The 144,179-nt window shown below is 41.9% G+C and overlaps 5 protein-coding genes, 1 non-coding gene and 1 pseudogene across 10 annotated transcripts in view; 4 read left to right on the top strand and 3 right to left on the bottom strand.

Annotated features, from left to right (window-relative positions):
• The window catches only part of RPL39 (ribosomal protein L39), an 8,107-nt gene extending 3,047 nt beyond the window's left edge, over positions 1–5,060 (top strand). Inside the window, exons 2-3 of the mRNA XM_060756030.2 lie at positions 818–921; positions 4,851–5,060. Of these exons, the coding sequence (XP_060612013.1) occupies positions 818–921; positions 4,851–4,899 (153 nt within the window). The 3' untranslated portion in view covers positions 4,900–5,060. The remainder of the gene's footprint in view (positions 1–817; positions 922–4,850) is intronic.
• Positions 1,371–1,506, top strand: LOC132763240 (small nucleolar RNA SNORA69). The gene has a single exon (XR_009630240.2). It is a non-coding gene; the product is annotated as a small nucleolar RNA SNORA69 (small nucleolar RNA).
• A 4,257-nt stretch (positions 5,061–9,317) lies between the features above and the next one.
• SOWAHD (sosondowah ankyrin repeat domain family member D) lies at positions 9,318–15,349 on the bottom strand. Of its 2 annotated transcripts, XM_067471505.1 has the most exons (3): positions 15,163–15,349; positions 14,049–14,166; positions 9,318–12,307 (listed from the first exon to the last, which is right to left on the bottom strand). In XM_067471505.1, the coding sequence occupies exon 3, from the start codon at positions 12,116–12,118 to the stop codon at positions 11,123–11,125; it is 996 nt and encodes a 331-aa protein (XP_067327606.1). In that variant the 5' UTR covers positions 12,119–12,307; positions 14,049–14,166; positions 15,163–15,349; the 3' UTR covers positions 9,318–11,122. The 2 variants fall into 2 exon arrangements, with proteins under 2 accessions (XP_067327606.1, XP_060612011.2); XM_060756028.2 differs by lacking the exon at positions 14,049–14,166.
• A 12,311-nt stretch (positions 15,350–27,660) lies between these two features.
• On the top strand, positions 27,661–104,701 carry SEPTIN6 (septin 6). Of its 4 annotated transcripts, XM_060756027.2 has the most exons (11): positions 27,661–28,032; positions 44,592–44,706; positions 66,168–66,363; positions 69,934–70,120; positions 72,846–73,007; positions 81,244–81,340; positions 82,691–82,859; positions 84,004–84,136; positions 85,424–85,614; positions 87,769–87,808; positions 95,318–97,820. In XM_060756027.2, the coding sequence occupies exons 1-10, from the start codon at positions 28,003–28,005 to the stop codon at positions 87,770–87,772; spliced, it is 1,284 nt and encodes a 427-aa protein (XP_060612010.1). In that variant the 5' UTR covers positions 27,661–28,002; the 3' UTR covers positions 87,773–87,808; positions 95,318–97,820. The 4 variants fall into 4 exon arrangements, with proteins under 4 accessions (XP_060612010.1, XP_060612009.1, XP_060612007.1 ...); XM_060756026.2 differs by lacking the exons at positions 87,769–87,808; positions 95,318–97,820 and adding an exon at positions 101,478–104,701; XM_060756024.2 differs by lacking the exons at positions 87,769–87,808; positions 95,318–97,820 and adding an exon at positions 97,879–98,524.
• Positions 104,702–105,902: 1,201 nt separating this feature from the next.
• On the bottom strand, positions 105,903–106,045 carry LOC137097653 (U1 spliceosomal RNA; annotated as a pseudogene).
• A 7,857-nt stretch (positions 106,046–113,902) lies between these two features.
• Positions 113,903–122,437, top strand: NKRF (NFKB repressing factor). The gene is made up of 3 exons (XM_060756023.2): positions 113,903–114,188; positions 117,182–117,321; positions 120,072–122,437. The coding sequence occupies exons 1-3, from the start codon at positions 114,019–114,021 to the stop codon at positions 122,075–122,077; spliced, it is 2,316 nt and encodes a 771-aa protein (XP_060612006.2). The 5' UTR covers positions 113,903–114,018; the 3' UTR covers positions 122,078–122,437.
• Positions 122,438–125,560: 3,123 nt separating this feature from the next.
• UBE2A (ubiquitin conjugating enzyme E2 A) lies at positions 125,561–138,732 on the bottom strand. Its single transcript, XM_060756022.2, has 6 exons — positions 138,498–138,732; positions 134,622–134,702; positions 132,199–132,224; positions 130,804–130,893; positions 129,412–129,500; positions 125,561–126,944 (listed from the first exon to the last, which is right to left on the bottom strand). Exons 1-6 carry the CDS (start codon positions 138,539–138,541, stop codon positions 126,816–126,818), a joined length of 459 nt encoding a protein of 152 aa, XP_060612005.1. The 5' UTR covers positions 138,542–138,732; the 3' UTR covers positions 125,561–126,815.
• Between the last annotated feature and the right edge of the window lie 5,447 nt (positions 138,733–144,179).

The following is a 144,179-nucleotide window of genomic DNA, read 5'->3' as shown; positions in this document are numbered from 1 at the left end:
ATATATCCTACAACTTATGATATAGTACAACATATTATATAATACTACTAGTATAATATACTGGTAGTTATATATTATGGTATAATAATATAGTACAATATAATATATAATTGTATATTGTATATTACAGGTAATATTACTAATGATATAGCAGTATAGTTGTATAGTACAATATAGTAATGTATAATACTAATATTGTGCTATATATACACACACACATATACAATGTTAATAATATATTGTAAAATGATGTAATGTATATCCTACAACTTACGATATAGTACAACATATTATATAATACTACTAGTATAATATGCTGCTAGTTATTATATATTATGGTATAATAATATAGTACAATATAATATATCATAATATAATTGTATTTTGTATATTACATGTAATATTACTAATATGTAGCAGTATAGTTTTATAGTATAATATAGTAATGTATAATACTAATATTGTGCTATGCTAATAATACATATATATACACACATATACAATGTTAATAATAATATATTGTAATACAATAGAATTCTGCAAATAACACCGTATTATAATTATTATATTAAGAAAGACCTCCTTATTGTCATCTGTTACCCACTTTTCAAATAATAAGCACGGGAGGCCTTCTGTCGACAATAAAGCAAAATAATTCGCAATGGTTTTGGCTGTGTAACGTTTGAATTCTTGCTGCAATTCACCACAGGCTAATATGGCCATAGGCTTCCTAATGTACTTTTTAAAGGAGTTTCTCAATGTTAAAACAGGTTAATGGTAATGATGGCTTCCAAACACGTTCCTTTTCTCTCTCCAGTCGTCCCACAAGACGTTCAAGATCAAACGCTTCCTGGCTAAGAAGCAGAAGCAGAACCGGCCGATTCCCCAATGGATCCGGATGAAAACCGGCAATAAGATCAGGTGAAGACACTGTTTGCGTGGCAAAGGTTGTATATTATTGGCTTCAAGGAGGAATAAACGTCGGCATCCGGAGCCAGATAATGGGGATGCTATAATACAAGTTCCATGTTTTCTAAGTGCAGGAAATCAAGCCATGCCTTTTAGAAAGCGGTGTTGAATTTCATACCTTGGCAATTCTGTGTGGAGAGCCAGAATGATATTTCCCTAGATGTACTCCATCGTGACACTGTTTGCTGTCTGATCTGTCTGTAAACATCCTGAGTTTGAAGGCCTTTCCTTCAAAGTATTTCTTTCAAAGAGAAAATAATGCTTTCCCCAGATTGTTGATGCATCTCCTCATCTGCACCTGGTTATCTCCCTTTCTGAAAATGCTGTTAGTCTCCTTTGAGAAACCTTTCTTCCCCATATTTTTCCACTAGCAAAGCCTCGTAATTAAGTTCTCCATTCCCAAAGCAGGCTGCAATTGCAGTGCTTCCTTCCGTGGGAGCCCTGCCATGTCCCTGCTGAGAGTAAACAACGCTGTTCCCTGGGATTCGATCTCGCCTCTTTCCCGGCGAAACTCATCTCCTTTGAGCAGTGACAAGCTTTGTGGGAAACGCTGAGGGAATGTAAAGGCTGTGAAATGTCTTGTTTGGGTTTTTTCTTGGGGGGGGGGGGGGGAGCACATCTTTGATTCCCTTTCCACCCTGATGAAAGTGTATCCTTTCCATTTACATCCCTTTTATTATGGTGGAAAGATCATTGAAACTTCTTTGAGAGAGCAGATTATGAGATTGTGTCATAATTAAATAAAGTCTCAAACATTACAGTATTTAATGCATTGTTGAAGGCTTTCATGGCCAGAATTACTGGGTTGTTGTGAGTTTTCCAGGCTGTATGGCCATGTTCCTGAAGCATTCTTTCCTGACTTTTTGCCTGCATCTATGGCAGGTATCATCAGGCTACCAGTACTAAAACATTCTAAAATAATAACAGTAAATAAAGAACAATACTCAAACATGCGAATTCCAGACAAGAAGTAATCAGGGCCAGCTAATCATCTCCCAACAAAGCATTTCCCCAGGCAGTAAGAAGCCAGACCTTGAAACTGCTAGGCCATTAAATGCTAATTAAGGTGGCCAATTGAAACATTCACTCCTACCTCAAACAGACAAGAGTTCTTTCTCCCACCTGGACATTATTCCAAAGATATATAAACCCCATTTTCCTCGTTTCCAACTGATCTCACAACCTCTGAGGATGCCTGCCATAGATGCGGGTGAAACGTCAGGAGAGAATGCTTCTGGAACATGGATACACAGCCCAGAAATCACACCAATCCATTACAGTATTTGCGTAGCAGAGAATCTTATCACATACATCATATTTTAGTTTGCCGTCCATGAGTTTTCACCATCAGATAATACTTTCTAGAAGTGCCATTAAAACTTAATTAAGACCTCTGTTGATTAAATGTTAATCAGTGTGGTAATATTTAATTCATTGGGGCAGTTTTCTGGATCAGACTGATGAACCTCCGTTTGCAGAGGACATAAGGAATAAATAAATGAAATGTCTTGTTGAGTACAGGCCGTCCCTGAGTTACAAACATCCAAGTTTGTAGTTAAGTATGGGGCTAAAACAGAAAGAAGTGAGAGACGTCTACCTTTAGGTAAAACCCATTCCTAGGAGAGTCATTATCATGGAGATAAGGAGTCTGCATTGAAGCTTTATTCCCAATCCTTGTCTCCACAACTTTTCCAAAATCCAATGTACACAGGGACAGAAAGTGAGGGAAAATCTGAACAGGGGCACAGGTAGCAACACAACCACCACAGGAGTGTTCACCCTTCCCTGTGCTATCCAAAGCATGTGTGTGTATGTGCTGGAGTTTCACTTTAAATATGTCCCTGTCTCAATTTACAAACAAATTCAACTGAAGAGGAAAAATACAGAACCAGTCTTGTTTACAACTTGGGGACTGACTGTAATACCTTTTAGTTACTGGAAATCTTACAGCCCGCTCTGGTAACTCAATATCAAGGTTTGGAGATGCACTGAAGTGTTTGCAAGCAGACCTCTAAAAGTGGTAGTAACCACAGAAGACCTTAGTAACTCCTGTAGATTTTAATAACCAAAAATGTCCATAATCAATATTATAATGTAATGCAATATACTACTACTACTAATAATAATAATGATGTTTTTTTTTTTTTTTTGGTCGTGTCAGGAGCGACTTGCAAGTCGCTTCTGGTGTGAGAGAATTGGCCGTCTGCAAGGATGTTGCCCAGGGGATGCCTGGATGATTTGATTTTTTTTAATCATCCTTGTGGGAGGCTTCTCTCATGTCCCCGCATGAGGAGCTGGAGCTGATAGAGGGACCTCATCTGCCTCTCTCCGGATTTGTACCTGCGACCTGTCGGTCTTCAGTCCTGCCGGCACAAGGGTTTAATCCACTGCGCCACCGGGGATCCAATAATGATAATAATATATTATAATTATATATTTATATTGCCTGTAATATTCCTAATATTATTGCAATATACAATATAATAATAATTAATACTAATACTGCAATATATATCTTGTAAGCCACCCTGAGTCCCCTTTGGGGTGAAAAGGGTGGCATATAAATGTTATTATTATTATTATTATTAATCCCCCCCCCCCCCGGCCACCATCGCCCAGCAACGCATCAATAAAACAAGAAAGCAATAAACAAAACCATACAATGTGATACAAATAAATACAAATCACATATAACAATAACACACAAGGATTTAAAAACCTATGGCCATGAGATAAACATTAACATGAGATAAACTCCACCAGTGTTCACATTTGGGCATATTGTGTATTCGTGTACAGTAGGGGTCTTCAATCGTTAGTGGGGTTCAGAATGCTCTTTGTAGGTGAACTATAAATCCCAGCAACTACAACTCCCAAATGATAAAATCTATTTTTTGAGTGAAGGACATACATTGGGTTGTTAGGTGTCTTGTGTCCAAATTTGGTGTCAATTCGTCCAGTGGTTTTTGAGTTCTACTAATCCCACAAACAAACATTACACTTTTATTTATATAGATAGTATAGGTAAAGGTTTTCCCCTGACATTAAGTCCAGTCGTGCCCGACTGGGAGTTGGTGCTCATCTCCATTTCAAAGCCGAAGAGCCAAAGGTAATAGTTTAAAATTTAAAAAATAAATGCTGGGCATGAACAAGGTAAGATATATTTGGTAGATAAAAAAGTGAGGGGTGTAGTCCAACGCAGTAGTAAATAAATAAATAGAAAGAAAGGCTATGTTGTAATTTATTTAGGAATGTTTATGAGGTGAGAACTACTGACCAGTGTTGATCTTTCAATATCAGGGTGATAAGATCGCAATACTGTGCAGCTACACGCCATATTTTAACCAATTGAAACTTCAAGAAATAACTTGGAGAGTGCATTACAATAGAATAAACCTGATGCAGTCAAGGCACAGATAACTGCAATCATGTCAGAATGGAATCACTAGGTTCTTGTGGGTTTTTTCGGGCTATAGGGCCATGTTCTAGAGGCATTTCTCCTGACGTTTCGCCTGCATCTATGGCAGGCATCCACAGAGGTAGTCAGAATGACTCAGGAAAGGTTATCACTGCAACTGTAAAAGTCTGGAAGAGCTACTTTTGTGAAAATAGTATACCAAAGCTTCCTTGCATGCTGACGTTTCTCTTTCCAACCCAGCAGAAGAGCCATTCTTGGAAACATAAGATGCTTGGTAGAAATACGCTGGAGGGAGAGAGGGGGGAATGGTGTGGGAAAGCCACCCTTGCTCAGCTCGCAACCCTTTGTAAAGCATGGGTGCCGCGCATGAATTCCAAGCGGGGTTCCTCTTGGCTTGGTTGGGGCTGGTTTTCAGGTCTGCCGGGCCGTGCCTTGCGTACTAATGCCGCCCCTTTTGTTCCAGGTACAACTCCAAGCGGAGGCACTGGAGGAGGACCAAGCTGGGCCTGTGAGGAGTTCCCAAGCCCCAGAAATGGCCCCTTTCGACCAATCCGCCACAGCTCTTATTTGTCAGGGCTGAACGCCGTCAACATATTGTGCAGTTTTCCTTTCTTTCCTGAAACTTTTTGAGGTTTTTTTTTCCCTCCCAAGAATTAAAACCAAATAATGGGGACCTTTGTGTTTGGCGTTTTTTGTCCTTCGGTTCCCAAGCCTCCCATCCATACGCCCGTGAAGAAAGAGGCTCATTAATAAACATGAGATAAAGCGCACTCTCGCAAATGAGCGGCTTCTGCTTGGGTTTCCTGCCTATGCCGGCTCTACGCTGGAGAGTTGGCAGCCAGACAAAGGAAAGGCGAACGGTTGCAAATTCGACATAAATTCCCTCAAAGTTGAGTCTCCCAACTGTACTTTTGTGGGCAAATGGCTTGAAACGAGGCAAAAAATCACAGGTAGATAGGAAAGGTGAGCAGAAGTAAGGGCAAAGTAAGGGAGATGGGCTGTAGGCCTTAAAAAGCAAGAAATAAAGTAACACAATGGTGAGAAAGGGAGGTAGCTTTGCTGTGCACTGGGTATGCTCACATTGTGAAAGGAGGAAGTGTTGGTTTCGCTTCCCTTCCCTTCAAAAATGATGCAGAGTCAACACTATGCAACACAATTTTTGTTCCTGGATTCTAAATGTCATTTCCTAATTGGTTCTATCATAAAAACTTGGGGAAAGTTTATTAAACTGGAAACACTTTGTTTTTGTGGGAGGAACATGAGGAAGAACTTACTGACTGTGAGAGCCGTTCAGCAGTGGAACTCTCTGTCCCGGAGTGTGGTGGAGGCTCCTTCTTTGGAGGCTGTTAAACAGAGGCTGGCTGGCCATCTGTCAGGGGTGCTTTGAATGCAATATTCCTGCTTCTTGGCAGAATGGGGTTGGACTGGATTATTATTATTATTATTATTATTATTATTATTATTATTAACTTTATTTGTACCCCGCTAGCATCTCCCGAAGGACTCGATGCGGCTTACACAGGCCGAAGCCTCAAACACAATACAAAAAAAAACATATCACAGCAATAAACAAAGCAAATCAAAACAATTAAGCAAAATAAACAACAATGACATACATCAAGACACTATTAAAACTGGTTCGGCCGGCGCAATGGGGTACAGGGTTAAAAGTGCTGATATGGCAGGAGGAACGTAGGATTAAAGTGTGATGTGCAGCAACATTTGTTGTACTAAAGTGCTTCCAGGACTTGGGATGGGGATTCCTAGTTTGGGAAGGCACAACGGAACAGCCAAGTTTTTAAATTCCTTTTGAAAACGGCTAGAGTGGGGGCCTGTCTGAGATCTTTTGGGAGGGCGTTCCAAAGTCTGGGGGCCGCCACGGAAAAGGCCCTGTCACGCGTCCCCACCAAGCGCGCTTGCGACGTGGGTGGGATCACGAGCAGGGCCTCTCCGGATGACCGTAACGAGCGTGTGGGTTCGTAGATGGAGATGCGGTCACGCAGGTAGGGTGGTCCCAAACCGTTCAGGGCTTTATAGGTGAGCACCTGCACCTTGAATTGGGCCCGGAAGATGAATGGCAGCCAGTGGAGCTCCTTAAACAGAGGGGTAGACCTCTCTTGATAATGAGCTCCGGTTAGCATCCTGGCTGCTGCACGTTGGACCAATTGCAGTTTCCGGGCCGTCTTCAAGGGTAGCCCCACGTAGAGCGCATTGCAGTAATCCATTCTAGAGGTGACCAAGGCGTGGACCACCCCGGCCAGATCAGCCTTCACGAGGTATGGTCGCAGTTGGCGCACAAGTCTCAGTTTATGGCCCAGGAGGTCTCTTCCATGAATCTTTGATTCTATGAACATCATTTTACTATAGTTTTTCCATAAATATCTCAACCCATTGTGGCAGCCACAAAAACAAAGTTTCTGGACTGGAAACAACTAGTTCCAAAGTAAGGACTAATAATATAATATATTATATTGTATATACATATAATATTTATAATATTATAAAGTAATACAATATAATACTAGTAATAATAATACAATATTATATATTTACATTGTAATGTTACTAATAATATTACAATATAATGGTATAGTGCAATATAGTAATTATAATACTGATACTGTACTATGGTAATAATATAATATATTGTATGGAAATATATCTTGTAAGCCGCTCTGAGTCCCCTTCGGGGTGAGAAGGGCGGCATATAAATGTTGTAAATTAAATAAATAAATAAGGACTGCACAATTAAACAGGAAATAAACATTTTCAGGAGCAACATGTTTCAGTAGTGGAATCACTACATTGAAAAGGAAGCTGGGCATCTAAGAAAGTACGGCAAACTTCCCTTACAGTCCAGGTATAGCAGATATTGTAGTTTAGTGGGAAATATAAGGTATTGTAGTTTGGTGGGCAATGGCCCTCCAGGATCTCCGCAAAGCTTCTTTTCCTGGAAACCAATTAGTGGGACTTTTTAGCACGAGACAAAAGGGGATTCAGGTCCTTTATGTTCAAAACACAAGCTATCACTGAACTACAGTATTATTATTATTACATTTATTTACATGACACATTTTCTCTCGATAGAGACTTCAAGGTAAAGGTTTCCCCTTGACATTAGGTCTAGCCGTGTCCGACTGAGCAGTGGTGCTCATCTCCATTTCTAAGCTGAAGAGCCGGCGCTGTCCAGAGACACCTAGGTCATGTGGCCTGCATGGAGCACCATTCCTGCCGTAGCTGTACCTATTGAGCTCACATTTGTGTGTTTTGAAACTGCTAGGTTGGCATTAGGTGGGTCTAACAGCCGGAGCTCACCCTGCTGCCTGGATTCGAACTGCCAACCTTTTGGTCAGCAAGTTCAGCAAATCAGTCATTTAACCCTTTGTTCCATCAAGGGGCATTATACTATATAATACTAATATTGTGCTCTGCTAATATTGAGCACCCGGTGGCACAGTCAGTTAAACCACTGAGCTGCTCGGCTTGTTGAGGTTGGAGGTTCAAATCCGGGGAGTAGTGTGAGCTCCCACTGTTAGGTCCAGCGGGAAGGCAATAGCTTTCCATGCAGTCATGCCAGCCACATGACCTTGTAGGTGTCTGCGGACAATGCCGGCTTTGGCTTAGAAATGGAGATGAGCAGCAACCCACAGAGTCAAACACAACTGGACTTAATAGCAGGGAAAACTTTTACTTTTTAATAATATATATACATATATTGATATTAGGGATTTGTAGTTTGGTAAGGACAACAGGAGCTCACCCCGCTCCCCAGATTCAAACGTATTGTCGAAGGCTTTCATGGCCGGAATCACTGTGTTGTAGGTTTTTTTGAGCTATATGGCCATGTTCTAGAGGCATTCTCTCCTGACGTTCCGTCTGCATCTATAGCAAGCATCCTCAGAGGTAGTGAGGTCTGTTGGAAATAGGAAAAGGGGTTTATATATCTTTGGAATGACCAGGGTGGGACAAAGGACTCAACAGCACAACAACAGAGAGGAAACAAACAAGGACATCTAATCACCTCTCAACAAAAGATTGCTCCAGGCACTGTCAGGCCATTATATGCTAATCAAGGTGGTCAGTTGAACATTCCCACCTAGTTCCAGCAGACAAGAGTCCTTTGTCTCACCGTGGTCATTCCACAGATACATAAACCCTTTTGCCTAGTTCCAACAGACCTTACTACCTCTGAGGATGCTTGCCATAGATGCAGGCGAAACGTCAGGAGAGAATGCCTCTAGAACATGGCCATATAGCCAGGAAAAGCCTACAACAACTCAAACTGACAACCTTTTGGTCAGCAAGTCCAGCAGCTCAGCTGTTTAACCAGGGGCTCCTGATAGAGAATTCTGCAGAAGTTAATTGGTGGGACTTCTTTGAATCCTCCCTTCAATGTCTGTACAGAACGCAACATTCTGAAATCTAAATGATGACTCCTTGCAATTTTAGCAGGAGTCTACAGGAACGTTTTGACAGTATATCCTTACCAAGTTTGTAAAGAGTTGTTTGTCATGGACACAAGAAACAAGGCAAGAAAGTGTATTTACTTTTCGGCGCATTGGCTCCTCAATGTTTGCTTTGGTCTTTGGTGTGTATAGCTGTAATAACCTCCCTTCCCATTTCTACCTGAAAGGACTCTTGCCGGGCCTCTTTTGTGCTTCGGGCTTGGCACTCGATCCAAAAAGGAAAGGGCTGCCATTGGCTGAACCGGAGGGAGGAATTGCAACCAAGAGAGACGTATCTAGCAGTGTTATTAAGCTCGGTAAATAAGATTGTACTGTTGGAACTATGGAATGGTTCTCTGGTTTCTATGTAAGGTAACAATTGTGTATTTGCAATGTTAGAGGATTAACGAATGGAGGAACACATCCCATATTAAATGTTACAATACACTGGCTCTTGTTATGCTGGAGCTCTTCATTCCCCTCCAAAAACATCACCTCTGCAAATAAATCTGATGGGAATCATAGAGCAGACACACAGCTTTGCTTCTCCACCATCAAGGCTTTTGTTTTATTTGGAACTGCAAAGGTTCTTATGGCGTTGAGAAACTTTTTAAACAAGGAGTGCTGAAATCATTTCCTTTTTCATAGCCCAGAACAAGTCGTACTTCCCCAATTGCATCCGGGGGGAAAAAGAAAGAAGAGTGGGTTGCCTTATAATAAGAAATAAGTGCTTGATGCCACACAAGATTTGGTGACTATTTCAATGCCTATCCTGACAGTTCGTCAATCGACTTCAAGGCGGAATCCGCCTCTGCTTTGAATCACCATCCTACCACATTGAAGCATCCCTGAGAAGCACATCTTTCATTTTGAAATCTCACTACCAAACACACATTTTGATTTCCATGTGTTTGGTAGCACAGTAGAGTCTCACTTATCTGCCATAAACGGGCCGGCAGAACATCGGATAAATGAAAATGTTGGATAATATGGAGTGTCCTGTTAGCCATCTAAAAAGGTGCTAGACACCTAGAATACTAACACCATGGACTCAAAGAGTTAAGGCAAGGCAATGCTTCTCGGCTAGAGGGGCCCAGTGGGAAGTGCTGTCTTAATCTTCTCTCCTGTAAAGCTTAAGCTGGCCAAAAGCTTCTGTTGTCCTTTGGACTGTTGATATAATAATACTGCTAAATGCAGCAGCTAAGAAGGCCTGTTTTGGATTGCTTGGCCTGGGATTAACAGACAATGTCCCAAGCCATTGTTCTCAGTAACTCTGTGGCAGAAAAAAGGAGGGGTCCAGCAAAGGAGCTCTATACAAGAAATGGAATAGACCAACTAAGGATCGGCCTCTAGAGATTTTTATGCTCCAATTAAGATTAAGGTGTGGAAGGGGAGTGTGAAAATCACGGAGGGAAGGAGAGAGGATGCTTCCACTTCTGGTCCTGCCTCATTTCCCCTTTTCCTCCTCCTCCTTGTATTGCCTTTTTCACTTATTGGGAATGGAGAGAGAGTTGGGGAGCATTCCTTTAATTGAAGGGGAAATGCTGGAGGAAAACGGGGCATCGGATAAGACGGAAGGTTGGATAAGCAAGACTACTGTATGTTTTACTGCACACCATATTCGCCCAACTCCACAAAGCAAGACCGACGTCTGAACATTTTCAAGGATCAGAGAGAAGGGGTTTTAGTGATCCATATGGCATATTGATACTTAGGATTCATAGCCAAATAAGAACAAATGGCATTGAATAATCCCTTCTTTTTGCCATTTGTTCTTATTTGGCTATGTATAGGCCGTTTTTCCTGTTTGAGAGTAATGCACATGGATTGCAGAGTTTCCCCCCTTAGGGCAGAATTCCACACTTTTGCAGGACAGTACATAAACAATCCTACTTACACACTTCCGTGTAGGAAGCAAAGAGAGATGGAAGACTTGTTCCAGTTTGCAAACCTAGCCATGCCAACTCTCCTCCATGTTGTTTCCTTGGAAATGAAGGATCTGGCCAATGGAAGGTTTTTGGGAGCATTGTTTGGAGGTAATATTGATCCAGTTAAGCAACTTCAGAGTTTCCAATAGTAGTCGTACGACGGAGCAATGTTTGGAGGCAATATCAATCCTGTTAGGCAACTTCCGAGTTTCCAGTAGTAGCCATACAATGGAGCAATGTTTGGAGGCCATTTCAAGGTCCCATTAGGCAACTTCTAGTTTCCAACCCGCTTTCATCCCATCGTACGACGATGGATAGTGTTGGAATCTGCTCACAGGTAACACAGGTCACTGAGTTGATGTCTAAAGCTCCTGGAAAAATGCGACCGCTTGCTTGAACACGTTCCGGAAATAAGAGAGCCTGGGAGCCGCTCTCTGGCTTTGTGGTTCCTTGTTGCCCGCTTTCAATGCGTTCCCAAGGCCGCCTCGCCTCGACGGGACACAATTGTTGTTGTTGACGTTGCCTTTGGCTTCGGTAGCCAAGTCTTCCTCGCTGGCACCCAAGAGCTCCTTCAGCTCCCTGGGAGCATCAGCTCGGAGGCACTGCCAGGCCTTGCGCCCGTTGTGGTCCCGGAGACCCACGTCGGCCCCGAAGGCCCCTACCAACACCTTCATGACCATCTCGCGGCCCTGAAGTGCGGCCAAGTGCAGCGGAGTGAGCCTTCCGCTGGCCGTCAAGACGTTGACGTCGACCGGGCAATGGTTCCTCTCCGCGAAGGCCACCACCTGGATCAAGTCCTCATGCTGACCGTGTTTGGCCAGCCAATGCAGGACGGTGAAGCCCGTCACGAAGTCCTTCCTTATGAGCAAACTGGGGTCTTTCTCCAGCAAGTGGAGGGCGTTCTCGATGTCCCCGTGGGCCACCGTCACCATCCACTCATGCTCCAAGGGGTCCAGAGCCAAGGAGAGGTCCTCAGGGCCGAGTTCCTCCGCATCGACGTCACCACCGCTCTCATTTCGAGAAGCCGACAACCACGCAGGTTTGGCTTGGCTGCTCTGCAGAAGGATCTCCTTCAGCCCTTTCCTCCTGGTGCTGCCCCAACCCATTGAGAGCCTCGCTGTGTCCATCCCTGATGACATCCAGTGGCCGGAACGCCTGCTGGACCGGCCCAGACTCCGGTTGAAACTGGACGGCTGCCTGTGGCGGAGAGTCGGGGTCCCTCCTCGGATGCTAAGACTTGGAGACTGGCTTCCGACAGCCGGAGCCTTGAAGGCTTCCTCTTGGGCACGCGGTGCCATGTCCACGGAAATTTTCAGATGCTCCTCTTGCAAGGTGTCGTCTTTTGACTTCTCCGCCATGGTGCAGCGATGCTTCCAAGTCAATCATTTAAGGCCAGTTCTCTTCCACGCAAAGCCACGTTTCCGATGCTTCGTTGAGCAGGGAGCAGCAATGCTTCTAGGTCTTCCAACTTTCATCATTTAAGGCCGGTTCTTTTCTGCGCAGAGCCGCATTTCGGGTTCCCGCAAGGCTGGGCTTCCTGGTTCTGCCTGAAGTGAAAGAGGAACAAACACATATCACTTAGGTGGAAGAAAATAGCGATTGTGAAAGAGGCTTCGGGCAACGGCTGTCCTGCCCGAAAGAGGCACAAGACATTTGCACTTGGAAGGAATATAGGTTCTATTCCCCTCCTCCTCCCCACAAAGTTTGCAATATTCCCCTTCTAAAAACAATACATGTCATTCATTTCTGTCATACTTGTCTGTCTTCTTTCATTCTTTTTCCCAATTAGGTTAATAGCAGCTTTGCTCTTTATGGGCTGTGTATGATTCAGCTTACTGCTGAGGGAGGGGGAGATTTTGAGTTATTTCATGCGTATGTGGCCTTCCCAGCCATTTGTCCGAACCCGTTTTATAGCACAGAGACGGTTGGGTAAGTCTCCTGAGTTTCTCAGGAACTATTTTCCAAATGCCTTTAGTCCAGAGGCCTGCCATTTATTTGGTGGGCTCAAACTGCAGCCGGAAGGCAAGTGCTCTTGAGAAGAAGGGACAGAAAGGTACCAGATCCCTTCTGAATTTGCATGCTAAGCAGGGTCATACCTGGTCAGCACTTGGATGGGAGGCCAACAAGAAATACAGGCTTCTGCAAGCTATAGTTCAGAGGAATGAGCTTGAAAAATCACCTCTGACCATTCCTTGCTTTGAAAAACTATGAAATTGATGGTGTCACCATAAGTAGACAGTAGAAAATGGATTGTACAACTGCAACATAAAAGATTTGGACATTTCCCTCTCTCTATACACACACACACACACACACATATATATATATATATATATACATACACACACACACATACATACACATACATATACACATACATACACGCACGCGCACACATACTGACTGCAACATACAAGATTTGGATACTTTCCTATTTATGTGTGTGTGTGTATGTATATATATGTCTATACTTCTATACATACATACACACACACACACTGGTTGCAACATACAAGATTTGGATACTTTCCTCTGTGTGTGTGTGTATGTATGTATGTATATATGTCTATACATACTCATACATACACACTCACACACTGGTTGCAACATACAAGATTTGGATACTTTCCTCTGTGTGTGTGTGTATGTATGTATGTATATATGTCTATACATACTCATACATACACACTCACACACTGGTTGCAACATACAAGATTTGGATACTTTCCTATGTGTGTGTGTCTATACATACACACACAAACATACACACACATACACTGGTTGCAACATACAAGATTTGGATATTTTCCTATATTTGTGTGTGTATGTATACACACACACACATACATACCTACACAAACACATACATATACACACACACACACAAGCTTGTGTAGCTACAACATACAAGATTTGGGCATTTTCTATTATACAGAAACACACACACACATGCACACACACTCTCCCTACTATGTTTTCACAACTTAATGATAAGCCTGAAAGAAGAGACTTGGAGAAACTATTTTGTTCCTTTGTTCGAACGACCTCAACGAATTACGGTTGTTTTGTGCCTTTTGGAATTATGCTACTGCAGACTTTGCATTCTGGAAGGAATAGGTGCTTAGACTAACTAACTAACTAACTAACTAACTAATTGTTCTAAAGCTGACTTCAAGTATTAAATAGAGATTTCCTTCCGGAAATAACATCTCCAACTTGTTAAAAGCAGTGGCAATGAGATCCCGTTGCAAACATGCTCAATTTCCACTTGAAGGAGGAATGACTTACCCTTCTGGCTTAGTTTGCAAATGGCTTTTTCCCATCCAAATGTGGCTTCTTCCTTTGGTGAAAGTGCTGGGCTTTCATTTCCTGTTTCCTCGACTGAAATGATACGAGTGGAAAAACCCTTAAGAGGAAAAGACAGAAAGACTGCTTCAGGGTTTCCTAATGGCTAGCCCAGGCATGGGCAAACTTTGGCCCTCCTTCCAGGTGTTTTGGACTTCAACTCCCACAATTCCTGGCCTCGGGCCCTTTATTTTTCCCCCTCAGCTGCTTAAGCACCTGTTAAAAATGCACCTGTTCTGACTTACATACACATTCAACTTAAGAACAAACCTGCAGAACTTGGGGATGGCAATGTAGACGGAGCACCCAAGCTGATGATTAATTCATCTGTTCTGACTTACATACACATTCAACTTAAGAACAAACCTGCAGAACTTGGGGACGGCAATGTAGACAGAGCACCCAGGCTGATGAAAATTCACCTGTTCTGACTTACATACACATTCAACTTAAGAACAAACCTGCAGAACTTGGGGATGGCAATGTAGATGGAGCACCCAAGCTGATGAAAATGCACCTGTTCCGACTTACATACACATTCAACTAAAGAACAAACCTGCAGAACTTGGGGACAGCAATGTAGACGGAGCACCCAAACGCCCTTCCTGATGAAAATTCACCTGTTCTGACTTACATACACATTCAACTTAAGAACAAACCTGCAGAACTTGGGGACGGCAATGTAGACAGAGCACCCAAACGCCCTTCCTGATGAAAATGCACCTGTTCTGAGTTACATACACATTCAATGATGGCGCACCCAAACATCCTGGAGCACCCAAACGCCCTTCCTGATGCATATGTATCCTTCCAACGGCAAGGTCAAAGATTGCAGAGCATGAGGGGACTTTCTCAAGCCACAGCGCACCTCTTTAAATAGGCCGAAAGCGAAAGCGACGCATGAGAGAAGAGGCACGGTCATAGTTTCGGGTCACTTCAGTGCTCACGACACTCGAATGAATGGTTTCCCCTTTCTGCTTGGAGTCCTGCCTTCCTGCTCGACTTGTAAACACAGCCAAGCTTTCTGTATCCTTTGGGAAAGACAAGGACGTCTCACCTGTCTGGAAGCACCTGTCCGCTTGCTTGTCGTCTTGCTGTTCCGGCTGGCCGTTCCCCTTGTTGTGCCCGTCCCTTTGGGCTCCTCCTTCTCCTCCTTCCGTGCCTCTTTGCACAGTTTGCCTTTGTGCACAGTTTGCCATCGGGGAGTTTCGCAGCTTGGCACAAAAGCCGGCAGCAACGGCAACGTGACCTTTGCTCTCCCCGTTGCCTAGGCCCTTTTCGCATGCCAGAGATCTCCTTTCATCCACACTGCAGAATGCATGCGGTCTGGTTCCACTTTAATTGCCGCTGGTTGATGCCGTGGAAAGTTGGCAAAAAAAGGAGAATTGCAAAATTCCCAGGACTCTGTTGCACGGAGTGTCAAACCGCATTAAATGCAACATCGTAATGGTTGCAGCTATAACTGTCTATTTGCAAATCCAAAGAAGGCCCTTCTACCAAAGACAATCTTAGAATCTTAGAACTGGAAGAGACCTCATGGGCCATCCAGTCCAACCCCATTCTTCCAAGAAGCAGGAAAAATGCATTCAACAAGCTTAAAACAAGCTATAATAAAACCGCTGTTGAAAAAACCATCACTGGACCCCACTCAATTAGACAACTATCGGCCAGTTTCCAATCTCCCCTATTTGGGCAAAGTCCTGGAACGTGTGGTGGCAGCGCAACTCCAGGGATTTCTGGTAGACACTGATTATCTTGATCCGGCACAGTCTGGCTTTAGACCGGGACATGGAACGGAAACAGCCTTGGTCGCCTTGGTAGATGATCTGCGCAGGGAACTAGACAGGGGGAGTGTGTCCCTGTTAGTTCTGCTGGACCTCTCAGCGGCCTTCGATACCGTCGATCACGGTATCCTTCTGGGACGACTCATAGAAATGGGACTCGGGGGTACTGATTTGCAGTGGCTCCAGTCATTTCTTGAGGGAGGGTCCCAGAAGGTGTTACTGGGTGACACCTGTTCGGCTCCACAGCCATTGTCGTGTGGAGTCCCTCAGGGATCAATTCTGTCCCCAATGTTGTTTAACATCTACATGAAGCCGCTGGGGAAGATCATTCGGAGTTTTGGACTGAGATGTTATCTCTATGCAGATGATGTCCAAATCTGTCACTCCTTCCCACCTGTCACCAAGGAGGCTGTTCAGACCTTGAATCGGTGTCTAGCTGCTGTGTCGGACTGGATGAGAGCTAACAAATTGAAATTGAATCCAGACAAGACAGAGGTCCTCCTGGTCAGTCGCAAGGCCGAACAGGGTATAGGGTTACAGCCTGTACTGGACGGGGTTCCACTCCCCCTGAAGATGCAGGTTCGCAGCTTGGGAGTGATCCTGGACTCATCGCTGAGCCTGGAACCCCAGGTCTTAGCGGTGGCCGGAAGAGCTTTTGCACAATTAAAACATGTGCGCCAGCTGCGTCCGTACCTTGGGAAGTCTGATCTGGCCACAGTGGTCCACGCTCTTGTTACATCCTGAATAGACTACTGCAACGCGCTCTACGTGGGGTTGCCCTTGAAGACTGTTCGGAAACTTCAACTAGTCCAGCGAGCGGCAGCCAGATTGCTCGCTGGAGCGACATACAGGGAGCACACCACCCCCCTGCTGTGTCAGCTCCACTGGCTGCCGGTTCAATTCCGAGCACAATTCAAGGTGCTGGTTTTGACCTACAAAACCCTATACGGTTCCGGTCCAGCGTATCTGTCCGAATGTATCTCCCTCTACGTCCCACCCCGGAGTTTGAAATCATCTGGGGAGGCCCTGCTATCGACCCCACCACTGTCACAAGTGAGGCTGGTGGGGACGAGAAGCAGGGCTTCTCAGTGGTGGCCCCTCACCTGTGGAACTCACTCCCCAGGGAAATCAGGTCATCAACATCCCTCCTCTCCTTCAGGAGGAAAGTAAAGACATGGTTGTGGGACCAGGCCTTTGGGCAACCAGGCAATTAAATAAGACAATTAAATAAGACAATCAGATGTGCAAGATCAGCAGGATTGTCGAAGTGGAATCAAAAACAGATCTATGAGTTAGTGTACACTGATAGGGTAGGAGGAAGAATTAGGTTTGTATTGATTTTATTGATTTTATCGATTTTTTATTGTTTTTATTGGGATAATGGCTTGAATTGTGGTAATTATGAATTGTTGTACTCCTGTGATGATTGTTTTGTGTGGCAGGCATCTAAGTGTGCCTTTGCTGTTGTAAGCCGCCCTGGGTCCCCTACGGGGTGAGAAGGGCGGGGTATAAGAACCCCAAATAAATAAATAAATAAATAAAATTCAAAGCACCCCCAACAGATGGCTATCCAGCCTCTATAGTGTTTGTCAATACGCCACAATTGGAGAGAGTTATTGACAAGCTGGAAAGTGTCCAGAGGAGGGCGACTAAAATGATCAGGGGTTTGGAGGACAAGCCCTATGAGGAGCGGCTTAAGGAGCTGGGCATGTTTAGCCTAAAGAAGAGAAGGCTGAGAGGAGACATGATGAGAACCATGTATAAGTATGTGAGAGAAAGTTATAGGGAGATGGAAGGGAGTTTGTTTCCTGCTTCCCTGGAGACTAGGACACAATGGAACAATGGCTTCAAACTACAAGAGAGGAGATTCCATCTGAACATGAGGAAGAACTTCCTGACTGGGAGAGCCGTTCAGCAGTGGAACTCTCTGCCCCGGAGTGTGGTGGAGGCTCCTTCTTTGGAGGCTTTTAAAAAGAGACTGGATGGCCATCTGTCAGGGGTGCTTTGAATGGAATATTCCTGCTTCTTGGCAAGGGGTTAGACTGGATGGCCCACCAGGTCTCCTCCAACTCTAGGATTCTATGATTCTATGACATCCATACTGGTTTTCCAGGCGCATCGTCTTTGGTAGAAGGGCCTTCTTTGGATTTGCAAATAGACAGTCATAGCCACACTGGACATTCCACAGATATATAAACCCAACTTTCCAGTTTCCAACAACCTCTGAGGATGCTTGCCGCAGATGCAGGCGAAACGTCAGGAGAGAATGCTTCTAGAACATGGCCATACAACCCGAAAAACCTACAACAACCCACCCAGCCTCTGTTTAAAAGCCTCCAAAGAGGGGGCCTCCACCACACTTTGGAGCAGAGAGTTCCACTGCTGAACAGCTCTCACAGTCAGGAAGGTCTTCCTAATGTTCGGATGGAATCTCCTTTCTTGTAGTTTGAAATCATTCTTCCATTGCGTCCTAGTCTCTAGGGCAGCAGAAAACAACCTGTTCCCTCCTTTCCATGACTTCCTCTCACATATTTATACATGGCTATCATGTCTCCTCTCTTCTGCATGCTAAACATCCCCAGCTCTTTACGCCGCTCCTCATAGGACTTGTTCCCCAGACCTTTGATCATTTGAGTTGCCCTCCTCTGGACACATTCCAGCTTGTCAATATCTCTCTTTCATCCACGCTGCAGAACGAGTGTGGCTTCTTCAGGCTTAAATATGCCCAGATCTTTAAGCCATTCCTCATAGAGCTTGTTCCCCAGACTCTGGATCATTTGAGTCACCCTCTTTCTCTGGACACATTCCAGCTTGTCAATATCTCTCTTTCATTCACACTGCAGAATGAGTGGGGCTTCTTCAGGCTTATACATCCCTAGATCTTTAAGCCGCTCCTCATAGGGCTTGTTCCCCAGACTCTAGATCATTTGAGTCGCCCTCTTTCTCTGGACACATTCCATCTTGTCAATATCACTTTCATCCATGCTGCAGAATGAGTGCGGCTTCTTCAGGCTTAAACATGTCCAGCTCTTTAAGCCGCTCCTCATAGGGCTTGTTCCCCAGACCCTGGATCATTTGAGTCGCCCTCTTTCTCTGGACGCATTCCAGCTTGTCAGCAGTGGAACTCTCAGCCCCAGAGTGTAGTGGAGGCTCCTTCTTTGGAGGCTTTTAAACAGAGGCTGGATGGCCATCTGTCAGGGGTGATTTGAAAGCAGTATTCCTGCTTCTTGGCAGGATAGGGTTGGATTGGATGGCCAAGGAGGTCTCTTCCAACTCTTTGATTCTATGATTCTATGATTCTAATATCACTCTTTCATCCATGCTGCAGAATGAGTGCGGCTTCTTCAGGCTTAAACATCCCCAACTCTTTAAGCCGCTCCTCATAGGGCTTGTTCCCCAGACCTTTGATCATTTGAGTTGCCCTCTTTCTCTGGTCACTTTCCAGCTTGCCAATATCTCTCTTTCATCCATGCTGCAGAACGAGTGTGGCTTCTTCAGGCTTAAACATGCCCAGCTCTTTAAGCCGCTCCTCATAGGGTTTGTTCCCCAGACCCTGGATCATTTGAGTCATCCTTTTTCTCTGGACACTTTCCAGCTTGTCAATATCACTCTTTCATCCACGCTGCAGAATGAGTGCGGCTTCTTCAGGCTTAAACATCCCCAGCTCTTTAAGCTGCTCCTCATAGGGCTTGTTCCCCAGACCCTGGATCATTTGAGTCACCCTCTTTCTCTGGTCACATTTCAGCTTGTAATATCACTCTTACATCTACACTGCAGAACGAGTGTGGCTTCTTCAGGCTTAAACATGCCCAGCTCTTTAAGCCGCTCCTCACAGGGCTTATTCTCCAGACCCTGGATCATTTGACTCACCCTCTTTCTCTGGACACATTCCACCTTGTCAATATCACTCTTTCATCCACGCTGCAGAACGAGTGCGGCTTCTTCAGGCTTAAACATCCCCAGCTCTTTAAGCTGCTCCTCATAGGGCTTGTTCCCCAGACCCTGGATCATTTGAGTCACCCTCTTTCTCTGGACACATTCCAGCTTGTAATATCACTCTTACATCTACACTGCAGAACGAGTGTGGCTTCTTCAGGCTTAAACATGCCCAGCTCTTTAAGCCGCTCCTCATAGGGCTTGTTCCCCAGACCTTTGATCATTTCAGTCGCCCTCTTTCTCTAGACACATTCCAGCTTGTCAATATCACTCTTTCATCCACGCTGCAGAATGAGTGCGGCTTCTTCAGGCTTAAACATCCCCAGCTCTTTAAGCTGCTCCTCATAGGGCTTGTTCCCCAGACCCTGGATCATTTGAGTCACCCTCTTTCTCTGGTCACATTTCAGCTTGTAATATCACTCTTACATCTACACTGCAGAACGAGTGTGGCTTCTTCAGGCTTAAACATGCCCAGCTCTTTAAGCCGCTCCTCATAGGGCTTGTTCTCCAGACCCTGGATCATTTGAGTCACCCTCCTCTGGACACATTCCAGCTTGTCAATATCACTCTTTCATCCACACTGCAGAATGAGGGCATCTTCTTCAGGCTTAAGCATCCCCAGCTCTTTAAGCCACTCCTCATAGGGCTTGTTAGGAGTGGTGGGAGTTGCAGTCCAAAACACCTGGAGGGCCCAAGTTTGCCCACGCCTGCTCTATAGTGCTTGTCAATACATCATAAATATAGCAAAGGTGTTAGGAATGAATGGTGAAGCTTCCTTTTGGAAAAATTGCAAGATTCGTATCTATTAAATGGATGCAATAAGAGCCACCTACCTCGCAGGGTTGTTGTGAACATGCCCAAAAGCATGCACATGTCTGCATTATCATATATATCATGTATCCCTCATTGCTTCCCTATCCACAAAGGAGGGCTAATCCTGGTGACTTACCTTCAGGGGCCTTTGGGAGTGTTTTCCTGAGCCAAGTTGTCTTCCAGGACTATTTTATCCAACGGTTGCGCATTCGGATTCCGGTGCTGCTGTGGTCGGAGCGCATGGTTGCCTCGTCATGGGAAGGAGAAGCTATTTCCTCAGAAGAAGGAGAAAGAGTTAAACATTAACTGCACAAGGCCTGGTCTTTGCAAAAGAACCAAGAAGGAAGGACTTCAAAAGAGGAAAGAAAGGGAAAGAAAGAAAGAAAGAAAGAAAGAAAGAAAGAAAGTCATATAACCCAGAATATCAAGGCAGAAAATCCTGCAATATCTGCTTCCAACTAGGCAATCTGAGTCCACACTGACATATATTCCAGTTCAAAGCAAGGACGAAGGGAAGAAATAAAGAAGGAAGGAAGGAAGGAAGAAAAGAAGGAAGGAAGGAAGGAAGGAAGGGGGAAAGGGAGGGAAGAAGGGACAGAAAATGTGTGGAGGAAGGAAGGGAAGAAATAAGGAAGGGGGGGAGGGAGGAAGGGGGAAAAGGAGGAAAGAAGGGACAGATGAAGGAAGGAAGGAAAGAAGGATGGAAAAGGGAGAGAAAGAAGAAAGGAAGGGAGGAAATGAGAGGGGAGGAAGGGAGGGAGGAAGACAGGAAGTAGGAAGGAGAAAGGGAAGGGGAAGGAAGAAAAGAAAGAAGGGAGAAGGAAGGAAGGAAATAAATAAAGAAAGAAAGAAAGAAAGAAAGAAAGAAAGACAGGGGAAGGAAGGAAAAAAGGGAGGGAGAAAGGAAAATAAAAAGTGAGGGAGAAAAGAAAGAATGAAAGAAGGGAAAGAAGGAAGAAAAAAGAAGGAAGGGGAAGGAAAAAGAAGGGAGAAAGAAAGGAAGAAAAGGGAAAGGGGGGAGTGAAAAAAGAAGGAAAGGGAAGTAAAGAAGGGAGGGAGAAAGGGAAGGGAGGGAAGAAGGGAGAGATGAATGAAGGATGGAAAGAAGGATGGAAAAAGGAAAGAAGGAAGGAAGGAAAATAAAGGAGCGGGAAGCAAGGGAGGGAGGAAGACAGGAAGTAGGAAGGAGAAAGGGAGGGAGGAGAAGAAAGAAAAGAAAGAAGGAAGGGAGAAGGAAGGAAGGAAAGAAGAGGAAGGAAGGAAGTAAAAAAGGGAGAAAGGAGGGAGGATGAAAAAGAAAAAGTGAGGGAGGAAAGAAGGAGGGAAAGAAGGAAGGAAAAAGAAGGAAGAGGAAGGAAAAAGAAGGGAGAAAGAGAGGAAGAAAAGGAAAAAGGGGTGAAAGAAGGGAAGGAAGGAAGGGGAGGAAAAAAGAAGGAAAGTGAAGTAAAGAAAGAAGTGAGAAAGGGAGCAAGAAAGGAAGGAAGGAAAAAGAAAAGAAGGAAGGGAGAAGGAAGGAAGGAAGGAAGGAAGGAAAGAAGAGGAAAGAAAGAAAGAAAGAAAGAAAGAAAGAAAGAAAGGGAAGGAAGGAAGGAAAAAAGGGAGAAAGGGAGGGAGAGTGGAAAAGAAAAAGTGAGGGAGGAAAGAAGGAAGGAAAAAGAAGGAAGGGGTAGGAAAAAGGAGGGAGAAAGAGAGGAAGAAAAGGAGAAAGGGGGAGGAAAGAAGGAAAAGAAGGAAGGAAAGAAGGAATGGGGGAGGGGAAAAAGAAAGAAAGGGAAGTAAAGAAAGAAGGGAGAAAGGGACGGAGGAAGACAAAAGGAAAGAAAGGAGAAAGGAGAAAGGGAGGAAGGAAGGAAAGGAAAAAGTGAGAAAGGAAAGAAGGAAGGAAAGAAGTTGAAGGAAAGAAAGAGGGAGGGAGGGAGGGACGAAGGGAGAAAGGGAGGGAAAAGAGGAAAAAAGGAGAAGGAAGGAAGGAGTAATTGATACTGGGCCCCACCAACCAGCATAACTATTATGCTTGTTATTTGTGGAGGATGGGAATTGTAGTCCAACAGAATGGAAGAGCATCAGGCCATAGCTCAGCTTTCCTTAAATGGATGGAATAATGCATGAAAGCTTTCCAAGGCTGCATTGCCTTCTATTCCATCCCACTTTGAGGGATCTCCGCTAGAGGCAGCCTGCCATTAGTTTACGGCTAAAGGGTGGATTTCAATCATAGGATTATACACTACCAGCCACAATACTTAACCTTTGCACTGTCAGATATAGAGTGCAATATTAGAATTGCACAGAGTAGTCTAGTCCAGTTGTTTCGGAGCAACCAAGAGATCTGGGTAATAAATAAAATATATTAAAAATAATAAATTAATATATTATTACTAGTATTATTATGATGGAATTTTGCCTTCTGTGCAGAAACGCATATGGTCTAAAGAGTTGGTTATGATTATTTATGATTATTATTACTTTCTCTCTTTTAAATATACAAATGTATTTAAATAATAATAATAATGCCACTGTATTGTCGAAGGCTTTCATGGCTGGAATCACTAGGTTCTTGTGGGTTTTTTCGGGCTATAGAGCCATGTTCTAGAGGCATTCTCTTCTGACGTTTCGCCTGCGTCTATGGCAAGCATCCTCAGAGGTTGTGAGGTCTGTTGGAAGTAGGAAAAATGGATTTATATATCTGTGGAATGGCTGGGGTGGGGCAAGGAGCTCTTCCCTGCTACCGTATACCATGCAGCTGTGGACAAGTCTACATAGGGACCACCAAACGCAGCATTGCCCAGACACGCATCAAGGAACATGAAAGGCACTGCAGACTCCTTCAACCAGAGAAGTCAGCCATAGCAGAGCACCTGATGAACCAGCCTGGACACAGCATGTTATTTGAGAACACAGAAATGCTGGACCACACCAACAACCACCATGTCAGACTACACAGAGAAGCCATTGAAATCCACAAGAAGCAGGTGGACAATCTCAACAGAAAGGAAGAGACCATGAAAATGAACAAAATCTGGCTACCAGTATTAAAAAAACTCTAAAATTATAACAGCAAAACAACAGAGAGGAAAAAAACCAGGCACAGATTAACACCTCCCAGTAACAGATTTTCCCAGGCTCAGGCAGGCCTTCAAATGCTAATGAAGGTGATCAGCTAAACATTCACGCCTAACTGCAGCAGGGAAGAGCTCTTTGCCCCACCCCAGCCATTCCACAGATATATAAACCCATTTTTCCTACTTCCAACAGACCTCACAACCTCTGAGGATGCTTGCCATAGATGCAGGCAAAACGTCAGGAGAAATGCCTCTAGAACATGGCTCTATAGCCCGAAAAAACCCACAAGAACCTAATAATGCCACTTTCTCTCTCTTAAGTTTGCAAAGGGATGCTGGCACAAGTGGTCAGCATTGGAGCCACATGGCGTGCAGAGCCTCTGCGGTCCTGCCAACTTCTTACAAACTGCTATCATAAAGTGATACTTTGCAGAAGTTTTTCAACAGAGTTGGTACACATTGTACTTCTTGCACTTTCAGGGTCGCGTGGCTTTGTCGTTTCGCAGCCATTTTCTCTGGCTTATGCTTGCAAAGGCAGCCCTCCGCGAAAGCGCATGACCATAGCCTGTTATTGTTGTTGTTGTTGTTTTGTTCATTCGTTCAGTCGTCTCCGACTCTTCGTGACCTCATGGACCAGCCCACGCTAGAGCTCCCTGTCGGCCGTTACCACCCCCAGCTCCTTCAAGGATCTAGGGAAGTAATGCTACCCCTCTATTCTGTTTTGGTTAGACCACATCTGGAATACTGTGTCCAGTTCTGGGCACCACAATTCAAGAGAGATATTGACAAGCTGGAATGTGTCCAGAGGAGAGCGACTAAAATGATAAAAGGTCTGGAGAACAAGCCCTATGAGGAGCGGCTTAAGGAGCTGGGCATGTTTAGCCTGAAGAAGAGAAGGCTGAGAGGAGACATGATAGCCATGTATAAATATGTGAGAGGAAGCCACAGGGAGGAGGAGGGAGCAAGCTTGTTTTCTGCTGCCCTGGAGACTAGGACGCAAGGGAACAATGGCTTCAAACTACAAGAGAGGAGATTCCACCGGAACACGAGGAAGAACTTCCTGACTGTGAGAGCCGTTCAGCAGTGGAACTCTCTGCCCCGGAGTGTGGTGGAGGCTCCTTCTTTGGAGGCTTTTAAGCAGAGGCTGGATGGCCATCTGTCAGGGGTGATTTGAATGCAATATTCCTGCTTCTTGGCAGAATGGGGTTGGAATGGATGGCCCATGAGGTCCCTTCCAACTCTTTGATTCTATGATTCTATGATTCTAAGGTCAGTCCAGTCACTTCAAGGATGCCATCCATCCATCTTACCCTTGGTCGGCCCCTCTTCCTTTTGCCTTCCACTTTCCCCAGCATCATTCCCTTCTCCAGGCTTGGCTGTCTGCTCACGATGTGGCCAAAGGACTTCCACTTTGTCTCTCGTCTCCTTCCCTCCAATGAGCAGTCGGGCTTTCTTTCCTGAAGGATGGACTGGTTGGATCTTCTCGCAGTCCAAGGCACTCTCAGCACTTTCCTCCAACACCACAGTTCAAAAGCATCTCTCTTCCTTAGCTCAGCCTTCCCTAAGGTCCAGCTCCCACATCCGTAGGTGACTTACTACAGGGAAGACCATGGCTTTGACTAGGCAATGGATCTTGGTTGCCAGTCTGATGTCTCTACTCTTGACTATTTTATCGAGACTGGACATTGCTCTCCTCCCAAGAAGGAAGCGTCTTCTGATTTCCTGGCTACAGTCTGCATTTGCAGTCATCTTTGCACCTAGAAATACAAAGTCTGTCACGGCCTCCACGGTTTCTCCCTCTATTTTCCAGTTGTCAATCATTCCTCCAACACCACAGCTCAAAAGCATCGATCTTCCTTTGCTCAGCCTTCCCTCAGGTCCAGCTCTCACATCCGACCATAGCCTACGTTCCAGAAATCACATCCCTTTATCATATATGATTATTATTATCTTTATTTGTACCCCGCTAGCATCTCCTGAAGGACTTGGTGCGGCTTACACAGGCCAAGGCCTCAATAAAAACATAGCATAACAAAATACACAACTTAAAACAAATCAAAGCCATTAAAGCAATATCAAACAACAAAACAATAAAACAACACACCAAAACACAAGAAAACAGGGCCGGGCCAATGTAATGGGTACAGGATTAAAAGTGCTGATGTGACAGGTGGTATATTGGATTTTAGGGTAAGTGCAGTGTGCGGGCAATCTTAAACTCTACTAAAGTGCTTCTGGGACGTGTTACTGGAGTTTTCCTATTCTTGAAAGGCACATCAGAACAGCCAGGTCTTCAAGTTCTTCCTAAAGACTGCCAAGGTAGGGGCCTGTCTGATATCTTTAGTTCCAGAGTCGTGAGGCTACCACAGAAAAGGCCCTGTCTCGCATCCCCAGGGGCGGCTCATCCATTACGCAAAGTAAGCGGTCGCAGTACACTTTTTTTTGCCAGGGGCGCAGAGGCACCTCTGTAAATGCCCCTCGACCGCCACTTGAGGAGCGCCCCCTCGGCTCACAACAGCCCTAGCAGTCCGGGGGAAGCCTCAGCAACCTATTACACAAAGTAAGCATTTGCAGCATAGTCGATTGTGCTCAGGGGCACTCTTGAGGCGCTCTGGGGGAAAATAGACCTTGACATATGTGAGTTGTAGTTACTGGGATGTATAGTTCACCTACAATCAAAGAGCATTCTGAACTCCACCAGGTTCAAATCCGGGGAGAGCACAGATGAGCTCCCTCTATCAGCTCCAGCTCCTCGTGCGGGGACATGAGAGAAGCCTCCCACAAGGATGGTAAAAACATCAAAACATCCAGGCGTCCCCTGGACAACGTCCATGCAGACGGCCAATTCTCTCACAACAGAAGTGACTTGCAGTTACCCATGTCGCTCCTGACCCAACAAAAAAATATATATATCTGGGCCGAAAAGTATATATATTTTTAAGTGTAACTTCGTCCAAACATAATATAATATAATCCCATATATATATATATATATATATATATTCAAATGTAACTTCATCCAAATATTATATATGTGCGTGTGCGTGTGTGTGATTATATTATATTATGTTTGGATGAAGTTACACCTTAATAAATGTAACATCATCCAAATATATATATATATATATATATGGGATTATATTATGTTTGGATGAAGTTACAGCTATATATATATATATATTTATGGGGCCCAGATATATATATATATATATATATATATATATATATATATATATTCAAATGTTACTTCATCCAAATATTACACACACACACACACATATATGGGATTATATTATGTTTGGACAAAGTTACACTTATACACACACACACACAAACACACACACACATACATATACATACTTATGGGTCCCAAATATATATATATATATATATATATATATATTCAAATATATAATATATAATAAATATATAATAAATATAATGTAATGTTATATATATAATGGAATGGAATGTCATATATATATAATATACATATAATGGAATGGAATGTCATATGATATAATATATAATATAATATCATATAAAGTATAAATATAATGCAATGCACTGGAATGTAATATAATATGTAATATATAAAATAATGTCATTCAATGCACTCCAATGCAATATAATATATGCAATATATATTTCTACATATAATGCAGTGCAACAGAACCTATAATTCAATGCACTCCAATGCAATATAATATATGCAATATATATTTCTACATATAATGCAGTGCAACAGAACCTATAATTCAATGCACTCCAATGCAATATAATATATGCAATATATATTTCTACATATAATGCAATGCAATAGAAGCTAGCAGCATCTCTCTGGCTGCCTTCCTTTCTCTCTTTCTCTGCTGCCTTTGAAGCTTGGAGAGGGGAGGGAGCCTTGGAAGCGCCCGCCTTCGCAAAGGCAACGGGAGGAGCCCAGAGGAAGCGAGGGAGGGGAGGGGAGGGGCTGCTTCTCTCTCTCTCTCTCTTTCTTTCTCTCCTTCCCTCTTTCCCTGCCTTGTGTGCCGGGTCCCCTCCCTCCCTCCTTCCACGCCTGGTTTCCTCTCTCATTCTCTCTCTCTCTCTCTCTCTCTCTCTCTCTCAATTGGGTTCTCTGCAAGGCGCGCTCTCCTCTTTCTCCTCCTTCCTTCTCTCTCTCTCTTTTTCCTTCCTTCCTTCCTTCTTTCCCTCTTTCCCCCGTTGCCGCAGTGGCCCGGCCCTGCTTTCCTCGCCTCCGGAGCCTGGCTGGGCGAGGAGGAAGAGGAAGGAGGGGAAGAGGAAGAGGAAGGGGAGGAAGGGGCCATGGCGGCCACCGAGATCGCCCGGCAAGTGGTGAGTGCAAGGGGAAGGAAGGAGGGAAGGATGGGAAAGAGGGAAGGATGGATGCCCATTGTGTGCCCCCCACCCCACCCCGCTTGCCCGCCCCTCCAAAGGAAAGGATGCTGCTACTGCAGGAAGGGAGGAAAAGGAGGAGGAAGTCCCATTTGGGGGTTTGCAAAAGGATTGTGGGGAGGGATTGTGGAGAAGAAGGGCTTTGGGAAGGGATGGGCAAGGGAGGGAGGGAGGAGAGAAAGAAGGAGGAAGGGGAGAGAGGAAGGACAAGGAGAAGGGAAGGAAAAAAGAGGAGGAAGGAAGAGGAAAAAGAAAGGAAGAGGATAAAGGAAGACAAAAGGGAGGGAGGAAAGGTGGGAGGAAGAGGATAAGAGAAGGAAAAAAGGAGGGAGGGAGGCAGAAGAGGAGGAAGGAAGGAAGGAAGGAAGGAAGGAGAGAAACAAGAAGGAAGAGGAGAAAGGAAGAACAAGGAGAAAGGAAGGAAAAAAGAAGAAAGGAAGAGGAAATAGGAAGGAAAGAAGGGAGAGAGGGAGGAGAGAAAGAAAGAGGAAGGGAAGAAAAGAAGGGAGATAGGAAGGAAGGGAGGGAGGAGAGAAAGAAGGAGGGAGAAGGGAAGGGAAAAGAAGGAGGAAGGAAGAGGAAAAAGGAAGAAAAAAGGGAGGGAGGGAGGGAGGGAGGAAAGATGGGAGGAGGAGGATAAGAGAAGGAAGGAAAAGCGGAGGAAGGAAGGGGAGAAAGGAATTAAAAGGAGGGAGGGAGGAGGAAGAGATAGAAAGGAAGAAGAAAGGAAGGGATGAAGGAAGGATGTGAGAGAGAGAAAAGGAAGGGGGACAAAGAGGAAGGAAGGAAAAAAGGAGGGAGGGAGGCAGAAGAGGAGGAAGGAATGAAGGAAGGAGAGAAACAAGAAGGAAGAGGAGAAAGGAAGGAACAGGAAATAGGAAGGAAAGATGGGAGGAAGAGGAAAAGGGAGGGAGGGAGGAAGAGGGAAAAGGGAGGGAGGAAGGAAAGATGAGGGACAGAGGAGGGTGAAGATAGGAAGAAAAGCAGAGAGGGAGGAGGAAGGCATAGAAAGGAAGAAAAGAAGGAAGGGAGGAAGAGGAGAAATGAAGAAAGGAAGAAAAAAGGAGGAAGTGGAGGGAGGAATGAAGGAAGAGAAGAAAAAGAAGAGAGGAAGGAGATAAAAAGGAAGTAAGGAAGGGGAGGAAGGAAGGAAGAAAAGAAGGGAGAGAGGAAGCATGTGAGAAAAAAGAAGGGATGAAGAGGAAGGAAAGAATGAGAGAGGATGAAGGGAAGGAGGAAGCGGAGGAAGGAAGAAAAGGAGGGAGAGAGGAGTAATGGAAGGTGATAAAGAGGAAAGAAGGAAGGAAGGAGGAGGGGAGAAAGGAAGGAAGAATGGGAGAAAAAAGGAAGGAAGGAAGGAGAGAAAGAAGGAGGAATGTGAGGGAGGAAGGAGAGAAAGAAGGAGGAATGTGAGGAAGGAAGGAAGGAAGGAAAGAAAGAAATAAGGAGGAATGTGAGGAAGGAAGGAAGGAGAGAAAGAAGGAGGAATGTGAGGAAGGAAGGAAGGAAGGAATGAGAGAAAGAAGGAGGAATGTGAGGAAGGAAGAAAGGAGAGAAAGAAGGAGGAATGTGAGGAAGGAAGGAAGGAAGGAAGGAAGGAAGGAGAGAAAGAAGGAGGAATGTGAGGAAGGAAGGAAGGAAGGAAGAGAAAGAAGGAGGAAGGAAGGAAGGAGAGAAAGAAGGAGGAATGTGAGGAAGGAAGGAAGGAGAGAAAGAAGGAGGAATGTGAGGGAGGAAGGAGAGAAAGAAGGAGGAATGTGAGGAAGGAAGGAAGGAAAGAAAGAAATAAGGAGGAATGTGAGGAAGGAAGAAAGGAGAGAAAGAAGGAGGAATGTGAGGAAGGAAGGAAGGAGAGAAAGAAGGAGGAATGTGAGGAAGGAAGGAAGGAAGGAAGGAAGGAAGAGAAAGAAGGAGGAAGGAAGGAAGGAGAGAAAGAAGGAGGAATGTGAGGAAGGAAGGAAGGAGAGAAAGAAGGAGGAATGTGAGGGAAGAAGGAGAGAAAGAAGGAGGAATGTGAGGAAGGAAGGAAAGAAAGAAATAAGGAGGAATGTGAGGAAGGAAGGAAGGAGAGAAAGAAGGAGGAATGTGAGGAAGGAAGGAAGGAAGGAATGAGAGAAAGAAGGAGGAATGTGAGGAAGGAAGAAAGGAGAGAAAGAAGGAGGAATGTGAGGAAGGAAGGAAGGAGAGAAAGAAGGAGGAATGTGAGGAAGGAAGGAAGGAAGGAAGGAAGGAAGAAAAAGAAGGAGGAAGGAAGGAGAGAAAGAAGGAGGAATGTGAGGAAGGAAGGAAGGAGAGAAAGAAGGAGGAATGTGAGGAAGGAAGGAAGGAAGGAAGGAAGGAAGGAAGGAAGGAAGGAAGGAAGGAAGGGGTGCTTTTCAGGGGAGAGTCTTCCAAAGTCCAGGCCTGAGGTTGGAGGTGGGGCTTCTCACTGAAAACAAGGTTGATGAGGACAGCAAGCCCTCCATGGGTCCATCAAGCCACCAGGTGTCATATTGCAGACTGGGATGAACTGGGGCCAACCCAGAGGGTGAACTGGGGCCAACCAGGCCATGGCAAGCACCCCCTTGGTGTATTTGGGGCTCCATTGGTGTGGATTGAGGCCTGTTGTGTGCAAGGTGGTTGACCGCTCGTTTATTGGCATCTTCCTTTCAACGTAACCGTGGCACTTTCGGCACAACAATCGTGGATCAGTGCGCAGGGACTGTGCCCCCCCTCCCCATGAGCCCTATGAGGCCCATGCGCACCTGCGCTTTGTCAGGCATGGGTTTCCTGCTACGATGAGAGCAAGCGGCGCTCCGTACAGACAAGAGAAGGAGATTTCTCTTTGTGTTCCAAAGGACAGGCATTGGATACGATTGCAGGAACGCTGGGATCGGACATTAAAACGGGGCATGTGCAATGGAAAATAGGCAGGTCGTCCCCAAGTTACGAACATAATCATGTCCATGGATTGTATATAAGTTGGATTTGTATATAAGTTGGAACAGGGACATTTTGGAAGTGTGACTGTCTATCTATCTATCTATCTATCTATCTATCAGTACAGAAGAGTGCAAACTATTACAGGAGTTGTAGGATAGTAATTAGTACCTATTTGTCTGTGTGTCTTTCATTGGTGATAAGGTCAGGGGACTAATCAATAAACATCTATCTGTCTATCTATCTATTTTAGTAATCTCTCAATCAGCCCCATCTCTCATCTATCTATCTATCCCATCCCATCTCATCTCTCTACCAGCCTTATCTCACATCTATCTATCTATCTATCTATCGATCATCCATCCATCCATCCAATTCATCTCTCTACCAACCCTATCTCACATCTATCTATCTGTCTGTCTGTCTGTCTATCCATCCATCCATCCATCCATCCATCCATCCATCCATCCATCCATCCATCATATTCACCTCTCTACCAGCTCTATCTCACATCTATCTATCCACCCATCCATCATATTCATCTCTCTTTCAGCCCTATCTCACATCTATCTATCTATCTATCTATTTATCTATCTATCTATCTATCTATCTATCTATCTATCTATCTATCCCATCTCTCTACCAGTCCTATCTCACATCCATCCATCCATCCATCTATCATATTCACCTCTCTACCAGGCCTATCTCCTATCTATCTATCTATCTGTCTGTCTGTCTGTCTGTCTGTCTGTCTATCTATCATATTCATCTCTCTATCAGCCCTCTCATCTATATCTGTCCATCCATCCATCTATCATATCTATCTATCTATCTATCTATCTATCTATCTATCTATCTATCTATCTATCTTTTGCATTGCATAGGGGAAGGTTCACACCCCTGTGTTGTTTACTTTGCTTTTAGTACCCCTGTTCAGGAGATGTCCCTCACTTTCTGATGATTGAATTTTGCAAAATGTGGCTTATTGTGGAAACAAAGTCTGGGGATCAAGCTTCATTGGAGACCCCTTTTGCCCCAATAATCACCCTTCCAGGAATGGAAATCCCTTCTTAAAGGTGGATTCCTCTCACTTCCTATTGCCTCAATCCTGTCCTTAACTAGGAGTCATTTGCAAGTCAGATGTTTGTAACTCGATGACGGCCTACAGATGATGGAGATAGATGTGTGCATGCTTTCAAGTCACCTTATGACTGACAGCAACCCCATGGATTCCCTAGGATTTTTCTTAAGCTTGCCAATTCCTTAAAAGTTAAAAGGGATGGGTTGTTGTGGGTTTTTTTGGGCTATATGGCTATGGTCTAGAGGCATTTTCTCCTGACGTTTCGCCTGCATCTATGGCAAGCATCCTTAGGATGCTTGCCATAGATGCAGGCGAAACGTCAGGAGAAAATGCCTCTAGACCATGGCCATATAGCCCAAAAAAACCTACAACCACCCAGTGATTCCGGCCATGAAAGCCTTCGACAATACATTAAAAGGGATGCTATGGAATGGCAAGACCTGACCTTTGCATCCATGAGTATTTTGGGATAGACGGAGTCACAAAGGCTCAGGAAGAGGATCGATGTAATCTGACTTGATAGGACCAGCATCAAAGGTTGCATGTGAGCTGCTTGACCACACATTAACTGCATGGGATTGTTGGAGTTGTAGTTTCACAAGGCCTTTAGCCCCCTCCAACAAAGGGTGCTGTCAACAAACTACAATTCCCAGGATTCTATAGCATTGAGCCAGGTAGTGCCAAACTGCATTGATTCCACAGTGTAGAGCCACCCATAGAAACACGTTTTAATATGTATTTTTTTTATAGAACAACATTTTAATATAGATTTTTTTTTTTGCAATGTTTGCGTGTTTTCACTATGCTGTGACCTGCCTTGAGTCACAAGGAGAGGCTGGTAAGAAATAAAATTATGATCATTATTATATTTATTTATGCGCTGCTTTATCTCACCCGAAGGAGACTCAAAGTGGCTTGACATAAAAGCATCAGCAGACAATTAAAAAAAATTACCAATATACAAACTTTGAAACAGGATTCAATATAAACAAACAGTATTTTTAAAAATCACAATTAAAATCCATAAAAAACATATTCAAAGTATTATTATTAAAGCTCTAAAAGTATTGTTTGGAAGGGTGAGGCCTGGATTTCGCTCTGTTCTCAGCCATGAACGACCCTTATTAGCTTCCAGATAGTTTCCAAATCTTAAGTAATTACAACAGGATGTGTGTATGTGTGTGTACATACATAACATACATACATACATACACTAGCCATCCCCTGCCATGTGTTGCTGTGGCTCAGTCTGTGTATATGTGCTTTGTGTGTATATATTTATTTATTTTATTTATTTATTATTTAAACTTATATGCCGCCACTCCCCTGGGGCTCGGAGTGGCTTACAAGGATAGCTAAAATCTAACAAAGTTTAAGAGCAATTTAAAACAATTTAAAAACAACAGTATCAAACATTAAAAGCCTGTCGGAACAGGTATGTCTTCCATGCCCTGTGGAAAGCTGGTAAGTCCCGCAGGGCACGAACTTCAGGTGGCAGAGCATTCCAGAGAGATGGCGCCACTGCTGTGAAGGCTCTGCGTCTGGTTGCCATTAGACGCAGGGTCTTGACACTGGGGACTTCCAATAGGGTGCTTGCCATAGATGCTTGCCATAGATGCAGGTGAAACGTCAGGAGAGACTGCCTCTAGAACATGGCCATATAGCCCAAAAAAACCTACAACAGCCCAGTGATTCCAGCCATGAAAGCCTTCGACAATACTCTGTGCTTCATTCAGAAAAAAGCTGCACTCGCAGAGCTCATTCGGAGGAATGCTGCACTTGCCGAGCTCAGGCGGTGTTGTATTTCAGTGCCAGTGTTGACTTTTGTGGAGAGGTGGCTGCCAAGGGAGCGGAAATGCTCAACACCATTAAGCTGTATTTCTGGCATTGCAGAGGGATTGGCTGGTGAGTGCTGGAAGCACACTTTGGTTTTCTCTTTGGTTTTAGGCTTATGCAAGGGTATAAATAAAGATAATCATAATAAAGGGATAGAAATCTGACACGAGAAATGTCAATAAAGCCAGTTGCAAATATGCCAGGCTTCCTTGGATGCGTTTGTGTATGCCTTCAAGTTGTTCCTAAGGTTTTCTTAGGCAAGAGATACTCAGAGGTAGTACTCATTGAGGGTTTCCTATCCAAATATGAACCAAGACCAATTTGGCTTAGTTTCCAAAATCCAGTGAAACCCGTTGCCTTTAGATTCACAAGTCGCGGTCCTTGAGTAATGAAATTCGAAAGAGAAACAGCTGCATGGAATTGTTTTCCCCAAACTCCATCAGCTGAGGTATGAACAAAGGCAATGGCTCCATGACGCACTGGATAGATTATTAATGCAAGAGTCTTTGCTATTGTACTTTCTAAAGGGAGAGCTTCCAATTTGGGGAAAGGCGATGCATTGCTTTCTGTACATTGATGCTAAAGGAATTTGGAAGCAAAATTCCCACCAAAGATGTCAGGCAAGCTTTCCAGGGTTTGAAAAAAATCATATTAAAAAAGGATATAGGAAAAGCAAGATATTTTACCTCTGATGATGCTTCTGATGTCGGTTAAGGTGGACCAAAGGGATCCCAATGCACGACAATGTGCGTACTATAAACAAAGGGCCATAAAGGCAGGTAATAAAACCAGCAAATAGATTAAATTTGGTACTATTTATCTTTTATTGCCTTTTATTCCTAATGCGCATAGATTCAAGATATGCTTGGGATTCTTCCAGACCACCTTAACTGACAACCTCGGAGACAAAATGTAGGCCAGTGACTCTTAACATCCTCAATGTTCTTTTTCCTGTATGAGTTCTGTATCATGTTTGCCTGAAAAAGAAGCTAATGAGGGTTGGAAAGCTTGCATCACGTATTTTGTGCCTTTTTGTGTTGTTATTCTGTGCATTTCAAATACTATCAACAGCCATGAAATATTAGGGCAATATTGTGATTTTCAACTGTTTCCTCTGAAAGTAACATTTAGTTCCTTTCGAAATAAACAGTTGCACATCAAATATTTAATATAATAGTAGGACAAATTATTTGTAGCAATGACTTTCCAGAAAGGGAAGGAGAAAAAAAAGAGATTGCTGCAGGACCTTTAAGATTAACTGATGTTTATTTCAGCATGAGCTTTCGTGGCGATATAGACCCACTTCTCCGGATGCAACGCAGTGTGATATTCTAGGCACATTTATGCAGGATTTAATGGCATCAGGGTATCAATGTAGCATAGTTTTGGGATCCTTTTATATCCTGGATCCTCTTAAATCCTGCATAAATGTGCCTTGTAACCCGGGGCTTGATTATCACTCTGCACTGCATGCAAAGAAGTGGGTCTATATTGCCACGAAAGCCCATGCTGAAATAAACACCAGTTAATCTTAAAGGTCCGGCCACGATCCCTTTTTTCTTCTTGCTCTCCTGGAAAGTTACCGCTAAAAAGTAATTTGTCCTACTCTTATAGTAAATATTTCGACCTGCAACTGTTTATTTTGAAAGTAACATTTAGTTTCTTTTGAAATAAACAGTTGCACGTCAAATATTTACTATAATAGTAGGATGAATTACTTTGTAGCAATGACTTTCCAAAAAGGGAAGGAGAAAAAAAGAGATTGCTGCAGGATCTTTAAGATTAACTGGTGTTTATTTCAGCATGAGCTTTCGTGGCAATATAGACCCACTTCTCCGGATGCAACGCAGTGTGATATTCTAGGCACATTTATGCAGGATTTAATGGCATCAGGGTATCAATGTAGCATAGTTTTGGGATCCTTTTATATCCTGGATCCTCTTAAATCCTGCATAAATGTGCCTTGTAACCCGGGGCTTGATTATCACTCTGTACTGCATGCAAAGAAGTGGGTCTATATTGCCACGAAAGCCCACGCTGAAATAAACACCAGTTAATCTTAAAGGCCCGACAACGATCCCTTTTTTTCTTCTTGCACTCTTGGAAAGTTACCGCTAAAAAGTAATTTGTCCTACTCTTATAGTAAATATTTTGACCTGAAACTGTTTCCTCTGAAAGTAACATTTAGTTCCTTTCGAAATAAACAGTTGCATGTCAAATATTTACTATAATAGTAGGACGAATTACTTTATAGCAATGACTTTCCAAAAAAGGAAGGAGAAAAAAGAACATTGCTGCAGGACCTTTAAGATTAACTGGTGTTTATTTCAGCGTGAGCTTTCGTGGCGATATAGACCCACTTCTCCGGATGCAATGCAGTGTGATATTCTAGGCACATTTATGCAGGATTTAATAGTATCAGGGTATCAAAGTGGCGCAGTGGGTTAAACCCCTGTGCCGGCAGGACTGAGGACTGATGGGTTGCAGGTTCGAATTCGGGGAGAGGCGGATGAGCTCCCTCTATCAGCTCCAGCTCCTCATGCAGGGACATGAGAGAAGCCTCCCACAAGGATGATAAAAAAGCATCAAATCATCCGGGCATCCCCTGGGCAACGTCCTTGCAGACAGCCAATTCTCTTATACCAGAAGCGACTTGCAGTTTCTCAAGTCACTCCTGACACGATAAAAAAAATCAAAGTGGCACATTTTTGGGATCCTTTTATATCCTGGATCCTCTTAAATCCTGCATAAATGTGCCTTGTAACCCGGGGCTTGATTATCACTCTGCACTGCATGCAAAGAAGTGGGTCTATATTGCCACGAAAGCCCACGCTGAAATAAACACCAGTTAATCTTAAAGGTCCGGCAACAATCCCCTTTTTTCTTCTTGCATTCTTGGAAAGTTACCTCTAAAAAGTAATTTGTCCTACTCTTATAGTAAATATTTTGACCTGCAACTGTTTATTTTGGAAGTTACATTTAGTTAGGGTTGTTGTAGGTTTTTTCAGGCTATATGGCCATGTTGTAGAGGCATTCTCTCCTGACGTTTCACCTGCATCTATGGCAAGCATCCACAGAGGTAGTGAGGTCTGTTGGAACTAGGAAAATGGGTTTATATATCTGTGGATAGACCAGGGTGGGACAAAGGACTCTTGTCTGCTGGAGCTAGGTGTGAATGTTTCAACTAACCACCTTGATTAGCATCTAATGGCCTGAAATTGCCTGGAGCAATCTTTTGTTGAGTGGTGATTAGATGTCCTTGTTTGTTTCCTCTCTGCTGTTGTGCTGTTGAGTTCTTTGTCTCACCCTGGTCATTCCACAGATATATAAACCCATTTTCCTAGTTCCAACAGACCTCACTACCTCTGAGGATGCTTGCCATAGATGCAGGCGAAACGTCAGGAGAGAATGCCTCTAGACCATGGCCATATAGCCCAAAAAAACCTACAACAACCTAGGTGTGAATGTTTCAACTGACCACCTTGATTAGCATATAATGTCCTGATAGTGCCTGGAGCAATCTTTTGTTGAAAGGTGATTAGATGTCCTTGTTTGTTTCCTCTCTGTTGTTGTGCTGTTGAGTTCTTTGTCTCACCCTGGTCATTCCACAGATATATAAACCTATTTTCCTAGTTCCAACAGACCTCACTACCTCTGAGGATGCTTGCCATAGATGCAGGCGAAACGTCAGGAGAGAATGCCTCTAGACCATGGCCACATAGCCCAACAACACCTACAACAACCCAGTGATTCCAGCCATGAAAGCCTTCGACAATACGTTGTCGGTTTGAATCTGGGGAGTGGGGTGAGCTCCTGCTGTCCTTACCAAACTACACATCCCAGGCTCCTATAGTATTACTACATTCTAATATCAATATATGTATATATATTATTAAAAAGTAAAAGTTTTCCCTGATATTAAGTCCAGTTGTGTTCAACTCTGTGGGTTGCTGCTCATCTCCATTTCTAAGCCAAAGCCGGTTTTTTCGGGCTGTACGGCCATGTTCTAGAGGCATTCTCTCCTGACGTTTCGCCTGCATCTATGGCAAGCATCCTCGGAGGTAGTGAGGTCTGTTGGAACTAGGAAAATGGGTTTATATATCTGTGGAAAGACCAGGGTGGGACAAAGGACTCTTGTCTGCTGGAGCTAGGTGGAAATGTTTCAACTGACCACCTTGATTAGCATTTGATAGCCTGGCAGTGCCTGGAGCAATCTTTTGTTGAGGGGTGATTAGATGTCCCTGATTGTTTTCCCTCTGCTGTTTTGTTGTTTTGATTTTAGAGTTTTTTAATACTGGTAGCCAGAACATTTAGTTGATAGCCTTTCAGAATAAACAGTTGCAGGTCAAAATATTGTAACTCAATGTTACTTTCAGAAGAAACAGTTGCACATCAAGATAATGTAACCAGATAAAATAACTAGTAAACTAAACTAAAGGGAAAGGAAGGGACATCCATTCCTGGAGGAGTTATTATCATGGGGAGAAGGGGTCTCCAATGAAGCCCTATCCCCAATCCTTGTTTGCACATCAAGCCAAAGACAGGAAGTGAAGTGAAATCTTTTGAACAGGGACACAGACAGCAAAGGAAACATCACGGAGGTGTTCACCCTTCTCTATAGTACCCAAAGAATACATGCACGCATGCATATATATATTAAGGTAAAGGTTTTCTCTTGATATTAAGTCCAGTCGTGTCCGACTCTGGGACTCTGGTGCTCATCTCCGATGCTAAGCTGAAGAGCCGGCATTGTCCATAGACACCTCCAAGGTCATGTGGCCGGCATAACTGCACGGAGTGCCATTACCTTCCCGCTGGAGCAGTACCTTTTGATCTACTCACATTTGCATGTTTTCAAACTGCTAGGTTGGCAGAAGCTGGGGCTAACAATGGGAGCTCATCCTGCTCCCCAGAGTCGAACCTGTGACCTTTTGGTTAGCAAGTTCAGCAGCTCAGCGGTTTAACCCACTGTACCACTGTGTGTGTGTGCGTGCATATGTGTGTGTGTGTGTGTGCACGTATATGTTTATGCCCTTGAATAACATAGGAAATTGTTAACACTCCTGTGGAGTTTCCTCTGCTGTCTGTGCCCCTGTTTGGAAGATTTCCTGTCACTATCTGTTCCCGCAATAATTAAATTTTGCAAAATGTGGCTTGTTGTGCAAACAGGGACTGGGGATAAAGTTTAATTGGCAAACAATCAAGGGCCAGTGAACAACTCCCAACCAGAGGATGCCTCCAGGCAACAACAGGCTACCCCCTATGCAGATACCCTCACTGATTGCCTTTGCAGCTTTATGGCTACTGAAATGCCAATTCAAGCTTGCTAATTGCAACATTCACACTTGTTTCAACAGACAATGCCGTGAAGCTGCAAAGTCAATCAGTATCTGCATAGAGGTAGCCTGGCTGTTGTTGCCTGGAGCCACCCTCTGTGGAATAATGCCCAGGGTGGGAGGGAAAAAAAAACCTCGTCTGTTGAAACAATTGTGAATGTTGTTGCCTGGAGCCACCCTCTGTGGAATGCCAATTCAAGCTTGCTAATTGCAACATTCACACTTGTTTCAACAGACAAGGGGTTTTTTTCCCCTCCCACCCTGGGCATTATTCCACAGAGGGTGGCTCCAGGCAACAACAGCCAGGCTACCTCTATGCAGATACCCTCACTGATTGACTTTTCAGCTTCACGGCTACTCAATGCTATTCAAGCTTGCTAATTGCAGCATGCACACTTGCTTCAAACAGACAAGGTTTCCTTCTCCCACCTTGGGCATTATTCCCCAGGTATAATACACTGCAAATTCTTCATTGCCAACAGAATTTCTGCAGATGTCATCCATAGATGCAGGCAAAACATCAGGAGAGAATGCTGCTGGAACATGGCCACACATCATGGAAGATCCAAAACAACCCATGTTGTAATGCCTGTCTTCTGGGCTGGCTTCATGGAGGAACACGATGCGGGGATGGGGGAATATGGCCTTGTCATTCTCGGTGCCCGTTGCGAACGGCTTCAAAGCGAGTGAGCTCAGAGCTGTCAGAAAGTGTGAATCCAGATGGCGTGGATTGTTCTTGGACGCCAAAGGCAGGAGTTGTGGGAAAGGGATGATGCGGCCTGCGCTTCGCTGCTAGACGTGGGGAGATCACGTATCAAGGCATCGTGCTCCCAAAGGTATTTTTGACTTTCTCTGCAAACGCCGTGGGAAAAACAGAAAGCAATGCGAATCCATATGCCTTTCACAAGGTGCAACATAGAGTAAGGGAGTATTGCAAGTGCTGGAATCTTGGATTTTCCAATAGATTTAGATCCCCACTCAGTTTTGGAAACTCTTTGGTTGGCTTTGGGAAAGTCACACTCTCTCAGCCTCGGAACAAACCCTGCCGAGAAGGATAGTTTCACCATTAAGTTGTCGTGAGTCTGAAACGACTTGAAAACCCACAGCAATATATATATATATATATATATATATATATATATATATTTTCCAATATTATGCAAAGTCTTTCCCTTTTAGTACAAGGCAGGAAGTTCTGGTTGCAACTAAACCGAGTGTGCACCCAAGGAGTCCGTCTCGCAAGGGAAGCAAGGCTTTCCGACGTTCCCAATCCTTCTTTCCAAAGCTCTGCCCAACTTTGAACTCTTTGGAAAACATAGGAAGCTTTCAATTGCAGGAACAATACAAATGTGAATATTAGTTGCAAGCCAGCAATGCTCTGTTTAGCAAACTCACTTCTGGAAGCTTTTCCTTTGATCCTGGGGGGCTTTGAGATTGAGGGTGAGGCACCAGCCCTCTCATCCCTAAAACACACCCACTTACCAAGGAACAGGGCACTTGGCATCCTCTAGGACAGGCATGGGCAAACTTACTATCTATCTATCTATCTATCTATCTATCTATCTATCTATCATCTATTTAGCTATATTTCTTTCTATTTTTATCCCTATATTCGTATCTATCTATCAATCTACCTTTCTATTTATGTATCTTTGTATTTTTTCCCTATCTATCATCTATCTATCTATCTATCATCTATCTATCTATCTATCTATCTAGCTATGTTTCTATCTTTCTATTTTTATCTCCATATTCTTATCTATCTATCAATCAATCTAGCATTCTATTTATCTATCTTTGTATTTATTTTTCTTTCCTATCTATCTATCCATCTACCTAGCTACTTACCTACCTATCTTTTAATCTTATTTTTCTTTCTTATCTATCTTTCTACCTATATTTTCATCATGTCTTTCTGTCTATCGCTCTATAATTATCTCTGTCTATCTATCTATCTATCTATCTATCTATCTGTGTTTCTATTTTTATTTATGTCAATCTATCTATCTCCTTATCTATCTATTGATCAATCTATCTTTCTATTTATCCTACCTACCTACCTACATACCTATGTCGATCTATCTATCTGTCTATCTATCTATCATCTATCTAGCTATGTTTCTATCTTTCTATTTTTATCTCCACATTCTTATCTATCAATCAATCTAGCATTCTATTTATCTATCTTTGTATTTATTTTTCTTTCCTATCTATCTATCTATCTATCTATCTATCCATCCATCTACCTAGCTACTTACCTACCTATCTTTTAATCTATTTTTCTTTCTTATCTATCTTTCTACTTATATTTTCATCATGTCTTTCTGTCTATCTCTCTATAATTATCTCTGCCTACCATCTATCTATCTATCTATCTATCTATCTATCTATCTATCTTTCTATTTATCTATCTTTATATTTATTTTTCTTTCCTATCTATCTATCCATCTACCTATCTATCTTTTAATCTATTTTTCTTTCTTATCTATCTACCTATATTTCTATCATGTCTTTCTGTCCATCTCTCTATTATTATCTCTGTCGGTCTATCTATCATCTATCTATCTATCTATCTATCTATCTATCTATCTCCTTATCTATCTATTGATCAATCTATCTTTCTATTTATCTTACCTACCTAGCTAGGTCTTTCTCTCTCTCTATCTCTCTATCTTTCTATCTTTCTATTTTTATCCCTATCTTCTAATCTAACTATCAATCTACCTTTCTATTTATCTATCTTTGTATTTATTTTTCTTTCCTACCTACCTACCTACCTACCTACCTATCTTTTCATCTATTTTTTCTATCTGTCTGTATGCCTATCTATCTACCCATCTATCTATCTATCTATCTATCTATCTATCTACCTACCTACCTACCTACCTACCTACCTACCTACCTACCTACCTATCCATCCATCCATCCATCCATCTATCCATTTCTGGAAACTTTTGGTCCAAGGGCAAACCCTTGGTTGCTGCTCCTCCGGAGATCGAAAACCCAGCACGGCATTAACTTTCTCAGTGGGAACGTCTATAATTGGCCTCTCATAATTGGATGTATTTCCCAGCCAGTGTGGCTTGCCCTGCACCCCTTCGTCAGGAGCGGAAGCATGACGATTGCCATCCACTTCCGGTGCTCAGCATCTGTAATGTTTCCCCCTTCAGAGAGTTCATAGCAACACTTGGATATAGGAAGGGTTCCAGTGCAGGAGGGCTCATTCCCCTCCAATGTGCATTAAGAAAGGGCGCGTCTACACCGTGGAACTAAATCAGATTTTTGTATTGTATTTACCTTTATATTCTTCTCTCTCAATTGCATCAACTTCGGTTCATGTTTGTAAGAACCCAACATTGCAAAAGTTACGTTATTCTCTTCCATTCTTCGGTTGTTTATTTTATGTACGTCAGGCTGAAGTTTTGCAACTTGCAAGGCCTTGGAGAGCGAATGGGTTTCTTGGGTGTGTAAGGTTGCATTCCTCAACCACATCAGTTGCACCGCTATTTGGCACTGATAAAGAGACCAAACTTCTTGAAGGTGCTGCCGACAATAGAGAAGGAAATGGAGCAAACATAGCTTTGCAGACAAAGAGATGAAAACTAGCTTGGACTTCGTTCTTACAAAGTTGTTATTATTATTGTTGTTGTTGGGTTGTTGTAGGTTTCTTTGAGCTATATGGCCATGGTCTAGAGGCATTCTCTCCTGACGTTTCGCCTGCATCTATGGCAAGCATCCTCAGAGGTAGTGAGGTCCTCACTACCTCTGAGGATGCTTGCCATAGATGCAGGTGAAACGTCAGGAGAGAATGCCTCTAGACCATGGCCACATAGCCCGAAAAAACCTACAACAACCCAGTGATTCCAGCCATGAAAGCCTTCGACAATACATTGTTGTTGTTGTTGCATCAACTTTTGCTCAATAGAGACAAACGTATCAAAAATGAATACAAGTAATAGCAATATGGACAATTTAACTAAAGCTCTTCTTATTTGGTAACAATGTTTTAAAAGCGTCCTTTGAGCCATATAGGCACCAGGGTGCTGTGCAAACATATCTGCCATGTAAGAAAACACAATTAAAGCACTCTCGACAGATGGCCATCCAGCCTATGCTTATGCAACAGTGGAATTCTCTGCCTCCAAGTGTAGAGGAAGCTCCTCCTTTAGAGGCTTTGAAACAGAAGCTGAATGGCCATCCATTGGGAGGGATTTGATTGTGCTTTTCCTGCATGAAGGCAGAAGGGGGTTGGACTAGATGCATTTTGGGGATTCCTTCCAATCCTGTGATTCTGTGATATGGATTTTAAACAGAGGCTGCATTGCCATCTGTCGGGAGGGTTTTGTTTGTGCTTTTTATTCATGAAGGCAGAAGAGGATTGGACTAGAAGCCCTGGGGGGTCTCTTCCAATCCTATGATTCTGTGATATGGGTTTTAAACAGAGGTTGGATGGCCATCTGTTGGGAAGGTTTTGATTGTGCTTTTCCTGCATGAAAGCAGAAGAGAGTTGGACTAGATGCACTGTGGGGACCCCTTCCAATTCAGATTCTGTGATATTGATTTTAACCAGAAGTTGCGTGGCCATCTGTCGGGAGGGTTTTGTTTGTGTTTTTCCTGCATGAAGGCAGAAGGAGGTTGGACTAGATGGCCTTTGGGGGTCTCTTCCAATCCTATGGTTCTGTGATATGGATTTTAAACAGAGGCTGGATGGCCATCTGTCGGGAAGGTTTTGATTGTGCTTTTCCTGCATGAAAGCAGAAGAGGGTTGAACTAGATGCCCTTTGGGAGTCCATTCCAACTCAGTGATTCTATGATATGGATTTTAACAGAGGCTGCATGGATGAGACCCTCAAAGGGAATCTAGTCCAACCCCTTCCTGCCTTCATGCAGGAATAACCCAATCGAAACCCTCCCTACAGATGGCCATCCAGCCTCTGTTTAAAATCCATACCATAGCATTACTGATCTGGATAAGACTCCAAAGGGCATCAAGTCCAACCCCTTCCTGCCTTTATGCAGTAATAACATAATTAAAGCCCTCCCAACAGATGGCCATCTCCTTTGAAGTATCTTGGCTCTACCTACAGCCTTAGAAAACTGTTGTGTATTATTTAATGTGTTGGTTTGCAGTTTCCATCTGGAGGGATGGACTTAGAGGGAGATACCAAAAAGTCTGCGTCGTGGTTTTTCAGCCGCCACGAATGCATCCGTGGGCATGCTTCCTTTGCAAAAGGAGAGTTTTCCAGAGAGTGCCCAAAAATAGATTTTCTGTTTTGTTTATTTGGAGGGTAAATCTGAGCACGCCTTTATTTTTAAACCCTTTCCAGGGTGAAGGATGCCGCACCGTTCCTCTTTCTGGCCACGTCGGGTTCGACAGCTTGCCGGACCAGCTGGTGAACAAATCCGTTGGCCACGGCTTCTGCTTCAACATCCTGTGTGTGGGTGAGTCCCTCCGTGCCTTCCTTTCCTTTCCCTTTTTGGAAGAGAATGCTCCGCAACGCAAGGGAGCTCCCGGTACGCTTTGGCATCCAACGTTAAGTAAACAAGGCTCATAACAAAGTCAGCCTTTGAGTTGCCTGGAATACGGATTCCGTGTTGTTGCATCCAACGTTTTAGTAGATACATCACAGCCTGGGTTGTTGTGAGTTTTCCAAGCAGCCTAGCTATGTTCCAGCAGCATTCTCTCCTGAATTTTTGCCTGTATCTGTGGCTAATGGCAACTTCATAGGAACTGGTATGAGTCCAACAAATTGAGTGTACCGTATATACTCGAGTATAAGACGACCTGAATATAAGCCGAGGCACGTAAACGTATTGACTCGAGTATAAGCCGAGGGTGGGAAATGCATCCACTATGGGTCAATTTCAAAATAAAAATAGATACCAATAAAGTTACATTAATTGGGGCATCAATAGGCTAAATGTTTCTGAATATTTACATAAAACTGTAATTTAAGATAAGACTGTCCAACTCTTATTAAACCATTATTCTAACCTCCTTCTATGTAAATGTACTTATTATTGAAATAATAAAAATAATAGAGTAAAATAATGAAAATGCAATAAAAACAGTAATTATAGAGTAATAACAGGGTAAAATACTGTAAATGAAATAATAATAATAATAATAATAATAATAATAAGATTAAAATAATAAATGTAATAATAATAATAGGGTAAAATACTGTAAATATAATAATAATAATAATAATAATTAGATTAAAATAATAAATGTAATAATAATAATAGGGTAAAATACTGTAAATGTAATAATAATAATAATAATAATAAGATTAAAATAATAAATGTAATAATAATAATAGGGTAAAATACTGTAAATGTAATAATAATAATAATAATAATAATAATAAATAGATTAAAATAATAAATGTAGTAATAATAATAGGGTAAAATACTGTAAATGTAATAATAATAATAATAAGATTAAAATAATAAATGTAATAATAATAATAGGGTAAAATACTGTAAATGTAATAATAATAATAATAATAATAATAGACTAAAATAATAAATGTAGTAATCATAGGGTAAAATACTGTAAATGTAATAATAATAATAGTAATTAGATTAAAATAATAAATGTAGTAATCATAGGGTAAAATACTGTAAATGTAATAATAATAATAGTAATTAGATTAAAATAATAAATGTAGTAATAATAGGGTAAAATACTGTAAATGTAATAATAATAATAATAATAGACTAAAATAATAAATGTAGTAATAATAGGGTAAAATACTGTAAATGTAATAATAATAATAATAATAATAGATTAAAATAATAAATGTAGTAATAACAGGGTAAAATACTGTAAATGTAATAATAATAATAATAGATTAAAATAATAAATGTAGTAATAACAGGGTAAAATACTGTAAATGTAATAATAATAATAATAATAATATACTAAAATAATAAATGTAGTAATAATAGGGTAAAATACTGTAAATGTAATAATAATAATAATAATAATAATAATAATAGATTAAAATAATAAATGTAGTAATCATAGGGTAAAATACTGTAAATGTAATAATAATAATAATAAATATATTAAAATTATAAATGTAGTAATAATAACAGGGTAAAATACTGTAAATGTAATAATAATAATAATAATAAATAGATTAAAATAATAAATGTAATAATAATAGTAGGGTAAAATACTTTAAATGTAATAATAATAATAATAATAAATAGATTAAAATAATAAATGTAATAATAATAATAGGGTAAAATACTGTAAATGTAATAATAATAAATAGATTAAAATAATAAATGTAATAATAATAACAGGGTAAAATACTGCAAAAGGAATAATAATAGAGCAAAATAATGTCAATATAATAATAATAGAGTAAAATAATACATGTAATAAAATAATACTAATAACAGAGTAAAAGAATAAATAACCTTGACTCGAGTATAAGCCGAGGGGAGCTTTTTCAGCCTAAAAAAGGGGCTGAAAACTCGGCTTATAATTGAGTAAACACAGTATATAACCCAGTGGAAAAATGTCCAGGGTGGGAGAAGGATCCCTTGTCTGCATGTTGCAATTTAGCAAGCTTGTTTAGCATTGAGTAGCCATGAAGTTTGCAAAGTCAATCAGTGAGGGTATCAGTTGGGTGAGTGGGCTTATTACCAAAAGACCCTCCTCATAGCACAGTAACTTATCAACAGCAGCATAACCCAACACCAGTCGCACAAAGGGATTGAACACAAACACACAGACCAAGGTTATCTCTTCCATTGGAGGATTTTCTGTAAAGCCAAATAATATGGTTGCACTAGCCATGAAGTTTGCAAAGTCAATCAGTGAGGGTATCTGTTGGGTGAGTGGGATTATTACCAAAAGACCCTCCTCATAGCACAGTAACTTATCAACAGCAGTGTGACCCAACACCAGTCGCACAAAGTGATAGAAAGAACACAAACACAGAGACCAAGGTTATCTCTTCCATTGGAGGCTTTTCTGTAAAGCCAAATAATATAGTTGCACTAGCCATGAAGTTTGCAAAGTCAATCAGTGAGGGTATCTGTTGGGTGAGTGGGATTATTACCAAAAGACCCTCCTCATAGCACAGTAACTTATCAACAGCAGTGTGACCCAACACCAGTCGCGCAAAGTGATAGAAAGAACACAAACACACAGACCAAGGTTATCTCTTCCATTGGAGGCCTTTCTGTAAAGCCAAATAATATGGTTGCACTCTTTGCAAGAACAAGGTTTCCATAACACAAATTAAGTTCAACCTTCACATTGGAGCTTCACATACAAAGCCTACCTCACACTCAGGCCCACTAACCACCTCCTCTCCCCTGAGGAGTGGACCCAAGAGCACCTAACCCATTAGCATTATGGAAAAATAATCCAAAACGAAGTCTATCCTGGCTCGGTCAACACCCAGGAAAAAAGGACCATAGTGGATGCTGCTGATTCTGAACAGCCATCAACAAGTTGGCTACAGAATCAAAATGCAAATAAACAATCACAGAAGTGGCAGAAATAGACAATGCCAGAAAACCACATTATTATTATTATTATTATTATTATTATTATTATTATTATTATTATTATTTTAGCCGTCCCCTGCCGCATGTTGCTGTGGCCCACATGAGGGTTCTGTGTGGGAGGTTTGGCCCAATTCTATCAGTTCAGAATGCTCTGTGATTGTAGGTGAACTATAAATCCCAGCAACTACAACTCCCAAATGTCAAGATTCTATTTTCCCCAAACTCTACCAGTGTTCACATTTGGGCATATTGAGTATTCGTGCCAAGTTTGGTCCAGATCCATCATTGTTTGAGTCCTCAGTGATCTCTGGATGTAGGTGAACTACAACTCCAAAACCAAAGGACACTGCCCACCAAACCCTTCCAGTATTTTCAGTTGGTCATGGCAGAACTGTGTGCCAAGTTTGGTTCCATTCCATCAATGGTGGGGTTCAGAATGCTCTTTGATTTTAAGTGAACTATGAATCCCAGCAACTACAACTCCCAATTGACACAATCAAATTATTTTTGAGTGAAAGACATACATTGGATTGTTAGGCATCTTGTGTCCAAATTTGGTGTCAATTCGTCCAGTGGTTTTTGAGTTCTGTTAATCCCACAAACGAACATTACATTTTTATTTATATAGATTTATTTATATCTTGCTTTTTCCCTCCCCAAGGTAGCTATGTTTCTATTATTAGTATTAGAATGCATTATTATTATTATTATTATTATTAGTAGTAGTAGTAGTAGTAGTAGTATTTTACTGACACAAAAGCACAATATGTCACAGCAAACGAGATCTCTATTATTATTGTTATACTAACCGTCTCCTGCCACGTGTTGCTGTGGCCCACATGAGGGTTCTGGGTGGAAGGTTTGGCCCAATTCTTTCGTTGATGGGGTTCAGAATTGTGAAGAAGACCGTTTTAATGCCACCGAATGCCACCAATTTGTGAAGGAGCGTGGTTAAGGCTTACTGCCACCTAATGTGTGAGGAAAGCTGGGCAACGATCAATATCGGCTTAGGAGCTATTTTATAAAGGGACTATTAATTACAGAAGGCTTTATTCATTTGATAGCGTAGCGCCCACTGTCCCTGGCTTGACCTTACTTCTTATGCAGGCTGTTTGCCTTGAGAGAAACTGTATCAGGCAAGGCTTGAGGAAAACAGTAACAAGTTTATTTTAAACAGGAGTATAACATGTTTAACTGTTTCTTCATAAGAGGCACAAATCTTGACTGGTTACATTAGTAAGGTTTCATGAGTAATCTCAGGCACAGACTTCAAGAGGTTTCTATAAGCAGATGTAACTCTTCTGGACAACTGTCCTAATAAAACAAATAAGCTAAAAGGTTTATTAACAGAATTGGCTCCCAGCCAAACCTTGATTCTTAACACAGAATCAATAACCCCCTGTAGTTTTATCACTACCGGGTCCTTTTCTGTAACCCCATTGGTCACCAATTAATTCCCTGAATCTCCACCCAGAGACTCAGTCTTCCCAGTAGCTCACCGGCTTACTGACTGACTTTCAAAACAGCTGCTCCGTGAAGAGGCAGTTGGCTCCGCCCCTGTTGCTATGGCAACCCAGCTAATGCCAAGCCACCATCTCCAACAAAATATATTCCTTCATACTTACCATCCATAAACTACTGTTTAAATTACACATAAACACCTACAATGCTCTGTGATTGTAGGTGAACTACAAATCCCAGCAACTACAACTCCCAAATGTCAAGATTCTATTTTCCCCAAACTCCACCAGTGTTCACATTTGGGCATATTGAGTATTCGTGTAGAGTTTGGTCCAGATCCATCATTGTTTGAGTCCACAGTGATCTCTGGATGTAGGTGAACTACAACTCCAAAACCAAAGGACACTGCCCACCAAACCCTTCCAGTATTTTCTGTTGGTCATGGCAGAACTGTGTGCCAAGTTTGGTTCCATTCCATCAATGGTGGGGTTCAGAATGCTCTTTGATTTTAAGTGAACTATAAATCCCAGCAACTACAGCTCCCAATTGACAAAATCAAATTATTTTTGAGTGAAAAACATACATTGGATTGTTAGGCATCTTGTGTCCAAATTTGGTGTCAATTCCCCCAGTGGTTTTTGAGTTATGTTAATCCCACAGATGAACATTACGTTTTTATTTATTTTTTATATCTTGCTTTTTTCCTCCACAAGGTAGCTATATATCTATTATTAGTATTAGAATGCATTATTATTATTATTATTATTAGTAGTAGTAGTAGTAGTAGTAGAATTTTGCTGACGCAAAAGCACAGTATGTCACAGCAAACGAGATCTCTGTGCTGGATTTTGTATCACAAAATCACAAGTCGAACACTTCCCAAGCGTCTAGGACTGTGTGGTGTATTTTCGAATGATGCGCGCAGATCCAAGTCGTGTGGCCTTTTGCACTTGACAGATCGTGGTTTTGTCGATGTTTATTGTTTCCAAATGCCGGCTGAGATCTTTTGGCACGGCACCCAGTGCGCCCATCACCACTGGGACCACCTGGACTGGTTGATGCCATCAGAGCCTTTGCTGTTCGATTTTGAGGTCTTGATAGCGGCTGAGTTTTTCCTGTTGTTTTTCCTCAATGCGACTCTCACCTGGAATGGCGACATCAATAATCCAGACTTTTTTCTTTTCCACAATTGTGAAGTCTGGTGCATTGTGTTCCAAAACTTTGTCAGTCTGGATTCAAAAGTCCCACAGTATTTTTGCATGTTCATTTTCCATGACCTTTGCAAGCTTATGATCTCACCAATTATTTACTGCTGGCGGGTGGTACTTGTGACATAAGTTCCAGTGAATCATTTGGGTCACAGAGTTGTGCCTCTGTTTGTAGTCCCTCTGTGCAATTTTCTTGCAACAGCTGAGGAGATGGTCCATGGATTATTATTATTTATTTATTTATACTTTGCTTTTTCCCTCCACAAGGTAGCTATGTATCTATTATTAGTATTAGAATACATTATTATTATTATTATTATTATTATTATTTGATATACGAGGGTTGAATGAAAAGTAATGCCTTCCCCTCCGTAACTCCTCAACAGATGGCAATACTGGTATGCAGCAGGTACTAGCTTGTTCAGTAGACTCTCCTCTACAGTTCCATTTTGGCAGGAAGCCTTAGCATTGAATGGTTGTGTTGTTAAAGTGCAAAGTATGGAACCCTGTGCAGATAGTCGGTCAATGTGACCAGAGGTGGCCCTAGGTAATTTTCAATGGTAAGCAAACAGTATTTTTCCGGCCATGAAAGCCTTAAACAAAAACAGTATTTTGTCCTGTCCCGTCCCGTCCCCCCCCCCCCCCCCCCGCCCCAAACCAATCACTGATATATATTTTCTGTTCGTCGTGGGAGTTCTGTGTGCGATATTTGGTTCAATTCCATTGTTGGTGGAGTTCAGAATGCTCTTTGATTGTAGGTGAACTATACACCCCAGTAACTACAACTCGCATATGTCAAGGTCTATTTTCCCCCAAGAGCGCCTCAAGAGCGCCCCTGGGCAAAATCAACTATACAGCATACTCATACCAGGCATGGGCAAACTTGGGCCCTCCAGGTGTTTTGGACTCCAACTCCCACAATTCCTAACAGCCTATTGGCTGTTAAGAATTGTGGGAGTTGAAGTCCAAAACACCTGGAGGGCCCAAGTTTGCCCGGGCCTGATATATACACTTTGATGTACCTTCCACTCAATCCTTTGCTCTCAAAAAGAATTGGAGCATTTCTGGGAGCTAGAAGGTTGACATGTCTTGCCGACGACTACCTTGGAGCCGCTCAATGTAGGTTGCTGGGACAAGGGAATATTAATCGGGAGTGGCAGATGATGCGCTGGGGGGAAGGCTGTGGTTTCGGAAGAGAATAATGCGTAGGAATGCCTTGTCTAGGTTGCAATCCCTTCCCTTCTCTCTCTCTGATGTTGAGGTGTGTGTTGAAAGCATTGCCTTATTGGAAGGTTGTTTACAAAGAGTCTATGGCAGTGGTTCTCAGCCTTCCTAATGCCGCGACCCCTTAATGCAGTCCCTCATGTTGTGGTGACCCCCAAACATAACATTATTTTCATTGCTACTTCCTATCTGTAATTTTGCCACTGTTATGAATCATAATGTAAATATCCGATATGCAGGATGTATTTTCATTCACTGGACCAAATTTGGCACAAATACCCAATATGCCCAAATTTGGATACTAGTGGGGTTGGGGGAGGGACTGCTTTTATCATTTGAGAGTTGTACTTGCTGGGATTTATAGTTCACCTACAGTCAAAGAGCATTCTGATCTCCACCAATGATGGAACTGAACCAATCTTGGCACACAGGACTCCCATGACCAACATAAAACACTAGCAGGGTTTGGTGGACATGGATCTTGAGTTTGGGAGTTGTAGATTACCTACATCTGTAGACGCAAACAATGATGGATCAGGACCAAATTTGGCACAAATACTCAGTATGCCCAAGTGTGAACACTAGTGGAGTTTGAGGGAAATAGACCTTGGCATTTGGGAGTTGTAGTTGCTGGGATTTATAGTTCACCTACAATCAAAGAGCATTCCTAACCCCACCAACAATAGAATTAGACCTAACTTTCCACATGTAACCCAAATGACAAAGAGAAAATACTGTGTTTTCTGATGGGCTTTGGCGACCCCTCAGACACCCTATTGCGACCCCCCCCAGGGATCCCGACCCCCAGGTTGAGAAACACTGGTCTATGGGGATATTATTGGGGAAACTGCAGAAAATTTGGTTTGGAGACAGCAAGCGCCGCTGAGCAACCACCATGTGCTTTTCTGTGGTTCGGAAGGTGTGCTTCTTAATGCAGACGCAGGAAGGAGCCCGTTTCCGGAGACAGGAAGTTGCACAGAAGACTGTGCCTTGGCCTCAACCCATGCTTTGGGCGTCAGTTTAGAAAGCCCCACCGTTTCATTAATTCCCGTTGGGTTTTGCTCTTGCAGGGAATGCTCAGAGGTGCTTTTGCCAGGCTTCCATTGGTGGTCCGTCTCCCCATAATGGGCTTCAAGGCCCGACTCTGGCATGCTTGGTGATGGACTTGCAAATGAAATGCTACAGATTTGCATTGGGCACATCCAAAGTCTCAGTTTAGTTCATCTCCGCCTTGAGTTGCCGATAGGTTGAGAAAGGCAGTATACAAGTATAGTAAATAAATAGTAAATTAATCTCCAGTTTTGCAACCTGAACCATAATTTCACCATCTATTTGGGATCTTCATTAGGGTTAAGGCAGCAAGCCTTGCCAATCGATGCTTAGTGCCATCTAGATCAGTTCTTTGTGTGTATTTTAGAGAAATACGTATTTATAAGTGTATGTGTGGTTTGCTGTGAGTTTTCCAGGTTGTCTGGCCATGTTTCAGCAGCATTCTCTCCTGATGTTTCACCTGCATCTGTGGCTAAAGGCATCCTCAGAGGTTCTGTTGGCAATGCAACAAATGGAGTGTGTATATACCTCTGGGTTAATGTCCAGAGTTGGAGAAAGAGCCCTTGTCTGTTGAAGCAAGTGTGAATGTTGCAATACACAAGCTTGATTAACTCTGAAGCCAACAAAGGCTGGGCGACCTCTATGCAGATACCCTCACTGATTGACTTTTGCAAACTTCATGGCTACTCAATGCTGTTCAAGCTTGCTGGTTGCAACATTCACACTTGGTTTACACAGACAAGGATTCTTTCTCCCACCCTGGACATCATTCCACAGGAATATATACATTCCACTTGCTACCTCTATGCAGATACCCTCACTGATTGACTTTTGCAAACTTCATGTCTACTCGATGCTGCTCAAGCTTGCTGATTGCAACATTCACACTTGGTTTACACAGACAAGGGTTCTTTCTCCACCCTGGATGTTCTACAGGTGTATATACTCCACTTGTTTTACTACCATCAGATCCTCTGAAGATGCCATTAGCCACAGATGCAGGTGAAACGTCAGGAGAGAATGCTGCTGGAACATGGCCAGACAGCCCGGAAAACTCTCAGCAACTCAGTGATCCCGGCCATGAAAGCCTTCAACAACACAATGATTGTGTGCTTTTGCTATCTTGTAACTCGCCTTGATCCATAAGGAGAGGTGGGAAAGAAATAATAATAATAATTATTATTATTATTATTATTAGTCCTGGCTCGGGTTTTAACTATATTGTGATCCGCCTCAAGTCATGAGGAGAGGCAGATAAGAAACAATTATTATTATTATTATTATTATTATTATTATTATTATTATTTCTGGCTCAGTTTTTAACTATCTTGTAACCCACCTCAAGTCACGAGGAGAGGCAGATAAGAAATAAAATAATAATAATAATAATAATAATTATTATTATTATTATTATTATTATTATTCCTGGCTCAGTTTTTAACTATCTTGTAATCTGCTTCAAGTCACGAGGAGAGGCAGATAAGAAATAAAATTATTATTATTATTATTATTATTATTATTATTATTCCTGGCTCAGGTTTTAACTATCTTGTAACCGGGTTGTTGTAGGTTTTCTCGGGCTATATGTCCATGGTCTAGAGGCATTATCTCCTGACGTTTCGCCTGCATCTATGGCAAGCATCTTCACCTCACTACCTCTGAGGATGCTTGCCATAGATGCAGGCGAAACGTCAGGAGAGAATGCCTCTAGACCATGGATATATAGCCCGAAAAAACCTCCAACAACCCAGTGATTCCGGCCATGAAAGCCTTTGACAATATCTTGTAACCTGCTTCAAGTCACGAGGAGAGACAGATAAGAAGAAGGAGAAGAAGAAAAAGAAGAGGAGGAAGAGAAAGAAGAAGTAAAGAAGAGGAAGAAAAAAGGAGAAGGAAAAGGAGAAAAAGAAGAGAAGAAGGGGAAGAAAAGAGAAGGAGGTGGAGAAGAAGATGGGGAACTGATGAGGAAAAAGAGAAAGATAAGGAGAAGAAATAGAAGGAGAAGAAAATGAAGGAGGAAAGGAAGGAGGAGGAGGAAAAGAGGAGGAGGAAAAGGAAGGAGGAGGAGAAGCAAAGAAGACGAAGAAAAAGTGAGAAGGAAAAGAAGAAGGAGAAAAAGGAAAAGGAGAAGAAGGAGAAGGAGAAGAAGAAAAAGAGGAGGAGGAGGAGAAAAAAGGAGAAGGAAAAGAAAGTAGGAGGAGAAGTAAAGAAGAGGAAGAAAAAGGGAGAAGGAAAAGAAGGAGAAGAAAAAAAGAAGGAGAAGAAAAAGAGGAGGAGGAGGAGAAAAGGGGAAGAGAAAGGAGAAGAAAGACAGGCAAACCTTGTTTTCACTACTTTATTGTATATAATGGGACTTTTTCTGCTCAGAGGATGGAAACTCTCAGAATCTCCTTACCAGTATGTTCAGGTTTCCACAGTTTGCATATGTATATAATAACTAGTGGGCGATGCTTGCAGGCTATGCGCTGAAAAGGCCAAAACTGCAAAATACCTGAGCTTGCTATTAAACGCACTCCCTTCACATTAAAGCGCTGAGACGTACAGTTTCCCCCCTTGAATGCACGGCTAATGCGATCAAGCGAAGGCCTTTGAGGAGGGTGGCAGGTCCCCTCCTTGGCATCCCAATGGAGAAGGAAGCTCCCCTGGATGGAAGCCCCGAGGGCCATCGCCACAGCCAACCAGGCTGGGTTTCCCGGGATTCAGCCTCACTTGTCAACTCTCTTCTACACTGGCTTTCTTTCTAAATACACTGAACTGAGCAGACAGCACAATGGAAATACTGAGTAGAAGGGTGATATCAGTCTGAAAGATTCATTGCACTAGAACACAGATAGTCATGGGCCAGGGACGACAACAACAACAACAATTATAATTTATTTCTTAATCCTCCTCTCCTTGTGGCTCAAGGCTGTTTATAAGATAGTTTTTGGGGGTTTTTTTGTCGTGTCAGGAGCGACCTGAGAAACTGCAAGTCGCTCCTGTTGTGAGAGAATTGGCCGTCTGCAAGGACGTTGCCCAGGGGACGCCCGGATGATTTGATGTTTTATCATCCTTGTGGGAGGCTTCCCTCATGTCCCCGCTTGAGGAGCTGGAGCTGATAGAGGGAGCTCATCCGCCTCTCCCCGGATTCGAACCTGTGACCTGTCGGTCTTCAGTCCTGCCGGCACAGCGCTTTAAACCACTGCGCCACCACTAGTTAAAACAAGAGTCAATAATAATCTATTATTATTATTATTATTATTATTATTATTATTATTTCTTATCTTCCTCTCCTCGTGACTTGAAGCAGGTTATAAGATAGTTAAAACCTGAGCCAGGAATAATAATAATAATAATAATAATAATAATAATAATAATAATAATTTTATTTATCCCTCTTCTTCTTCTTTGTCTTCCTTTATCTTTTCTTCTTATTTTTCCTCCTCCTCCTCCTCCTTGTTTTCTTTTTTTTCTTCTTCCTCTCCTCCTCCTTTTTCTTCTCCCTTTTTTCTTCTCCTTTTTCGTTCTCCTTTTTCTTTTTCTTCCTCTTCTTCTTTTCCTTCTCCTTTATCTTTTTCTTCTCCTTCTAATTCTTCTCCTTTTTCTTTTCTTTTTCTTCTCCTTCTTGTTATTTTCTTCCTCTTTCTTTTTATCTCTTCTCCCTTTTCTTCTCCTTCTTCTTCTTGGGATATTTTCAAGCTGTGGGTGTCTGAATCCTTGGATACAGAATCCACAACAAAGAGGGCCAACTATATCTTGGCTTTCCTGATCCTGCCTTTTTTCCTGTCAATCTTTCTACCTAATGGCTTCCCTCCCTGACAAGCATGACCTCAGTTATGGAAGTGTTCGGTTACCCAAATCGGCTGCACTCGGATGCTGTTCTCCATAGCAAAGCATCTCCAAGGTTTGGATGCCTTTTGCAAACTCATGGCAGCTCAGTCGGAGGCGCAGGAAGCCCTTCCCTTGTTCCGACCCTTTCAGAAAACAGCAAAAGGGCGTCCGGCAAGGACTTCCTAATTTTGGCAAAGTGTGAGAGATGGCCGGCTTTCAAAAAGCGTTGACCTCTCCTCAGGAAGCCCCGCCTGGGCAGGAAGCCAGGATCTGGCCTGAAAGATCCAGTTCCAGGAAACTCTCAGAGAAGGGAATGCAACGAACCCGTGCACTTCCCTCCCAGACGACTGATGTGCTTTGCGCCTCCTCAACCTTCTGGGTTCCCTTCCAGGAAATCCGCAACTCATTAAATAGCTGTTAATGCATCTTGGCAATCAGTCGCGTTGAGCCGTCACTCCAGAGATCTTGATTAGAGTTTGCCATCCAAGAGCTTGTGGATATCGGATCGCAAAGATGGCATATATATATATATATATATATATATATATATATACACACACACACACACACACACACACACACATACATATATATATACACACACATACACACACACATACATATATATATACACACACACACATACACACACACATACATATATATACACACACACACACACACATACATATATATACACACACACATACACACACACATACATATATATATATACACACACACACACACATACATATATATACACACACATACATATATATACACACATACACACACACACACACTTGGCATACAGAACTCCATGACAAATAAAACATACTGGAGGTCTTTGGAGGGATTTATAGGAGTTGTAGTTCACCTACATCCAGAGCGCACTATGAACCCAAACAATGATGGATCTGGACCAAACTTGGCATGCATACCCGATACTCCCAAATTTGAGTACTGGTATGTTTTGAGAGGAATTGGCCTGGACATTTTGGAGTTGTAGATACTGGGATGTATAGTTCACCTGCAATCAATGAGCGCTCTGAACTCCACCAAAGATGGAATTGGACTAAATTTGGCACACAGAGCCCCCATGGCCTGCAAAATATATTGGAGGTCTTTGGGGAAAATTTACTGTGATTTGGGGGAGTTGTAGTTTACCTACATCGAGAGAGCACTGTGAACATAAACAATGATGGATCTGGACCAAACTTGGCATGCATACCTGATACGCCCACTTTGGAATACTGGTGGGTTTTGAGGGCAATTGACCTGGACGTTTTGGAGTTGTAGGTACTGGGATGTATAGTTCACCTGCAATCAATGAGCACTCTGAACTCCACCAAAGATGGAATTGGACTAAGTTTGGCACACAGAGTCCTCATGGCCTGCAAAATATATTGGAGGTCTTTGGGGAAAATTTACTGTGATTTGGGGGAGTTGTAGTTTACCTACATCGAGAGAGCACTGTGAACACAAACAATGATGGATCTGGACCATACCTGATACGCCCACTTTGGAATACTGGTGGGTTTTGAGGACAATTGGCCTGGACATTTTGGAGTTGTAGGTACTGAGATGTATAGTTCACCTGCAATCAATGAGCGCTCTGAATGCCAGCAAAGATGGAATTGGACTAAATTTGGCACACAGAGCCTGCATGACCAGCAAAAAATACTGGTCTTTGGGGAAATTCTTTGATTTGGGGGAGTTGTAGTTCACCTACATCCAGAGAGCACAGTGATCCGAAACACTGATGGATCTGGACCAAATTTGGCACACATACCTGATATGCCAAAATTTGATTACTGGAGAGGTTTGGGGAGGACAGGGACTGAGCTTCCTTTCTGGGAGTTGTAGTTCACCCACAGCCAGAGAAACAATAACCTCCAGTAATAATGGACCTGGACCAAACTTGACACACAGAACGCCTATGACTAACTCAACCTACAAGTGGGTTTTGAGGGGGCTGATTCACCATGCTGGGAGTTGTAGTTCACCCTGCAGCCACAGAGCACACTGAACCCCACCGAGGATGCATCTAGAGCAAACTTGCCCAACACAACAAACTTTAAGTACTGATGGAGTTTGCTCGCATTATTAACCTGGCATGATGGGAGTTGTAGTTCACCCACAACCTTATTGACTTTTTCAAATAACACAAGCTAGTATAGAAATAAAGAATAATGGAGAGCCGTATTTCCAGTTTTGCTGCCTTTGAAGGTGAACATTGGTTCAAGCCGTAAGGTTCAAGTTCATCGCCCGCTCACATGGCTGGGAAAGAGGTTTAGACGTCTGCATGGGGATGAGCTTAGAATAGAAGCCACTCATTATAGCTGCCTTATACCTCCAGTGTCATAGTCACTGGAGAGCATGAGCAAGGGTGCGTCTACACTGCAGAATTAATGCAGCTTCGCACCACTTTTTGCTGCCATGGCTCGATGCAATGGAATCCTGAGATGTGTATTTTGGCGAGGCACCAATCCTCTAAAGCAGTGTTTCTCAACCTGGGGGTCAGGACCCATGGGGGGAGTCGCATGGGGGTGTTAGAGGGGTCGCCAAAGACCATCAGAAAATCTGTTGGTCATGGGGGTTCTGTGTGGGAAGTTTGACCCAATTATATCGTTGTTGAGGTTCAGAATTCTCTTTGATTGTAGGTGAACTATAAATCCCAGGAACTACAACTCCCAAATGTCAAGGTCTGTTTTCCCCAAACTCCATCAGTGTTCACATTTGGGCATAGTGAGTATTCATGCCAAGTTTGGTCCAGATCCATCATTGTTTAGTGCTCTCTGGATGTAGGTGAACTACAACTCCAAAACCTAAGGTCAATGCCCACCAAACTCTTCCAGTATTTTCTGTTGGTCATGGGTGTTTTGTGTGTCAATTTTGGTTCAATTCCATTATTGCTGGAGTTCAGAATGCTCTTTGATTGTAGGTCAGTTATAAATCCCAGCAACCACAACTCCCATATGTCAAGGTCTGTTCTCCCCAAACTCTACCAGTGTTCACATTTGGGCATATTGAGTATTCATGCCAAGTTTGGTCCAGATCCATCATTGTTTGAGTCCAGATCCATCATTGTTTGAGTCCAGATTCATCATTGTTTGAGTCCAAATACATCATTGTTTGAGTCCACAGTGCTCTCTGGATGTAGGTGAACTATAACTCCAAAACTCAAGGTCAATGCCCACGAAACCCTTCCAGTGTTTTCTGTTGGTGAGGGGAGTTCTGTGTGGCAAGTTTGGTTTAATTCAATTGTTGGTGATGTCCAAGGGGTTCTTTGATTGTAGGTGAACTATACATCCCAGCAACTACAACTCCCAAATGTCAAGGTCTGTTTTTCCCCAAACTCCACCAGTGTTCCCATTTGGACATATTGAGTATTCGTGCCAAGTTTGGTCCAGAGCCATCATTGTTTGAGTCCACAGTGCTCTCTGGATGGAGGTGAACTACAACTCCTTCCTATAGGCCGTTCCTGAGTTTACTTCTTTGCTGGTGGAGTTCAGAATGCTCTTTGATTGTAGGTGAACTATAAATCCCAGCAACTAGAACTCCCAAATGTCAAGGTCTGTTTTCCCCAAACTCCACCAGTGTTCCCATTTGGACATATTGAGTATTCGTGCCAAGTTTGGTCCAGAGCCATCATTGTTTGAGTCCACAGTGCTCTCTGGATGGAGGTGAACTACAACTCCTTCCTATAGGCCGTTCCTGAGTTTACTTCTTTGCTGGTGGAGTTCAGAATGCTCTTTGATTGTAGGTGAACTATAAATCCCAGCAACTAGAACTCCCAAATGTCAAGGTCTGTTTTCCCCAAACTCCACCAGTGTTCCCATTTGGACATATTGAGTATTCGTGCCAAGTTTGGTCCAGAGCCATCATTGTTTGAGTCCACAGTGCTCTCTGGATGGAGGTGAACTACAACTCCTTCCTATAGGCCGTTCCTGAGTTTACTTCTTTGCTGGTGGAGTTCAGAATGCTCTTTGATTGTAGGTGAACTATAAATCCCAGCAACTAGAACTCCCAAATGTCAAGGTCTGTTTTCCCCAAACTCCACCAGTGTTCCCATTTGGACATATTGAGTATTCGTGCCAAGTTTGGTCCAGAGCCATCATTGTTTGAGTCCACAGTGCTCTCTGGATGGAGGTGAACTACAACTCCTTCCTATAGGCTGTTCCTGAGTTTACTTCTTTGCTGGAAGGGACGGATTGTTCTGATCCGATTTTCTTTCTTTGCGTGCATCGTTCCCTCCTGTTCTGACAGCCAAAAGTGTGGTGACAGTGCTTCGTTTGGGTCCCCGTTGTGTGCCAAAGCATTTGATCCAGGAGATGCCCTGCAGAGGCGCCTTCTGTGCCGCCGGCGTTGTGTTTTGCTTTCTCCCGCGTGAGCTTTGATGCGCAGCATGGCAGCCTGTTTTGAGCCCCTTGATCTTCTCCCCTTTGGCCCCCATGTCTCTTCTTCCAGCCTCTCCTTATGGCATTGCAGTCTCTGACCCTGGCAGCAAATCGCCCTCTTCTCTGGCATCCGTGCACACGGTGCGCATGCCTCTCGACCTTTGGTAATCCACTTGGGATGCAGCAATGTTTGGCAACGCTTTGCCCGGAGCACCAAGGGATTATCAGAAATGGGATTATTCTTTTCTCATGGTGTAGATACACTGCGATCGGTCTGGAATCCCCTAAGAGAATAGTCACGACCTTACTAAAAGGGGCACTTTTGCTGTTGCTGAATGTACCAGGGTGGAATGAAAAGTAATGCCTCCACCTTCGTTACTTGGGTTTGGATGGGAATATTTGAATAAATCGAACGCTGAAATAATCCTTAGAATGTGCTCTTTAACTACCACTATTCACTGCTTGAGCAGCGATGGCACAATCGTCAGCATAGACGAGGGTTGAATGAAAAGTAATGCCTCCACATTTGTTACTTGGGTTTAGATGGGAAGGCTGTTAGGAATTGTGGGAGTTGAAGTCCAAAACACCTGGAGGGCCCAAGTTTGCCCATGCCTGGTATGAGGGTTGAATGAAAAGCCTCCACCTTCTTAACTCCTCAACAGATGGCAGTATTGGTATGTGACAGGTACTGGCTTGTTCAGTAGAATCATAGAATCCTAGAGTTGGGAGAGACCTCTGGGCCATCCAGTCCAACCCCATTCTGCCAAGAAGCAGGAATATTGCATTCAAATCACCGCCTCCACCACACTCCGGGGCAGAGAGTTCCACTGCTGAACGGCTCTCACAGTCAGGAAGTTCTTCCTCATGTTCAGATGGAATCTCTTCTCTTGTAGTTTGAAGCCCTTGTTCCATTGCGTCCTAGTCTCCAGGGAAGCAGCAAGGAAGCTCGCTCCCTCCTCCCTAGGTCTTCCTCTCACATGTTTATACATGGCTCTCATATCCTCTCTCAGCCTTCTCTTCTTCAGGCTAAACATGCCCAGCTCCTTAAGCCGCTCCTCATAGACCCTTGATCATTTGAGTCGCCCTCCTCTGGACACATTCCAGCTTGTCAATATCTCTCTTGAATTGTGGTGCCCAGAATTGGACACAATATTCCAGGTGTGGTCTAACCAAAGCAGAATAGAGGGGTAGCATGAATTCCCTAGATCTAGACGCTATTCTCCTATTGATGCAGGCCAAAATCCCATTGGCTTTTTTTGCCGCCACATCACATTCCTGGCTCATGTTTAACTTGTTGTCCACGAGGACTCCAAGATCTTTTCACACGTACTGCTCTCGAGCCAGGCATCCCCCATTCTGTATCTTTGCATTTTGTTTTTCCTGCCAAAGTGGAGTATCTTGCATTTGTCACTGTTGAACTTCAACTGTAGACTCTTCTCTACAGTTCCATTTTGGCAGGAACCCTAAGCATTGAACATTACTTGGGTTTGGATGGGAATCTTTTAATAAATCAAACACAGAAATAATCCTTAGAATGTGCTCTTTAACTCCCACTATTCACCTATCAACATAATCACCAGACAATGGGATACATTTCTGCCAATGATGAACAAGATTTCTGAAGCCGTCACAGAAGAAGTCGACACTCTGTTTCCACAACCAGCGTCTCACAATTCTCTCAGTGTACCCATCATGCACAGATTTTCCAATAGCCAAACAAAACAATAACGTGATCCACACGTTCTTGTAAAATGCCAGTTATGCTTGAAATTTCTCTCTGAGTGATACGACGATCGTCCTGAATGAATCTGTCAATCAATCTGTGAAACTCGGTGGTTGCTGTCACAGGACGTCCAACTCTTTGTTTGTCATACAAGTCAAATGTTCCCACCTCAACATCTTTAAACTTACTCGCCCAATGACACACAGTATGCACATCAACACTATCATCATAAACAGCTTGCATTCTCTGAATAATCTCCTTTGGGGTGACACCTTCTGCAGCCAAGAATTCAATGCCTGCACATTGCTTAAGTCGCATTGACCGACCATCTGTCCAGGATTCCATACTTCGCACTTTAACAACACAACCGTTCAATGCTAAGGCTTCCCGCTAAATGGAACTGTAGAGGAGTGTCTACTGAACAAGCCAGTACCTGCCGCAGACCAGTACTGCCATCTGTTGAGGAGTTACGAAGGTGGAGGCATTACTTTTCACTTCGCACTTTAACAACACAACCATTCAATACTAAGGCTTCCCACCAAAATGGAACTGTAGAAGAGAGTCTACTGAACAAGCCAGTACCTGCTGCAGACCAGTACTGCCAACCCTCCTCTATTTATGTTTGTACCTTCCTAAGTCTTCAGAAATTCATTGTGAGTGTTTGAGCATTTGTGAGACGATCTATAGTCCAGATCAAGAGTTTTTAAACAGGACTATTCTTGGAACTATAAATCCCAGAATCCCCCACTTTCAAACTGAATCAGAGCTATGGAGAGATTTGCAAATCATTGGCTACAACTCCCATATTTTCAACTGTCTGATTCTGACTCCTTCATAAATGGCAAATGTATATTAATTAAGAAATGACGTTTATAACCCAGGAACAAAGATAGTGTTACATAGTCTTGTGAGCAGCGTGAGCTCCTGCTGCCAGCTCCAGCTTCTGTCAACCTAGTAGTTCGAAAACATGCAAAAGTGAGTATATATACATACAAACCCTCAGTGGTGCAGTGGGTTAAACTGCTGAGCTGCCGAACTTGCTAACTGAAATGTCGCAGGTTCGAATCTGGGGAGCAGGGTGAGCTCCCGCTGTTAGCTCCAGCTTCTGCCAACCTAGCAGTTTGAAAACATGCAAATGTGAGTAGATCAGTCAGTACCACTCGGGTGGGAAGGTAACGGCACTCCATGCAGTCATGCTGGCCACATGACCTTGGAGGTGTCCCAGAGTTGGACACAACTGGATTTAATGTCAGGGGAAAACTTTTACCTTTGCCTATAAATATAATATAATAACGACATAAATAACATCATATTTAATGTATTATTGTTGTACTAGTGAGGTTATGATCATAACAATAATAATGTATAGATATAATAATAATATAAATAATATTTAATATTATTGTAATATTGAGGTTATTATTTGTGTTACATAGTGTTGTTATTGATAATAATGTTACATGGTGTAATCAGGCTGCTTGGAGTGATGGCACGTAAAATGTATTTAGATTCAAATTTCTGAATAAATCCCGACATTGCGCTTACGTTCCTCCAAAAGTACATGCGCAACAAATACGTCGTCTTGCAAGGAGATCGCAGAGATGAATATTTTTGCAGAACATGCAAATAATTCCCTTCTAGGAGAAAAAAGAACAATTTCTCCCATAGCTTTGTTCCATTTGGTGCTTCGAGTAACTAAAGTGATCCCTCTCCCTAGGAAATGTTGCTTGGATTTGGATATGTGTGTGTGTGTGTGTGTTTGCGCATGGACACCAATGGGAAGGCTTTGCAATGGCCGCCTTCCCCCATCCCTGGAGGGCAACTAACTGCCTTTGTGATCTGTGATGCAGGAAATGTGTGTCAGTGCTTTAATGTGCTCCGAAAGACACATCCGCTTGCGCTGAGCTGATGCTGCTTCGCTGGGTTGGAGCCTCTGGCTTTGCAAGCGCATCAGTTGCATGGCTTGCGCAAGTGATGCTCGAAAACCTCTCTTGTGTCCAAATTTACTGTTCCTAAGCTGCTGGGTGTGGAAGTGGCGATATAGAAATGTGCATATCTTTATTAGTGTGCATCTGAATCAGATCTTCTAGATATCCAGCTGATCCAGAACCTGGAACCCACTTTTATGAGCCATCTGTATCTTTGTATTAATAATCTAGATCTAGAACCTGGAACCCACTTTCATGAGCCATCCATCCTTCTATTAATAATACTATAATATCATTATATTATATTAATACTGTTATTACTACAATATTATTATTAATTATAGTGTGCATCTGAATCAGATTTTCTAGATATCCAGCTGATCTAGAACCTGGAACCCACTTTCACGAGCCATCTGTATCCTTGTATTAATAATACTGTTATAATATTATATTATATTAACACCATAATATTATTACTATAATAATATGATTATAGTGTGCATCAGAAACAGATTTTCTAGATGTCCAGCTGATCAAGAACCTGGAACCCACTTTCACGAGCCATCTATATCCTTGTATTAATGATACTATAATATTATTATATTATATCAATACTATAATATTATTACTATAATAATATTATTAATTATAGTGTGCATCTGAATCAGATTTTCTAGATATCCAGCTGATCTAGAACCTGGAACCCACTTTCATGAGCCATCTTTTTCCTTGTATTAATAATACTATAATTATATTATATTATATTAATACTACAATATTTTTTCTACAATAACCTTGTTAGTTATAATGTGCATCTGAATCAGATTTCTATATATCCAGATGATCTAGAACCTAGAACCCACTTTCATGAGCTATCTGTATCCTTGTATTAATAATACTATATAGTAATATAATATTATCATATTAATACTATAATATTATTACTATAATAACATTATTAATTATAATGTGCATCTGAATCAGATTTTCTATATATCCAGCTGATGTAGAACCTAGAACCCACTTTCATGAGCCATCTGTATCCTAGAATCTGGAACCCACTTTCACGAGCCATCTGTATCCTTGTATTAACAATACTATAATATTATTTTATTAATACTATAATATTATTACTATAATGCAATTATTAATAAATGTTATTATAATACTATAATAATAATAATAATAATAATAATACCACTCATGAAACCAATAAAAAGCATTACAACACCATTGAAAATTTACAAATATGAAAACAATATTGAATATCATTGGTATTTTAAAAAAGTATATTGTTAGCATAAAATACATTGCACTTAACGTAACAAAAAGTAAATAACAATGTCCTCCTGCTGTTCTTAACTATTAGGTTTTCACTTCATGAACTTATTTGCAGAAGATCGGATATATTTGGTGCCCAAAATTGTTTTGAATTACTACTTTCTTTAACGCCAGCCATTCAGGCCAATGGACAGGAGCGATGGGAGTGACAGTATAAGAAATCCAGAGGACGTTTTGTCTAATACGTTGTGTGTTTCCTTCTTTCTCTTCCTTGCAAAAGGGGAAACCGGGCTCGGGAAGTCAACGTTGATGGACACGCTTTTCAACACCAAATTCGAGGGCGAGCCGGCGTCCCACGCTCAGCCGGGCGTCCAGCTGAAGTCCAGCACTTACGACCTCCACGAAAGCAACGTCCACCTGAAACTGACCATCGTGAGCACCATGGGCTTCGGGGACCAGATCAACAAGGAGGACAGGTAAGCGGCGATTTCGGTCTCCTTGATCATAACAATACATTGAAGTAGATGGAAAATGCTGCCTTTCTAGGAAGGCAAACTACTGCTCCAATGAGGTCAACTCCAGAATAATAATGATTAGGCATGTGTAAATCATAGTCAGAGAATCCTAGAGTTGGGAGAGACCTCATGGGCCACCCAGTCCAACCCCATTCTGCCAAGAAACAGGAATATTGCATTCAAATCACCCCTGAGAGATGGCCATCCAGCCTCTGTTTCAAAGCTTCCAAAGAAGGAGCCTCCACCACACTCCGGGGCAGAGAGTTCCACTGCTGAACGGCTCTCACAGTCAGGAAGTTCTTCCTCATGTTCAGGTGGAATCTCCTTTCCTGAAGTTCTTGGCTCTATCTTTAGTGAGGCAGATCATGCATAGCGTGGGAAGATCTTGGGTTGTCCTCCTAGTTCATAGAGGGAAGAGCTGTGCTGGTGTGTTTTTAGACTGCGCTGTACTCCTTGAGGCAGCCTGTGGATGGAAGATTGTATCCTGTTACTGATTACACCGATGCTCAGTTGAGAACCTCATCACCTTCTACATGGGATGACACAGAAGGGTGCACCGCCTGGTTTGCTTCCAGCCATAAAATGTCTTATGCCGTTCTTGCTGGACCGCAGTCGTTTTGCTCATAGGAAGAGACACCTCACGCTCTCCAGAAATGGAAATATTGGCTCTTTCGATGGTTTTGGTCGACAGCTGTTGTTAATGAGATGCAAATATGGAAATATTGCATGTTATTTGCATCTAAGGGAAATGCAGGCTGTCCCCAAGTTATGAACAAGATTGGTTCTGTAGGTTTGTTCTTAAGTTGAATGTGTTTGTAAGTCGAAACAGGGACATTTTAAGAATCCAACTCCACATACACACACAGACATGTATGTGTGTTTGTGTGTAGATATAGATATTAGGCCTGGGTAACAACGGAAAAATTTGTTTCTAAAATCAATTCGTTTTTTGGGTTTTTTTGCATTTCGATATTTAAAAGAATTCCGAAATTTTCCTTAAAAAAATTTCGATATTTACGAAATTTCATAAATGGTAAAAAAAAAATTACAAAACAATAACGAAACAATAACGAATCGATTCGTTAATGGCGGCCGCGATCGCGCAATACGCTAAAAAAACTTCTGAAGCTTCCCTCTCCCTCTGTTGTTGACTGTTGGTGTGATATTATAATTTTTTTTCACTAATTAAACAAAAAACAACTATAAAACTTGCCCCAGACATGCGGAAATAATAACAAAACGACCTCAAACCAATAACAAAACGAATACATAACGAAATACGAAGCATTTACGAAACGAATTGAAAAATTCGTTTCGTTTTTAAGTTGCTCCAGAATGGTTCGTTATCGCTTCGTTAACAAAAAAAATAACGAATTTTTAGCGAATTACGAATTAACGAAACAAAACCGCCCAGCCCTAATAGATATGTAATGTTCATTTGTGGGCTTAACATAACTCAAAAACCACTGGACAAATTGACACCAAATTTGGACACAATACACGTATCAGGCCAACAAGTGACCATCGCTCATAAAAACACTGAAAATCATAGCGGAAGATGTCAGGATTATTGAGTTATGCATGTGTGTTTTTCAACGTGTTTCTATGTAATTCAAGATGGATTAAGATGTATTTCAAGATGGATTCTATTCTGCTCAATTGTGTATTAGAAATACTGTGAGAGGCAGTGAAAATGTAACTTTGACAGAAATGAGATAACGTGTTCTCTGGCTGGGAAGAAGAGGGAGGATCTGGTCTCAGCCAGAAGTCAGATAAGCAGATGTTCAGAGACTGTTGTTTTGTGCCTAGTAGTTCCTGTCTGTTGCTTGCTGTGAATAGACGTGTGTAGATGTACTTAGTAAACTTAGTTTTCTGTTGTAACTAAAAGCTTGCAGAGTCCTGATTTTTGAAAACAGTGTCTGCTGATCTAGCAATCCTTCTGCTGGCAAAGCTTCAATACTCTGACAGAAGGGACTTAAAAAGCCATTAAAAAAAAACCATTGCAACACATGCGCAAAACCACATACACACACAAACACAAAAACATATACACAGACTGGGCCATGACAATGAGTGTCAGGGGATGGCTAGGAGATATATATATGTGATGTGGCGGCAAAAAAAGCCAATGGGATTTTGGCCTGCATCAATAGGAGCATAGTGTCTAGATCTAAGGAAGTAATGCTACTCCTCTATTCTGCTTTGGTTAGACCACTTTACCTGGAATATTGTGTCCAATTCTGGGCACCACAATTCAAGAGAGATATTGACAAGCTGGAATGTGTCCAGAGGAGGGCGACTCAAATGATCAAGGGTCTGGAGAACAAGCCCTATGAGGAGCGGCTTAAGGAGCTGGGCATGTTTAGCCTGAAGAAGAGAAGGCTGAGAGGAGGCATGATGAGGGCCGTGTATAAATATGTGAGAGGAAGCCACAGGGAGGAGGGAGCAAGCTTGTTTTCTGCTTCCTTGGAGACTAGGACGCAGAACAATGGCTTCAAACTACAAGAGAGGAGATTCCTTCTGAACATGAGGAAGAACTTCCTGACTGTGAGAGCTGTTCAGCAGTGGAACTCTCTGCCCCGGAGTGTGGTGGAGGCTCCTTCTTTGGAAGCTTTTAAGCAGAGGCTGGATGGCCATTTGTCAGGAGTGATTTCAATGCAATATTCCTGCTTCTTGGCAGAATGGGGTTGGACTGGATGGCCCATGAGGTCTCTTCCAACTCTTTGATTCTGTCAAGAAGGAGGAAAATTGCATTCAGAGCACCCCCATCCAGCCTCTGTTTCAAAACCTCCAAAGATGGAGCTTCCACCACACTTCGGGGCAGAGAGAGAGTTCCACTGCTGAACAGCTCTCAGAGTCAGGAAGTTCTTCCTCAGAGGCTGGATGGCCATCTGTCAAGGGTGATTTAAATGCAATATTCCTGCTTCTTGGCAGAATGGGGTTGGACTGGATGGCCCATGAGGTCTCTTCCAACTCTATGATTCTATTATATATATATATATATATATATATATATATATATATATATGGTAAAGAGAAAGTCCAGTTGTGTCTGACTCTGGGACTCTGGTGCTCATCTCTGTTTCTAAGCCAAAGAGTTGGCGTTATCCGTAGACACCTCCAAGGTCATGAGGCCGACATGGCTGCATGGAGCATCCTTATCTTTCCACTGGAGCAGTACCTAATGATCTATTCACATTTCCATGCTTTTGAAGCACTAAGTTGGCAGAAGCTGGGGCTAACAGCGGGAGCTCATCCCGCTCCCCGGATTTGAACCTGCGACCTTTTGGTTAGCAAATTCAACAGCTCAGAGATTTAACCGCTTTGAGTTCCCCCAGAGGCGAGAAAGATGGTATATAAATTCTGTAAATAATAATAATAACCCACTGCACCACTGGGGTGTGTGTGCACGCGTATATATGTGTGTATTTGAATTAGCTTGACATAAAAGCATTAGTGTGCAATTGAAAACATCCCAATATGATCCAAGTGTGTTGTGACACTCCACTCACCCCTCTGCTTTCTCTGCAGCTACAAGCCCATCGTGGAGTTCATTGACGCCCAGTTCGAGTCCTACTTGCAGGAGGAGCTGAAGATCAAGCGGGTCTTGCATAACTACCACGACTCCCGGATCCACGCCTGCCTGTACTTCATCGCCCCCACGGGCCACTCTCTGAAATCCCTGGATTTGGTCACCATGAAGAAGCTTGACAGCAAGGTAGGAGTTGGTGCGATCCTCCTGCGAGGAAGTGTTGCTTGGTTACTATTCTTGGTTCTCGCCACTCGCTTGTGCGAAGAAGACGGCGTGTTCTCCGCCTGCTCTCGCCTGCTGTGTGATGTCTTTATCCTGGGATGTGACGGAAGAAGACGTGCTTTGCAAGAAAAAGGTTCTGGGTTCAAGTCTTTGGTGTTTTTGGGAAATGGCATTCATAACCTTTTGGAAAAACACCTTTTGGAGATCATAAATATTTAGAAAAGCATGACCTTTCTGAGAAGAGCCCAAAACCCTTTAGAGTACAATCTTCCTTTGTGGTAAACAACCAGATATAATTATGCAAGGCAATAGTTTCGGTTGTTAGACTGAATAACCTGTTATCTCTGATCTGTCAGAAAAACAGAGACTTTCTCAGTGCATAAAACAGCATAGCTTTAGGAGTGTTTTCCAGTGCCCATCCACACACACACACACACACACACCCATACAAGAACTTGTTTTGTGTCATGTATTCAAGAGACAAAAATGAAGTATACTTTGATGGAAATAACGTATTTGGTTTACTCATAACCTTTTGGAAAAACACCTTATGGAGATCATAAATATTTAGAAAAACATGACCTTTCAGAGAAGAGCCCAAAACCCTTTAGAGTACAATCTTCTCTTGTCTTCTCTTTACCACCAGATGTAATTATGCAAGGCAGTGGTTTCGGTTGTTAGACTGAATAACCTGTTATTTCTGATCTCTTAGGGAAACAGAGATTTTGCCAGTGCATAAAAACAGCAGAGCTTTAGAAGTGTTTTCCAGTGCCCAGTATGCATGTGTGTGTGTGTGTGTGTGTACACACACATGCACACACACACTCCCATAAAGCAAGTTGTTTTGTGCTTTGCACTCAAGAGACAAAAATGAAGTAGACCTTGATGGAAATAACATATTTGGTTTACTCACAGCCTTCGGGTATTCAGCATATGCTTTTCAGTCCAGTTTCAGGTATGTTTGAGATAATTCTCTGTGCCATACAGCCAGAACATGTCTTCCAGCAAAACAGCAAGCATGTGTATGATCTGAGGTCCCAAGTAGTCTGTCTGAAGTCATGCTATAGTGAAGATGTGGTCTGAGAGTCTAATGGAGTCTCTTAACAGCCCATAGTCTAATAGAGACTCTTCTCTAAAGCATTCTGTTTCTACATAACTTCTAAAATGGAGTCTGAGATCTGAATAGTCCCAGATCTGGTCACATGATAACACAGGGCATCTTTCTTATCACCAACAGTCCAAAGTCTAAAGCATCTCTCTGGTCTGAGGGTCTAATGGAGTCTCTTAACAGCCCACAGTCGAATAGAGTCTCTTCTCTAAAGCATTCTGTTTCTACATAACTTCTAAAATGGAGTCTGAGATCTGAATAGTCCCAGATCTGGTCACATGATAACACAAGGTATCTTTCTTATCACCAACAGTCCAAAGTCTAAAGCATCTCTCTGGTCTGAGGGTCTAATTGAGTCTCTTAACAGCCCACAGCTTAATAGAGACTCTTCTGTAAAGCATTCTGTTTCTACATAATTTCTAAATGGAGTCTGAGATCTGAATAGTCCCAGCTCTGGTCACATGATAACACAAGGTATCTTTCTTACAACCAACAGTCCAAAGTCTAAAGCATCTCTCTGGTCTGAGAATCTAATGGAGTCTCTTAACAGCCCACAGTCGAATAGAGTCTCTTCTCTAAAGCATACTGTTTCTACATAACTTCTAAAATGGAGTCTGAGATCTGCATAGTCCCAGATCTGGTCACATGATAACACAAGGTATCTTTCTTATCACCAACAGTCCAAAGTCTAAAGCATCTCTCTGGTCTGAGGGTCTAATGGAGTCTCTTAACAGCCCACAGTCGAATACAGTCTCTTCTCTAAAGCATTCTGTTTCTACATAACTTCTAAAATGGAGTCTGAGATCTGAATAGTCCCAGATCTGGTCACATGATAACACAAGGTATCTTTCTTATCACCAACAGTCCAAAGTCTAAAGCATCTCTCTGGTCTGAGGGTCTAATGGAGTCTCTTAACAGCCCACAGCTTAATAGAGACTCTTCTGTAAAGCATTCTGTTTCTACATAATTTCTAAATGGAGTCTGAGATCTGAATAGTCCCAGATCTGGTCACATGGTCTGCAGCCCCTCCCACAACCTCAGGAAAACATAGAGTTAAGGAAAAGTTGCATATCAATACTCACATCTATATAAATTAAAAAGTAATGTTTGTTTGTGGGACTAACATAACTCAAAAACCACTGGACAAATGGACACCAAATTTGGACGCAATACACCTATCAGGCCAACAAGTGACCATCACTGATAAAAAACCCTGGAAAACACAGCAGAAGAGACTTAAGAAAGCCAAAAAACAAAAATTACATTACAACACATCTGCAAAACCACACACACACATATATGCAAATACACATATACACAAATACACACACACACAAAATGCATATGCATAGACTGGGCCACAGCAATGCATGGCAGGGGATGGCTAGTATACAATATAGTAAGCAATCTGAACCATATCCATAGCAAATAACTAGTACGGGAGGGTTGTAGAAGGTTGCTATTTCCAACACTGAAGGAGTTCACCTTGAAGTAAACATTGTGACTCAGCTAGTTTCATGAAACCAGTTCCACTGAGCATCCCACTCTTCTCTCTCGTGCCGTTTCTTGGTTTTCCTGCAGGTAAATATCATCCCCATCATTGCCAAATCGGACGCCATTTCTAAGAGCGAACTCACGAAATTCAAAATCAAGATCACAAGCGAGCTGGTCAGCAACGGAGTCCAGATCTACCAGTTCCCGACAGACGACGAGTCCGTGGCGGAAATAAACGGAACGATGAACGTAAGTCCCAAACGAATGGCTGCTCTGCTTGATTCTGAATCCGTTGCTTCCCGTCTCTTTCATTTGCAAATGGGAATAACGACATTAGCCTGTCTTTGTTGCAAAGATTATTGTGATAATGGCACAGATGATGATGCACTTGGAGCATTCAAGAACCACAATGTCCAATATCATTATTTTTAAACATGGAAGGGAGATATATTTTAATAAAGATACTCCACTTTGGCAGGAAAAACGAAATGCAAAGATACAGAATGGGGGACAATGCCTGGCTCGAGAGCAGTACGTGTGAAAAAGATCTTGGAGTCCTCGTGGTCAACAAGTTAAACATGAGCCAACAATGTGATGTGGCGGCAAAAAAAGCCAATGGGATTTTGGCCTGCATCAAGAGGAGCCTAGTGTCTAGATCGAGGGAAGTCATGCTCCCCATGCTCTATTCCGCTTTGGTTAGACCACACCTGGAATATTGTGTCCAATTCTGGGCAGCACAATTCAAGAGAGAGATTGACCAGCTGGAATGTGTCCAGAGGAGGGCGACTAAAATGATCAAGGGTCTGGAGAACAAGCCCTATGAGGAGCGGCTTAAGGAGCTGGGCATGTTTAGCCTGAGGAAGAGAAGGATGAGAGGAGATTTGATAGCCATGTATAAATATGTGAGAGGAAGCCACAGGGAGGAGGAGGGAGCAAGCTTGTTCTCTGCTTCCTTGGAGACTAGGACGCAATGGAACAATGGTTTCAAACTACAAGAGAGGAGATTCCATCTGAACATGAGGAAGAACTTCCTGACTGTGAGAGCCGTTCAGCAGTAGAACTCTCTGCCCCGGAGTGTGGTGGAGGCTCCTTCTTTGGAAGCTTTTAAGCAGAGGCTGGATGGCCATCTGTCAGGGGTGCTTTGAATGCAATATTCCTGCTTCTTGGCAGAATGGGGTTGGACTGGATGATGGCCCAGGAGGTCTCTTCCAACTCTAGGATTGCCTTTGGTTCATCCAAAAATAATGCCAGTTGATTGGCTCCCCTGTTAAAAGCCTCTCCTCTCCTAAGGAAAACAAAGGTGATCTACGAGGGAGCTCATTGTTTACTTCCTTATTTACAAATAGTCCAGCGCGCGGCAGCCATGTTGTTAACAGGAGCAGGACGCAGGGAGCATACAACGCCCTTGTTGTCCCAGCTCCACTGGCTGCCGATTTGCTACCGGGCCCAATTTAAGGTGCTGGTGTTATCCTACAAAGCCCTAAACGGTTCCGGCCCAAAATACCTTGCAGACCGCATCTCGGCCTACGAGCCCACGAGGACCTTGAGATCATCTGGGGAGGCCCTTCTCTCGGTCCCGCCTGCCTCACAGGCACGCCTGGCGGGGACGAGAGAGCGGGCCTTCTCGGTGGTGGCCCCCCGGCTGTGGAACTCCCTCCCTGCTGAAGTTAGACAGGCGCCCTCCCTCATGGCCTTTCGTAAGGGCCTGAAAACATGGCTTTTCGAGATGGCCTTCAATTGAGTCTTATGCTATTGGAAATGATGACCGGAATGGACTACGACTATGAGATTGATTATGACCCCGTGATAAGACGAAGCGGATTTTTAGTATAAGTAGAATGTTGTTGTGCTGTCTTGACCTACTGTAAATTGTCTTTTCTATGTTTTTGTACACCGCCACGAATCGCCCTAGGGCTGAGAGCGGCGGTTAATAAGTGCAAGTAATAAATAAATAATAATAAATAAGTGTTTAGATCTGTAACTACAATCAAACGTGCCCTGCTGTTTGCAAACTGAGACAAAATCAGTTTGTACAGCAGCATCCAAAGATTTCGGTTTCTCATCATCATGTTCCTGCATCTACACAGCCACATAATCCAATTTTCTGAATCCAGATTATTTGCTTTGAATTGGATTATTTGTCAATGTAGATTTATATAAGACACTACATTGTATGGAAGTGTAGATCCAGCCTCAGTCTCAAAGGATTCCCTGATAGTGTTGCTGAAGGCTTTCATAGCTGGAATCATTGGGTTGCTGTGAGTTTTTAGGGCTATAGGGCTATGTTCCAGCAGCATTCTCTCCTGAAGTTTCACCCACATCTATGGCAGGCATCCTCAAATGTTGTGAGGTCTGTTTGAAAATAGGTATGCTCAGTGGAAATACTGGGTTGCTGTGAGCTTTTTGGGCGGTATGGCTATGTTCCTGCAGCATTCTCTCCTGACGTTTCACCCACATCTATGGCAGGCATCCTCAAATGTTGTGAGGTCTGTTTGAAAATAGGTATGCTCAGTGGAAATACTGGGTTGCTGTGAGCTTTTTGGGCGGTATGGCTATGTTCCTGCAGCATTCTCTCCTGACGTTTCACCCACATCTATGGCAGGCATCCTCAAATGTTGTGAGGTCTGTTTGAAAATAGGTATGCTCAGTGGAAATACTGGGTTACTGTGAGCTTTTTGGGCAGTATGGCTATGTTCCTGCAGCATTCTCTCCTGACGTTTCACCCACATCTATGGCAGGCACCCTCAAATGTTGTGAGGTCTGTTTGAAAATAGGTATCCTCAGTGGAAATACTGGGTTGCTGTGAGCTTTTTGGGCTATATTGCTATGTTCCCGCAGCATTCTCTCCTGACGTTTCACCCACATCTATGGCAGGCACCCTCAAATGTTGTGAGGCCTGTTGGAAACTAGGCATGCTCAGTGGAAATTCTGGGTTGCTGTGAATTTTTAAGGCTATAGGGCTATGTTCCAGCAGCATTCTCTCCTGACGTTTCACCCACATCTATGGCAGGCATCCTCAAATGTTATGAGGTCTGCTGGAAACTAGGCATGCTCAGTGGAAATACTGGGTAGCTGTGAGTTTTTAGGGCTATATTGCTATGTTCCCGCAGCATTCTCTCCTGACGTTTCACCCACATCTATGGCAGGCATCCTCCAATGTTGTGAGGTCTGCTGGAAACTGGGCATGCTCAGTGGAAATTCTGGGTTGCTGTGAATTTTTAAGGCTATAGGGCTATGTTCCAGCAGCATTCTCTCCTGACGTTTCACCCACATCTATGGCAGGCATCCTCCAATGTTGTGAGGTCTGCTGGAAACTGGGCATGCTCAGTGGAAATTCTGGGTTGCTGTGAATTTTTAAGGCTATAGGGCTATGTTCCAGCAGCATTCTCTCCTGACGTTTCACCCACATCTATGGCAGGCATCCTCCAATGTTGTGAGGTCTGCTGGAAACTGGGCATGCTCAGTGGAAATTCTGGGTTGCTGTGAATTTTTAAGGCTATAGGGCTATGTTCCAGCAGCATTCTCTCCTGACGTTTCACCCACACCTATGGCAGGCATCCTCCAATGTTGTGAGGTCTGCTGGAAACTGGGCATGCTCAGTGGAAATTCTGGGTTGCTGTGAATTTTTAAGGCTATAGGGCTATGTTCCAGCAGCATTCTCTCCTGACGTTTCACCCACATCTATGGCAGGCATCCTCAAATGTTGGGAGGTCTGTTGGAAACTGGGCATGCTCAGTAGAAATACTGGGCTGCTGTGAGTTTTTAGGGCTATGTTCCGGCAGCATTCTCTCCTGACATTTCACCCACATCTATGGCAGGCATCCTCCAATGTTGTGAGGTCTGCTGGAAACTGGGCATGCTCAGTGGAAATACTGGGTTGCTGTGAATTTTTAAGGCTATATGGCTATGTTCCAGCAGCATTCTCTCCTGACGTTTCACCCACATCTATGGCAGGCCTCCTCCAATGTTGTGAGGTCTGCTGGGAACTGGGCATGCTCAGTGGAAATACTGGGTTGCTGTGAATTTTTAAGGCTATATGGCTATGTTCCAGCAGCATTCTCTCCTGACGTTTCACCCACATCTATGGCAGGCCTCCTCCAATGTTGTGAGGTCTGCTGGGAACTGGGCATGCTCAATGGAAATACTGGGTTGCTGTGAGTTTTTAGGGCTATAGGGCTATGTTCCAGCAGCATTCTCTCCTGATGTTTCGACTGCTTCTGTGACTAATAATGGCATCTTCAGAAATTTCGTACCAGCCGGAAAACACATTTATTTGGAGGCCGATTTATATCCCCACAAATATTTTTATTGCTATCTCATCCAGAGTTTTATCATTAGGCCATGCATTTGGCCTGCCCACTGTGTTTGATTTTCCATTATGTTCTTTTGCACTGTTTATTTTACTTGAATGGCTTATTTATTTTATTGTGATGTTACTTTTGGTTGTTGTTTATATTTTATTTTGCTGTAATGTATCGCTGGGCTTGGCTTCATGTAAACCGCCCCGAGTGATCTATTGTTTCATCTGCTTCCTTGCAGAGATTATTATTATTATTATTATTATTATTATTATATGCATAACAAGAAATAGGGTCTCTGCGCCATAAAATAGGGGGAAGTAGGGACCTACTCAATAATGGCAATTGCTTTAGCCTTGCGATTGGCAATTGCTCCTTCCGTTATAAACCTTTCAACCGAGTAAGCCATTTCTGGAGTGATTATGCAGCTCCGGTGCATTGATTTCCTCTCTTTCGTTGCTCTCACCCACTGAGATTTTGGGGAGAGGAAGTGGGAGGATTCCTTCTCTTGGCTTGCTTTTTTCCTTCTAATTGCAAAGAGGAGGCTGGATCCTCCCCAAAGTACACAGACCTCCCCCTTTACTTTATAAATTGCCTCTGAAAAGGGGAACAGAAAGAGGGAATTGCAAAGTGCCTGCACAATGTGGCAGAGAAAGGATTGAATTACAGCCGTGGTGTGTACCTGCAATATTATTATTCTGGTTATGAGAATTCCTGGGGAAAGTCTGCAGACAAGCACTCCTTCCAGGCTACACACTCTCCCATCAAGGCTACTCTTTTCCATCTGCCCTTGAGATATATATATATATAGAGAGAGAGAGAGGGAGAGAGAGAAAGAGAGAGAGAGAGAGAGAGATGTTTTCTGGCAGCCATCCTTTGCTTTCTTTTCTAGAGGTAGCAAGAGATAGATAGATAGGTAGACAGACAGACAGACAGACAGACAGACAGACAGGAGATAGGCTGGTAGAGAGATGACATAGATAGATAGATAGATAGATAGATAGATAGATAGATAGATAGATAGATGGTAGATAGAGAGATGATGATAGAGAGAGAGAGAGAGATGTGAGATAGGGCTGATAGAGAGATGAATATGATGGATGGATGGATAGGTAGGTAGGTAGGTAGGTAGATAGATAGATAGATAGATAGATAGATAGATAGAGAAATGGGAGATCGGGCTGGTAGAGAGATGAATATGATGGATGGATGGATGGATGGATGGGAGATAGGGCTGGTAGAGAAATGAATATGATTGATGGATAGATAGACAGACAGATAAATAAATAGACAGATGGGAGATAGGGCTAGTAGAGAGATGAATACGATGGATGGATGGATGGATGGATGGATGGATGGATGGATGGATAGATAGATAGATAGATAGATAGATAGATAGATAGGAGATAGGGCTGGTAGAGAGATGACATAGATAGATAAGGAGATAGATAGATAGACATGAATATAAATAGAAACACAGATAGATAGATAGATAGATAGATAGATAGATAGATAGATATATAGATGTGAGATAGGGCTGGTAGAGAGATGTATAAGATGGATGGATGGATGGATGGATGGATGGACAGACAGACAGACGAGAAATAGGGCTGGTAGAGAGATGACATAGATAGATAGATAGATAGATAGATAGATAGATAGATAGATAGATAATTTAATTATTTACATTATTTATATCCCACCCATATCAGCCCGAAGGCGATAGATTAATATGATGGATGGATGGATAGATGAGAGAAAGGGCTTATAGAGATGAATATGAAAGACAGACAGACAGATAGTGTGTGTGTGTGTGTGTGTGTGTCTGTGTGTGTGTGGAACATAAGTGCAAAAGCTGTTGCCTGTTATCCAATAGGTATCTTGCATTTTCCTAATGGAAAAGAGGCACCTTGCCAACGAAGACTGGCTCTACATTGCCTTATAATCCAATTTCTGGGTCCAGATTATCTGCTTTGAACTGAGTCAGTGTCTACACTGCCATAAAATCTAATTCAAAGCAGATAATCTGGATCCAGAAACTGGATTATATGGCAGTATAGATGGTTTGATTTTAAAAATCACTTTAAATGAATGGACCCGAGGCATTTAAAAATACAACTCCATCTGTGTTGAAATAAATCTTTGCTCCGGCAAGCCCTTCTTGGTGAAACTGCGCTGATGCGCATATAGCAGAAACACCCCAGGTTTTGCTGTTATTTCTGTTCATTTCTCCATGCCAAGTTCGACGTCACAACTCCCTGAATAAGAGCAGCAATATGTTATTTTCACCTTTGCAACACGATGCTTGCCGATGACACTATGTGCATCATTTGGAAAAAAATATATTGGATTTGCAATTAACTCCACTGGCTGCCGATTTGCTACCGGGCTCAATTCAAAGTGCTGGCATTGGCCTTTAAAGCCCTAAACGGTTCTGGCCCAACTTATCTATCCGAACGTATCTCAGCCTATCAGCCCACCAGGACCCTAAGATCTTCTGGAGAGTCCCTGCTCTCTATCCCGCCGGCTTCACAAGTGCGGCTGGTGGGAACGAGAGACAGGGCCTTTTCTGTGGTGGCCCCTCGGCTTTGGAACACCCTCCCCATAGAGGTACGATCAGCCCCTTCGCTGATGGTGTTTCGGAAAAGATTGAAGACATGGATGTTTAATCAAGCATTCGGTTAATCCGTTGCAACGAATGTTGATGACTTAAGGATGGGTAATCATGGACGACGAATTTTGGATTGCGATTTCAGTTACGAGATGCATGGGATTGTTATTGGTGGCCCAATAACTTGTATTGTATATGTGTTTTATGCTTTTAATTGAATATTGTTTTTAACTGTTGTAAACCGCAATGAGTTGCCGATTTAGGCTGAGATATTAGCGGTATACAAGCGCATTAATAATAATAATAATAATAATAATAATAATAACTAAAGCAGTGTTTCTCAACCTTTCTAATGCCATGACCCCTGAATACAATTCCTCATGTTGTGTTGACCCCCAACCATAACATTATTTTCGTTGCTCCTTCACCACTGTAATTTTGCGCCTGTTACGAATCACAGTGGAAATATCTGATATGCAGAATGTGTTTTACTTCACTGGACCAAATTGGGCACAAATACCTAATATATCCAATTTTGAATGCTGGTGGAGTTGGGGGAGATTGATTTTGTCATTTGGGAGTTGTAGTTGCTGGGATTTATAGTTCATCTACAATCAAAGAACATTCTGAACTCCACCAAACTTGGCACACAGAGCTCCCATGACCAACAGAAAACACTGGAAGGGTTTGGTGGGCATTGACCTTGAGTTTTGGAGTTGTAGTTCACCTCCATCCAGAGAGCACCATGGACTCAAACAATGATAGATCTGGACCAAACTTGGCATGAATACCTCTGAGGATGCTTGCCACAGATGCAGGCGAAACGTCAGGAGAGAATGCCTCTAGAGCATGGCCATATAGTCTGAAAAAACCTACAACAATCCAGTGATTCTGGCCATGAAAGCCTTCAACACAAATACTCAATATGCCCAAATGTGAACACTGGTGGGGTTTGGGGAGAATAGACCTTGACATTTGGGAGTTGCTGGGACTTATAGTTCACCTGCAATCAAAGAGCATTCGGACCCCACCGAGGATATAATTGGGCCAAACTTCCCATATAGAACCCCCATGACCAACAGAAAATACTGGAAGGGTTTGGTGGTCATTGACCTTAGGTTTTGGAGTTGTGGTTCACCTGTATCCAGAGACCACTATGGACTCAAACAATGATGGATCTGGACCAAACTTTGCATGAATACTTAATATGCCCAAATGTGAACACTGGTGGAGTTTGGGAAAAATAGACCTTGACATTTAGAAGTTGTAGTTGCTGGGGTTTATAGTTCACCTACAATCAAAGAGCATTCTGAACTTCACCAGTGATGGAATTGGGCCAAAGTTCCCATACAGAGAACCACATGACCAATATAAAATAGTGTTTCCTGATGGTCTTTGGCGACCCCTCTGACACCCCATTGCGACCCCTCCCCCAGGGTCCCGACCTCCAGGTTGAGAAACTCTGAAGTGAAGGATCACAAAACGGAAGGGACATCCATCTACACCTATTGCGGAATCTGAGAAAATGTTACTTCTGTTGTAATGGCTCATTTTTCCCCCTCTGGCTTTGTCCCAGGCCCATTTACCTTTTGCTGTGATTGGGAGTACAGAGGAAATTAAGATCGGAAACAAAATGATGAAGGCACGCCAATATCCCTGGGGGATTGTGCAAGGTAAGCAGCAAGCATGGGACGGAGCACATACTGCATTCACTCAAATCTAATGCTCACCTTTTGAGGCTAAGTGGCTTTGCCAAAATTGGGAGTGTGCATGACATTTGCATCATACGGTCATCTCCTTCAGAAGAACTCTATTTTAGAAATCCAAACAAAACCCCTTGATTTTTGCTATTTAATATAAGGAACACCATTGCACTATGCATTGTATAGAATGGGACTTGAGCATCCATGGAATTTAGTATCCACAGAGGGTCTTGGAGCCAAATCCCAGCGGATCCCAAGGTCCAACGGTTCAAAACTCGTTTCGGATGTAGGGTTCGCTGGTGGTTTGATTCTAAAGTCAATTCCGATTTTCACAGAAAAAATGTTCGAAACTTTTCGAAACTTCCGAGACTTCTGAATCTTTTCGTTAATGGTTTGAAAGTGTTATTTCCTGTTTCATTGGGTGGTCTTTACTTTGAAAATAGTTCTTTTTCTTCAGAAGCAAGGAAAAGCAAGTGGAGGAAATTCCTTCCTTCTCTGGTTTGAAACTGGCTTCTCTGGCTTTAAAACTGTCTTCTCTGGCTTGAGCCGAGGCCAGGGACCAGAAGGGGAGGAAAGCAAGTGGAGGAAATTCCTTCCTTCTCTGGTTTGAAACGGGCTTCTCTGGCTTTAAAACTGGCTTCTCTGGCTTGATCCGAGGCCAGGAAATTCCTTCCTACTCTGGTTTAAAACTGGCCTCTCTGGCTTTAAAACTAGCTTCTTTGGCTTGAGCCAAGGCCAGGAAATTCCTTCCTTCTCTGGCTTTAAAACTGGCTTTTCTGGCTTGAGCCGAGACCAGGAAATTCCTTCCTTCTCTGGTTTAAAACTGACTTCTCTGGCTTCAAATATGGCTTCTCTGGCTTGAGCCGAGGCCAGGAAATTCCTTCCTTCTCTGGTTTCAAGCTGGCTTCTCTGGCTTTAACACTGGCTTCTCTGGCTTGAGCCGAGGCCAGGGACCAGAAGCGGGGGGAAAGCAAGTGGAGGAAATTCCTTCCTTCTCTGGTTTGAAACTGGCTTCTTTGGCTTGAACCAAGGGCAGGGACCAGAAGTGGGGAAAAGTTAAATAATTTCCAACTCATTTCATGAGTCGTAACAAAAATGGCGGAAAAAGCTTTGGAAGGGGATTTCCGGTTTCCTTAAAAACTTGGAAACCGCTTCAAAAAGGTAAATTTTCTGACTTTATTCTGAATTATGAAGATTCTGACGGTACCTAACTATGACTAGTATTTATGCATTATGCTAAAAGCATCTTCTGACACAAAAGGACACTGGGCACACTCTTCAGTTTACCTGATTCTCTTGCATGACATTTCCTCCTTGCAGTGGAAAACGAAGCGCACTGTGACTTTGTGAAGCTCAGAGAGATGTTGATCCGCGTCAACATGGAGGACCTTCGCGAACAGACGCACACGCGCCATTACGAGTTGTACCGGCGGTGCAAACTGGAGGAGATGGGATTCAAGGACACCGACCCGGACAGCAAGCCATTCAGGTACTGCCCGTTGCAAGCAGATGCCAGAAAGAGCCTGCAAAGGCACTCTTATCTGCTTTGGAAAGCAATAAGCAAATGGCATCACCATTTCGCTAAATGCCCATGAAGTGTGTGTTCAATGTAATTCACTACATTTTGGACAGATATCTAGTGAAAGATTTCTAAAAAAAACTGGCACATTGCATGTTTACTTCTAATATCTAAACTTGTAATTTCTGGACTTTGGTGAAGTATATGGAAACATATAGCAAATGGAAACATATAGCGTATATTTTAATTAACATATGGAAACATACTCTACACTTTGGTGAAATATATGGAAACATATAGCATATACTTAAATAAACATATGGATAAACATAGACTATATATTGTCGAAGGCTTTCATGGCTGGAATCACTAGGTTCTTGTGGGTTTTTTCGGGCTATAGGGCCATGTTCTAGAGGCATTTCTCCTCCTTCTAGAGGAGAAATGCCTCTAGAACATGGCCCTATAGCCCGAAAAAACCCACAAGAACATAGACTGTATACTTCAATGAACATATGGAAACATGCCATTAATAAACAAATGGAAACATATAGCGTATCTTTTAATTAACATATGGAAACATATACTCTACACTTTGGTGAAATATATGGAAACATATATGGAAATATATGGAAACATATGGAAACATATAGCATATACTTAAATAAAAATATGGATAAACATAGACTATATATTGTCGAAGGCTTTCGTGGCTGGAATCACTAGGTTCTTGTGGGTTTTTTCGGGCTATAGGGCCATAATTAACATATGGAAACATTGACTCTACACTTTGGTGAAATATATGGAAACATATAGCAGTGTACTTTAATAAACATAAGGAAACTTAGACCATATACTTCAATAAACATATGGTAAGAAACCATTAATAAACAAATGGAAACATGTAGCTTATACTTTAATTAACATATGAAAACATATTCTATTCACTTTGGTAAAGTATATGGAAACATATAGCATATGGTTAAATAAACTTATGGAAACATATGCTATATGCTATAGAACTTTGACTACAATACATATCAATAGTATACCTGCCGCGCTAACTGTTTTGCTGTTTTGTTGCCTTTATCCCGATGCAATCCCTTCGTCACGTTAGTTTACAAGAAACCTACGAGGCCAAAAGGAACGAATTCCTGGGAGAACTCCAGAAAAAGGAAGAGGAGATGCGGCAAATGTTCGTCCAGAGAGTCAAGGAGAAGGAAGGAGAGCTGAAAGAAGCCGAGAAAGAGGTGAAGCAGGGATGGCTGGGCTTGCAGCAGTGGGCTGACACGTTAAGCATTCACAGATATAGCTCTGTTGGGTTATTCTCAGCATTAAAAAGGTATTAAAGAATCATAGAGTTGGAAGAGAACATTCTGCCAAGAAGGAGGAAAATTGCATTCAAAGCACCCCCATCCGGCCTCTGTTTCAAAGCCTCCAAAGAAGGAGCTTCCACCACACTTTGGGGCAGACAGAGAGTTCCACTGCTGAACAGCTCTCAGAGTCAGGAAGTTCTTCCTCATAAACAGAGGCTGGATGGCCATCTGTCAGGGGTGATTTGAATGCAATATTCCTGCTTCTTGGCAGGGGGTTGGACTGGATGGCCCATGAGGTATCTTCCAACTCTTTGATTCTATGATTCTATCATTCTATGTTCAGATGGAATCTCCTTTCTTGTAGTTTGAAGCCATTGCTCTGTTGGGTCCTAGTCTCCAGGGAAGCAGAAAACAAGCTTGTTCCCTTCTCCCTATGACTTCCCCTCACATATTTATTCATAGCTATCATGTTTCCTCTCAGCCTTCTCTTCTTCAGGCTAAACCTGCCCAGCTCTTTAAGCCGCTCCTCATAGGGCTTGTTCTCCAGACCCTTCATCATTTTAGTCGCCCTCCTCTGGACACTTTCCAGCTTCTCAATATCTCCCATCCAGAATTGGACACAATATTCCAGGTGTGGTCTGACCAAGGCAGAATAGAGCATGGGGAGCATGACTTCCCTGGATCTAGACATGATACTCCTCTTGATGCAGGCCAAAATCCCATTGGCTTTTGTGAAATGGTTGGCTCATGTTTAGCTTGTTGTCCACAAGGACTCCAAGATCTTTTTCACATGCAATGGTGAAGTTACGTAGTTGAGTGTCATAAAGACAGGTAGGCATTCCAAGGGATTGCTGTTGTCCTTTCTGGGGAGATACAGTGCTTTCGTCTAAATTTTAATAATTCTCCAAAATCAGTAGATGTATGAATCTTGCTGAAACTTATGGGGATTGATGCCCTTGTTATCTTGTGCGTTGTGTATAAAATCCAAGGAGATTGCCCTTATAGTTTTTTTTAAATGTTTATAAAAAAAACTTTGAAAATTCCTCAAAACTTCGTGGACAAGTGAAACGTTTTGAAATTTGGTGGGCTAGTGGTGTAATCCTTGGCTATCCTTCACACGATAGGGTGGCCCATAAAGCTTATGGAGCCCGCCAACCCTTTCCTGGAGAACCCCGTAGATGACGCATTAAGCACTTCCTGCCTTTTGTTCCTGTTTTGCAGTTGCATGAGAAGTTTGACAAGCTGAAGAAGCTTCACCAGGACGAAAAGAAGAAACTGGAGGACAAGAAGAAATCCCTGGACGACGAGGTCAACGCCTTCAAGCAGAGGAAGACGGCCGCCGAATTGCTCCAGTCTCAGGCTCAACAGGCGGGAGGCTCGCAAACCCTGAAGAGGGAGAAGGAGAGGAAAAAGTAAGTTGGCTTTCTCGCAGGGAGTTCCCTCCTACTCTTATTATTATTATTATTATTATTATTATTATTCCCTTCTGGATGCAAAAGCAGAGCTGGTCAAGCCCTTTCAAGCCCTCCGTTGTGGCTTTGGAACGGTTGAGCAAGAGATGGTTGTGTTCCACCTTCAAAGACGGCACCAGATTTGCAAGCTTGGTTCCTCTCCGCTTCTCTCTAGCATCCTTAGATGGGATGTTTGGGGGAAGTTGGACTCAAATCCTTGTCTCAGGAAGGCTCTGTTTCTGAGGCTCCTTCTACACTGCCATATAATCCAGATTATCAAAGCAGATAATCCACATTATCTACTTTGAACTGGATTATATAAGTCTGCATGGTTATATAATCCAGTTCAAAGTAGTAGTAGTAGTAGTAATTTTTTATTGATTAGCCCTTAGGCCAGTGGTTCTCAACCTTCCTAATGCCACGACCCCTTAATACACTTCCTCATGTTATGGTGACCCCCCAACCATAACATTAGTTTCGTTGCTACTTCATAACTGTCATTTTGCTGATGTTATGAAAAGTAAATATCTGATATGCAGGATGTATTTTCATTCACTGGACCAAATTTGGCACAAATACCCAATATACCCAAATTTGAATACTGGTGGGATTGGGGGGAGGGCATTGATTTTGGTGGGTATTGACCTTGAGTTTTGGAGTTGTAGTTCACCTACATCCAGAGAGCACTGTAGACTCAAACAATGCTGGATCTGGACCAAACTTGGCACGAATACTCAATATGCCCAAATGTGAACACTGATGGAGTTTGGGGAAAATAGACCTTGGCATTTGGGAGTTGTAGTTGCTGGGATTTATAGTTCACCTACAATGAAAGAGCATTCTGAATCCTACCAATGATTGAATTGGGCCAGACTTCCCACACTGAACCTCCATGACTAACAGAAAATACTGTGTTTTCTGATGGTCTTTGGCGACCCCTCTGACACCCCCTCGCGACCCCTCCAGGGGTCCCGACCCCCAGGTTGAGAAACACTGCCTTAGGCCATATCACAATAAGAAACAGAACAACAAGCAGCCAGTTCAAAGTGGATAATCCAGATTTTATATGGCAGTGTAGAAGGGGCCTGAGTTGGACTAAATGGTCCTTGTGGTCTCTTCCAATCCGATGATTACTGTATTGACTCGAGTCTAATGCTCAACCAAATCTAATGCACAACACGGTTTCCAAAACCCTGAAACCAAACCAAGTATTTGCTGCAGAATATAGTAGTCGTCATCATCATCATCATCATCTTTAATTTTAACCCACCCTCTCTTCCCGGAGAGGTTTGGGGTGCAATCTGTGCTGCAGAATGAATCCACATTAACTCAATGCTATGGAGTCACAGTTTGGGATCGTGGTGGCTGCAAAGGATGCTAGGACCTCACCAAACTACAAATCCCAGGATGGCATAGCATTAAGTCAATGAAGTTCAAACTACAAGAGAGGAGATTCCATCTGAACATGAGGAAGAACTTCCTGACTGTGAGAGCCGTTCAGCAGTGGAACTCTCTGCCCCGGAGTGTGGTGGAGGCTCCTTCTTTGGAAGCTGTTAAACAGTGGCTGGATGGCCATCTGTCAGGAGTGCTTTGAATGCAATATTCCTGCTTCTTGGCAGAATGGGGTTGGACTGGATGGCCAAATGAGGTCTCTTCCAACTCTTTGATTCTATGATTCTAAGATGAGGTCCCTCAAGGAGGAGCTCCTGAAACAGCTTCCCTTTTTGGCTTTGGCTCAGCATTACGATGACTGTATGATGCAGATCTAATGCACAGCCTCATTTTGGAGAGGTCATTTTCGTCCAATAAAGGTGAGCGTTAGATTCGAGTAAATACAGTATGTGATAATAGAGCCTAGTCCTGAGCTAAAATGTGCCACGTGGTCAAAAGTGCACAATGGCTCTTGTCTCTGTGGTCACAATGGCCACATCTTTAGCCCTTCATAGGAATGAAGAGACAGAAAATCCCAATGTCAACACAGCACTGGGCCTTTAGGATTGATAATCCAGGGTCTGAATTACACTATGTCGCACAATATTTGCTCCTTAGGTGATAAATGTCATTTCCTAATCATCTTCATTCTGCTTAGTTTGCATTTGTGTGCTGTTTTCACAGTTAAAGCCCTGCTGTTTGCTGCATGGTGCATGGTGCGCTGGTAAGCTCCGACTAAACCAAATAGCCATTGCAGTGGGATTAATGGGACTATATTCTCCATTTGGAATCGGACCTCTTGTTGATCCAAATTCAGCGCTTGGGTTCATGGAAGTTCCCCAACTTCACCCCTCTTTTGGGAACATATTCATCGCAAAGTCAGTCAAGTGCAGGAGGGGAAGCGTTTCGATCGGCATTGCTTTGGGTACATCTGCACTTTAGAACTGATGCAGTTCGATACCGCTTTAAGTTGCCATTTCTTAATGTCCTTAGCTTTCTCTACCAAAGTGAGCTGGTGCCTCACCAAACTATGAATCTAAGGATTTCATAGCAGTTAAGGTGGAATAAAACTGCATTACAAAGCAATACAAAATAGGCAAATATTGAAACAGGATGAAACATCGTTACTATTGAAAAACAATTGAGTGAAATCCATAAAAACATTTTTTAAAAGCCATTCTGCTTCAGAGTTGCCTTGGCATTCGTGATTTCCCCATTGTTTGGAAACTCTTCCCTTTCAGACTACAATTCCCAGCATTCCCAGCCAACTTGGCCCAAACCCAAAGCTTTGCCTTTCCCGTTTTCACATCTGGGGACTCTTCTAGGTGAAGTGCAAATTTGCAAAAGGCAGACAAAATCGAGCCGGAGAGGGACGAGAGTTGGGAAAAGTAGAGCAATGGTTTTGTAAAGGCTTTCATGGCTGGAAGCACTGGGTTGCTGTGAGTTTTCCGGGCTGTCTGGCCATCCTCCAGTAGCATTTCATCCTGATGTTTTGCCTGCATCTGTGGCGAATGTTGTTATAATTTTATGTGACTTGTTTTATACTTTTGTACTGTTTTTATCTGTTGTATATTATATGTGCACCCTGGAGTGCCTTGTGAACTGCCCCAAGTCCCTTCAGGGAGATGGTGGCAGGATATTAAAAAAAAATTATTATTATTATTATTATTACTATTATTATTATTGGCATCTTCATCTTATTGGAGACCCGGGTGGCACAGTGGGTTAAATCGCTGAGCTGCTGAGCTTGTTGACCGATAGGTCGCAGGTTCAAATCCAGGGAGTGGCGTGAGCTTCTGCTGTTAGCCCCAGCTATATATATTTTTCACTTGCTTCACTGCCAACAGAACCTCTGATGATGCCATTAGAATCACAGAATCATAGAATCAAAGAGTTGGAAGAGACCTTGTGGGCCATCCAGTCCAACCCCATTCTGCCAAGAAGCAGGAATATTGCATTCAAATCACCCCTGACAGATGGCCATCCAGCCTCTGTTTAAAAGCTTCCAAAGAAGGAGCCTCCACCACACTCCGGGGCAGAGAGTTCCACTGCTGAACGGCTCTCACATAGAATCCTAGAGTTGGAAGAGACGTCGTGGGCCATCCAGTCCAACCCCATTCTGCCAAGAAGCAGGAATATTGCATTCAAATCACCCCTGACAGATGGCCATCCAGCCTCTGTTTCAAAGCTTCCAAAGAAAGAGCCTCCACCACACTCCGGGGCAGAGAGTTGCACTGCTGAACGGCTCTCACAGTCAGGAAGTTCTTCCTCATGTTCTTTAGTTTGAAGCCATTCTTCCATTGCGCCCTAGTCTCCAGGGAAGCAGAAAACAAGCTTGCTCCCTCCTCCTCCTCCCTGTGGCTTCCTCTCACATATTTATACCTGGCTATCATATCTCCTTTCAGCCTTCTCTTCTTCAGGCTAAACATGAGCAGCTCCGTAAGCCGCTCCTCATAGAGCTTGTTCTCCAGACCCTTGATCATTTTAGTTGCCCTCCTCTGGACACTTTCCAGCTTGTCAATGTCTCTCTTGAATTGTGGTGCCCAGAATTGTACACAATATTCCAGGTGTAGTCTGACCAAAGCGGAATAGAGCATGGGGAGCATGACCTCCCTAGATCTAGACACTAGGCTCCTCTTGATGCAGGCCAGAATCCCATTGGCTTTTTTTGCCACCACATCACATTGTTGGCTCATGTTTAACTTGTTGTCCACGAGGACTCCCAAGATCTTTTTCACACGTACTGCTTTAGCCACAGATGCAGCAGAAATGTCAGGAGAGAATGCTACTGGAACAAGACCATATAGCCTGGAAAACTCACAACAACTCAAAGTAATGGGTGTCCCGTCCCCCTCAAATAAAATGTGGTGGAAAATGGGCTCAAACAATTGTAGGTCTGGAACAAACATTATGTGAGCCTGGGATGGCACTTGGCAGGCAGCCATGTGCGACCCGCCGGCGCTCCTTTGTTGCTCTTCCTAAGACAACTTGCAAACATGGCCTTTCTGAATGGGACGCCTGTCCTTGCCTTGGCCAAGCCTCCTGAACAAACAACTCGTTCAGCGATTCATAAACAGTCCCCGCATTGAGTTGGTCTACTTTGGCCAGGGCACCAACAATACGAATGGAGTGAGCAACCCTACTGCAATCTGCTTGGGGGGGGGGGGGGGGGGAATGGAAAGGCTGTATTTCACCCCATCGTGTTTTCAAGCATGTTTTGATCAAATTAATTGCCAAGTTAACATTTGTTTCTTCCTTTCTCTAAACCAGACCCAGGGGTGGGCAACAGAAGATCCTCAACTAGAATATTTTGGGTGCCATGCCATACTTTCCTTACCCATTTCACAACATGATGTAAATATTAGGGCTGGGCGGTTTGGTTTCGTTAATTCGTAATTCGTTAAAAATTCGTTATTTTTTATAACAAAGCGATAACGAACCATTCTGGAGCAGCTTAAAAACGAAACGAATTTTTAAATTCGTTCCGTAAATGCTTCGGATTTGTTATGTATTCGTTTCGTTATCGGTTTGAGGTCGTTTCGTTATTATTTCCGCATGTCTGGGGCAAGTTTTAGAGTTGTTTTTTTGTTTAATTAGTGAAAAAAAATTATAAATATCACACCAACAGTCAACAACAGAGGGAGAGGGGAGCTTCAGAAGTTCCCCCTGTCCCATTTGGAGGTTTTTTTAGCGTATTGCGCAATTGCGTCCGCCATTAACGAATCAATTCGTTATTGTTTCGTATTTGTTTCTTTAATGTTTCGTAATTTTTTTAACATTTACGAAATTTCGTAAATATCGAACTTTTTAAAAGAAAAATTTCGGAATTCTTTTAAATATCGAAATGCAAAAACCTCCAAAAAACGAATCAATTTTAGAAACAAATTTTTCCGTTGTTACCCAGGCCTAGTAAATATTTGTAAATGTGTATTATTGACCCAGAAGGCAAATATAGAACAGTATGTAACACTATGATTTTTGTCCCTGGGTTATAAATATAATTTCCTAATTGGTTCTGTGATAAAAGCATGGGAAAATGTATTGTCGAAGGCTTTCATGGCCGGAATCACTGGGTTGTTGTAGGTTTTTTCGGGCTATATGGCCATGGTCTAGAGCAGCGTTTCTCAACCTTTTCTGCTTCTACATATTTGAGCATGGATCACATGCTGTCCCTCAATCCAGAGCAAGTTGGTGTGTCTTAGGAACTCATCAGATGGGCTGAAACTGGTAGCATATACCGGCTCCTCTCAATTCACCCCATGGAGCCCACTGAGGGGGTCGCGAAGGGGGTGTCAGAGGGGTCCCCAAAGACCATCAGGAAACACAGTATTTTCTGTTGGTCATGGGGGTTCTGTGTGGGAAGTTTGGCCCAATTCTATCCTTGGTGAAGTTCAGAATGCTCTTTGATTATAAGTGAACTATAAATCCCAGCAACTACAACTCCCAAATGTCAAGGTCTATTTTCCTCAAACTCCACCAGTGTTCACATTTGGGCATATTGAGTATTCATGCCCAGTTAGGTCCAGATCCATAATTGTTTGAGTCCACAGTGCTCTCGGGATGTAGGTGAACTACAACTCCAAAACTCAAGGTCAATGCCCACCAAAACACTTTCCGTATTTTTTCTTGGTCATGGGGGTTCCGTGTGGGAAATTTGGGCCAATTCTATCGTTGCTGAAGTTCAGAATGCTCTTTGATTGCAGGTTAACTACAAATCCCAGCAACTACAACACCCAAATGACAAAATCAATCTCCTCCAACCCCACCAGTATTCAAATTTGGGCGTATGGGGAATTCGTGCCAAATTTGGTCCAGTGAATAAAAATACATACTGCATACCAGATATTTATATTACAATTACAGTCATGAAGTAGCAACAAAAATAATTTTAAGGTTAGGGGTCACCACAACATGAGGAACTGTATTAAGGGGTCACGGCATTAGGATGGTTGAGAAACACTGGTCTAGAGGCATCTAATCACCTCTCAACAAAAGTTTGATCCAGGCACTGTCAGGCCATTATATGCTAATTATGGTGGTCAGTTGATACATTCACACCTAGCTACAGCAGACAAGAGTTCTTTGCCCCACCCTGGTTATTCCACAGATATATAAACCCACTTTCCTAGTTTCAATAGACCTCACTACCTCTGAGGATGCTTGCCATAGATGCAGGTGAAACGTCAGGAGAGAATGCCTCTAGACCATGGCCATATAGTCCAAAAAAAACCTACAACAACCCAGCATGGGAAAAGTTTATCAAATTGCCAGAACTTTGTTTTGGAGGGACATCCTGCTATAGCACATTTTGCGATAGTTTTTCAATCAATATCTCAACCAATTCAATATAGTTTGTGGCACGAAAATGAAGTTTCCAAAGTGGAACAATTACTTTCAAAGTAAGGGATGCACAATTTAACAGGAAGTAATATTTTCAAAACAGGAACAGTAATAATAATAATAATAATAATAATAATAATAATAGTAGTAGTAGTAGTAGTAGTAGTAGTAGTATGGATTGTTGATGTTGCAATCCCAGGTGACAGCAGGATTGAAGAGAAACAACTGGAAAAGCTGTCACGATATGAGGATTTAAAGATCGAACTGCAAAGACTCTGGCACAAGCCAGTAAAGGTGGTCTCAGTGGTGATCGACACACTGGGTGCAGTGCCTCAAGACCTTGGCCTGCACTTAAAAACAATCAGCACTGACAAAATTACGACCTGCCAGTTGCAAAAGGCCACCTTACTGGGATCTGCACGCATTATTTGCCAATACATCACACAGTCCTAGAAACTTGGGAAGTGTCCGATGTGTGATCCAATGCAACAGCCAGCAGAGTGTCTGCTGTGGATTCACCTTGTTGTGTTTCTAATAATAATAATAATAATACACTTTATTTATATTCAGTTCTATCTCCCCAAGGGGACTCAGAGCGGATTACAACATACACAGATAGGCAAACATTCAATGCCTTTTAATACAGTGGAAGTTCAAATACACAGGACAAAGGTAAAGGCTTCCTCTTCCACTTCCGGCTTCAACTCTGGCCATGGGGAGGAGCTCTTGTTTCATTTCCCAACCGAGGAGCCTGTTGCCCATAGACACCTCCTGGTTGCGTTGTCAGCATGGCTGCATGGGCACCTTTATTACCTGCCCGCCAGAGCGGTACCTATTGATCTACTCACATTTGCATGTTTTCGAACTGCTAGGTTGGCAAGAGCTAGGGCTAACAGCGGGAGCTCACCCTAACCTGTGGCTTCGAACTGCCAACCTTTAGGTCAGCAGATTCAACAGTTCAATGGTTTAACCCAGTCAACCCTCCAGCTGTTTTGGCCTTTAAGTCCCAGAATTCCTGAACATTGAACAAGCTGGCTAGGACTTCTGGGAGTTGGAGTCCCAAACAGTTGGAGGGTTGCAGTTTGGGGATGCCTGGTTTAACCTGTAGTGCCACCACAGCCGCATGAAAAACAGAAACATTTCCAAGTTTTGTTACATAGTGTAATGGGTTCAACATTTTTATTGTTTTTCTGTAAACATTTAAAAAGTATTCCTATCCATTTCAGAAGGACTTCCCTTATTATTATTATTATTATTATTATTATTATTATTACTACTACTACTATTATTATTATGTTTATACTTCACTTTCTCTCTTCGTGCTCACAACTAAAAGGATTTCAATAATAATAATAATAATAATAATAATAATAATAATAATTTGTTTATTTATCGTGTCAGGAGCAAACCAAACAGTTGTATTGCATTTTTAACAAACAAACAAAACACATAATAATAATAATAATAATAATAATAACAATAATAACAATAATAACAATAATAACAATAATAACAATAATCTTTATTTATACCTCGCCACCATCTCTCGGGGCGGCTTACACGAGGCCAAGCCCGGTTATACATTACAACAAAATAAATACAGAACAGCAAAAATAACATCACAATAAAATAAACAGAACATAAGAATAAAGTAAAAAAGTGCAAAATACAACACAGTGGGCAGGCCAAATGTATGACATAAAATGATAAAACTCTGGATGAGATAGCAATGGAAAGGGTATATTTTTTGGAAAAGGGATATACAACTTGAAATATAAAAATATTTGGTTAATAATAATAATAATAATAATTTATTTATACCCCTCCACCATCTCCCCAAGGGGACTCGGGGCAGCTTACATGAGGCCAAGCCCAACGTATAGTATATATAACATGATATTTATTTATTTATTTATTTATTTATTTGCAGCTTTCATATTCCACCCTTCTTCTCACCCCGCAGGGGACTCAGGGTGGATTACAGTGTACACATATATGGCAAACATTCAATGCCAATTTTGACATACAAAACATAGACAGACATAGACAGAGGCTATTTAACTTTTTCTGGCCGCCAGGGGAGCTGTCGCTTTCATCGTCCATCTGCGATGCTGATGAAGCACTTCCGCATTCCCCGCATGCTTTCCCGCTGGAATGCTTTGCTGGAGTCTTCTTTATGGCCTCATAAATTAGTTAATTTAGCCTCCCCACACTTTAAGGTGATACCTAATTTTCCTACTTGACAGATGCAACTGTCTTTCGGGTTGCAAAGGTCAACAGCAGGCTACACAATTGGTTGGAAATCCACTCCAACCCGGGCTGGCTTCGAACTCATGATCTTTTGGTCAGAGTGATCTTAATGCAGCTGACACTCAGCCAGCTGCGCCACAATCCCGATAAACTATTATTGATTTACTTATTGTTTACTGTATTTCTATTCCGCCTTTCTCACTTCAAAGAGGACTCAGGGCAGATCACAGAACACATGTACGGCAAACATTCAATGCCATTATACACTGACAGGACACACAACAGTACATAAATAGAGGTATATAGGCTTTTCCCATCTCCGGTGTCTTGGAGGTTGTGCTCAATTCCAGCCACGGGGTGGGGTGAGGTGGGGGTTGCTGTCGCTCCATCCTCCTTGCCAAAGAGTCCTCCTTTTTGATCGAATCACTGGCATTTTCCTGGTATTTCCTTATGAACTGTCAACCTTTTGATTGGCAAGATGTATTGCAGCTGGTGGTTAACCTGCTGTGCCAAAGCCCGGCCCAGTCTGCCATGTGGATAGGAGGAAACCATGTTGCCCACCCCTGCCAGAAGCACGTATCTCTCTTATTAACTTGCTCTTAAGCTAGAGAAACATTAATCCCTTTTTGTTTTTCGTTTTCAGTTCAGGTTTCCTGTAGATCCCATCCTTTTGCTCCAGAACCGACCATCCCACCTTTTGCGTTCAGCCCATTCTCCATCCCAGCATCCGTTTGTCCATCTCTCCTCCTCCTCCTTCTTCTCCTTCTTCCCCAACGTCCTTCCCTCGCTCTGTTTTCCTTTCTTGAGACTGTGTTACTTGAATATCCTTAATGAAGGACTCGGCAGCCATTCCTTCGGAGCGGACGAGAGATGTCCTTTGGCTGAGCTTGCGGGGACCGATATATTTGCATATATTTGCATCTCATTAACGTATCCGGATAGAGAATGCATGAAAAGCAGCATGCTTGCTAACTGGCTGCGTCACCGCATCTACGCCCTGTTGCAAGGTCTATCACAAAGGCCAAAATGCTGTTTGCAAGGAATCTTCTTTTGACATTTCCTTTCCAACAAGCTTTATAAGGAGTCATTCTCATGCAACCATGCCCTGCCCAGGAATTGTATTTTTATTTTTCTGCTATATATTAAACTGGTGTAATACTTCCTGGATACTTTCTAACTGGGAATAGAAGGGAAGATACAGTGTTTGCAAAAGCTGTGACAGTTGCAGTCCCTACCGTCCTGGGAATGTTTACAAAGGCAAATCCCATTGAGTTCAGTAGGATTCGGGGTTTGCCTCCAATTGCAGGCCTGGACCTACTTGGGACCTTCAGGTGTTTTGGATTTGAGCTCCCACAGCTCCTTCTGTACATAGATGACATGCTTATAGCAGAAGTATGGGCCAAGTTGGGCCCTCCAGGTGCTTTGGACTCCAATTCCCATCATTCCTAACAGCCTGAGGTCCTTTCCTTTTGTATTTCCTTCCTTCTCTCTTTCCTCCTTCCCTCTTTCTCTCTTTCTCCCTCTCTCCATTCCCTTCCACCCTTTCGTCCTTCCTTCCTTCTCCTTCTTTCTCCTTCCTTCCTTCCTTCCCTCCCTCCCTCTCTCCTTCCTTCTTTCCTCCTTCCTTCCTTCTCTCTTTCCTCCCTCCCTCTTTCTCTCTTTCTCCCTCTCTCCATTCCCTTACACCCTTTCATCCTTCCTTCCCTCTCCTTCTTTCTCCTTCCTTCCTTCCTTCCTTCCTTCCTTCCTTCCTTCCTTCCTTCCATCCTTCCCTCCTTCCTTCCTTCCTTCTTTCCTCCTTCCTTCTCTCTTTCCTCCCTCCCTCTTTCTCTCTTTCTCCCTCTCTCCATTCCCTTCCACCCTTTCGTCCTTCCTTCCCTTTCCTTCTTTCCCCTTCCTTCCTTCCTTCCTTCCTTCCTTCCCTCCTTCCTTCTTTCCTCCTTCCTTCTCTCTTTCCTCCCTCCCTCTTTCTCTCTTTCTCCCTCTCTCCATTCCCTTCCACCCTTTCGTCCTTCCTTCCCTCTCCTTCTTTCTTCTTCCTTCCTTCCTTCCTTCCTTCCTTCCCTCCCTCCTTCCTTCTTCCCTCCTTCCTTCCTTCTCTCTTTCCTCCCTCCCTCTTTCTCTCTTTCTCCCTCTCTCCATTCCCTTCCACCCTTTCGTCCTTCCTTCCTTCCTTCCTTCCTTCCTTCCTTCCCTCCCTCCCTCCTTCCTTCTTCCCTCCTTCCTTCCTTTTCTCTTTCCTCCCTCCCTCTTTCTCTCTTTCTCCCTCTCTCCATTCCCTTCCACCCTTTTGTCCTTCCTTCCCTCTCCTTCTTTCTCCTTCCTTCCTTCCTTCCTTCCTTCCTTCCCTCCCTCCCTCCCTCCCTCCCTCCCTCCATCCTTCCTTCTTTCCTTCCTTCTCTCTTTCCTCCCTCCCTCTTTTTCTCTTTCTCCCTTTCCTTCCACCCTTTCGTCCTTCCTTCCATCCCTCTTTCCTCCCTCCTTCCCTCTCCTTCTTTTTCCTTCCTTCCTTCCTTCCCTCTTTCCTCCCTCCCTTAAGCAGCTGAAGGGCAAAAGGAAGGTGCCTGAGGCTGTTAGGCACGATGGGAGTTGAAGTCCAAAGCATCTGGAGGGCCCAACTTGGCCCAGGCCTGATCTAGATTATTATATTGCAGTGTGGAAGGAGCCAAAGAGGTGCAACACCTTGGAGTCATTCTCATGCAACCATGCTTAGGAATTGTATTATTATTATTATTTTGCTATATATTAAACTGGTGTAATACTTCCTGGATACTTTCTAACTGAGAATAGAAGGGAAGATACAGTGTTTGCAAAAGCTGTGACAGTTGCAGTCCCTACCGTCCTGGGAATGTTTACAAAGGCAAATCCCATTGAGTTCAGTAGGATTTGGGGTTTGCCTCGAATTGCAGGTGCGGAGTGGGTGCAGTTGTCCCAATATTAGTGCAATAACTATATTGGTGCAACTGCAATAACTTAGCCTACTTCTGGGTCAATCCGAGCGTGGGAAGCTTCCTTTCCTTGTTCTTAAAGGTCCCCCCTTGAATTATCTTACCACGAATAGCTCTGTGTTGTTGTGTCGTCTATATATTTTTGATGGGAAACCCTTTTTTAAACATTAAATAAACGTATTTCCGACAATAATTCCAGTTAATGCTTTGTTTCTGTTTTGTTTTCCTTCCTTTTGCCCTGTCTTTCCTTTTGCAGCAACCCATGGCTGTGCACTGACTAAATTGGACCTTCCCTTGTCTTAACAGGCTTTTTCCACCAATAAGATAATCTAGAGTCATGTGTTACAATGACTGTTGTTTATATATACATATATATGTAAAAGAAATGGTTGTATAGTGGTGCCTATGTGCTTGTATGCCATGTAAAAAGAACAGTATGGACGCTAGGATGTTGTGCTAAGACAAATGGGTTGCTCGCCTGCAAAACAAACTGTCCTTTTTGGAGCGGAGAGATAAAGTGCCGCAGTTGTTTGCTTTTGGAAAGGTGCTTTTTGGGGAAATTTGGAAAATAATCCCAATTCCAGGTTCATCCAAAGGTGAAGGAGATTAAAACACAGCACAGGAAGGGATTAATTCCAACTGAAAGCCCCCAAATAAGTTACGATGCTTCTAATTGGTCATCGGTCCAAAGACCAGTTATGGGCAAACCCAGGACGGGGTCTGGATGCAGTCCCTTGGGCCCTTTTCTCAGGCCCTTCTCTCTCTCACCATCTTATCCTTCCTTCTCTCTTTCCTTCTTCCTTCCCTCCTTCTTTCTCCTTTCAGCCTTCCTTCCCTTCCACCCTTTCGTCCTTCCTTCCATCCCTCTTTCCTCCCTCCTTCCCTCTCTCCTTTCTCCTCCTTCCTGTCTTCCTTCCCTCCTTCCCTCCCTCTCTCCATTCCCTACCACCCTTTCATCCTTCCTTCCTTCTCTCCTTTCTTCCTCCTTCCCTCCTTCTTTCTCATTTCAGCCTTCCTTCCCTTCAACCCTTTCGTCCTTCCTTCCATCCCTCTTTCCTTCCTCCTTCCCTCTCTCCTTCTTTCTCCTTCTTTCCTGTCTTCCTTCCCTCCCTCCTTCCTTCCTTCCTTCCCTTTTGTCTTTCCTTCCTTCTCTCTTTCCTCCCTCTTTCTCCCTCTCTCCATTCCCTTACACCCTTTCATTCTTCCTCCATCCCTCTTTCTTCCATCCTTCTCTCTCTCCTTCCTTCCTTCCTTCCTTCCTTCCTTCCTTCCTTCCTTCCCTTTTGTCTTTCTTTCCTTCTCTCTTTCCTCCCTCTTTCTCTCAATTCCTTTCCACCCTTTCGTTCTTCCTTCCATCCCTCTTTCTTCCATCCTTCTCTCTCTCCTTCTTTCTCCTTCCTTCCTTCCTTCCTTTCCTTTTGTCTTCCTTTCCTTTTCTCTTTCCCCCCTCTTTCTCTCAATTCCTTTTCACCCTTTCACCCTTCCTTCCATCCCTCTTTCCTCCCTCCTTCCCTCTCTCCTTCATTCTCCTTCCCTCCCTCCCTCCCTTCCCTTTTGTCTTTCCTTCCTTCTTTCTTTCCTCCCTCTTTCTCTCTTTCTCCCTCTCTCCATTCCCTTCCACCCTTTCCTCCTTCCTTCCATCCTTCATTCCTCCCTCCTTCCTCTCTCCCTCTTTCTCCTTCCCTCCCTTTTCTTTGCTTCCTTCTCTCTTTCCTCCCTCCCTCTTTCTCACTCTCTCCATTCCCTTCCACCCTTTCATCCTTCTCTCTTTTCTTCCTCCTTCCCTCCCTCTTTCTCCTTCTGTCCTTCACTCCCTTGCACCCTTTCATCCTTTCTTCCATCCCTTGCCTCCCTCCTTCCTCTTTCTCCTTCCTTCTCTTGTTCCTTCCTTCTTCCTCCCTCTCCCCCTCCCTTTTTTCCTTCCTTCCTTCCTCCTTTCTTTCCTTCCTTCCATCCATTCATCCTTCCATTCCACTCTTTCATCCTTCCTTCCATCCCTTACCTCCCTCCTTCCTTCTCCTTCCTTCTCTTGTTCCTTCCTTCTTCCTTCCTCCCTCCCTTCCTTCCTTCTTCCCTCCCTCCCTCCCTTCTTTCCTTCCTTCTTCCCTTCTTTCCTTCCTTCCTTCCTTCCATCCGTCCATCCTTCCATTCCACCCTTCCTCCCTCCCTCCTTTCTTCCTGGGGGATGTTGAGCTGGGAGAAGAGAAGAGAGAGAGCATGAGAACCATGTCCCAAGATGTAAAAGGGTGTCCCATTGTATTTGTCCATACCTATTTTGTCCGCATCTATACTGTTATATCATGCAGTCTGGAACTGCACTATATGGCGAGTGTAGACCCGTATAAAACGCATTTAAACTGCATTATTTTGTTCCGCAGTAGAGGTAACCAAGCCAGGTCGAGCTTCCAGAATCAGGAGAGAACAGGATTCTCTTCCAAACCAAGCCATTCTGTGCATTTCCCCCCCAATCTCCATTGTATGCTTTTAGTGTTTGCACTAATCTGGAAAACAACAACAAAAGAACGGTGTGTTGTCAATGTGCTTTTGCAGTTTCATTATACGACAATGTGCTTGACAGTCAGAGGCTTATCTTGTGTGGTTTCCTCTTGCCTTCAAGGTGTAACAAACAACCTCGGATCTTCACATCGTTCTCTCAACTCGGGGTGCATCCACACTGTAGGATTAATGCAGTTTGGCACCACTTTAAACTAGTATGGCTTTATGCAATGGACTCCTGAGATGTGCAGCTTTGGGCACATCTTTGGGCCCCTTCTACACTGCCATATGTAATCCAGATTATCTCCTTTGGACTGGATTATATTGCAGTATAGACTCAGGTACCTTCTACACTGACATATAATCCATATTATCAAAGCAGTTAATCCAGATTATCTGATTTGAACTGGATTACATGAGTCTACACTGCCATATAATCCATATTATCTGTTTTGGACTGGATTATATTGTAGTGTAGAATCAGGTGCCTTCTACACTAACCTATAATCCAGATTATCAAAGCAGATTATCCAGATTATCTGCTTTGAATGGGATTACATGAGTCTATGTTGTCATATAATCCATATTATCTGCTTTGGACTGCATTATATTGTAGGATAGAATCAAATGCCTTCTACACTGACCTATAATCTAGATTATCAAAGCAAATAATCCAGATTATTTTATTTGGACTGCATTATATTGTAGGGTAGAATCAAGTGCCTTCTACACTGACCTATAATCTAGATTGTCAAAGCAAATAATCCAGATTAACTGCTTTAAACTGGATTATATGGCAGCATAGACTCATGTAATCCAGTTAAAAGCAGATAATCTGGATTATCTGATTTGATAATCTGGATTATTTGATTTGATAATCTGGATTATACGCCAGTATAGAAGGGGCCTGAGTGTACACTATAATATAATCCAATCCAAAGCAGATAATATGGATTATATGGCAGCATAGACTCATGTAATCCAGTTCAAAGCAGATAATCTGGATTATCTGATTTGATAATCTGGATTATAGGTCAGTGTAGAAGGAGCCTCATACAATCTAGTTTGAACCAGATAATCTAGATTTGATATGACAGTCTAGAAGGGACCTGATATAATCCCGTTCAAAGATTTTATAATCTGGATTATATGGCAGTGCGGATCCATTTTAGAACTAAAGTGGTGTCAAAAGTGCTTTAATTCTACCAAGTAGACGCCCTTTTGCTCATGTCTCGGGAGCTTGTTTTCTGCTTATTCCCTGTCTCCCTTTGCATTGAATGTTCCATCGTCCCCTTTGCTGTGCTTTCTAATTGTTTCTCTCTCTTTCTCTCCTTCTTCTTCCTTCCTTCCTTCCTTTAGCTTTTTCTAATCTGTCTGGCCTGCCTGCCTGCTGCAATGTGAGGGAGAAGAGGTGCCACTTGTGAGGAAGCATTGCTTAGGGATTTCCCACCGGATCGGATCGGGAAAGAGGGAGGGGGAAAAAAGCAAAAAGAGAGGAATAAATCCGTAAGTCTGAAAAGATAACCTTAAAAAGACATGGTTTGGGTTTGGTTTTTGTTGCTGTTTTATTGGTTTTCCTGGCCCTGCATGGAGTGTCGTCGTTCCTTCCTTGTTTTGGGAAAATAATAATAATAACAACACACAACAAGAGAGTTTTATGCAACGAGAAGATTGGAAAAGCGAACAGTTTGCAAAGAGAGAGAACGTCGTATTGATTTCGAAAGACGGCGGAGGGAATCTCACAGTGTGTGGACCAACAACAACAACAACAACAACAACAATAATATTGAGACAGGTGTTTTTAATTGTGATTATTTCCACCCTCTTTTTTTAACATTTCCCTTCCTCTTTTGCCTCGATATAGATAGGATGGGTGTTTATTTCTCCCTGCAAAAAAATTAATAATAATAAGGTATTTCTGTGGAACGGTTATGCTCGTTTGTTTGTTTTGGATTTCACGACCTTTTTATGCAAACGAACAGAGAAACAAGTGACTTTGCTACCTCTGAGGAATTGTTCCACTTACGACACCGAAGTTTTAAGGAGGAAAACAAGGGGAAAGATGAGAGGAAAAAAATGGGGGAAAAGCAGGGGCAGGAACCGTCTCCATTGAGTGATATTCCTGATGCAAATCAATCACCGCACTGGCCCGCCTTGCAGGGCTGTTGTAAGGACGGCTACAATAAATACAACCGCTTTTGGGAAGCAGTATATAAACACTCTCTGTATTTTCAGTGGTAGATTTTAGTGATGGATCTGTTTTTGTCCCAAACTCAAAAGGAGTCTACACTGCCCTATAATCTGAGAATCTGCATTGTATTGACCAGAGTGTATTGACCATACGATGCAGTTTGGACCACATTGTATTGACCATATGATACAATCTGAACTGCATTATATTGACCATATGATACAATCTGAACTGCATTATATTGACCATATGATGCAATCTGAACTGCATTATAGTGACCGTACAATGCAGCTTGGATCGCATTATTTTGACCATATGAGACAGTTTGAACTGCATTGCATTGACCATACAATGTAGTTTGGACTGAATTATATGGACCATACGATGCAATTCGAACTGCATTATATTGACCCTACAGTACCATTTGGACCATATTATATTGACCATACAATGCAGTTTGGGTTGCATTATATTGACCATATGATACAGTCTGAACTGCATTATAGTGACCATACAATGCAGCTTGGACTGCATTATTTTGACCATGTGATGCAGTTTGCATTGCATTGCGTTGACCATACACTGTAGTTTGGACTGCATTATATGGACCGTACAATGCAATTTGAACTGCATTATATCGACCCTACAATGCCATTTGGACCATATTATATTGACCATACAATGCAGTCTGAACTACATTGCATTGACCATATGATACAGTCTGATCTGCATTATATTAACCATACGATGCAGTTTGGACTGCATTATATTGACCATGTGATGCAGTTTGAATTGCATTGCATTGACCATACACTGTAGTTTGGACTGCATTATATGGACCATACAGTATAGTCTGAACTGCAATATATTGACCATACAATGTCATTTGGACCATATTATATTGACCATACAATACAGTTTGGATTGTATTATATTGACCATATGATACAGTCTGAATTGCATTGCATTGACCATATGATACAGTCTGATATGCATTATATTGACCATACAGTGTAGTTTGGACTGCATTATATTGCCCATACAATAGAGTCTCAACTGCATTATATTGACTATACTATGTAGTCTGAACTGCATTATATTGCTTTGTCTCAACTGCATTACATTGACTATACAATGCAGTCTGATCTTCATTGCATTGACCATATGATATAGTCTGAACTGAATTATATTGACCATACAATGCCATTTGGACCATATTATATTGACCATACAATGCAATCTGAACTTCATTATATTGACCATATACAATATAGCTTGGATTGCATTATATTGGCCATACAGTACAGTCTGAAGTGCATTATATTGGCCATACAATGCAGCCTGATCTTCATTGCATTGACCATACGATACAGTCTGAACTGCATTGCATTGACCATACAATACAGTTTGGACTGCATTATATTGGCCATACAATGGAGTCTGAACTGCATTATATTATACAGTTTGGACTGCATTATATTGACCGTACGATGCAGTCCGAACTGTATTGCATTGACCATACAATACAGTCTGAACTGCATTGCATTGACCATATAATACAGTCTGATCTGCATTATATTGACCACATACAATGTAGTTTGGACTGCATTATATTGGCCATACAATGCAATTCAAATTGCATCGCATGCCAGTGCAGATCCGGCCTAAGAGTGCATCTACATTGTATTACTAATCCAGTCTAACACCACTTGTACTCAATGCTCTGGAAGCATAGGGGTTGCATTTTTCCATGGTCTTGAGCCTTCTCATCTATTATTCCATTGCACTGATTCAAGGCCATTCAAGCGGTGTCAAAACTGTGTTAACTCTGCAGTGTAGACGCACCTTGAGGCACTGGTTTCCCAAACTCTGTTCTAGGATTCAGCAAAGCAGAAGCTTGATCCTCCTTGAAGTCATTGTAGCTTAGGTATGGGCAAACTTGGGCCCTCCAAGTGTTTTGGACTCCAACTCCCACAATTCCTAACAGCCTACCGGCTGTTAGGAATTGTGGGAGTTGAAGTCCAAAACACCTGGAGGGCCCAAGTTTGCCCATGCCTGTGAATCTAGCTTCCAATCCTACCTTTGTTTTTGGTCAAGTATTGGGTCTTTTTGTTTACTTCCTTCCTTGAATGAATGTTTACTTCCTCCCACGCCCCTCCTGCCCTTGGAACGGTAGGTCAATGCATGGTGGGGGGGGGTCTCAGTGGTTTGTTTGTTTGTTTGTTTGTTTTCCTCTCTCCTGGTTTTGTTTCTTAATCCACAAGAACTTGTGATTGATTGATTTGACAGCCGCACTCCGTATCTATTTACACAACCAGCACTGTCGAGCCCCATACCTTTCTAATGTTGTCGATTTTCAATAAAAAATAAAATAATAACCCTCCCAAAAAAATACAATGGTGTCGTCTCATTAATATTATTGGTTTTGGATTTCTCTTTATCCGATGGCGTCAATCATTTTCCTTTTGTATTTCTGCAATATATATATAATACTCAAAAAGGCACGGCATTAAACTGGCATTAAGTGTCAACATACGAGAAGCTCGGACTGTCATTAAACATCGAGAAAACTCAAGTGGTCTTCCAGCAGTCACCAACCAATCCCTCTCCAATGCCAGAAGAACAGCTTAATAGTGTAATGTTAGAAAATGAGCTCTGCGAGTGCAGCATTCCTCCGAATGAGCTCTGCGAGTGCAGTATTCCTCCAAATGAGTTCTGCGAGTGCAGCATTTCTCCGAATGAGTTCTGCGAGTGCAGAATTCCTCCGAATGAGCTCTGCGAGTGCAGCATTCTTCTGAATGAGCTCTGCAAGTGCAGCATTCCTCCGAATGAGCTCTGAGAGTGCAGAATTCCTCCGAATGAGTTCTGCAAGGGCATCACTCCTCCGAATGAGTTCTGCGAGTACAGCATTCCTCCAAATGAGCTCTGAGAGTGCAGAATTCCTCTGAATGAGCTCAGTGAATGCAGCATTCCTTTGAATGAGCTCTGCGAGTGCAGCATTCCTCCGAATTAGTTCTGCGAGTGCAGCATTCCTCCAAATGAGCTCTGCGAGTGCAGCATCCCTGTGAATGAGCTCAGCGAGTGCAGCATTCTTCCAGATGAGCTCTACGAGTGCAGCATTCTTCCGGAAGAGCTCTGCGAGTGCAGAATTCCTCCGAATGAGCTCAGCGAGTGCAGCATTCTTCCGGATGAGCTCTACGAGTGCAGCATTCTTCCGGAAGAGCTCTGCGAGTGCAGCATTCCTGTGAATGAGCTCAGCGAGTGCAGCATTCTTCCGAATGAGCTCTGAGAGTGCAGCATTCCTCCGAATGAGCTCTGCGAGTGCAGCATTCCTCCGAATGAGCTCTGCGAGTGCAGCATTCTTCCGAATGAGCTCTGCGAGTGCAGCATTCTTCCGAATGAGCTCTGCAAGTGCAGCATTCCTCCGAATAAGCTCTGCGAGTGCAGCATTCCTCCGAATGAGTTCTGCGAGTGCAGAATTCCTCCGAATGAGCTCTGCAAGTGCAGCATTCTTCCGAATGACCTCTGCGAGTGCAGCATTCTTCCAAATGAGCTCCGAATGCTGCGAGTGCAGCATTCCTCTCCCCTGCCAGGTAAGTAACTACCACAAATTATGCAGTCAAGTTTCCGCATTTGGGGAAATCGCAGGGGTCAGTACAGCCGGAGTGCAATGGATGAGCCTCACCCTGGGAAAACCACCTTCATGATCATGGTGTCTCCCCTGCCAGGTAAGTGCAGCATTCCTCTGAATGAGCTCTGCGAGTGCAGCATTCCTCCGAATGAGTTCTGCGAGTGCAGCATTCCTCCAAATGAGTTCTGCGAGTGCAGCATTCCTCCGAATGAGCTCTGAGAGTGCAGAATTCCTCCGAATGAGCTCTGCGAATGCAGCATTCTTCCGAATGAGTTCTGCAAGTGCAGAATTCCTCCGAATGAGCTCTGCGAGTGCAGCATTCCTCCGAATGAGTTCTGCAAGTGCAGAATTCCTCCGAATGAGTTCTGCGAGTGCAGAATTCCTCCGAATGAGTTCTGCGAGTGCAGAATTCCTCCGAATGAGCTCTGCGAGTGCAGCATTCTTCTGAATGAGCTCTGCTAGTGAGTGCAGCATTCCTCCGAATGTGTTCTGCAAGTGCAACATTCCTCCGAATGAGCTCTGCGAGTGCAGCATTCTTCCGGATGAGCTCTGCGAGTGCAGCATTCTTCCGAATGAGCTCTGCGAGTGCAGCAGTCCTCCTGAATGAGCTCTGCAAATGCAACATTCCTCCGAATGAGCTCTGCGAGTGCAACATTCCTCTGAATGAGCTCTGCAAAACTATTCCCCTCCCAGCCCTGTTCTACACCTGCGAAATGTGGACTGTCATACCCAACTCCTGGAACAATTCCATCAGTGTTGTCTCAAAAAAAAATCCTGCAAATCTCTTGGGAAGACAGGCAGGGAAATGTCAGCATGCTGGATGAAGAAGCAAAGACCACCAGCATTGAAGTGATGCTCCTCCGCCATCAACTCCGCTGGACCAGCCACGTTGTCCGAGTGCCTAACCGCCGTCTCCCAAAGCAGTTGCTCTATTCCGAACTCAAGAATGGAAAACGTAATGTTGGTGGACAGGAAAAGAGATTGAAAGACGGGCTCAAAGCCAACCTCAAAAACTCTGGCCTAGACATCGAGAACTGGTAAGTCCTGGCCTTTGAGCACTCTTTCTGGAGGTCAGCTGTGACCAGCAGTGCTGCAGAATTTGAAGAGGCACGAATGGAGGGCGAAAGGGAGAAACGTGCCAAGAGGAAGGCGCATCAAGCCAACCCCGACCGGGACCACCTTCCACCTGGAAACCAATGTCCTCACTGTGGGAGAAGTTGCAGGTCAAGAATAGGGCTCCACAGCCACCTACGGACCCACCACCAGGACACCGAACTTGGAGGACTCTGTCAATGAGGGATCGCCTAAGTAATTAAGTAAAGTAAGTGTCAGCATCACAACAAACAGTTTGTTTCTCTCTAGTAACCTATTCTTTTTCCATATTTCATTAAGATGACTATGCATTTTACGGAAAGTTTATTTACACGCAGAATTATCCTGGCAATTGCAGAAATAATTCAAGATCAGGGTTGTTGTGAGTTTTCTAGGATGTTTCAGAAGCATTCTCTCCTGGCGTTTCGCCCACATCTATGGCAGGCATCCTCAGAGGTTGTGAGCTCTGTTGGAAACGAGGCAAGTGGGGTTTATATACCTGGCAAGATGTCTTCCCAGTTATCTTGTCTGTTGGAGGCCCGCTTGATTGGCACTGAATAGCCTTGTAGCTTCAAAGCCTGGCTAGTTGCTGCCTAGGGGAAACCTTTGTAGGGAGGTGTTAGCTGGCCCCGATTGATAGAAAGAACTACGGTACGTCTCTAAAAGTTATATTTACACGGGGCTGTGTTTAGCCATGCCTGTGCCTTTTGAATGTGAAACTGCGAGAGCGAGAGGAAAACTGAGAACACAGAGGAGACAATCAGGGCCAGCTAACACTTCCCAACAAAGGATTCCCCCCAGGCGGGAAGCAGCCAGGCTGTGATGCTGCAAGGCCATTCAATGACCATCAACACTGCCATGTAAAACTCCAGATTATCTGCTTTGAGCTGAATAATATGCCAGTGTAGACTCATATAATCCAGTTCAAGGCAGATAATACGGATTATCCTGTTTAAAATCGAGTTCCCTTCTACACTGCCAAGTAAAATCCAGATTATCTGCTTTGAGTTGAATAATATGCCAGTGTAGACTCATATAATCCAGTTCAAGGCATATAATGCGGATTATCCTTTTTTAATACGATGCCACTTCTACACTGCCATGTAAAATCCAGATTATCTGCTTTGAGCTGAATAATGTGCCAGTGTAGTCTCATATAATCCAGTTCAAGGCAGATAATATGGATTATCCTGTTTAAAACCGAGCTCCCTTCTACGCTGCCATGTAAAATCCAGATTATCTGCTTTGAGCTGAATAATATGCCAGTGTAGTCTCATATAATCCAGTTCAAGGCATATAATGCGGATTATCCGTTTTTTATTACGATGCCACTTCTACACTGCCATGTAAAATGCAGATTATCTGCTTTGAGCTGGATTTTAACAGTCTACACTGCCATATAATCCGGTTCAAAGCAGATAATCTGCATTTTACATGACAGTGTAGATGTAGGTCCCTTCTACACTGCCACATAGTCCGGATTATTAAAGATGGTAGGCTAAAGATCTTGCAAAACTACAACTCCCATTATCCCATCGCATTAAGGATTATGAAAGTAGGTCGGCTAAAGATCTTGCAAAACTACAACTCCCATTATCCCAGCGCATTAAGGATTATGGAAGTAGGTCGGCTAAAGATCTTGCAAAACTACAACTCCCATTATCCCATTACATTAAGGCATGACAGTTCAAGCGGCATTCCTTCTGCAATCGAGACGGCTGTGATCTCGGGTAATGAATGGATCAAAAGGAATGCGTCCACATTGTAGAGTTAGCCCAGTTTGATTCCACTTTGAACGCGCTCTCCTGTCTTTGAGGTGCGCCCTCTGTAGGGCGAGAAGCACAGCCGTGACGTCACCCTGCACGGCGCCCCGCCCTCCTCTCCTCTGATTGGCCAGAAGGGGCTCTCAAGCGCCACGCTTCTCTCCCTCCGCCCCGATTTCCGCGCATGCGCTCTTTCCTTCCTCTCCCAGGCGCTGAAGTTTTCGCTAGGCGTCTCTACTGCGCATGCGGGTTCTAAGGAGTTTTTTCCCCCCTCGCTGTTCTAGAACTCCAATATGCTGATGACAACGTCGTCTGTGCGCATTCAGAAGAAGACCTACAAGCCACTCTAAACACCTTCTCATTGGGGTCTTTTCCAACTGTATGATTTATTTATTTACGACATTTATATGCCGCCCTTCTCACCCCGAAAGGGACTCAGAGCAACTTACAATTAGTATATAAATACAATATATTATATTATTAGCATAGTACAATATCAGTATTATATATTACTATATTATACTATGCCATTATGTTGTTGTTGTTCATTCGTTCAGTCGTCTCCGACTCTTCGTGACCTCATGGACCAGTCTGCGCCAGAGCTCCCTGTCGGCCGTCACCACCCCCAGCTCCTTTATTATACTGTAATATAATATAATATTATATTATAATATAATATAATATAATATAATATATTAATATAATTATATTACATGTAATATAAAATATATAATTATAGTATGTAATAAAATATACTATAATATATTAATATAATAATATTACATGTAATATAAAATATATAATTATAATATTGTATTATTAGTAGTATTAGTAATATATATATATATATATATATATAGTATTACATTATAATATTACAAATATTATATGTATATACAATATATTATATTATCTATATAAATAAAAATGTAATGTTCGTTTGTGGGATTAACAGAACTCGGGAAACCACTGGGCGAATTGTCCCCAAATTTGGGCACAAGACACCTGCCAAAGCAATCTATGTCCTTCATTCAAAAAAATTGATTTTGTCATTTGGGAGTTGTAGTTGCTGGGATTTATAGTTCACCTACAATCAAAGAGCATTCTGAACTCCACCAATGATGGAATTGGGCCAAACGTGGCACACAGGACTCCCACGACCAGCAGAAAACACTAAAAGGGTTTGGTGGGCATTGAACTTGAGTTTGGGAGTTGTAGTTCACCTACATCCAGATATTTTGTCATTTGGGAGTTGTAGTTGCTGGGATTTATAGTTCACCTACAATCAAAAAGCATTCAGAACCCCACCAACAATGGAATTGAACCAAACTTGGCACACAGAACTCCCATGACCAACAGAAAACACTAAAAGGGTTTGGTGGGCATTGACCTTGAGTTTGGGAGTTGTAGTTCACCTACATCGAGAGAGCACTGTAGACTCAAACAATGATGGATCTGGACCAAACTTGGCACGAATACTCAATATGCCCAAATATGAACACAGATAGAGTTTGGGGGAAATAGACCTCGACATTTGGGAGTTGTAGTTACTGGGATTTATAGTTCACCTACAATCAAAGAGCATTCTGAACTCCACCAATGATGGGAATTGAACCAAATGTGGCACTCAGTTTTCCCATGACCAACAGAAAACACTGGAAGGGTTTGGTGGGCATTGACCTTGAGTTTGGGAGTTGTAGTTCACCTACAGCCAGAGAGCACTGTGGACTCAAACAATGATGGATCTGGACCGAACTTGGCACAAGCACTCAATACACCCAAATATGAACAGAGATGGAGTTTGGGGGAAATAGACCTTGGCACTTGGGAGTTGTAGTTCCTGGGATTTATAGTTCACCTACAACCAAAGAGCATTCTGAACTCCACCAATGATGGAATTAAACCAAATGTGGCACACAGGACTCCCATGACCAACAGAAAACACTAGAGGGGTTTGGTGGGCATTGACCTTGATTTTGGGAGTTGTAGTTCACCTACATCCAGAGAGCACTGTGGACTCAAACAATGATGGATCTGGACTCAAACAATGATTGATCTGGACCAAACTTGGCACGAGTATTCTATATGCCCAATTATGAACACAGATGGAGTTTGGGGGGAAATAGACCTTGACACTTGGGAGTTGTAGTTCCTGGGATTTATAGTTCACCTACAATCAAAGAGCATTCTGAACCCCATCAACAACAGAATTGGGGCAAACTTCCCACCCAGAAACCCCAAGACCAACAGAAAATACTTAAGGCCATTAAGTCCAACTCCCTTCACCAGGGCAAGAAAACGTAAACAAAGCCCTCCTGACAAAGAGCCATCCAGCCATAGATAGAGATAGTCACATATGATTCACACACAGAGAGATTTGAAAGGGACTCCTAAAGAAGGGCAATTCTATGTTGCATGTTCCAGAGTAGGCAAACTAGACAATCTCCACATCAACACTGACAAAGAAACAACAAGAAATAATGTTTACCCACAAACATAAAGTAATTACATATATTAGAAACCAACACTTTATTTTCCAGATCACCAGACTGGGCCACAGCAACGCGTGGCAGGGGACGGCTAGTATCTATATAAATAAAAAAGTAATGTTCGTTTGTGGGATTAACAGAACTCAAAAACCACTGGATGAATTGACACCAAATTTGGACACAAGACACGTATCAGGCCAACGAGTGACCATAACCCCTAAACGCTCACACACACACAAACACATACACACACACAAAACCCCAGCAGAACAGACTTAAAACTCCAAAAAATACACCATATATACATATACACATACATTCATATACATATATACATGCACACATTCATACACACACACACACATATATATACATATTCCGTAAACACACACAAATATAAACATATACACATGCAGACACATATACATATACACACATATACACACAAATATGCAATTAGACAAGCACACACATATACACAATATGTATGTACACATATAAACACACAAATATATACACATATACACACACATATATACTCGCACACATATACACAAATATATACACAAACACACACAAATATACACATATACACATACATACACACATATATACATATACACATGCAGACACATACATATACACACATATACACACAAATGTGCATATACACACAAATATGCATATACATATACACATACATATACACATGCAAACACATATAGATATACACATACATACAAACACATATACACACAAATATGCATATAGGCAAGCACACACATATACACAATATGCATGTACACATATAAGCACACAAATACACAAATATATACACATATACACACACATAAACACAAATATATATACTCACACACACAAACACACATATATACACACACACACACATATACACAAATATATATACACACACAAAACACATATACACAGACTGGGCCACAGCAACGCATGGCAGGGGACGGCTAGTATAAAATATATAATGATAATGTTGTATAATTATTAGTAGTATTATATTGTATTACATTATAGTATAAATATTATTTGTATATTATATGTATATTGTATTATATTGTATTATATATTATATTTTATATATTGTATTGTATACTGTATTATACTATATTATACTATATTATATTATATTATATTATATTATATTATATTATATTATATTGTTGTTGTTCATTTGTTCAGTCTTCTCCGACTCTTCGTGACCTCATGGACCAGTCCACGCCAGAGCTCCCTGTCGGCTGTCACCACCCCCAGGGTCTCCTTCAAGGTCAGTCCAGTCCCTTCAAGGATGCCATCCATCCACCTTGCCCTTGGTCGGCCCCTCTTCCTTTTGCCTTCCACTTTCCCCAGCATCATTGTCTTCTCTAGGCTTTGCTGTCTCCTCATGATGTGGCCAAAGGACTTCATATATTATATTATATTATATTATATTATATTATTATATATTATAATATATTATTATATAATAAGCTGGGGGTGGTGACATCCGACAGTAGCTCTGGCGTGGGCTGGTCCATGAGGTCACAAAGAATCGGAAACGACTGAACGAATGAACAACAACATTATATTGCATTCTATTATATTATATTGCACTATATTATATTATATTGCTTTATATTATATTGCATTATATTACATTATATTATATTGCATTATATTATATTATATTGCATTATATTATATTATATTGTATCATATTATATTATATTGTATTGCATTATATCATATAATAGCATATATCATTATATTGCATTATATTATATTATATTGCATTATATTATATCACTATATTATATTATATTGCATTATATCATATAATAGTATATAATATCATTATATTGCATTATATTATATTATATTGCATTATATTATATCACTATATTATATTATATTGCATTATATCATATAATAGTATATAATATCATTATATTGCATTATATTATATTATATTGCATTATATTATATCATATTGCATTATATTATATTACATTATATCATATTGCATTATATCATATAATAGCATATAATATCATATTATATTATATTATATTATATTGCATTATATTGCATTATACTATATTATATTGCATTATATTATATAATAGCATATAATAGCATATAATATTATATTATATTATATTGCATTATATTATATTGCATAAGATTGCATTAGGTTAGGTTAGGTTAGGTTAGATTATTATTATTATATTATTATTATATTATTATTATATTATTATTATATTATTATTATATTATTATTATATTATTATTATATTATTATTATTATTATTATTATTATAATATTATTATATTATATTATATTATATTATATTATATTATATTATATTATATTATATTATATTATATTATATTATATTATATTATATTATATTATATTATATTATATTATATTATATTATATTATATTATATTATATTATATTATATTATATTATATTAAAGTGAGAGCCAGGGACTGATGTGGGGCACGCTCAGCCTGTGATTCCTCCTTGCCTGCAGGAGGCGCTGTGGCGGAAGAGGGCGCCCGCTGCATCCCGGAAGAGGCGCCTCGTCCTTGCTTCCTTCCCACGTGAGGCGGTGTAACAAGGGGCCTGAGGAGGAGGAGGAGGAGGCTGAGGTGCCGCCGCCGCTGCCGCCTGTGCACGTGTGAAGGGCGCCGAGCGACGCGTGTCAGGGCCCCGATGGAGGCGGAGCTGGAGTCGTGGCGGGAGCCGCAGGAGAGCGAGGGCCTGTGGGCGCTGCGGAGGCGCTTCCTGGAGCGGAACCGGGCGGGCTTCGAGGGGGAGGCTGCCCAGAGGAGGCTGCAGGCCTTGTCCCAGGCCTGGGCCAACCACCTCTCCATGGGGTGCAGGTCAGAGGAAAGGCCCTTGACCCCTATCTCCCTCCCTCCAGGGGGTTGGGACTACAACTCCCACCATTCCTCACAGCCGGTAGGCTGTGAGGAATGGTGGGAGTTGTAGTCCCAACCCCCTGGAGGGAGGCTCCAAGCTGTCCCAGCCCTCCATTCATTCTCTGCTTCCTGGCTTTTTTAGTTTCATAAATGCCTTATAGTATTATTATTATTATTTAATTTTAGGTCATTATTCTCAGTCTTCCTTGTTGTGTTTTTCTTTTCCGACTTGATGTGTGTGTGGTTGGTCTGTTTTTGGTATTGTCACTTTTGTGGGAAACTGCCCCGAAGTCCCCTTGGGGAGATAGGCCGGGCTACAGATACAGTATTGTTGTTGTTGTCATTATTCTAAGTCTTTCTTGTTGTGTTTTTGCCTTTCAACTTGATGTGTGTGGTTGGTCTGTTTTTGGCACTTTTGTTGGAAACCGCCCCGAAGTCCCTGGGTTACAGATACAGTATTATTGTTGTTGTTGTTGACAGGGCGGGTTACAGATAAAGAGTTGTTGTTGTTATCTGGAAGGTTGCTCACCAGGTTGCTACATACACATATAAGGGACACTTTCCCCAATAGAAAGGAATAAGGAATAGTTTCCTACTAGGAAGGTGTATGTATTATTTACACCTATATATATATACACACACACACACACACACACACAATATATGTCTATTACGAAAGTATATATAATATATATATAGATAAAGATATATATATAGAGAGAGAAATACTTTTCTAATAAAAAGTACATATATTTTGTACTAATAAAAAGTACATACACACACAGTATTGTTGTTGTTATTATCTGGAAGGTTGCTCACCAGGTTGCTACAGGAACCAAAAGGAACACTTTCCATAATAGAAAGGAATAAGGAATAGTTTCCTACTAGAAAGGTGTATGTATTATTTACACCTCTCTCTCTCTCTCTCTCTCTCTCTCTCTCTCTCTCTATATATATATATATATATACATACATACACACACAAACACACACAAAATATATGTCTATTACAAAAGTATATATATATGTCTATATATATAGATAGATATATAGATATATATAGAGAGAGAAATACTTTTCTAATAAAAAGTACATATATTTTGTACTAATAAAAAGTACATACACACACACACACAGTATTGTTGTTGTTGTTGACAGGGCGGGTTACAAATAAAGAGTTGATGTTGTTATTTGGAAGGTTGCTCACCAGGTTGCTACAGGAACCAAAAGGAACACTTTCCCTAATAGAAAGGAATAAAGAATAGTTTCCTACTAGGAAGGTGTATGTATTATTTACACCTCTCTCTCTCTCTCTCTCTCTATATATATATATATATACACACATACATACACACACAAACAAACACACAAAATATATGTTTATTATGAAAGTATATATATATACAGAGAGAGAGAGAGAGAGAGAAATACTTTTCTAATAAAAAGTACATATATTTTGTACTAATAAAAAGTACATATAAATATATATACAGTATTGTTGTTGTTGTTGACAGGGCGGGTTACAAATAAAGAGTTGCTGTTGTTATTTGGAAGGTTGCTCACCAGGTTGTTACAGGAACCAAAAGCAACACTTTCTCTAATAGAAAGGAATAAGGAATCGTTTCCTACTAGGAAGGTGTATGTATTATTTACACCTATACACACACACACACACACACACAATATATATGTACTTTCTATTATGAAAGTATATCTCTATATATAGATATATATATAGAGAAATACTTTTCTAATAAAAAGTACATATATTTTGTGTGTGTGTATATGTGTACATATATATATATATATATATATATATATATATATATATATAGTGTATATATATATGAGAAAGAGAGAAATACTTTCCTATTAGAAAGTACATATATTGTGTGTATAGTGTGTGTATCTCCTAATAGAAATTACATATGTATTGTGCGCGCGCGTGCGCGTGTGTGTATATATATATATATACATATGTAGTATATATAGAGATAGAAATACTTTCCTAATAGAAAGTACATATATTGTGTGTGTGTATATGTATATGTATATACACACACATACATATATGTATATATATAGAGAGAGAAATACTTTCCCAATAGAAAGTACATTTATATATATATAGTGTGTGTGTATAGTATATATATATATATAGAGAGAGAGAGAGAAATACTTTCCTAATAGAAATTACATATATTGTGTGTATATATCTAGTACATATATATAGAGTATATATAAATATATAAATACTTTCCTAGTAGAAAGTACATATATTGTGTGTGTTTATATATAGTATAGAGAGAGAAATACTTTCCAAATAGTGTGTGTATATATATATATATATAATAGTATATGTGGGTGTATATATATGTATAGAACACAAAGTGGCAGTTGAGAACCTTGGCACAACACCGCTTTGCTGCTAGGTCTGGGACCAGAAAATGTCCTGGATTTTGGTTCTATATGGACCTGCATCCTAGAGATGAGCCCAAGTCTAAACATGACGTTTCATTTACATTTTGTATACATCCAAATTTATAGAAGTATTTTTAAAATTATTTTGTGCGGTGACATTTGTGTCCGTTGCACCATCCAAAGGCAAACGTGTCACTATCTCAGACAATTTGGGATAATTTTGGAATTCTATATAAATGATCCTCAATCTATATTTACCGGATGCTGTAGATCTTCAGATTCCACATCACTTTTCGTCCCTGTAAAAATTGGATTTTGGAAAGTATGGCTTGTTGTGGAAACAAGGATGGGGGATAAAGCTTCAGTAGAGACCCCTTTTCCCCATGACACTAACTCTTCCAGGAGTGGATTTCCCTTCTTAGAGGTAGATTCCTCCCACTTCCTGTTGTCGTTACCCCTGCTCTCAACTATGAGTTGGATGTATGTAACTTGGGGACGACCTGTAACTGGAAGTTTTCTTTGCTTCAATGCAGGTACAGCCCCCAAGTTATGGAGAAAATTCTCCAAATGGCCGAAGGGATTGACGTGGGTGAGATGCCGTCCTTTGAGTTGGTGCCGGACTCCAAGGCCAAAAAGAGGCCGCGTTCTCCGTTGCAGGACGCTTCTTCCCACAGTGAGTATCCAAGGACCTGCTCTTCGAATAGGGCCATTACCGTGGGGCGTATATACCTACCGTATATACGAGAGCATAAGACGACCCAAATATAAGCCAAGGCACCTTATTTTACCACAAGAAACTGGGAAAATATATTGAGTCGAGTAGAATCCGAGGGTGGGAAATGCAGCTGCTACAGGCACATTTCAAAATAAAAATAATAGAGTAAAATAATAAATGTAATAATAATAATAATAATAATAATAATAAATAAATGTAATAATAACAATAGAGTGAAATAATAATTAGAGTAAATTAATAAATGTAATAAAATGATATAGTAAAATAATAAATGTAATAATAACAATAATAGAGTGAAATAATAAATGTAATAATAATAGAGTAAATTAATAAATGTAATACATGATATAGTAAAATAGTAAATGTAATAATAATAATAGAGTAAAATAATAAATGCAATAATAATAAATAGAATAAAATAATAAATGTAATACTAGTAATAGAGTAAAATAATAAATGTAATAAATGATATAGTAAAATATTAAATGTAATAATAACAATAATAATAGAGTAAAATAATAAATGCAATAATAATAATAAATAGAATAAAATAATAAATGTAATGTTAGTAATAGAGTAAAATAATAAATGTAATAATATTAGAGGAAAATAATAAATGTAGTAATAATAGAGTAAAATAATAAATGTAATAAATGATATAGTAAAATATTAAATGTAATAATAACAATAATAATAGAGTAAAATAATAAATGCAATAATAATAAATAGAATAAAATAATAAATGTAATAATAATATTAGAGGAAAATAATAAATGTAGTAATAACAATAATAATAGAGTAAATTAATAAATGTAATACATGATATAGTAAAATAATAAATGTAATAATAACAACAATAATAGAGTAAAATAATAAATGCAATAATAATAAATAGAATAAAATAATAAATGTAATACTAGCAATAGAGTAAAATAACAAATGTAATAATAATATTAGAGGAAAATAATAAATGTAGTAATAATAGAGTGAAATTATAAATGTAATAACAATAACAAATAGAGTAAAATAATAAATGTAATAAAAATATTAGAGTAAAATAATAAATGCAATAATAATAAATACAGTAAAATAAGATGTAATAATAATAGAGTAAAATAATAAATGTAATAATAATAAAAATAGAGTAAAATAATAAATTTAATCACTATAATAGAGAAAAATAATAAATGTAATAAATGTAATAAAAATTATAATAGTAAAATAATACATAACTTTGACTCGAGTATAAGCCAAGAGGGGCTTTTTAAGCCTGAAAAAAGGCTTATACCCAAGTATATACAGTACTTTTTTAGTTCTCTGTGTGTGTGACATTGGGCTCATATGACTTGCAACCTGCAGAGAGGGCGAGGTAGCACTGAGAACGTTGCATTAGAATTCGGAAGAAAGGGGATCGGCCTGGTGTCCCAAATGTTGGTCCTCCGCATTTGCGGATACACGGGTTCTGGGCAAATAAATGCCACTGATGTAACACTTGAAGGAACCTGAGTCCCAGTTTAGAAATGGGTATTTCCAATGTTAAACAAATCTAAGCGATAGGGCGGGTTGGTGAAATATATACGAAGGCATGGGTTGTTTTCAGGGCAAGCTGTATGCCCTTGCTTCTGGTCACAAATAAAAAGGTGGTCAAGAACTACAAGAATAGCCATATAGTCACATTTTGTATTTGCTTTGTAGTGTTGTTTTTTGAGTCTCCTTTCAGACAGAAGAAGTAGTATTTATATCAGGCACGGGTCAACTTCGTCCCTCCCTCCAGGTGTTTTGGACTTCAACTCCCACAATTCCTAACAGCCTACCGGCTCCTAATCTGAGAAGGCACGTTGGAACAGCCAGGTTTTCAGGTTCTTTCTGAAAACCGCCAAAGTAGGGGCCTGTCTGAGATCTTTCGGGAGGGCATTCCAGAGGCGGGAGGCCACCACAGAGAAGGCCCTGTCCCGCGTCCCCACCAAACGTGCCTGCGACGCGGGCGGGATCACGAGCAGGGCCTGTTAGGAATTGTGGAAGTTGAAGTCCAAAACACCTGGAGGGAGGGACGAAGTTGACCCGTGCCTGATATAAATACTACTCCTACTACTCCACCCTACCTGCGTGACCGCATCACAGTCTACGAACCCACACGCTCACTCCGGTCATCAGGAGAGGCCCTGCTCATGATCCCGCCCGCGTCGCAGGCGCGTTTGGTGGGGATGCGGGACAGGGCCTTCTCTGTGGTGGCCCCCTGCCTCCCGAAAGATCTCAGACAGGCCCTTACTTTGGCGGTTTTCAGAAAGAACCTGAAAACCTGGCTGTTCCAACATGCCTTTTCAGATTAGGAACCCCACTACCAAAGCCCAGAAGCACTTTAGAAGAGTCAAGATCACCCTCACTGCACACTGCACTTATATTTTAATCCCATATCCCTCCGACACTGCAGCACTTTTTAATCCTGTACCCTACTCCGGCCGGCTCAGTTTTTAATAATGTCCTGTTGTACTGCTTTGTTATTGTTTTCTGCTTTAACTGCTTTATTTGCTATGTATTGTATTGTTGTATTGTGTTGGGCTCCGGCCTGTTGTAAGCCACATCGAATCCCTTGGGAGATGCTAGCGGGGTACAAATAAAGTTATAATAATAATAATAATAATAATAATCAAAGGTTTCACCACAACAAACCACTTGTGTCCCCATAGGTCTTGAGGCCCCGAGGAAGCAGGCTCCCAAATTCCGTGCCCGGCCTCGTTTTGAGCCCATCCACTTTGTCGCCAGCAACGCCCAAGACAAAGTTAAGGACCAGCCTTTGGAAAATCAGGCGCAGCCCGCCGGGAACAAAATCACCACCCAGCAAATCCAAAACTACGCTGATCGGGTTTTCAGCAGCTTCAGTAACCAGGATGGGGACTCTCTGCTTCCACGTTCAACGGGCTTAGGCTATGGAAGCAGCCAGCCAGAAGACAAGGCTGTTTCCAAAAACACTTCCGTTCTGAGTGTCGTTCCGAGCGTTGTTCCAAGTGTCGTTCCGAGTGTTGTTCCGAATGTCGCTGTGTCTGCGAGTGAGCCTTCTGCTCCCCAGTCCGTCTCCGAAACATTTCCGAAAAAGGTTATAAGCAGCAAACAGACTTTCATTAACAAGCTCCTCACCGCCGTCCGCATGTACCTGGCTAGCGCCCAAACCAGCGGAGGCTCGGAGAAGATTAACTACACGTACCTGTTGACGCGGTCGATACAGGCCTGCAAGACCAACCCCGAGTATATTTATTCCCCCGTGAAAGATCTTTCCCCGGCCGATCTCCCCGAGAGCAAAAAGCACCTCAAAGACGGCTTTGCCTGCGAGGTGAGGTGCCAGGACGTGTACTTGGCCACCGGGTACGCGGGGAGCAAGAACGGCAGCCGGGACCGAGCCACGGAGCTGGCAGTGCTTTTGTTACAGAAGCCGGTTGAGGTCCAGGTGGCGCAACGGAAGTTCAAGGGCGCCCCGCGGGAGGACTTGGTGCTCTGTGAGCGCGACAAGACACCCCCTGAATTCCCTCCATCGCTCAAGCAGCTGGACTCCCCCATCGTGGCTGTGAAAGAGGCCTCCCCCGGGGAGCCGAGCTCTGACCCCTTGCAAGGCCCCAGTTCGGGGAAGCACTGGACGAATTTTGTCCTCACCGAGAACGCCAGCGACTCCATCGGGATCCTGAACAACTCCGCTATCTTCAACAAGATGTCGGTCGAATACAAGTACACCTTGCTGCAGAACCGGTTGTGGCGTTGCAGCGTCTTCCTGGAGGACCACTGCCTGGCGACAGGGTTCGGCACCAAGAAGACCAGCAAGCACGCCGCCGCGGACGAGGCGCTCAGGATCCTCCAGAAGACGCAGTCCAACGCCGGAGGCAACAAACCCGCGCTGATCCAGACGGTGTGCGGCAGGACCTTTCGGGGTTCCAAGAAGGACTTGAAGGACCTCGTCATCTACGAGAACTCCCTGAACCCCGTGTGCACCCTCAACGACACCGCCCAGTTCAACAAGATCACGGTGGACTACGTCTTCGAAAGGATGACGGGTCTGCGGTGGAAGTGCAAGGTGATGCTGGAGGACAAGCTGATCGCCGAAGCCGTCGACGTGAAGAAGACCGTCAAACACTTGGCGGCCGAGGAAGCGGTCAAAGTCCTGAAGAAGACGCAGCCGACGGTGGTGAACCACTTCAAGAAGGGCACCGTCGAGGACGTCATCTCGAGGAACGAGATTCGCGGGCACTCTGCGAACGAAGCCCTGAAGCAGCAGATCAAGGAGGACAACATCGGGAACCAGATCCTCAGGAAAATGGGCTGGACGGGCGGCGGCTTGGGCAAAACAGGCGAGGGGATCCGGGAGCCGATCGCCGTGAAGGAGCAGTTCAAGAGGGAAGGCCTCGGCATGGACGTCGCAAGGGGGGGCTCCAAGATCACCAAGAAGGACATCGATAAGATCATCCAAAACTACGCCTTCTCAGACAGCAACGTCGACCTGACGTTCTCCACCGAGCTCACCAACGACGAGCGCAAGCAGATCCACCAGATCGCCCAGAAGTACGGGCTCAAGAGCAAGTCGCACGGCCAGGGACGGAACCGGTACCTGGTGGTCAGTCGGAAGAGGCGCAAAGAAGACTTGCTGGACCAGCTGAAGCAGGACGGCCAGGTCGGCCACTATGAGCTCATCATGCCTCAGGACAAGTAAGGCCAAGGTCACAACTGGACTGGCCTCTCCCATTAAACAAAGCAGGCTCTGTAGTCTTGTGTGGAAAGAATAACTATGGGGAGAAAGTGTGGCTGGTCATCTTAAAAGTTAGAACTTCTGCATCCAAACATCCATTAGTGTGGTCACCTGGTGGGGAGATGGTCCACTTCCTCCCCATTTCACTGGTTTTGCAATTGCAGGAACACGTCTTCCCAGAGGAAAACCTGGCAGCATTCTTGTCACAAAGGCAGGATGGCGCCCTTGTGTTTTGAAAAAGGAAGCCCAGGTGGGAACAACAAAATGGCCGTATGAAGTATACTCTATGTAAAGCCGGTTATAATAAAACAAAATAGATTTTTATTTCTGGACATGCAAATAATGGCACGCTTTCTATTGAAAATGCCGGGTTCTCTTTGTCAGGAAGGTGTTTGCAGCCCACTCCTCCACATGCAGCCTTCTTAGCATGAATAGCGTTGTTGACTTCGATTTACTGAAGGTTTGGTGTTCTGCTCCCTAACCATGGTAGCAGACACTGCAGGCCGGTCCTATATGTTTCTATGGGGCAGAATTGCCAAAAGGATGCATTCCCATTGAGGTCTCTGGGCCCCCAATATGGCTCATGTAGAGCTGGACAGGCCTCCACACGTTTGAGGAAGGGCCTTTTGATGCCAGAGTATTTCAAGAAGAGAGGTTTCCTCTAATTCTGTTGTGTTCAGAATTGGGCCAAAAAGCAAACTGCTAGGAGGTGATGGAAGGGAAAGAGGAAGCAGAGAAGGAAGGACAAAAGGGAGGAAGGGAAGGAGAAAGGGGGAGAGGGAAGGAGGGAGGAAAGAAAGTCGAAAGGAAGGTATGTTGAAAGGGAATGGAGGGTGGAGGAAAGAGAGAAGAATGAAAGGGTAGAAGGAAGGAAGGAAAGAAATAAGGGTAGAAGTGAATAGAGAGAGAAGGGAGGAAGAGAGGGTGGAAGGAGGGAAGAAAAGGAAGAATGAAAGGGTGGAAGGGAAGGAGGGAGGAAAGAGAAGGAAAGAAAAGAGAAGGGTGGAAGGAAGAAGGGGTAGAAAGGAATAGGAGGGAAGGGAGGAAGAGCGTGGAAAGAGGGAAGAAAAGAATGAAAGGGTGGAAGAGAAGGAGGGAGCAAAGAGGGAAGGAAAGAAAAGGGTGGAAGGAAGTAAGAGTAGAAGGGAATAGAGGGAGGGAAGGGAGGAAGAGGGTGAAAGGAGGGAAGAAAAGGAGGGAGGAAAGAGGGTGGAAGGAAGAAAGAGGGAAGGAAGGGTAGAAGGGAATAGAGGAAGGGTGGAAGGGAAGCAGGGAGGAAAGAGGGAAAGACAAAAGAGAAGGAAGTAGACAGGGAAGGGCGAAAGGGAAGAACAGGTGGAAGGGCAGGAGGAAGAGAAGGAAGAATGAAAGAGAAAGGGAATGGAGGAAGAGGGAAGAAAGGAAGCGTAGAATAGAAGGAAGCAGGGAGGAAGAGGTAGATAAGAGAGGGAAGGAGGAAGGAGAGGAAAGAAGAAGAGTAGGATGTTTAGAGGAGGGCCTGAGAAGAGCTCAGAGGGCTACATCCAGCCCCAGGTTTGCCCATACCTGTACTATACTGTTTTGTTACACAATTTCTTGTGCGTCTCAAGAGGGAGATCAGCAAGGAAAAGGCTCTCTTGCTGCTGCAGCAAACTTTCTTTTTCCTTGCAGAAATCACATTATTCTGGCTACACAATGGTTTGAGAACAATTGAGCTGCCTATCCTTGCTTCTCTGAAATGTCAATGGTTTGCTATCTTGCTCTGCGCCTGGCAAGGAAGGCTAAGCAAGCGATACGATCTCTTTAGGTCCAGCGGGTAAAACAATCCTGCCCCTCTCCTTTGTGAAGGGAAAATGGGACACATTGAAAAGAGTCTTGAAGAGTGACCGCCTGGCAGAATTACTGAAGTGAGTCGGAGCCCTGGCATTGTATCTAAGCAACTGCATTCATTCTTTTAGTATGAGAGTGATATAGCATACATCAGAGAGGATTGAAAGACCCACAAAGTTGTCGCAATCAGTTTGGTTACCGTTTTGTTCAGGTCTTCTGCCCCAAACTTTGGTTCTCCAGATGTTTCAGACTTCAGCTCCCAGAAGTCCTGACAGTTTGGAGTTGGTCTCAAACATCTAATGATCAAAATGAGGCCAAATGGTATTAAGAAACCAAAAAGGAAGAGCGAACACTGCATAAACTCTGGCTAGTTCCGATACAGCAGGAGCCTGGGAGAAAGGGGCTGTTTAGTTAGTTTTTATTTTGTTTCTGGTGGAATCTTTCAGAAATTAATTTGTATTTGGGAATGTCACCATCTTCCCCTTCTGCAAAGACGTATATACCTTACTACCCAGGTTTTTTTTCTGTGCTGGAAGCGATTTGAGAAAATGCAAGTTGCTTCTGGTGTGAGAGAATTGGCTGTCAGAAAGGATATTGCCCAAATGTGTTACCATCCTGTGGGAGGCTTCTCTCATGTCCCTGCATGGGAAGCTGGAGCTGACAGGCGGGAGCTCACCCTGTCTCAGATTTACCACAGATCTTCAGGTCAGCAGTTCAGCCGGCACAAGAGTTTAACCCATTACCCAGGTAGATAATGTTATTAAATCCATGGACATGATGTAAAAAAGCATAGAGCCAGACATTCCACTCTTGGGTTGTTGTAGGTTTTTTTCAGGCTGTATGGCCATAATCTAGAGGCATTCTCTCCTGACGTTTCGCCTGCATCTATGGTAAGCATCCTCAGAGGCCTCAGGCCCCTTCCTTTTGCCCCTCAGCCGCTTAAGCGGCTGAGGGGCAAAAGGAAAGGGCCTGAGGCTGTTAGGAATGATGGGAGTTGAAGTCCAAAGCACCTGGAGGGCCCAACTTGGCCCATACTTCTGCTTAAGCGGCTGAGGGGCAAAAGGAAAGGGCCTGAGGCTGTTAGGAATGATGGGAGTTGAAGTCCAAAGCACCTGGAGGGTCCAACTTGGCCCATACTTCTGCTTAAGCGGCTGAGGGGCAAAAGGAAAGGGCCTGAGGCTGTTAGGAATGATGGGAGTTGAAGTCCAGAGCACCTGGAGGGCCCAACTTGGCCCATACTTCTGCTTAAGCGGCTGAGGGGCAAAAGGAAAGGGCCTGAGGCTGTTAGGAATGATGGGAGTTGAAGTCCAGAGCACCTGGAGGGCCCAACTTGGCCCATACTTCTGCTTAAGCGGCTGAGGGGCAAAAGGAAAGAGCCTGAGGCCTCTGAGGATATTTGCCATAAATGCAGGCGAAATGTCAGGAGAGAATGCCTCTAGAACATGGCCATACAGCCCGAAAAAAACCTACAACAACCCAGTGATTCCGGTCATGAAAGCCTTCGACAAGACATTCCTCTCTTTTTGCACAAGGTGATGGAAAGCAACCTGCATTTGAAGATTTAACATGTATGCACGTATATGTACTCCCTGGGCAATCTTGCACATACATGCCTTCCCTCTCTGGACGACAAAGCACTTAAGGTTACACATTTATTTACAAGTAATTGAAAAATGTACAGTTTCTTACAGGGGTTACTTGTGCAAAGTTGTACTCAAGAGATCAATGTATACAGAGAAGACACTGGAAGAGCAGACAAAACACGCGGATCGGTCGGCCTCCTCCCAAACTGCTGCTTGAAGGTGTCCGAAATGTACAAACCGAGCTTTACGCACGCACACACACAAAAAAAATGCTTCTGCAAAGGGAAGAACGGAGGGAAGAGAAGGGAGAGAGAAGGAGGCATGCAAGAGAGCTTTCTTTACTCCTCTCTCCTCCCGATAGAACATAAAAGCAGTGGCATCTGGCGACCTCCTCCTTCTTCTGCAACAGAGGTAGGCATTAAAAGTCCTAAAATCAAAAGAGATGTTTCCAAAGCGATCCGGTGTCCCAAATTTACTATTAAGCCAAGCAACAGAACTCCCAATCCCTTCTCTGAACTTACGCGCTCCACTGAGCCATTCCAACAGATGAAAATAGTCCCACGGAAAAGGATACGGAGCATTTTGCCTCGAGCGTGTTGTCATGTCACACGCGCAAAAGGCTCCACGCGACACCCGACCCTCTTTCCCCCTCCCTCACACCCTCATCCTCTCCAGGCAGTTTGCAATTCGGAATATGTTTCGCCACACCGAGGAATAGAAAAGAATGAGAAAGGGCAAGGGATTCTTTGCGCCGTATTTACAGATGCCGCGAAAAATCGATACCAGCATTTAAATGACCAGCCCGGACAGATCCGCATTCAAGTCATAGTTAAAAACGTATATTGTGTGTGTGTGTGTGAACATCCCTTCTTTTTGTTGTTGTTGTGTTTTAAACCAAGCTACACGTAAGCAGCATCACTGTGTATAACACAATCACGATTAAAAGCGTACAGAAATGCACAACGCTGCTGCCCTGAAGACCGGAAGTGGGAGGAAGACCAAGACAGCCTCAGCAACTCTGTTACAAGTAACCCGCGTACAGTACATTTGACCTGGAAGAGGGGCCGGGAAGGGAAGGATAAGGAGGGGGGTGCGCTCTCGATGATGTCCGAGGAGAGAGGGAGAGAGAGAGAGAGAAGCGTCAGCAAAGGGCGGCGGGTGGTGGTGGCGGTGGCGACGGCACAACAGCTATTTTGCTCTCAAAAGGGAGGAATGCAGTGATGCGAGGAGGAGGAGGAGCAGGAGGATGAGTCAGACACTTCATACATGTATTTTTTTCCCCTCAGAGTGTTCATTTGCATCATCCAGGGTCAACAGTCGCGCCAACTCTGTTCGACTATCGCGGACACCCGTTTCTCGTACTCCCGCTTGTTCTCTTGGTATAGCTGGGCGGCCTGGCTGTTTGCTGGGCTGTTTGGGTTGGGCTCGTCCAGTAGAGACTGTCGGGAGAATAAAGGGCAAGATCAGGCTTCGGAGAAGAGAAACAGACACTCCTGGGAACGCATTTTAGAAGACCCCCCCCCCTTTAAACCCTTCATACAGCTGCCTGAATATCAAGGCTACAATAATAATTACTTATTTGTATCCCACCCCTCTCAAATGTACAGGAACACATTTCAGAAGAACCCCCCCCCCTTGTAAACCCTTGATCCAGCTTCCTGAATGTCAAGGCTACAATAATAATAATAATAATAATAATAATCTTTATTTGTATCCCACCCCTCTCCTCAAAGGGACTCGGGGCAGCTTACAACAAAACAAACAAATGCAGTAAATGTACAGGAACGCATTTCAGAAGACCCCCCCCCCCCCCGTAAACCCTTCATCCAGCTGCCTGAATGTCAAGGCTACAATAATAATAATAATAATGTATTGTCGAAAGCTTTCATGGCTGGAATCACTCAGTTCTTGTGGGTTTTTTCGAGCTATATGGCCATGTTCTAGAAGCATTTCTCCTGACGTTTCGCCTGCATCTATGGCAAGCTTCCTCAGAGGTGACCTTACCTCTGAGGAAGCTTGCCACAGATGCAGGCGAAACGTCAGGAGAAATGCTTCTAGAACATGGCCATATAGCCTGAAAAAACCCACAAGAACTGAATAATAATAATCATCAGCATCATCAGCATCTTTATTTGTATCCCACCCCCTCTCCCCAAAGGGACTCGGGTCCGCTTACTGCAAAACAAACGAATGCAGTAAATGTACAGGAACGCATTTCAGAAGACCCCCCCCCCCTTGTAAACCCTTCATCCAGTTGCCTGAATGTCAAGGCAACAATCATCATCATCATATTTATTTGTATCCCACCCCCCTTGTAAACCCTTCATCCAGCTATAATAATAATAATAATAATTATTATTATTATTATTATTATTATTATTTATTTGTATCCCACCCCCTCTCCCCAAAGGGACTCAGATGGCTTACAGCAAAACAAACAAATGCAGTAAATGTACAGGAACGCATTTCAGAAGACCCCCCCCCCTCTTTGTAAAGCCTTCATCCAGCTGCCAGAATGTCAAGGCTACAATAATAATAATCACCATCAACATCATCATCATCTTTATTTGTATCCCACCCCCTCTCCTCAAAGGGACTCGGGGCGGGTTACAGCAAAACAAACGAATATAGTAAATGATATAACACAGACAATAATCACATATCACTCAACAGAAACACACACAATAGTGTGAACATAAACAGTTCAATCAATAGAAAAAAACAATAGTGTAAAGATAAATAAACAGTTCAAAATACTATTTAGCCCTCTAAAAACTATACACACACATGTATGTATACACACACACACACGCCATTTAAGACCAGCCAATTCCTATGATCAGGGTAAATTATAGTTCTAATAACCATTTAAAATCCTGCCCAATAAGGTGGTTGATACGCTTAGCCATTATCAAAAGCCTGCTTAAATAGCCAGGTTTTCAATTCCTTCCTGAAAGTTATGAGGGTGGGTGCTTGTCTAATCCACTCTTCTCTATACAGTAAAGGCAATAATCACATAATCAATTAATTAAAAAGAACACAATAGTGTAGGCATAAATGAACAGTTCAAAAGACAAGAACCCTAAAAACTCTAAAAATACACATACACACACACACATACGTCATTTAAAACCAGGGTATCCAGCATTCTATATTATAGTTCTAATAACATTTAAACTCTGGGAAGGTAATGGCGCTCCAAGCAGTCATGCCAGCTACATGACCTTGGAGGTGTCTACGAACAACGCCGGCTCTTTAGTTTAGAATTGGAGATGAGCATCAGAGTCCCAGAATTGCACACAACTAGACTCAATGTCAAGGGAAACCTTTCCCTTTCTCTTAACCATTTAAATTCCTGCCCAAAGTATCAAAGGTGGTTGATACTCTTAGCTTACTGTCTATGTATTTAAAAGCACAAGCCAGAAGCTAGACCTGTCTTTAAGGACCAAAATGGCACTGTCTTTGCTCCTGGAAACACAAAGGGTAGGCTTCCCTCATGTATTCACTAACTGGGTTATAAATGTCATTTGCTAATTGGGTCTACCATAAAAACACAGAAATTATTTATTAAACTGCAAACAGGAAGAATACTACTAGGATAATGTGGACATATGCCGTGTTGCTGCTCATTAATCAGACTGAATTAGAAAAGAAATTAGAGAAGTGTACATACCATTCGGATGGCTATTATTTTTTATGCTACCTTTCCCACCAAAGTGGAATCCAAGACTGTATCCAAAAAACATGTTCCATTCCATTTAAAACAATTCAAGATCGTATCATATATTTTCTAGAGGAAATTAGACGTTGCCCAAGAAGAAATAATGGTGGAGGCCCCTCTGCTCATGCCTAAGAGCGACTGCTGTTTTGGCCAGAAACGTACACAAAGTCAGCTGAAGTGGTTACCTGTATCGATGTTAGGATGGAAGACACATCATAGGTAGGACTCCAACGATTCTGAAGTATATCCAGACATATACTACCATCTGCATAGACTACAAAAAGAGATAGTAAATGGGTTTCATTGCACACAACACACTTGCCTGGTAGCCTTCCCACCCCGCTTGGTCCCACTGCTGCTTCACTTCTTAGGACTTCACAACTATGCTTAGGAAGGAGGTCTCTGCGTGGCTATTTCAAACCAGGGTTAAGCAGCAGGGACACAATTCCTTTCAAAGATCTTTGCAACTGAGCTTAATAACGAGGACATATAGTTATCTAACATGAACAATACACTGTTGAGAACTATTAAAAACTCAGAAAAGGCTCTGCAGAACGTGAGCCATGGATTATGAAGTTCCTGGCAAATGCCATATATATACTCCAGTATAAGCCCAGTTTTCCAGCCCATTTTAGGCTGAAAAAGCCCCCCTCAGCTTATACTCAAGTCAAAGTGATTTATTATTTTATATATTTAATAGTATTATTAGTAGTATTATATTTATTATTTTACTCTTATTATTATTACATTTGCATTATTTTACTCTATTTATTATTATTACATGTATTATTTTACTCTATTATTATTTTTATTACATTATTTTACTCTATTACTGTTATTACATTTCCATTATTTTATTATATTATTATTATTACATTTATTATTTTATTCTATTTATTATTATCACATTTATTATTTTACTTTATTCTTGTTATTATTACATATATTATTTTACTCTATTTTTCTTATAATCACTTTATTATTTTACTTTATTATTATTATTATTATTACGTTTATTTTATTCTATTATTTATTTTACTCTATTATTATTACATTTATTATTTTATTCTATTTATTATTATTCTATTTATTATTTCACATTATTATTATTATGTTTATTATTTTACTCTATTATTACATATATTATTTTACTCTATTATTATAACAATTATTATTTTACTTTATTATTCTTGTTATTATTACAGTTATTATTTTATTCTATTATTACATATATTATTTTACACTCCTATTGGAAGGATACGTAAACACATTTACATTGAAGAAGGTGAAAATAATGGTTTAAACAGAGTTGGACAGTCTTATCTTAAATTACAGTTTTATGTAAATATTCAAAAACATTTAACCTACGGATGTAATTGTATTGGTATCTATTTTTATTTTGAAATTTACCAGGAGCTGCTGCATTTTCCACTTTTGTCTTTTTTTCTGGTAAAATTAGGTGCCTTGGCTTATACTCAAGTATATACGAGATAGATAATCCGCAACTAGTCTGCTAACACTACCACCACTGCACAAATGGACTGTTGTTGTTTTTTTATATAGAGAAGTGTACATACCATTCGGATGAAACATTTTAGACACAAATCTAACAGTAGGTGGCTTGTTTGGATATTCTTCTGTGAATTCTATGGTAAGCTTGAACGTTCCTGCAATTGACAGAGTCAGGGTCTAAGTATCTCGGTCACGGAGCCATCCAAACGTCCCCCTTTCCCCACTGAGAGCGATCTCAATTAAGACCCAAACATTTCCCTGGATTGCAAGAGAAACAAGGGCTAGCCCAGCACTCTGTTCATTATATAATAATAATTAAGGGGTTTGAAGCCAGAGAATCGTTATCCAAGGAGTCCTAATGGTCAGCTAAAGACATAGGTGGCAAGGCAAGAATCCTGGAGGAGCAGGAAAGGTCTGAGAGGGAAGGAGAAAGAAAAGAAAGAGAAAGGAGGACAGTGGGAAAGAGAGATGGTGGATGACATACAGGCCACTGGTTGGGATCAGATAAACAGGCAAGGAGTAGGAACCAATGGCAAGGTTCATAAATATACTGGAGAGCGAAGGATTGAAAAGCTATCACAATGCAAACATGCACAAAAGTTCTGGCCAAGGGCAACAAGAACCATTTTAATAGTTGCTAATAATAATAATATAATAATAATAATAATACACTTTATTTATAACCCGCTAACATCTCCGCAAAGGGGACTCGGTGCGGCTAACATGAGGCCAAGCCCAAAAGAATGCAACATAATAAACAACAGTAACAAAATACATCATAACAAAATATAAAATAACAAAATCAACTATATAATTTATTTATTTATTTACTTTACTTGTATACCGCAGTTTCTCAGCCTAACAGGCAACTCAACGCAGTTTACAACAAGGATAAGATCAAACAACGATATACAATTTAAAACAATTAGAGCACAATATACAATATTGACACAACAATAACAACACAATGCATCTCATAACTAGTCGTGATCCAAATTCGTCATCCATATTTCCATTCCTGTAATCGTCACATAAAACAGCATATTAAATCCAGACATGGCGGGTGGGCCAAATGTTAAAAAAGTTAAAAATCTGGGTGAGATAGGGATAAAAGTGCATTTGTAGGAAAGTAGCCCAACAGGGAGGAACCATGGGATTTAGCCATTTGGGGGGGGGGGGGGGGTTGCTAATGGCAGGAGCAATGCACTGTGTAACTGGAACCGTTCTCCTGCACATGTCCTGAGGCCTGGTGATGAGAAGCACACTTCCTGCAGTTGTCTATTCACTAGTAACACAATTTAACATGATTGAAAGAAAACTGAGGGCCTTCTCTCTCTGAGGGGCAAAGGTCAAGGGGACGCAAAAATTGGTTCTCTGTTTATATGCTATCCAGATTCATTTAATGCTAATTAATGTGGGATTCACACAAATCACGCCTATGGCATACGGTTCATGCTTACCATCTTCGAATGGGGTTCCCTCCGGCCTGAAAGAAGAAAGCACATGTCAGCACCCTACAAGTCTTTGGCTACAATCAGTTAATGGCTAAACTCATAAGTTGTTGCAAAACAACACACAGCTCAATCACACACACTCCCAATATGCACGCAAGTATCGCAATTAGCAAAGGCTTTAAACCTAAACAGCCTCACCATTTCTACACCTAGTTATATTATGATAAATAACTGCTACTTAAGTCACCCACTGTTGTTGTTGTTCATTCGTTCAGTTGTCTCCGACTCTTCGTGACCTCATGGACCAGCCCATGCCAGAGCTCCCTGTCGGCCATCACCACCCCCAGCTCCTTCAAGGATGCCATCCATCCATCTTGCCCTTGTCGGCCCCACTTCCTTTTTCCTTCTACTTTCCCCAGCATAATTGTCTTCTCTAGGCTTGGCTGTCTCCTCATGATGTGGCCAAAGGACTTCATCTTTCCCTCTAGTCTCCTTCCCTCCAATGAGCAGCCGGGCTTTATTTCCTGGAGGATGGACTGGTTGGATCTTCTCGCAGTCCAAGGCACTCTCAGAACTCTTTAATGACACGTGAGTGAACTCAAGTATTTAAACTTCCCCCCTCTAAAAGATACCAAAGCCATGGTACTTCTAAGCAGCACCTCCTTGTACAATTGCATTGCAGAGGGAGATACACACAAGGAAAGGAAGCAAGGAAGACCATGGGACGAAAGAAATGCACCAGGTATCTCTCTCCATGAAAGAACCTTCAGAAATATTAAAAATTAATTAGGTATTTTAATTACAAAAATGTGAGTCAAGCACTGAAAGGCTTAAATTGATGCAACGAATCAGCAAAACCTACAGTTCTCTATAAGCAGGTGTGCCTGTAGCTTAGATGCAGTCAGTCTGAGGTAAACCTCAGTGGGAGAGAGGCCTCAGTCTGAGACAGCCCTCAGTGCGAGAAGCTTTGGTTAGCGGAAGCCCCAGGTTAAAGGCCATTGTGTATGAAGCTTCAGTGTGAAGGGTACTGTGTGTGTAAAGCTACTGTGTGAAGCTCCTGTGTAACTTCGGTGTGAGAAGAGGCTCTGTGAGAGCGAAGCTGTTTATCTGCATGAGAAAGAAGCCCAGCGTGGAAGCAAAGCAGGATGTACAAAGAACTTTATTTGGGTTATGGAAACCTTGGTCTTGTAAATAGCGCAACCATATTATTTTACTAAAAAGAAAAGCCTCCCAAGGAAGAGATAACATTGGTCTGTGTGTTTTTGTTCTTTTTGTCACTTGGGCTACTGGTGCTGGGTCACGCTGCTGCTAAGTTACTCTGTTGTGCATTTATGAGGAGGGTCTTTTCTTAGTAATCCCACTCATCCAACAAGAAATTCACCAGGTATCTTTCATAGGTATCTATGAAACAGGAATAACTTAATACATTTTGAAGCTACCCCCTGCTACTTTTCAGACCCACAACATCAGACCAAAATGTGTTAATTGTATAGGACAGCACTACATTCAAGCTTTGGGACAGACAGAAAAGCAGTTTTTCACCCAGGAACAATTCCTCAAGAGATTTCGTAGCAATCCCTCTGCTAAGAGATGAATGTCAACGACAGAGGACCTACTGAACATGACTGAAACTTCCCTGCAAAACAGAATCAAGGAAAAGCATGCAGTCTGTTCTTTGGTGTAGTTTCAGACCCAACAGTACATGAAGACCACTTTCCAGACTTAGTGTTATTTCAGATTGAGCATTCTGTGAGAAAAAGTACTATAGTAAACAATTCACAAATGCTGAGAGAGTGTTCAACAGTCAAGCCACTATTTCTGGGAGGGCAATTGTTTCGTTCCTGGGTGATCAATGTCATTTCCTAATTGGTTCTATCATTTAAAAAACCATGGGAAAGGTTTGTTAAACTGCCAAAATGTTGTTTCTGTGGGAGGGAAATTCTGCTATAGCACATTTTGCTCTAGTTCTTCAATGAATAGAGTCTCAACCAATTCAACCTAGTTTGTGGCAGCCACAAAACAAAGTTCCTGCAGTAAAACAACCACTTCGCACAATGAAACAGGAAATCATACTTTCATACGAGGAACAGAACATTTTTCAAATCTTGTTACATAGTATGATTGTAATTTGTACTCCTTGCAGGCCGCAAGGAATGCTTTTCATACTTGCTTATGGTAAAAGGAAAATGGCCTCTGAGCATGCAATAATGTCCTTTCCTTGGGACTGTGGTCCAAAACAAAGGTGGCTTCCTGGAATACCTGCATTGTCAGCAAAGGCAGGAGGCTACTCCCAAAGATGGCATTTACAGCAGACTTTTCTTCACTGGATTATTAATTACACTATGTAACAAAATATGAAATGTTCTGTTCCTGGTTTGAAAGCGTCTCTTATTAGACCAGTGTTTGCCTAATGGAGGCCTTTTCCTCACCCAAAAATTACTGCATTCCAGACCATGATGTTGTTCTCCGAAGGGGCACCGCTAACTCCAGCTGGAGGGTCTTCCTGCAGCCTTTAAACAAAAAGAAAATACATAAATAATTAATATATGAATAGAGACTCTCAGTTTCAAAGTCTAGAAAGGAAAGGATGCTAAAATAAATAATATTATAATAACAAATAGGCTCTCAACAATAAAAAGTCTCAATATTAATAATAGAATATAGTAATGATAATAACTCTCACAATAATATATTATAATAATATACTATAATAATAATAATAATAATAAAGAAGACTCTCAATGGCAAGGCCTAGTAAGGAAAGGATAGTAATAATTATATAGTATAATAATATTATAAAATAATATAATAATGAGAATGACTCAATAATACCAAAATAATATGTTGATATAATATAATAGTGTGATCCAATACAAGCCAGCAATCTTGTTTACTGTGTACTAATCCCGTTGTGTATCAAATAATAATAGTATACCAATATTAAATAAGCATATAGAATAAAATAATAATTAAAATGCTCTCATAATTATATAATAGACCAAATAATAAAATAAAATTCTCACAATAACTATACACACACACACACATATAAAATGGGCTCAATAATTTAATAATAAATCGTTCATAATAATAAGACTCCCATAATGAAATATAATATAATATTCCCAATAATAATAATAGTAATAAAAATAAAAGACTCCCCCCATAGATAACAATATAATACAATAAAAGTATAATACTATAATATAAGATCCAATCATAATATGAATAATAATAAAGACTCTCATAACAATATTAATATTATTATTAATAAAATACTGTCATAGCAATATAATTATAATAATAGACTCCCAATAATTACGTAATAGTATAATATGATATATAAGACTCAATAATAATAGTAATAATAAGATAATATTATAAAGTAAGACTCTCATAATAATAATAATAGATTAATAATAATATAACAATAAGACGCTGAGTAATATAATAATAATGATATAATAATAATAATATAAGAAGACTCTGAGTGGCAAGGCCTAGCAAGGAGATATATTATATAAGACTCAATAATAGTAGTAATGATAAGATAGTATTATAAAATAAGACTCTCATAATAATAACAACAGATTAATAATAATATAACAATAAGACGTTGAGAAATATAATAATAATGATATAATAATAATAATATAAGAAGACTCTGAGTGGCAAGGCCTAGCAAGGAGATATATAAGACTCAATAATAATAGAAATGATAAGATAGTATTATAAAATAAGACTCTCATAATAATAACTGATTATTAATAATATAACAATAAGAAAATGCTGAATAATATCATAATGATATAATAATAATAATAATAATAATAATAATATAAGAAGTCTCTGAGTGGCAAGGCCTAGCAAGGAGTTATATTATATAAGACTCAATAATAATAGTAATAAGTTAACATTATAAAATAAGACTCTAATAATAATAATAATAATATATTGATAATAATATAATATAATAATAAGAGGCTGAGTAATGTAATAATAATGATATAATAATAAGAAGATATTATAAAATAAAGACTCATAATAGATTAATAATAATATAATATAACAATAAGAAGAGGCTGAGTAATATAATAATAATGATATAATTATAATTATAATAATATAAGAAGACTCTGAGTGGCAAGGCCTTATATAAGACTCAAAAATAATAGCAATAAGATAATATTATAAAATAAGACTCTAATAATAATATATTGATAATAATATAATAATAAGAGACTGAGTAATATAATAATGATATAATAATAATAAGATAATATCATAAAATAAAGACTCATAATAATAATAGATTAATAATAAAATATAACAATAAGAAGACGCTGAGTAATATAATAATAATAATGATATAATAATATAAGAAGTCTCTTGAGTGGCAAGGCCTAGCAAGGAGATATATTATATAAGACTCAATAATAGTAGTAATGATAAGATAGTATTATAAAATAAGACTCTCATAATAATAACAACAGATTAATAATAATATAACAATAAGACGTTGAGAAATATAATAATAATGATATAATAATAATAATATAAGAAGACTCTGAGTGGCAAGGCCTAGCAAGGAGATATATAAGACTCAATAATAATAGAAATGATAAGATAGTATTATAAAATAAGACTCTCATAATAATAACTGATTATTAATAATATAACAATAAGAAAATGCTGAATAATATCATAATGATATAATAATAATAATAATAATAATAATAATAATATAAGAAGTCTCTGAGTGGCAAGGCCTAGCAAGGAGTTATATTATATAAGACTCAATAATAATAGTAATAAGTTAACATTATAAAATAAGACTCTAATAATAATAATAATAATATATTGATAATAATATAATATAATAATAAGAGGCTGAGTAATGTAATAATAATGATATAATAATAAGAAGATATTATAAAATAAAGACTCATAATAGATTAATAATAATATAATATAACAATAAGAAGAGGCTGAGTAATATAATAATAATGATATAATAACAATTATAATTATAACAATATAAGAAGACTCTGAGTGGCAAGGCCTTATATAAGACTCAATAATAATAGCAATAAGATATTATAAAATAAGACTCTAATAATAATATATTGATAATAATATAATATAATAATAAGAGGCTGAGTAATATAATAATGATATAATAATAAGATAATATCATAAAATAAAGACTCATAATAATAATAGATTAATAATAAAATATAACAATAAGAAGACGCTGAGTAATATAATAATAATAATGATATAATAATATAAGAAGTCTCTTGAGTGGCAAGGCCTAGCAAGGAGATATATTATATAAGACTCAATAATAATAGTAATGATAAGATAATATTATAAAATAAAGACTCATAATAATGATAGATTAATAATAATACAATATAACAATAAGAAGACACTGAGTAATATAATAATGATGATATAATAATGTAAGAAGTCTCTTATATTATAAGAGACTTCTAAATAATACTCTAATAATATAATAATAATAATAATAATAATAATATAAGAAGTCTCTGAGTGGCAAAGCCTAGCAAGGAGACATATTATATAAGACTCAATAATAATAGTAATAAGATAATATTATAAAATAAGACTCTAATAATAATAATAGATTGATAATATGTAACATAATAAGAGGCTGAGTAATATAATGATATAATAATAAGATGATATTATAAAATAAGACTCTAATAATAATAATAGATTAATAATAATATAATATAATATAATAAGAGGCTGAGTAATATAATAATTATGATATAGTAATAAGATAATATTATAAAATAAGACCCTAATAATAATAATAGATTGATAATAATATAACAATAAAAAGACGCTGAGTAATATAATAATAATGATATAATAATATAAGGCAAGGCCTAGCAAGGAGATATATTATATAAGTCTCAATAATAACAGTAATTATAAGATAATATTATAAAATAAAGATGATAATAATAATATAATATAACAATAAGAGGCTGAGTAATCTAATAATAATGAGATAATGATAATCATCTAAGAAGTCTCTGAGTGGCAAGGCCTAGCAAGGAAAGGCTACGCCAAGTGCGTAAGCCGCTGTGGTGCGGGGCTCCCCATTGGTTGCCGGGCGCGCGTTACGCCAAGAGCGCGGTGGCTACGCAGTTGGCGCAGCGCTCCCCCGCCCGGCCGCCATGTTGTCTCTCCTGAGGGCTCCTTCTTCTCCGTCTCGGCCCGACTCGCTCCCTTTCCCGGGCCCAATCCCCTCGCCGCCCGGCCGCGCTGACCGTTTGAAGTCCCGCATGAGGCGCCTCCGGGCGGGCGTGGACATGGCGGGCTCTCGGCCAGGCGTCGCTCGCACTCCGCTCGCTCGGCTCCTCGCCTCGACACTGGCGCTCCCGACGCGGCCGGCGCCCCTAATCCCGCAGTGGTCGCGCCCGCCGCGCCTGCTCCCTCCACGCCGGACCGCACCACTGCTCTCGCCAAACAGGGGGGCACGGAATGGGACAATAAACAGGCAAGGGGCGGGGCCAGGGGCCGGCGAATCACATCTCGGAAAGGACACAAAGGGGCGTGGCTTCCGCAGGCTTGGGAAGGCAGCGCTCGCAGCCGTGACGTCATCCGCTCTGGGCGATACCAAGGCGCGGGCGAATAAAGGGGGGGAAATGGGAAGGAACCATAATAGTCATGGCATAGAATGGCGCAGGGGAAGCTTCTCTTCTATAATAATAATAACAATAATAACTATTATAATAAATATAATAAATATAATATATAATATAATAGTACAGGGATGGCTTCTCTTCTAAAATAATATAATACACAGGGAAGAGGCGGGGCTAGCGGCCAGCGAATCACATCGCGGGAAGGACACAAAGGGGCGTGGCTTCCGCAGGCTTGGAAAGAGAGCTCTCAAAGCGCTGACGTCATCCTCTCTGAGCGATACCAACAAGCGGTGAATAAAGGGGGGGAAATAGGTGGAAGGAACCATAATAGCCATGGCATAGAATACTGCAGGGGGAGCTAATAATAATAAATAGAATAATAATAATAATAATAATAATAATAATAATAATAATAATGATAATTAATATGATAGTGCAGGGAAGCCTCTATTCTAAAATAATAATAATAATAATAATAATAAATATAAATATAAAAATATAATATAATTGTGCAGGGGAAACATAATAATAATACATATAATAATAGCAAATATATTAGTGCAGAGGAAGCTTCTCTTCTAAAATAAATATTATATATATATATATATATATATATTTGCTCGGGGGGGGGAACTCTTTTTCTATGATAATCAAAATATTGTGATAATAATATAGTGCAGGGGTAGCTTCTCTTCTAAAATAATAATGATAATGAATATGATAGTGCAGGGAAGCTTCTCTTCTGAAATAATAATAATAATAAGAAGAAGAAGAATATGATTGTGCAGGGAAGCTTCTCTTTTAAAATAATAATAATTATAATAAATATATAATAATAAATATATAAATTTATGGAACACTTTGAAGAACAAGCCCTGGAGATAGCAACCAAAAAGCCCACGATATGGTTCAGAGATGTGGATGACACCTTCACCATTTGGAGCCATGGAGAAGAAGAACTCAACAGGTTCCTGGAACATCTCAACAGCATCCACCCAAACATCCAGTTCACCATGGAAAAAGAAAATGAAGGAAGACTGCCTTTTCTAGATGTCCTCATCATCCGCAAACCAGATCCACAATTGGGTCACACCGTCTACAGAAAACCCACACACACAGATAGATATCTACATAAAAACTCCAACCATCACCCAAGTCAAAAAAGAAGCACCATTCAAGCTCTGGCAGACCGTGCAAAGAGAATCTGTGAACCCCACCTCCTCCAAGAGGAACTGAACCCCCTCAACTGGGCTCTCCAGGCCAATGGAGACTCCACCTCAGACATCAGAAGAGCTGCAAGACCACCGAGAAGAAGCCACGAGAGTCAAGACGAAGACCCACCCAGAGGAAAAGTGTTCTTGCCAGACATCAAGGGAACCACTGACCACATAGGGAAGCTGATGAGGAAACACAACATACAAACAATCTACAGACCCACCAAGAAAATCCAACCAATGCTCCGTTCAGCAAAGGACAAGAGGGATCCTCTCACCTCTGCAGGAGTCTACCGTATCCCATGCAGCTGTGGAGAAGTCTACATAGGGACCACCAAATGCAGCGTTGTCCAAACACGAATCAAGGAACATGAAAGGCACTGCAGACTACTCCAACCAGAGAAGTCAGCCATAGCAGAGCACCTGATGAACCAACCTGGACACAGCAGATTATTATTTGAGAACACAGAAATGCTGGACCACTCTCACAACCACCAGGTCAGACTACACAGAGAAGCCATTGAAATCCACAAGAAGCATGTGGACAATTTCAACAGAAAGGAAGAGACCATGAAAATGAACAAAATCTGGCTACCAGTATTAAAAAAACTCTAAAATCACAACAGCAAAACAACAGAGAGGAAACAACCAGGCACATCTTAACACCTCCCAGCAAGAGATTTTCCCAGGCTCAGGCAGGCCTTCAAATGCTAATGAAGGTGGTCAGTTGAAACATTCACACCTAGCTCCAGCAGGGAAGAGCTCCTTGCCCCACCCCAGCCATTGTCCTAATTCCAACAGACCTCACTACCTCTGAGGATGCTTGCCATAGATGCAGGCGAAACGTCAGGAGAAATGCCTCTAGAACATAGCCCTATAACCCGAAAAAACCTACAAGAACCTAAATATATAAATATAATATAATTGTGCAGGGGAAACTTCTCTTCTGAAACAATAATAATACATATAATAATAATAAATATAATAGTGCAGAGGAAGCGTCTCTTCTAAAATAAATATAAATAATAAATAATAATAAATATAGTTGCTCAGCGGGATCTTTTTTTCTATGATGATGATGATGATGATAATAATAATAATAATAATAATAATATTTATTTATAGTGTCAGGAGTGAACCAAATAATAATAATAATAATAATAATAATAATAATAATAAATATAATCAAAATATAATAATAATAATAATAATAATAATAATAATAATAATAAAGGTCAGGGGTAGCTTCTCTTCTAAAATAATAATCTATATAAATAAAAATGTAATGTTCGTTCGTGCTACCATCAGAACTCAAAAACCACTGAGGGAATTGACACCAAATTTGGACACAAGACACCTAACAACCCAGTGTATGTCCTGCACTCAAAAAAATTGATTTTGAGATTTCGGAATTGGTGGTGCTGGGATTTATAGTTTACCTACAATCAAAGAGCATTCTGAACTCCACCAATGATGGAATTGAACCAAACATGGCATACAGGACTTCCATGACCAACAGAACACATTGGAAGGGTTTGGTGGGCATTGACCTTGAGTTTGGGAGTTGTAGTTCACCTACATCCAGAGAGCACTGTGGACTCAAACAATGATGGATCTGGACCAAACCTGACACAAATATTCCATATGCCCAGATATGAACACAGATGGAGTTTGGAGGAAATAGACCTTGACGTTTGGGATTTGTAGTTACTGGGATTTATAGTTCACAACAATTAAAGACCATTCTGAAACCCACAAACGACAGAAATGGGGCAAACTTCCCACACAGAACCCCCATGACCAACGCAAAATACTTAAGGCCATCCAGTCCAACTCCCTTCACCAGGGCAAGAAAACGTAATCAGAGCCCTCCTGACAAAGAGCCATCCAACCATAGATAGATAGATATGATTCTCACACACACACACACAGATATAGTATCATAGATTTGAAAGGGACCCCTAAAGAAGGACTATGATATGTTGCATGTTCCAGAGTAGGCAAACCAGACAATCTCCACATCAACACTGACAAAGAAACAACAAGAAATACTGTTTACCCACAAGCAGAAAGACATTACATATATTAGAAACCAACACTTTCTCATTACTTTATTTTCCAGATCAACAGACTGGGCCACAGCAATGCATGGCAGGGGACAGCTAGTATAATAATAATTAGAGATCCCTTGCCACGCGTTGCTGTGTCCCAGTCTGGTGATATGGAAAATCAAGTAATTAGAAAGTGCTGGTTTCTAATCTATGAAATGTCTTTATGCTTGTGGGTAAATAGTATTTCTTGATGTTTGACAGTGTTGACGTAGAGATTGTCTGGTTTGCTTACTCTGGAACATGCAACATAGAATTGTCCTTCTTTAGGAGTCCCTTTCAAATCTATAATACTTTATCTGTGTGTGTGTGAATCATATATATCCATCTCTATCTATGGCTCAGTAGCTCTCTGTCAGGAGGGCTTTGCTGATGTTTTCTTGCCCTGGTGAAGGGAGTTGGACTGGGTGGCCTTGAGTATTTTCTGTTGGTTATGGTGGTTCTGTGTGGGAAGTTTGCCCCAGTTCTGTCATTCGTGGGGTTTATTCAGAATGGTCTCTGATTGTAGGTGAACTATAAATCCCAGTAACTACAACTCCCAAATGCCAAGGTCTATTTCCCCCAAACTCCACCAGTGTTCATATTTGGACATATGGAATATTTGTGCCAAGTTGGTCCAGATCCATCATTGTTGGAGTCCACAGTGCTCTCTGGATGTAAGTGAACTACAACTCCCAAACTCAAGGTCAATGCCCACTAAACCCTACTAGTGTTGGTCATGGGAGTTCTGTCTGCCAAGTTTGGTTCAATTCCATTGTTCAGAATGCTGTTTGATTGAAGGTGAACTATAAATCCCAGCAACTACAACTCCCAAAGGAAAAATCATAATTTTTTGAGTGATGGTCACTCCTTCCATTGTGAGACGTTTCGTTGCCAAATTTAGTGTGATTTCGTTCATTGGTTCTTTTGTTTTTAAGGTACTCATTATGCACAGAGCATTTATATATATATTATATATAGAAGAGATAGATAGATAGATGGATGGATGGATGGATGGATAGATAGATAGATAGATAGATAGATAGATAGATAGATAGATAGATAGATAGATAGATGTTGTTGTTGTTCATTCGTTCAGTCGTCTCCGACTCTTCATGACCTCATGGACCAGCCCACGCCAGAGCTCCCTGTTGGCTGTCACCATCCCCAGCTCCTTCAAGGTGAGTCCAGTCCCTTCAAGGATACCATTCTTCCGCCTTGCACTTGGATGGCCCCTCTTCCTTTTACCTTCCACTTTCCCCAGCATCATTGTCTTCTCTAGGCTTTGCTGTCTCCTCATGATGTGGCCAAAGGACTTCAGCTTTATCTCTAGTCTCCTTCCCTCCAATGAGCAGTCGGGCTTTTATTTCCTGGAGGATGGACTGGTTGGATCTTCTCGCAGTCCAAGGCACTCTCAGCACTTTCCTCCAACACCACAGCTCAAAAGCGTCTCTCTTCCTTCGCTCAGCCTTCCCGAAGGTCCAGCTCTCACATCCGTAGGTGACTACAGGGAAGACCATGGCTTTGACGAGGCAATGGATCTTGGTGTCCAGTCTGATGTCTCTACTCTTCACTATTTTATCGAGACTGGACCTTGCTCTCCTCCCAAGAAGGAAGTGTCTCCTGATTTCCTGGCTACAGTCTGCATCTGCACTCATCTTTGCACCTAGAAATACGAACCCTGTCACGGCCTCCACATTTTCTCCCTCTATTTCCCAGTTGTGAATCATTCTTGTTGCCATAATCTTGGTTTTTTTGACGTTTAGCTGCAACCCGGCTTTTGCGCTTTTTTCTTTCACCTTGATGAGAAGGCTCCTCAGCTCCTCCTCGCTTTCGGCCATCAGAGTGGTATCATCTGCATATCTGAGGTTGTTAATGTTTCTTCCAGCAATTTTCACCCCAGCTTTGCATTCATCCAGCCCCGCACATCCTCGCATGATGTGTTCTGCATACAAGTTAAAAAGGTTGGGTGAGAGGATGCAGCCTTGCCGTACGCCTTTCCC

Source organism: Anolis sagrei, chromosome 10, assembly GCF_037176765.1.
Source record: "Anolis sagrei isolate rAnoSag1 chromosome 10, rAnoSag1.mat, whole genome shotgun sequence".
NCBI classification, from domain to species: Eukaryota; Metazoa; Chordata; class Lepidosauria; order Squamata; family Dactyloidae; genus Anolis; species Anolis sagrei.
The sequence above is the reverse complement of the archived record's forward strand: the minus strand, read 5'-3'. Positions and strand labels throughout refer to the sequence as shown.

What these genes read in the sequence shown, in the direction of transcription:
- SOWAHD (XM_067471505.1), bottom strand. Translation starts at nt 12,118, where the DNA reads ATGGCGGAGAAGTCAAAAGACGACACCTTGCAAGAGGAGCATCTGAAA.
- SEPTIN6 (XM_060756024.2), top strand. Translation starts at nt 28,003, where the DNA reads ATGGCGGCCACCGAGATCGCCCGGCAAGTG. An exon ending in TGAAGAAGCTTGACAGCAAG is followed by an intron (nt 70,121 to 72,845) that starts GTAGGAGTTGGT and finishes GTTTTCCTGCAG; the next exon opens with GTAAATATCATCCCCATCAT. An exon ending in CCGGACAGCAAGCCATTCAG is followed by an intron (nt 82,860 to 84,003) that starts GTACTGCCCGTT and finishes TCGTCACGTTAG; the next exon opens with TTTACAAGAAACCTACGAGG.
- UBE2A (XM_060756022.2), bottom strand. Translation starts at nt 138,541, where the DNA reads ATGTCCACGCCCGCCCGGAGGCGCCTCATGCGGGACTTCAAACG. An exon ending in TAAAATGTTTCATCCGAATG is followed by an intron (nt 129,501 to 130,803) that starts GTATGTACACTT and finishes CTCTTTTTGTAG; the next exon opens with TCTATGCAGATGGTAGTATA. An exon ending in CCATCCTAACATCGATACAG is followed by an intron (nt 126,945 to 129,411) that starts GTAACCACTTCA and finishes TTCTCCCGACAG; the next exon opens with TCTCTACTGGACGAGCCCAA.
- NKRF (XM_060756023.2), top strand. Translation starts at nt 114,019, where the DNA reads ATGGAGGCGGAGCTGGAGTCGTGGCGGGAGCCGCAGGAGAGCGAGGGC. An exon ending in CACCTCTCCATGGGGTGCAG is followed by an intron (nt 114,189 to 117,181) that starts GTCAGAGGAAAG and finishes GCTTCAATGCAG; the next exon opens with GTACAGCCCCCAAGTTATGG. An exon ending in GCAGGACGCTTCTTCCCACA is followed by an intron (nt 117,322 to 120,071) that starts GTGAGTATCCAA and finishes GTGTCCCCATAG; the next exon opens with GTCTTGAGGCCCCGAGGAAG.